A 101,916-nucleotide genomic window follows, 5' to 3' on the forward strand; every position below is an offset into this window, starting at 1 on the left:
AGGAGTGCGTGCGACAATGCAGGAGCGTGTGTGGCTGCCCTGCTTGCGTTTGGGCAATATGCTTGCATGATGAGCGCGCTTTATACGGTGTGTGTGCGTGCGTGTGCGTGCGTGCTCCTCCCCTAGGTCTACTCGGCTTTAAATAATTATCTGGCAGTGGTACGTTAATAAAAGAAAATCAGAACCGTAGATATCAAAGTCTCCGAAGGTGGTTTCTGACCGCTACACCATCTTTCAGTTTTTCATTTTTTTCAGTTTAATTTTTTTTGTATAGCCGTGTGAATCGGGTGCAACCGCAACAAACAAAAACATGAACGAGAAAACATCTTAAAGTGACTATGCAAACAGAAAATCTAGGGAAAAAAACAGCAAAATGTTCCTGAAAAAGCACCGTACACCAAAGCTGTGTGCAAAAAATCCCAGTGGGATGCAAGTCAAACAACAACCACAAGACAACACTTCTCGCACGCCTCCACCGACTTTTAATAGATGCTCACTAACAGCACTTGTCCCAACGGCATACGAAGGCCATACAAGGAGGGGGGGGGGTGTTTTATTCTATACGTGAGTGGTATTCATTGCGGGTGCTTATATGGTTTAGTTGTTGCCTGCTTGCGGCGAGCAATTAACACGAGAGGTCCACGGTGTGTCCTACTAAAGTGTCGGTGGAGAGGGCACGTGGCTCTTTCGCAGCGCTAAGAAGTCAACTGGAATTGTTAACACTGCTATCCGCGTTTCTCTGTTAATGGGTACGACAGGAATGACTGAGAATGCAAGGGATACAGCTTTTACACCACAAGTATCATACACATGCAGTACTCCAATGAGGTGGTTTGAAGTTAAATATTATGCTGGGTAATATTGTGTGGAAAGGCGCTTCGGTTAGGATTCCTGTTACTGCAGTGAGTTTGCTGAACATAATTTTAAGATCCCTGCATGAGTACAGTCATGAATCTTGACTTAAAGCTTTCGTGAATGCAGGAATTTATATTCTTTGGGTCTTTCGGTAAAGTCACGTAGATAACACAATACAAAATCACGACGTTTCGATCGCAACACAAGCAATCGTCCTCAGGTGAAAACATACACAGGTAATTGCTTGTGTTGCGATCGAAACGTCGTGATTTTTATTTTTCTATCTACGTGACTTTACCAAAAGACCCAAAGAGTACAGTCATATCATTGGTAAGAGCTAGGATTGCTGTTAACTCGAACATTCCAGTAAGGTTAACTTTAGATGTATACACAGCATGGGTACAATAATGTAGGAGAGCTAAAGTTAAGATTGCTGTAACTAAAACTTTTATTCCAATGAGCTGGCTGGAAGGTCATCGTATGATTCATATAGGGGTATAATCAAGTTATGCTTTATAACAGTGACTCTTAACCTGGGGTGCGAGATGCCCTTTCTGGGGGTGAGACATGGGCGTATGTTTTTTTTTATAAGGTAAAGCATTGAAACACAAATTAAGCATGGGTACGTAAGTACAACTACTTTTTTTTCATCAAACCTATGTATTAGATTATACATGTGGATTTCATTACACGTGTTTCAAAGATTGAGAACCAAATGGTTGCAAGGCTGTAGTAAAGGTTAAGAACCACTTTTAGAACTACATAATGCTGGAAGTAAAATTACTCGCTATTGTGAAGGGTATTTTATTTTTTTGATTGTCGATAATAAAGACTTTCTGCCTTGAATTATCACCGAGGCACATTTTTTTCATTGTTTAACTTGTATATAGTGGAAAATATTGAACGGATTGTCTTCAATGTGCACTAAGGTTATGAATCATGGTGTATGTGCGAATGCATAGTGCTGGCCTGTAGCAGACATTTAAATTGTACTTGACTGATAGCATCACGAAACTCATGTATTGTTTTAAACTGTATTGCATTTGAAGTGTCTGTACCCCTTTTAACCAGGTAAATGGTTACATATGGAATAATTTATATTTTGTGCATTCTAGTTAGGGCTGTCCACTTCCAGTAATTCGCCAGTAATTACAACTAGCTTCATCGGGCGATGAAGCTAGTTGATGTAGCTAGTTGTACTTACTAGTGAAACGTCCTACTCAGATTATAAATGTTGTGGCTATGCTCTCCAACGAACCGGTGTGTTGTACTCGTGACGAATTGGCATGTTCTGTTTACGTGACAACCCTTACTAATTGGCTGTGTCGGGTGGTGGCGGGTTTTAACGACACATTTATATATTTACGCAATCTAACCCAAAAAAAACTATATTATGGATGATATTGGTCGCGAAAGCCTACGTGTTAAAAAGTACAAGTACGTTATGAAATACTTAACGTAAGTACAATATCACAACTTAACAGCAACGGAGAAAACAATACTGAGTTAAAATGAAGTTTGAATTAAAAATTACTTTGAAAGTGAAATTTAAGTTTAAAAATTTTAATGAAAGAAAATATAAAACAATACTTTCTGGTCATTGGCATGTAAGAGATAAATCCCGAGGTGTAAACATACAAGTGAATTTACAAATTCCGACTTGCATAATGTTCAATCAAACAATGTACGGTGTCGCAATAATTTATTTGCGGGAGTTTTTATGACCGTGCTGTATAAGCGCTCCGATGTGCTTAAGGTTGTGCCGCTTGCTGTTCGGTGCAACGTCCGACGTTTCGATCCACATGCTGGGAGCTTCGGGAACTATATAATTTAACTGAATTTTTCAGTTATTAGTATTTATAAAGTTGATTAGTTCCAGGGAAAAAAAAAATTGGCACGTGAAGTGAAATGTTGAATGTACATCATGTTAAAACACATCGGAGAGCTAATCTAATAATATGTTGAATGTTTATTAAAGTGCAATTCTGATGAAATATGCAATGTATGCCAATTATATGCAAAAGAGATTTTACTGACTGCCCATTAGTAAAACTATACCTTTAGAGTAGAGTGTATGAAAGCAATGCAGAGTATACTTTTTTTTAAAGATGATTTGTACTGTTTAACTCTAGCATAACAACTTCGATGTTTGTAACTCTAGTAAGCTCATTACCACTGCCCAGTACCATTGAAAACAATGAACAGTTACCAGATGCAGCCTTGCACACTGGGGCTTTAATGCACCCTCAAGGGCCACGTGGGTGTATATACGAACGTTCATCCATCACTGTGATTGCTCTGTTCATAAATTGTTCCAGTATCATGACAAACGGATTGCGTGTGTGGGCATATACAGTAACGTTTTCCCGCTGACCCCTTTTGCTCTCCGAAACCCACAACAAACACTAACCCAATGAACCCCCCCCCTCCCATGTCCCAATGGCTCTGTGCTTTAACACAGATCCGTCAAGGTCAAGCTGCTTTAAAGACGTCAAAACGCTATAAACCAGTCCCGTTTAACAGTGTGGGTGGTCTTCGGGGTATACGTCCCGTGTAATGTTACAACTTACACCGATCCCTTTGATCGTTTAATTTGACAGCTTTATGTTGACCTTAACGGTACAATAAACAAATACACGTAAATTGACACGGTATTTCGTATGAAATACTAATAATATCCATTATGTAACTAGAAAAGCATCATGAAGTCTTAGCAGTAATTTTCAGGAGGATCCTGCATTGGTGATGTTTGACCAATTCCATGGATTCGTGTTTGGCATGTGAGGGGAAATGAAGCACCCGTAGGAAACCAATATATATGCAGAGGATAACACTTAAAGCTCCACACAGATGGATTGAAGAATAAGCATATGTACCACCATCTCCTGGCTCTATACATGTGTAGTGAGATGGAATGAGTCACTATGGCGTGTAGCGCTGGTTGCTGGCAAGAAGGGGATCTGCTGCTATCGCAGCCCTGTCGGCCAGCAGGTCATGGAATAGGCAGGAGGAAAGGATGTGGGGATAATGTGACAGAGGGGGCACGTGAGATAAAGCCCGGGGACCTTCTAGTAGGTTCTAGAAGGGGGGCGTGGCCGAGGGCGGAGCGAGGCTGCGCTAGGGGGATAAAAGGGGGACCCCGGACAGGACTCAGGGTTTTTGTTGGAGTGGAACCTGTGAAGCTACGCAAGTCTTCGTCATCGTCTTCGTCATCGTCTTCAGCGTTGTTGGTCAGGTAGCCTGTTGCTGTCCTGACCAATGTATAGTTATTCCCTGTGCCTGTGAAGGCTATAATAAACAGAGTGCCTCCTATTCTAGTGTCTCTGAAGTGCATCACTACACGTGTGAATCCTTTGGCTCGATACATAATGCTATTTAAGTAATACGTCTTGATTTGAAGCTGCTCGCAGCAGGCGTCACAGCTATTGCGATTTTCACCTGAAGATGGGCGCTTGTGTTGCGCTCGAAACGTCGTGATTCATTTTATTTTATTTCTACCTACGTGACTTTACCGAAAGAACCAAATAGTATTACGTGATAAACATTGATGAAATTGTTTACAATTGGCAACATAAATAGAAACTAAAGTTGTAATGTTAAAATAAGAGTTTAATTGTAGAACAAGCCTTGGCGACTGACTGTGTTTCGCTGAGTATCAACGTCAATGAAAATACTTGATTTCATGTGGACATTTTGTAAAAGGTCTTCTGGGTTTGCAATGATCTCACTACTTGTGATCTAACAACTCGAGTAATTTGCATTAAAAAATACTTGTTCTATGTTGTAGCAAGAGGAGGCTACATTTATCTTACAAGCACAAAATGTTCTCTCATTTGCCTTTTGAATTGATATTCTGTCGCTAAATAGCATGATTGAATGGAAGATAAGCTTGTCATGAAAACAAATAGCAGTGCAGCGTACCTTATTGACATTTTTAGGTCTAAAACAACGTAAACTAATTGGGTATTTGTCTAATGTTTAAAGCAAAAATAACAATTCACCATGTTATTCATCTTAAATTGGGTCATATTGGCCTCACCAAATGAGTTAAACAATGCACCCCAAACTGTTTATATCATTTATTACATATACAGAATTTAATTTCAGGTAAATGTATTAACGTGCCGTAGTCTTGCTAGTGTTGAAAATGACAGTTTTACTTAATAAGCATGGGCAGAGTTAATGTATAAATTAAGCATATCCCTTGTCTAATTTACCATAAAGCAAAACACAATAGGCAATTGCATTGCAACTCAGTCTTCTTAAAGCAGAGGAACAACACAAGTGATTTGATACATTACACTGCACAAGCATTAGGGGTAAAGGGTAAAAATATCTAGCCTCTTAATGCAATACTGTAATGAATCCAAGGGTCTCAGCCACTCCTGATCAAACTAGGTTCGTTGATGGTCTCAGTCTAATCACCATTGAGGGCACACAAAAAAGCCCTATTTTTTTCAAATTTGCAGTGGCCAGGACACAGAAGTATAGCAAGTGATTCTTGGATCTATCCGAGTTGAGGTGTGATTATTATCGCCTCATATGTGTGGTCTTTGTACTCGGTAGTGTGGTTTTATAAAAAAAAAAAACTAGTCATTAATGTAATGGCTCAAATATCCCAATGAAAAAGGGCATTGAAACCCAGTGGTGGTTTACTGGGTAAATAAACGGTATTACAGTTTTATAATTATCTCAAATGAGGACCATGATGAAAGTATGGTGACTCGTTAAGGCTTTCCTGAGTAAGTAGAATAATTGCAGTAGTTTAATTTCATTTGGGTTATTCGAGCTCTGATCATTAAAACAAATTCAGCTTTGGTATATAATGAACAATATTTTCTGGGCATTGTAAAGGTCATTCAGCTAGTGAGCATAAAGAAGCGAAGTGAAGTGACATTCGTGTGACATCATCTATGTGCGATGAAGTAAGGCCATTGCCCAAAACGTATTTGTTTACAGTGTATATATCGATGTTATCGTTCTAGGGCAGTGTTATTGACAATGTGTTATTTATTTGTGCTTTATGCTCCACAGCCAAAGTACTATTACAAAATGTTACTTTAGAATCAATGGTCATTTTCCGGGGCTAATTTCTGACAGGGTGGTGCACTGCTGCCTCCAAGTTTTTTTTTTCCATTTTAAAGCATTGATGCTGAAAGTATGACTCTTTAACACCGTTGCTGAGCATAGGCCCAATCTGTCAAGTCGTCAACCACAAACAGTACCTTCAAAAGTTGTAATAGATAAGAGTGAACGCATCTGTGTTTCTGTTATGGTGAGTATTCTCATTATTTCCAGATTTGGACGTTTTTTTAAAGTGATCATATGGGAAAATAGACTATGGGAGACAATTCCAAAGTCGAGCAGTGTGAGGGCAGACGTAAAAAGAGAAGTGTTGTGACCTGCAGTGTGGTGGTTGAACGCAGTGTGGATTTGCCAACACAGGGAGTAGTTGACCAAGTCCTCAACATGGGTGGACGAATCAACGGGTGAATTTCATGGGAACAGTAGCCATAGTTGTGATAGAAAAGGAACCCCCGGTGAGCGAATGACTTGAGCGAATTAGTGAGTGCTGGATCATCAATTAATTATATCAAGTGCAGAGAGGTAGCATGTTCGGTGCCCTTGACTAAATATACTGCAGCAATAATTTGTGCTAGGTTGTAAATTAGTAATAACACTGTGTAACATTTTTTTTTGTTCCTGGGTAGTAAGTGTTATTTACTAATTGCTTGTGCCTCAAAAGTACAGAAAATGGCTATTATTCCCCACAAACTTTGCTTTTGTGACCAGGACAGTGATTTTTTATTTTATTTAAAGCTTTCGTGACTGCAGGGATTCATATTCTTGGTTCTTTCGGTAAAGTCACGCAGAAGGGAAACAATAAAATAATGAAAATATAAAACAATACAATTCTCACGACGTTTCGACTGCAACACAAGCAATCATCATCAGGTGTCTAAACCACAGCAAGAAAATTTGAAAAAAGTGATATTTTGAAATTTACCAATTTTCCAGAACATTCCAGATAGATTCAGTGCTTCGTAAACTTGGAGTAACTTCTAGAACATTCTAGAACTTTCCAGTAATATAAATAGTATAAATACAGGGGCCTTAAGCCCACCAGTTCAGTTTAGTTCCAGCTGCCTAAGTGGAAACATCTGCATTTTCTGAGATGGCATCAAGAGGCTGCAAGCATCCGGCAGACACATTTTTCTATGTGTGCGGCCAATTTATCAAGACAAGAGTGAAAAAGTACTCTGCAGAAGCATCTGCTAAGATGTGTGAGGCCTACAAGGCATATTTCGGCATGCCTGTCGGGGATCAAGACAAACCCTGGGCACCTTATTTCACCTGCGAGCAATGCAAGAAAAAACCTCTGGAAGATAAGATGCACAATTGTTGCTCGGAATTCTATGTTTTAAAATTTGTTTAAAAATGTTCAATTGTAAAAGTTTTTTTTTATTTAAAAATGTTTTACAATTTTCAATGTTATCGAAAAAATATATTTTAAAAAAGTGTTGCGAGAATCTCTTACACATTAGTCATGGATGAAATAAATGTATTTTTGTAGGATGGTACAGAGGGGAAAAGAGAGCCGTGAAGTTCGCTATCCCAAGAATTTGGCGGGAACCCACTGACCACTCAAACAACTGCTACTTCTGCATGGTGGAACCTTCCAAACGGCAGATTGGCAAGAATGCATCTGCTATCATGTATCCGGACCTTCCTTCATCCATTGCCCCGATGCCACACTGCCATGAGCTCCCCGTACCCACTCTTCCAGAGAGAGCAGCCATCTTAAGAAGAGAGCAGCAAGTCAGAGAGCGAGGAAGATGTTGTAGATCCAGATGACAATTTCAGAGGTGGAGCTGAGGAGAGAAACCCATACTACCCCAACCAAAAAGACCTAAACGACTTGATCAGAGATTTTGGTCTCACCAAGTCCAATGCTTTTGACGTCTAGGCTCAAACAGTGGAGCTTGTTGGATGAAAGTGTGCAAGTCGCAGGTCAGAGGAAGCGTCACAAACCTTTTTTCAGCTTCTTCACCCGTCAAGATGGGCTCTGCTTCTTCCACAATGTGACCAGTCTGTTCGAGGCAATCGGAATCGCCTGTAACCACAATGAGTGACGCCTCTTCATTGACAGCTCATCCAGGAGCCTCAAAGCCGTGCTGCTCCATAATGGTAACAAGTACCCGTCTCTTCCTCTGGCTCACTCTATGCACCTCAAAGAGGATTACAACAGCATCAATACCGTGCTGGGCGCCTTGAAGTATGATGAGTACAGCTGGGAGGTCATCGGAGACTTCAAAATGGTGGCATTCCTGTTGGGTCTCCAAGGCGGTTTTACCAAGTTTCCCTGCTATCTTTGTCTTTGAGACAGCAGGGATACCAAGGCGCACTACCACAGGCGGGACTGGCCACAGCAGACCGAGTTCTCTGTGGGGAAGAACAACGTCAAGTGGGAGCCACTGGTGGACCCCCGGAAAGTGCTGATGCCACCACTGCAAAACAAAAAATTGGGCCTTATGAAACAATTTGTCAGAGCTGTAGATAAGGAGTCGGCAGCCTTCAAGTACCTTCAAGACTTCTTCCCGAAGCTGTCTGAGGCAAAGGTCAAAGCCGGTGTCTTCGTCGGACCACAGATAAAGAGGAATCCTGGAGTGCAATGAATTCCCCAAGAAGCTCACTAGTAAGGAGAAAGCGGCTTGGAACAGCTTTGTCGCAGTGGTTCGTGGCTTCCTGGGCAATCACAAGGTCGAAAACTATGTGGAGCTGGTTGAGACTGGTGAAGAACTACGGCACAATGGGCTGTAGGATGTCTTTCAAAGTCCATATCCTTGATGCTCATCTTGATACATTCAAGGAGAACTGGGAGCGTACTCGGAGGAGCAAGGCGAGCGTTTCCACAAGGATATACTGGACTTTGAACGCCGCTACCAAGGACAGGATAACTAGAACATGATGGGAGACTACATTTGGGGGCTGATTCGTGAAAGTGATTTACAGTATAATCGTACATTTCGAAAAACTACTCACTTCTAAATCTTTTGTAGTAATTTTTGTATTACTTTAGTATAAATACATGTTACTTTTGATTCATATGTTGTTTTTTTCTAACTTTATGTGAACGAAAAGACACAAATTCGCCCGTTTTCTCATTGAAAATAGGTACATTTCAACATATTGCTGTCCTGGTCACAAAAGCAAAGTTTGTGGGGAATAATAGCTATTTTCTATATTTTTTAGGCATAATCAATTACAAAATAGCACTTACTACCCAGGAACAAAAATTGTGTTACATAGTGGAATTGTTCAGAGTGAAAAGGGCGTTGTGGCACGGAAAAGACAATCAAGCGTAATTTTTAATGTCTCCTTAGCCAAATGAGTTATACAGTGACAGCCATTCCATGACAGTTCAGATGCGAATGATGTGCCATGCAGATGAATGTGTTTTTTTATTGAAATAGTCCAAAAATAGTTCGTAAAAGGCAACGCAAAACAAAAAACATCGCGAGCTTTGCTCATTAGTTTCTTTGCATTCCCATTAGATAATATTGCTGCTCAAAATGTGTACATGATGAGCCACTTTGTTGAGCTATCATCTGTAGCCCGGTCGCTTCTAAAAAAATAAGTTAATAGCTCAGTGGGCTTTACCTGGTAAGATAACAAAAACATAGCTTCGTTCTACTTGTATATATTTAAGTGATTTGTTTAACTTTCCTATACTTTGCACTCCTATCGTGTTTTTGCATTGTTGTAAAACGTTCTGGCCAGCCCCCTACTGGACATCTGTGAAAAAGAGCTTCATGGCTCATCGGATTCCTCCAGTATGAATAAATATTCCGATTCTGAACGGCCAATTCGTATTGCAGCGCCATGTTCATAGTTCATTTATTTGGTATAGCCCTGTCAGCCATTCGGCTCTTGAATCGGGTGCAACCGCAACAAACAAAAAACATGAACAAGAAAACGTCTTAAAGTGATTATGTGACTGTGCAAACAGAAAATACAGGAAAAAAATATCAAAATATTCCTGAAATAGCACCGTACACCAACGCTGTGCGCAAAAATCCCAGTGGGATGCAAGTCAAAATAACAACAACCACAAGACAACTAAGATTAAGGCCATCAGTCAACTCCGTACTACAATAAACAAAAACATGGCCAAAACAAAAAAAAACTTTTCGAAATCACCAAAATAAAAGCCATAAATCCAATGTAACAGTGATCATAGGGACTGTGACCGAATTTTTTACAATAAACTACATAAATTAATTATAACACCAAAATCTAGAGCCATATTTTAGGCCACTGAATAGCAGTGGCAGCTAGGGTTGTACAACTCCTCTAGAGCAGTTTTGAGTGAAGATCTCATTGGTAGTGATTCAAGTTGCATGTTGGTGAGATGTTAACTACCTCGCCTGGTGTGCAGGTCGTGGGTTTTTATCCCGACCCTCAAGCCTGCTGCTGTTGCTGCTGTATATTTGGAGTTTGCGTGTCTCTCTGTCATCATCATCATCATCACGGCGGCTTGGAGATGTTAACTTCCTCGCCTGGTACACAGGAGGTCGTGGGTTTGTATCCCCACCCTGACGCCTGCTGCTGCTGTATATTTGGAGTTTGCGTGTCTCTCTCTCCCATCATCATCATCACGGTGGCTAGGAGATGTTAACTTCCTCGCCTGGTGTGCAGGAGGTCGTGGGTGTGTATCCCCACCCTGACGCCTGCTGCTGCTGTATATTTGGAGTTTGCGTGTCTCTCTCTCCCATCATCATCACGGTGGCTAGGAGATGTTAACTTCCTCGCCTGGTGTGCAGGAGGTCGTGGGTTTGTATCCCCACCCTGACGCCTGCTGCTGCTGCTGTATATTTGGAGTTTGCGTGTCTCTCTCTCTGTCATCATCATCACGGTGGCTAGGAGATGTTAACTACCTCGCCTGGTGTGCAGGAGGTCGTGGGTTTTTATCCCCACCCTGACGCCTGCTGCTGTTGCTGCTGTATATTTGGAGTTTGCGTGTCTCTCTCCCCCGTGGTCGTGTGGATTTTTCTCGGGGCCCCTCCGGTTTTTTTTTCACCTCCACATTGAGAATCACGCTGCATTCGCGTGTCCACGCGATAAGCCACTTCGTTTGAGCTATCATTTGTGTGGCCAAGTCGCTTTTTTATTTAAATAGAGCTATATAGCTCAGTGGGGCCTTACCCTGGTAAAATAAAAGATGTACAGTTTAAGATTTTATCGTACAGTCGCAGGGATTTTATTGAACGCTGGCGTCTCGGTTGCCACGGCAACGGCACCCGGACGTTCGCGCATCGCTTTTTGGAATCCGTAGCGCGGATTGGCGCAGCGCGCGTGGTCACGTGACTCGCGAGCGAGGGAACCCCTCCCCTACCCCCATGCGAACTACGATTTCCAAACGCTCGCTCTGCAACGCTCAATGGGAAGTGGTGGCGCAGCTTAAGCCGCCGCCCAGGCTCGTGGTGGGCCTACTTCGACTTAGTTCATTTCCCCCTCACACGCTCGGTGGTTTTTCTTTGTTAGTTTGTAAAGCGAGTTGTTGCATTACCCCACCCCCCCCACCCCGTTGTTGTCTTGACGTGAGGCAAACATGACGGGGCGCGCATGGCCGATGATCGTCGACGAGGCGCGATCCCCGCAGACCCTGCTTACTGCGTGAGTTGTTTTCTGCGTATTCCGTTTTTTTCCCCCCCTTTCAATATACACTTGCCTCTCGTCGTGCATTGTGGTTTTTATCGCCGCATCGTCGAACGATGTTAGCGTCAAGCGAATAATAAATAAACGACCGTGGGTGTTTTACCTGCCCCAAGGGGGTCATTTTCTCGGGCTGTGTGTGTGCGTGCGTGCGCGCGTGTGTGCCTCCCGTTGTTTGGGTTCGAGATTATTGCCACTGTCGACGATGTTTGTAATGTTGGAGGTAGAGAAAGAGCTCGGTGAAGGCGCAGCTCCTAAGCAATCGCACGCTCACGAGACGATGGATGTGTACGCACGCACGCACGCCTACGCAACACGGGGCAGTCTTTGAAAACCCCCAAAAATGGTCATCCTTCAAGACTCATTGAATCCCTTCAATGCCACAATGTCATAGCTCGGTGAGCATCTACACAAACCCACACGTACGTGGGGAGAACATGGCACGGAGATTAACACCACCGACTTGCTTTACTGCCTCTAACATTCATCTTTAGGGGTTTCAAATGGATACAGGTGCAGCCCTGCAATTGCTTGATCATACCATTCCAGCTGGAAAGGCATCTATCAGAATCCTTCTGGAGGGTATTTTTTTGCTTAGTCTTCCACGCTGGTCAGACGTTTTTGAAGAGGTGGGAGCACCCACACTTTACTCCACCACGTTCGACCTGCGAATCCACTAAATATGGGGTATCCATTTATGCTGCTGAGAAGGACAGGGAGGGATTTAGGACAATTTCCCATTTGTGATGTGGCTGTGATACAGTGTTTATGTTCGATAACAAAAAAAACAGTTCGTATTATTGTAATGGAAAAGAAAACAGCCCTTGAATGCAGTTGTGCGCGGAATAGGCTACATTTTTTTTTATTTAGGATAGGGTAAGCAACTTGGAAGTTTGTAAAAGAAAGTGGCAGGAAAGTGCTGTCGGTATGATCAGAAGATAAGGCTGTGATGGGTGGGACAAGCGTACGGTATGTCGAAGGGCAGGTTACTGAGAACCCCAGAGGTTGGCATTCCTAAACGAAAGACCAAAAGCAAGATATGTGGGTAGGATATTGTCAGAGCGGATAATGGGAGGTCTGCAGTGCACTTTGCAACAGTTACAGTGAGGGAAAAAAGTATTTGATCCCCTGCTGATTTTGTATGTTTGCCCACTGACAAAGAAATGATCAGTCTATAATTTTAATGTTAGGTTTATTTGAACAGTGAGAGACAGAATAACAACAAAAAAATCCAGAAAAACGCATGTCAAAAATGTTATAAATTGATTTGCATTTTAATGAAGGAAATAAGTATTTGACCCCTCTGCAAAACATGACTTAGTACTTGGTGGCAAAACCCTTGTTGGCAATCAGAGGTCAGACGTTTCTTCTAGTTGGTCACCAGGTTTGCACACATCTCAGGAGGGATTTTGTCCCACTCTTTGCAGATCTTCTCCAAGTCATTAAGGTTTCGAGGCTGACGTTTGGCAATTCGAACCTTCAGCTCCCTCCACATATTTTCTATGGGATTAAGGTCTGGAGACTGGCTAGGCCACTCCAGGACCTTAATGTGCTTCTTCTTGAGCCACTCCTTTGTTGCCTTAGCCGTGTGTTTTGGGTCATTGTCATGCTGGAATACCCATCCACGACCCATTTTCAATGCCCTGGTTGAGGGAAGGAGGTTCTCACCCAAGATTTGACGGTACATGGCCCCGTCCATCGTCCCTTTGATGCGGTGAAGTTGTCCTGTCCCCTTAGCAGAAAAACACCCCCAAAGCATAATGTTTTCACCTCCATGTTTGACGGTGGGGATGGTGTTCTTGGGGTCATAGGCAGCATTCCTCCTCCTCCAAACACGGCGAGTTGAGTTGATGCCAAAGAGCTCCATTTTGGTTTCATCTGACCACAACACTTTCACCCAGTTGTCCTCTGAATCATTCAGATGTTCATTGGTAAACTTCAGACGGGCATGTATATGTGCTTTCTTGAGCAGGGGGACCTTGCGGGCGCTGCAGGATTTCAGTCCTTCACGCCATAGTGTGTTACTAATTGTTTTCTTGGTGACTATGGTCCCAGCTGCTTTGAGATCATTGACAAGATCCTCCCGTGTAGTTCTGGGCTGATTACTCACCGTTCTCATGATCATTGCAACTCCACGAGGTGAGATCTTGCATGGAGCCCCAGGCCGAGGGAGATTGATAGTTATTTTGTGTTTCTTCCATTTGCGAATAATCACACCAACTGTTGCCACCTTCTCACCAAGCTGCTTGGCAATGGTCTTGTAGTACTCAATGTTTTTTTCGGTAAAGTCACGTATGTAGAAATACAATAAAATTATATTAAAACAAAAAACAATCACGACGTTTCGATCACAATGCAAGCGATCTTCATCAGGTGTCAAGAACAAATCACGGAGTTAAATACAACAAAAAGATGAGAGACGAGAATTCAACAAACCTGAAAAAACATTATGTGAAGCACATCCAGTCAGGCCAACAACACAGACACTTCCTGGCGGACCACGAATTTCAGAAGAGTGTTAAATTCCGTGTTCAACCTTTGGATTGCACATACCAGCATAGAATTAAAAATACGAGGTACACGGTCGGTAGAAATACATATACAAGACCGTGTACCTCGTATTTTTCATTCTATCTATGCTGGTATGTGCAATCCAAAGGTTGAACACGAAATTTAAACACTCTTCTGAAATTCGTGGTCCGCCAGGAAGTGTATAACTGTGTTGTTGGCCTGACTGGATGTGCTTCACATAATGTTTTTTCAGGTTTGTTGACTTCTCGTCTCTCATCTTTTTGTTGTATTTACCTCCGTGATTTGTTCTTGACACCTGATGAAGATCGCTTGCGTTGTGATCAAAACGTCGTGATTGTTTTTTGTTTTAATATAATTTTATTGTATTTCTACATACGTGACTTTACCGGAAAAACCAATGAGTAATTTTATGCAGTCACGAAAGCTTTAATACTTTAATGGTCTTGTAGCCCATTCCAGCCTTGTGTAGGTCTACAATCTTGTCCCTGACATCCTTGGAGAGCTCTTTGGTCTTGGCCATGGTGGAGAGTTTGGAATCTGATTGATTGCTTCTGTGGACAGGTGTCTTTTATACAGGTAACAAGCTGAGATTAGGAGCACTCCCTTTAAGAGTGTGATCCTAATCTCAGCTCGTTACTTGTATAAAAGACACCTGGGAGCCAGAAATCTTTCTGATTTAGAGGGGGTCAAATACTTATTTCCCTCATTAAAATGCAAATCAATTTATAAAATTTTTGTTGTTATTCTGTCTCTCACTGTTCAAATAAACCTACCATTAAAATTATAGACTGATCATTTCTTTGTCAGTGGGCAAACGTACAAAATCAGCAGGGGATCAAATACTTTTTTCCCTCACTGTATAGGATTTAGCAGAAGGAAGGAAGCGATAGCGAAATGTGGTGGGAGGATCGGCATTGGCCATGATGACATTGCCATTAATGTTGTCATTTATAATAGACAAGGAGTCAAAGTTTGGCCCTCCTTAGATAACCATAATATGCTGCTAATCTATAGAGTGCTGAGCAAGTGGTGAATAATTGTGGTGAAATCATGTCTGACTCCACGTGTATTTTGATATTTCATGCAATCTCATTGTAGCTGTACCATTCATGTAAATTATTTTAATTATTTCTAAATATTTTTTTTAGGCTGTGTTTGTGAGAACTTGGATGACTGCATCACTTCCAGTAAGTTGCCTTTTCATAGTCTACAAAGGCTAGGCATAATGGTATTTGATATTTAAACATTTTCAGTATGTTATTCATAGTGTGTGTGCTCAATGAGAGAGAATCCTTTCTTAAAACCAGCTCGCTCAAACAGTTGGTTGGCATCTAAGTTTTGCATGATTGTGTTTGCAATGATCCCCTTGAACACTTTATATGTCTGTATGCACAAAGAGGAATAATGAGCCTGTAATTCTCCAAGTAATTTTGATCACAATTATGGTATTTTCTATGTAGAAAATTAGTAAATACTGAAGTCACAATTTTTCATACTCAAAATCTGTTCCCACTTTTTCGATGTGCCACATAGTCCATCCGGTCAAGGAGCTTTCCCAGTTTTCTTTCTACAAAGGGCACTATTTACTTACTTGCATGACCTCTGCAACTTACTCTTGTGAAAACAAATCCTGGGATATATTTTTACTATTATAATTTTCAATAACAAAAAATACTGAATTCGTTTTAATATTGTGTGGCATACACATAATGGTTCAATCATGATCTCTTAAGACTGCTATTTTTTAATTACCAATCACCAACTTCCTTTTTTTTCTGTCATGCTCACATTACCGGTACTTGTTTCCAAAAATATGGGTTTTCCTCCTGAATGATGGCAGCTGTATTTGACCGTTGTTACATAAAACACGCATATTTTGGCAAATAAAATATTGTAGAAATGGAGACAGAACTAAGAGAAGTAAATTGGGACATATTTGAACTCGGTGAGATGAGGACAGCAGAGAATACCATACATTTTAATAGTGAAACGGGTTTTCTTTTTTTATCAGAGGAATAACTGAGGAGTGGGAAATCAAGCATAGAGTTTTAGAATTCAATAATATTCACAGATAGATTTGCACAGCTAACAATAAGGATCTTGAATCACTGCAAGTTAAATATTATTTAAATATAAGCACCAACATGACTAAATCTATGATAAATCTATCATAGCCATGACTAAATATATGAAGAACTTAAGATACTTATAAATAATGACAAAGTAAACTATATCATCATAATGTGTGACTTCAGTGTAAGTAAAAGATCCACATTTGAGCTGAAGCTGAGTAAAGGTGGCATATGGGGATAAATGGGAGATAGGAGAACATCTTAATACTGTAGTTTCCAGCCAGCATGAAAATTAAGATAACTGTAATGAACGCCTTTTTTCAAAAATGAGTCGTGAATAAAATTGACATGGAGGAGCCCAAATAGAGAAATTGAAATGAAATTTACTTGATTCTCATGCACACAAAAAAACTCAACATGATTCTCTTGGACAACCTCCAGATTGTCAGGGTGGTCTTTGTACCCAGTAAATTCAACACATGAAGTGATCACAGCCTGTCACAATGAAAATTGTGCTTCAACATTGCCACACAGAAAAAAATATACTAATTACGGGCAAAAACAAACAGTTAACATTTAAATCTAATTCAATGTCATGCGGCTGGTTGTATTTATAATATATTGTGTAATATATAGTACAGTGTAGTAAGCGTTAGTGGCGCCTTCTATTGGCTTTGACATAATTCTTCACGGGACACTAATTACTTGGTTCACTGATGATGAGAATTGTATATTTGTAAGTGTTAAACGTGAGACTTAAAGCAATTAAGAACGTTAGGCAGACCCTTTGCCATGCGTAAAACTAGTCCACCTCTCTGCCATAATTTTGGGACCCAAATAAAAAAAGAGATATATTACAGATTGTCTTGTTATAAGGATAGACTTGACTGTTGGTTGCATATAAGCTTTCTAACTCTTCCAGAACATAATTTAAATCCGGTGCTATAATTTGCAATCGGAAATTGCTTGTCCACGATCATTTGTATTTATTTTAATAGACATGTTTTTTTTATATATACTAGTGTTTCTCAGATAGGATATTTAACATGGTGGCAATGGTTAGAGCACCCAATTCACATTGGCAAGATCGTGAGTTTAAATCCCATTAAGGAGTTTATCCAGTCCATCATCTGTCAAAAGTTGATCAATCAGTTACACTGAAGATAAAATAGCGATTACATCATGGGACCTCTTTTGCCAGTACCAAAATATGAGAATAGGTTTTTTCCCCTTTTTTCTGGAAACAAAAAAAAACACCTTTTACAAGGAATCATGTCTGCATTAACCGCAATACTTGTGGTCAGAATGCAAATAAAAACATCCTCTGATAATATATGCATTGTCTTTGAAACTGATTGGTCCACACCAGAGACAGCTTTCTTTTGAGCCTCTTCTCAAACATGTGTTAGGGCTTTTGGCGTCCTCTGGTCTAACACCGTTTGAGATGAGGATCAAAAGAAAGCTGTCTCTGGTGTGGACCAATCAGTTTCAAAGACAATTCATATATTATCAGAGTGTTTTTGTTTGCATACTGACCACAAGTATTGTGGTTAATGCAGATATGATTCCTTGTACAAGGTGTTTTTTTGTTGCCAGAAAAAAGGGGAAAAAACTATTTTCAAGAAAACGATTGTTCTATCGATAGATTGATAGAAATATTCGGTTCAGTTCAGTATTATTTGGTGATGCAGGTGAATAATATTCAGTCATAGCCTGCTTTGTAAGAGAGACCCACTAAGTGCCTTATACGAGATATCAGATCGTTATCATACATAACAAATAACATAAGATACAGAATAACAATCATTTTCAAATTATGCAACGCAATGTAAGCGCTTCAACATTCAAAGGTGTACAATCAAGGGCAAATGTGGAATGTATAACACTATCTCAGCACCACAAAGGAGACGAGTTCAGCTTGACTTGGACATATATATGTTCCAATATGTAAGATTTCATTAAGATTTTTGACGTTTTGGTAAGAAAGACCTGGCAATCCAGAGCTGTAAAGTTAATGCATGCATGTATTTGGGTACAGCAATGTTTATACATACACAATAGCATACTCATTCAGCACCTTGCACATGAAGTAATAAATTGTGTTTTTGTGAATATGGAAACATGAATTGTAGTGGTTATAGGACAAATATACAGGTATACCTCGTATAGCTCTCGGGATGCATTCTTAGTAAATGGAGGGCTATAAGAAACAGCGCTATTGGACAACATTATAACATGGTTACAATGGAGATGCATTACCGACCGCTATTTTTTTACCTGTATATGAGCTTCATTGAGGTATCAGTAATAGCCTTAATAATGATAGTGTAGACATGATAAATGTATTAAAGCATTTCATAAATTAAATAACGTTTAATGATTACATTAAAAAAATTACAATAGGTTCTGTACTCACCACAGTGCATTCGGTGAGAGCTTGCATCGGATAAACCACCGTCTTCTATAAACACATTCCCTGGGAAGCTATAAAGTCCTAACCAATGGGATTACTCGATCCATGGATCACCAATGATCGATGCAGCGATTAACCCCTCAATGAATCGATAATCACCGATTCAGGTTCCATAAGACCATATATGGGCAATGACACGCCCTTAGGGGCAACGCCATGCCTACTTCCACATATGGGCTGATCCTCGAAGGATTTTCCCTCGAGGACAAAGGGCGTTATAACGAAACATAGCTTTAAGAGGAATCGCTATAAGATGTATGCCTGTATACACCAGAACACATTGGACTTATGCCATTTGTACATAGAATAATTACCTTTAAAATAAGTTCACCTTTGCTGATGTGACTTTTTATTTTGTCATCAAAACTTTTTTGATTTCCCCTTAGTATCATCGTAAATATGCCAATTATTTCCTTTCGGCAGTTTGATATACACGAAGTGATAAAGTGTTAACTACAATGTCTTGCACTCCATCTAATGGCACTGTTGATTAATTAATGTTCTGGGACTAATTGGCCTTTGGAGGAATGTAGCTGGAAGCATAATGCAAGTGATGCTTCGTAATTTTGTACTCCGTGAAGCTCATGCAAATTCGGATGTGGTTAAACATCAAACCATGGCTTGAGCTTAAATCCTAGTTGCCATTCACCCTCATTACATTTTTATAGATGTACTATTTTAGATTTTACAGGCATGCACTAATATGTGCTGACATTTTTTTGTTTAATGCTCAACATAAGATTTGTGATTGAGTGTAATTACACATACAATCGAACTTTCTTTTTAACAAAGCTTTGAAAATTCCATATAAATATTAGCCAAGTGGTCTTGTGAATACATGTTTTTATTACAACTGTCAAATATTAAATAAGTATTAAAATTCAGTTTGCAATACCTTTTATACATTATCACTTTGTATTTTTTCACGCTAGTGCATACAAAATATATAATATGAAGCGTACATCTTTTATTTAGTTTTTTTTTAATGTCCTGTCCATAAATAATGTTAGAAAAACTAGAATTGCTCTTTATTTGAATGCAATTTTCGTTGTTGCCCTGGGTATCCATAACTCATTGTTATAGCTCCAGGCGACATTGCTAAAATAGTGTGACTAGAATAAACTGCATAAATCTACATGGTTTACTTTAAACGGTGCATTATGGGAGGTACCAGTGAAAGGCGTTCCATGATGTACAATATTCGGCATATATGTTGAACTTCTTTCACACCGTATGCAGTCAACTGTGCTAATCGGAGGTGCGGTGGAAGGACAACAAACTCAACAAAAAATATGGCGAGATGCAGCAAGCCGTGAAGACATTCGTACATACTGACCTCGACGTTGTTTCACAGGAGTTTGCAGATTGTGGCGCGTGCATTCCCACGCTATTCCGGGGAGGTGGAGCAGTTGCCGCACAACCTTAAAACCAAACTCCTCTACCTGCTGGTCAAGCAAGGAGAGATCACTGACCAGAACATCGGCAAGGTGTGTTTTCTGATCATTAACCACATTTTTTGTTACATTTTAGTAAGAGCAGTATTGCGACTTTGAGAATATACAACGTCTTAACATTTCCAATGCATCATTAAATAGGGTTAAAGTGAATTTGTCTTTTTCTTATTTGATTTAAGTTACATTACATTCTGGGTTCTTTCGGTAAAGTCACGTAGAAGGGAAACAAAATAATAAAAATTTAAAACAATAAAATTATCGCGACGTTTCGACTGCAACACAAGCAATCATCATCAGTTGTGAAAACCACAGCAAGAAAATTTGATAATTTACATAAAATCCGTGTTCTGGTTCCGTCTGTAAAAGATGCCTCTGTGGTAGTAGTTACACTGGAGAAACCAAAAGACATGTCTCGGACCGCATTCGTGAACACAAAGCAGACCTAAAACACGGTAGGACCAACACCTCGGCCGTGGCAGATCACTGTTATAATTCATTAGGCTCACATGACATTGACTTCTCCAAGACAGAGGTTCTTTGCAAGCCATCTGGCTACCATGAGAGATTCGTTCATGAGGCTATCCATATATACAAACACAGACAATTTCAAACGAGAAGATTGATTCTGGCTTAGCAATCATTGGAAGGATTTGATAAACCATTTCGGGTCTTAATTGATTGTTCCCGCTTACGGTGGCTTTCAGACCGCATCCATTATTTTTCGTCTCCCCCCTCCTCTTTTCCGAACATAGATGGACTCGTCCATCTGAACAAATTGTCAAATTGCTCTCCGTGGTGCTATCGTTAAAAAAAACCTACCACTTTTTTCAAAAAATTTTGCTGTGGTTTTCACACCTGATGATGATTGCTTGTGTTGCAGTCGAAACGTCGTGATAATTTTATTGTTTTATATTTTTATTATTTTATTGTTTCCCTTCTACATGATTTTACTGAAAGAACCAAGAATATGAATCCCTGCAGTCACAAAAGCTTTAAATAAAAATTTAAGTTACATTGTTTTTTCTCCCACATACCCATTAGCCCACAGTGCAGTAGTATGTCATCTATGAACTTGCGCAGTTGACACAATTTACACCTCAAATGAAGGGAGATAGAGAGAATGTCTTGTTTTATGCTAAGGTTTTTTCTCAAGTGAACAGCAGGCAGAATGGTTGGGCAGTTGAGTTACAGTCCTTAACTGCTCCACTATGCTAAGTTGAGAATTTTTAGTTGAGAATGAGAGAATTGGTTCAGCTGTTATTTGTTGAATGACACCAATTGCTTAAGGGAAACAAATGCTGTATTGCACAAGTAGGTTTGTGTAATTTCACATATAAGTCATGGAGGGGTTTTTCCAATAAATTACAAAGACCATGACTGTTTACACGGCTGTGGTTGTTATTCAATGTGACAAGCAGAAACGTAAATCTGAGCTGCACACGTTTGAATTTAGATCTGCATGTGCAACAAATAGAGCAACCATAACCGTATTATATAGCAGAACATCATTTGTGCGAAAAATATCCCTTTGACTGCTGCATATCTGTGATGTAATGCTATACTGGAGATTTTCATAAACATTCACCAAACAATGTTGAGGCTCTTACCAACGATGCAGAGATTTGAATACTGCACACTGGCAAAAGAATGTTTGTGAATATTAGCAAGCATGAACAACAAAAAACAAAATTGTGGGCAGCCGGGCAATGCTGGCATGTTGCCATTACACACTTAACATTTGAGCACACAGACACTGAAGTATCTTAGAGGATGTTAACATTTTAATTGAATTAAGTCCTTTCTGACAGTAGGCATAATGTAACATCATTGCTGACAGTACATATCAAATCATTTAAGAATGAACTACAGTGAGGGGAAAAAAGTATTTAATCCCCTGCTGATTTTGTACGTTTGCCCACTGACACCTAATGGTAGGTTTATTTGAACAGTGAGAGACAGAATAACAACAACAAAATCCAGAAAAACACATGTCAAAAATGTTATAAATTGATTTGCATTTTAATGAGGGAAATAAGTATTTGACCCCCTCTCAATCAGAAAGATTTCTGGCTCCCAGGTGTCTTTTATACCGGTAACGAGCTGAGATTAGGAGCACACTCTTAAAGGGAGTGCTCCTAATCTCAGCTTGTTACCTGTATTAAAGACACCTGTCCACAGAAGCAATCAATCAATCAGATTCCAAACTCTCCACCATGGCCAAGACCAAAGAGCTCTCCAAGGATGTCAGGGACAAGATTGTAGGCCTACACAAGGCTGGAATGGGCTACAAGACCATTGCCAAGCAGCTTGGTGAGAAGGTGACAACAGTTGGTGCGATTATTCGCAAATGGAAGAAACACAAAAGAACTATCAATCTCCCTCGGCCTGGGGCTCCATGCAAGATCTCACCTCGTGGAGTTGCAATGATCATGAGAACGGTGAGGAATCAGCCCAGAACTACACGGGAGAATCTTGTCAATGATCTCAAGGTAGCTGGGACCATAGTCACCAAGAAAACAATTGGTACCACACTACGCCGTGAAGGACTGAAATCCTGCAGCCCCCGCAAGGTCCCCCTGCTCAAGAAAGCACGTATACATGCCCGTCTGAATTTTTCCAATGAACATCTGAATGATTCAGAGGACAACTGGGTGAAGGTGTTCTGGTCAGATGAGACCAAAGTGGAGCTTTTTGGCATCAACTCAACTCGCCGTGTTTGGAGGAGGAGGAATGCTGCCTATGACCCCAAGAACACCATCCCCACCGTCAAATATGGAGGTGGAAACATTATGCTTTGGGGGTGTTTTTCTGCTAAGGGGACAGGACAACTTCACCGCATCAAAGGGACGATGGACCGTCAAATCTTGGGTGAGAACCTCCTTCCCTCAGCCAGGGCATTGAAAATGGGTCGTGGATGGGTATTCCAGCATGACAATGACCAAAAACACGGCCAAGGCAACAAAGGAGTGGCTCAAGAAGAAGCACATTCAGGTCCTGGAGTGGCCTAGCCAGTCTCCAGACCTTGATCCTCGAAACCTTAATGACTTGGAGAAGATCTGCAAAGAGGAGTGGGACAAAATCCCTCCTGAGATATGTGCAAACCTGGTGGCCAACTACAAGAAACGTCTGACCTCTGTGATTGCCAACAAGGGTTTTGCCACCAAGTACTAAGTCATGTTTTGCAGAGGGGTCAAATACTTATTTCCTTCATTAAAATGCAAATCAATTTATAACATTTTTGACATGCGTTTTTCTGGATTTTTTGTTGTTGTTATTCTGTCTCTCACTGCTCAAATAAACCTACCATTAAATTTATAGACTGATCATTTCTTTGTCAGTGGGCAAACGTACAAAATCAGCAGGGGATCAAATACTTTTTCCCTCACTGTACATCAATATACCATTGGAGGGAAATGGCTCTGACGAAGTGCAGATATGCAGATTATATTAATTATGCAGCATCCAAGAAGACACCAATTACTGGTGATGGTGATGTGGTACAGTATGAGTATGCGTAGACTCTAACGACTCACTGATATGCCGAAATTGTTGACTGCATGTAGAAACACTTGTTTTTGATACTAAGTCTATTGCTACTTTATATGATTCTAGATCAGGGGTGGGGAATGTCCGGTCTGCGGGCCGTATAAGGCCCGCAAAATCATTTGATCTGGCCCTGCCAAGGCAACCGCAGGCAGGACTCGAAATTCAATCAATCTAGGAGCAAACCTGCAAAAGCAGTTGCGAGTAGCAACATCATCAATACCAGCTAACATCACACGCCTCACCAAAGAGAAGCAGTTCCAGCCATCACATTAGGGGTGAGTTAATTAAATGTTTGACCAAATATAACAGGCTAATTTTTAAGTTGCTAATTTTGTATGGCCCGCGAATGATGTTACAAATATCCAAATGGCCCTTGGCAGAAAAAAGGTTCCCCACCCTTGTTTTAAATGCAGCTTGAAAGTTATAATAATACAGTGTGCCTAAATTTGGAAAACGATGCTAATAATTATGCTTTGACCAAATCACCTGGAATGTGCCTGATCCCATCAGACCTCGAAGCTAAGCAGCTTTCAGCCTGGATAGTGCTTGGATGTGCAAGGACCATGTACAAAAATAGATTTCTACTGGGCATTGTGGTGTACTGTAGCCATGTACCCTTCATGGTCTGCAAGACATAGTAGGGTGGCACTCATTCAGCAGTGGACTGACAAATCAACAGGTCGTTCATGTACACACTTCATTTCAGCAACATCTCAAGTATAAATGAACAACAATAACTTGATGATCTCGTCAAGGAACATAAACCATCGCACAAACTGGTCATCCTCGCAGTGGCTATTGGCTAGCAATTGAATAAATACGGTCACTGCATCGTGCACGTTTGTATGTACTTCTCTGGCCATCTGGAATGCTGTGCCTTCCGATATTAGGGAGACACTGGAGAATATGCACTTTTAAATATAGATTGAAAACTAATTTCTTTAAAAGTTATTTTTGTTTTTAGTTTGTTGTCCTTCCTCCACACCTGATGTGGACGCTTGGCTACATATGGTGCGAAAGAAGTTCAACATATATGAAAGTCTAATGACTTCTATCTAATGAATCTTCGTGATATTTTGCCTGCAGAATGCAAAACACTGAACATATGTTTGTCTATTTTATTTTACAAACAGTGTGATTGCAGGCAGTAGATTGTGCCTTTAAGTATGTTCCATGCAGACGGCATGTAAAGGGTGTGAATGAAACCTGTGCCTTGACCATATCTATCGGTGGGGTCTGTTGTGGCAGTTTGTGAACCCTCAGGTGAAAAAGTTGAACTTCTCTCGGTGCAGAATCACGGATGAGTGCCTGAGGCAGCTGACTTCATGCAAGCTCCTTCTCGTATTAATACTCAACAACACCAATGTCACATCCGAAGGTATGTAGATTGCACAACATTCACAAAATATTATTGAATTAAAATAGGCAGATGCTTGATATATATAGTATATTCGAGTTTAGTAGCTTAAAATATTTTTCACATTGTACATGTGCAAAAGTTTGTGAATGTTCCGTGTAGAATAAGGATACAATAATGTAATTCCATTGATAGCACAAAAAAAGACCAAACCCATGTTATTGTACACTAGCACTGCATTTACACTGGATACATTGCTGGGGTGGAGGGTGATGTCAGCACGCACGAACCCAGATCAACTCAACTGGATGTGGGTGATGTCGCCAGACAAATGTGCATGGCAATGTCGCCACTGCGCATGTGCACTTTCCGCCCGCACGCCAGCCAGCCATTCAGGAAAGCAGCCAGCAAAACTTTACACACATAGACAATATTGTGCATTCATATTTTAAAAATTTTGATTGATAAGAACAAGGAATAAACCACAATCCATTAGTGATTGATACTGGCCTTAAACCCTTAACTGCAAATGTGTCGGTGTCGGTAAGGTATTTTATTATCGAAGCATCCAGTAAAAAATTCCAGCAGCATTTATCAAATAGTTTATTCAATGAAAAGTATGCAGGAAATGTCACACTACATTTTGCTTATTACGTATCCGATAATGAACTTGATTTGCAGTAAAATACACGCATAATGAAGTAATTTGTACCGGGGGGGAAAAATTGCCTGGCTGTGATTGATATTGGTGAAAAAGTATAATAACAATTCAGTCACTCGCAAAGACTTCTCATTGGAAAATGCAATGAAATTCAGATAAAATGCCATGTTGTACAGAGCTTAAATCAATAGGGCAAGTCCCAGTGCTTGTCCATTGCATGACTACTTGCAGAATTCTCTGTGCGTAGCCCTGATGAATTGCTGATTATCATTAATTTCTGATGAAATGTCAATGCCTTATTCCATGCAACCGATGTTTTAAGAATAAGCATGGGTATACCGCAGAATCAAAGGGCAGTGCAACAATGGGCCAATAAATAAATGAAAAGCGCGTTCATTGTGTATGCGCATAACAGAGGAGCACTCATGCTGCCTAGTCTACCATCACAGAGGTGAGCTGGTTAATCAAAGCCCACTCGACACGACTTAACATTTGTTTAAACCAAAAAGATGCCTTAGCAGAACATGAATAAAATTTGCATTTTGAGTAGCCAGAAACAATACGCTTGCATAAAGCCACTTGCTTTTAGCCTATTGTCATGTGTTCCGTCATGTGGCATTGTAATCTGTTTGTGGTCCTTAGTTCTAAAAGTATCTGAATTGTAAAATGTTTGAAGGCAGATTGTCAATAATGCAGGTTAGGATGAGGGATGTTCTGTTTTGTTCTTGTCTGTTGGTGATAGGTGACCCTATGCTGGAAATGGTTTAATTTACAAATAACCTTTTGTGTTTCTCTGCTGATTGCAATAAATATGCAAATTGCCACTTAGAACAAATCACTAGTTTTTTAAAGGTCACTGTGACATACAATTGAGGTAGTTCTTTTACTTGTAAAATTTATTCAGTGCAGTTGTCTTGCTACATTCGTGGGAGTCTTTTTTTTTAATCGGTGCGCGCATGCTTTTTTCATGACAATTTACATATGCTATGGATAATGGTTTTATTTTAAAATGTGGCCTACTATTTAAACTATATTAAATACAATTTTTTTTAATATGTTTTGTATTTTAACATCCAGCACTGTTGGAAATTATTCAATATTAACATCCCTATTATTGTATATTCATTAACACCATTTAAAGCAGAACATTTTCTTTTGTAATTGTGTTCTTAAAGAGGAAAAAAAAAAATACAATGCTCCCTTTAGGATAAAGCTGGATTCGAAAGGCATTTCAATTCCATTATTGTAATGTTTTCAATTACTGCTATAATGATTATTTCTTTTTTTCTCTGCTCCATTTGCCATTGCCCTCATTTACGGGGACACATTGCGTTTTTGCTTATCGCCCCCGCCATTCATGGTGGGGACCGATGTGAGGGATGCAGAATTAGACGAGGTAATGAGAGACCCCTTTCGGTGCCGGGAAGGCATAAGTGGGTGAGGCGAGACCGTAGGGTTACCAAAATCATGACCGACATATTCCATCGTGGCCCCCCTCTTCTCCCTGCGGGGTTGTTCTACAAAGGCTGCCCTTTATCGTTGGGCCACGGCCTGTCAGCACCCGACAAAGGCACGTAATTAGAGCTTCGTTAAGCAAAGGCGGCAAGTGAGAATTGCGCCTGGATGAATGGCAGCCTTGCAATGGCTGTTTTTTTCTGATAAGATCACCGCAGCCCCAGTGATAAGGTCATGGTTGTTCAAACAGTGGCTCAGAATATATAAACAGCTGAGAAATGTTTCAAATAATCATACCATTATATTGAATTGTGCAAGATTAAAAAGAAAGCTTATTTTTGATATTCTACTTAATGCTAATTATTATTCATTAAACACAACTCTAAATAAGAATATACATTTTTTTAAAAAAAATAATGCTATGCAACGTGCATTGGACCGCATTTATTCTCGCACGCTGTAGGCATGTGCATCATGTATACTTGCTTACAATTTACAGTGACCAAAAAAAATGTATTGCCATGCCAGCACAGAGCTGCATTAAGTAGCAGACATTACCAGTGCACAACACGTACTGGTTAAGCGCCGCGCTTGCATTCTTCACATTAAATGTGCCTCGAAGTGACTTTCCCCTCATTTGCCACCTGTGCTAATGAAGGAACAAAAAAAAAGCAGCTAATTACCGCTCCACGGAGCGCACGGGTGCGGGGGAAGCATAGCCGGCTCCAAATGCAAATTTGAGCATGTCCGGCAGGGATTCTTTTGATGATGCAGTTGAGGAAGGTATTGGGATGTTGGGGGGGTGGGGGGGGCCGCAGGAGGCAGAGTGTTAATGGACAGTGCACAGCATGCGGTCAACTGTCACAGCGGTCAGTGGGGGGAGTTCGGAGCACTTGCTGTGTGCTGTCATCAGCTGGCATTTAACTTTTCTTCTGTGCACATTCGAACAACTAAGCAATTCTGTAATGTACTATAAATAGTGGGAACCTTAAGAGGTTTCATGAGTCGAGTTTAGAACATTAGAAACTTTGCACCAACTTTAAATGGGTGCTCATTTAAACTTTTTTAATAGTTCAATCGTATTGTAATACTTTTACTTCACACATGCCTATAACGTTGATCTCATCAGATCGCGGGAAGCTTAGCAGATTGGAGTGCTTGGGTCGGTGACCACCATGCATTCGGGTGTGAAAGGCTGTGGAGCAAAGTCCATTGTTTTGTACTGTATTGCTCTTCATCTGCTCCCAGTATTCACCAATTACCACGGTCAATCCTTATGACCCGCATGGTATGGGAAGACCCTTATCCAGCAGTGGATTGACTCAAGGGCTGTACGTGAACTTCACAACTTACGTGTATTTTTTACAATTAAATATTAATGTCTGGATTTAATGTGCGCTAGAAATGTACGTTTCAGGATTAAAATGTATTATTATGTACAAGACACGTCGAATCACCCGATTATTTATTATTTCTACTGCACGTTTTAAAAACTAAATTTAACAGATTCATAATATATACCGTACATTTTACATGCACCGCAAGTAAAAAAACAGAATCGATTTATGAACTGAATCGTGACCCTGAATAGTGACAATTCATCAATTCATGTAGGGGGGAGGGGGGCATGCATTTTCACATCCCAGATGCACACTGCTGAACGTGAGTGGCAGGGTGAGTAGAAAGACAGGGTTGCTCACGTGCAAGCCTGCTGAGGTCCCCATTTAAACCACCGTTATTCTGTTGTTGTTGATGCTCTACTTTAGTTGTCCGTACCGCTTTGCATATACCCATGCTATTGTTAACTGTATTTGGTAGCAAAATAAAGCAAACTGCAAATAAATTACATAAATCCTTAAATATCAGGATCTCTTTGTTAACAAGTTGTATGCTCATGGCGACAACAAAATATTATTTAGTAATAACTGAGTCGCGACTATCAGTGCACAGTCGTTTTACGCTACCGTTTGTGCACAATTAAATGTAGAAAATAATAAACATACTTTTCTGTGATATGTTTTGTTCTTTTATAAAAAAAAAACAGTGTGGATGTTTATATTAAATACAATAAATAAAATTCTGGAATATTTTTTAGCGTAATATTTTTACCTTTAAACAGTAAAACTAACCACCATCAATATAAACCCATTTGGACAGGCTCATGTTTGGGCGTGGATTAGCATTTGTTTGCACAATAGCTACCATTAATTGCACCAAATGTAACAATACTTGCTACAATTATAAATAGACAAGAAGGTTCTTTATACTTTCTTACAAGCAGGAAGAGTAAACGATCGGCAATTTAGGAGTGTACATAACCATGTGCAATTAGTGACATCGGTGACATTTTCCTTTCCGTTAAACTTGCTAAAGACCATGTGCGTAATGCAGTGTACTCTTGTATGCTATATGAAATATTTTAAATATTTTCTATGTATGGCCCTTCAGATTATTGGCTGGTGATGTCGTAATGATCCGTTTAGTATGAACGAATTGGTGTACCATGAACTTGACCATAAACACCTTTGACCTCTAGACCATCAAACATCCAATACTTATTACATTTTCATGACGCTGTAATTTTGCCTTTTATAAAATGTGTACTTGTAGTCTACTGTAGGTAGGTGTGTTGTACAATCATAATAGATTTTTTACATTCGACTTTTTCGTTATTGTGGTCTTGTGGCACATGCCTCTAATATATTCTTTTGAAGGCAAATATTGGTGGTTCACATTGATCATTGCAACTCCCAAACCATATTGGTTCTGTGGCAGCTAGGAGGCGTGGACCTTTGATAATCTGAGAGCGTTATCACCACAAGTGCATAGGTTTTGTCGAAGTACTCCGATTTTTTCCCATATGAAAAACATTCACAATCGGAGATGTTGAAAAATCCCAATGCAAGGCCTTTCCTGAAAAGTCTTGAAAATAAATAAGGCTTTCATGGATAAATAAAACACTGTACATGGTGATTTGTTGTACCGAAGAGATGTTATTGCGTGCCGTTTTATCATAGTTACGTAAGCTTAGAGAGATTTCGTAAGTAAAAACACTGAAAAATGTCAATCACAAATAACTGAAATTTTAAATACAGTAAACATATAAAGATCACGTACCCTTAAATATTAACACACTACACGTTTTAAACAGCTTTTAGGTATAAGCAAATAATGCACTGCTTTAAGCGGCGCATTAAGTTGTGTCTTCAAATAAAATTTAAAGTTAAATTTGAACGTGGGATAAATGAACACATACAGCAATGTGTTAGCTCGGGGCAATGATATAATTAATGTCAGCTGTGACAGGACTAATGGGGCCTCTTTACAGTGACCCCTGCAGTCACGTGATGGAGAAACATCGCACCCTACTGGCAGTGTTTACCATACATTAAAATCCGGATTTCCAAATTCTAGTCATCACCGCCCTGCCACGGTATTCCTCATCATGTTTACCAAATTTTGTTTCCATTCAAAAATAAATTAAGTTGTTACATGTCATGCTGCACATGCCTGATGATTGGCAAACAGGTTCCACATGACAGTGCATTGATTTAAGTTAAAATGATTATCTGCGTTACATGGGACACGTGAGCACATACACACTACTTAATTGATTCAGTGCTCCTCATATGCTGGACTTGTATACCAATCATCAGGCACGTGGGAATTGGTAAACGTGAAAAGTAATCAAATCGCGATGTATTGCTTCCTCAATTAAAATTGTTCCTTATGCCTAAGAAACATTAATCAAACCATGCGTGCAAGAAAAAATATGTAATTTATGCAAATGATAGGCAAATGTTACCTTTAGGCTAATGGAGCGAACAAAACTCTAAAAATGAGTAAGAAACATAAAACAAATACAAACAATATTTAAAATGTTCTATTTACACAGTATATACTTTGATGTTTTATCATGAAAATGTATCGAATCACTGTGGAATTGAATCTCAACATAATTGTGATCGGTCTTGATGACTTGCTTTGGGACAGCTTGCATTCACATTTATATTTACTTGGAAGGCATTGCATTTAAAAAAATATATATTGTTATTTTTTCATATGAATACTGAAAAGCAGTTCATTCAGTCACTCATATCCTTTATTTAAAAATAAAAAAAAACCCCATTAAGGCAACAAGTTCCTTTTTATAAGGATTGAAAAACAATACTGAAACGCTATTTGCTTGTATGCATCTAAAACAAAATCATTACTATATTCGATTAAATTGTACAAGTAGGCATATGCAACCAATGATATCTGCTTGAATTTTTTTTGTGCAAAATGCAGGTGTCATTGTGGGCCACAAGTTATTGAAAAGCTGGACCTGAATCATGACTGAACTGAGAGGGAACTCAGAGGGTGCACTGCAGAATTAGAGTATCGATCTGCCTCTTATCTGCTTTCTCTCCGCAAGCCCTTGTTGCCTGTGTGTTGTTGCCCTTCCTTGTGCCTCATATAGAAGTGTGCTGAGGATGGGCTTTCATTTGTGGCCAGGGCACCAGGAAATGTGCGTCATCAAACATTGTTAGACACGTAATTTACTGGCGGTGGAGAGTCTTTCTTCTCCAGAATCCATCTTTATTCCTTTCTCTGGAAACGGTTTTCTTTAGACTCATCAATCTCTCCTTAATCGATGGCGAACGGCGTCTACAAGACATTGTGGGTGACCGATTTGAAGGCCTTTTTGTCCTTGCTGGCATAAAAATTTAATGCCGCTAGAGATATTATCTTGCGGAGCCGTCATTCATTCTCTGTGCAGATGCTTTTCGGACACTTTATATTAGAGAATATAGCACAGGAAGCCCGTAGCACATCACGTAGAGTGCATGCAAACAAACACAAACTGGAAAGCGGGGAAGAAAAGATCGTACATTTTTGCACTTAAAAAACAAATCCTTTTCGGGGCTTCGCAAAACCGGGGGAAGAGCCATGTTAATTGATGGCTGTGTAATGTTTTAATTCACGGTAATTTGCATGCGTTGGCACAGTCGCTGTGGACCGCGCCAGCAGTAATTTGCATGAGGCTCTGTGGCAGGATGATTGCGCTGGAATAATTAGAGGTGTCGTTGGGAGCAGATGGCAAGGAAGATGAATGTCGTTCGGAAGCCATCTCGGCGCTGTAATCCATATGTCGCGGCCTGTCGGTGCGCGTAAAACACGCAGAAACGGGCGGCTCTAGACACAAAGGGCTCACAGAGGTTGTGCGCTGGATGCAGGCTAATTGTCACCTTCTAAACGGCGAGGTTTTTATTTATCCCACTCTAGCGCGACAATTGACCCCCATAGCAATGCATCGGCAGAAATTGCGGGCAGCGTTTGTTGGTAGCTAAATCACAGGGTTTTCCATTATGCATGAACCCATCGTGTTCTTGCAGCTCGCCGCGCAGGACATTTATTTCTTAATGTTCATGAATGTTTAAAAATAAATTAATTGTAGCTTGAAGGAAAGGAATATTTTATGCAGATGTTTCCTGAAACATTTATATTGCATGAAGCAGGTTTTGAGGCTTTTTTTTATTAGAATAAGATCTAATAAATCTGTGTTTTATATAGAAAACCGTACGAGGCATTTCATATATAATATTTCTTCGTCATATACATTTTTAGTTTTTAATAAGGCATAGCTGTTTGGCTCCTATAGTTAATATGTAATACTAATGAAATTACAGAAAAGTACACGTGTACAAGTAATATTATTCAATAAATCTATAACCATGCATGTTTTTTTCTTTTAATATTATTTCGATATTTGTACATTTATATTTTTACCGAACTTCGATTGCCTTGGTATATTTTAAGTCTTATTTTTAGTAAAAGGTTTTGCTAAAAGCAAGCACTGCTATAGAAGCGCTATAGTTGTATTGTAGTTAAATGCAGGAATACATGTGAATGAGACATGTAAATTAAAGGACATTCTTGAAAAGCCAATTATTTTCTTTTTAGTCAAATACAACGTGGAGCGTTATCGTAATAGCCACACATTAAGAAAACTAAACAGTTATGTTTAATTGAAATTTTCAAAGAATGTTTTTGTATTGCATATTTCTCATAAAACATATTAATGAGTTTCCTCTTCCAATTAATGGATCTAAAGCATAATTTCTGATTTGCTACATTTGGTAGAACTTTATGTATATTAGATAGATAAATACTGACTTAACTTTTCACTTTAAACTGGTCTTCCCAGCTTCCTTTTTGTAATTGTCATTTGATGTTTTTGAGTGAACCTGTAAAAAAACTGATTTCATTGCTCGTACAAATGGATTGTATTATCTTTTGTATATTTTGATATCTGCACACGGATAAAGCAACTTAGATTTTTTTTTACCAAAACGATCTTGTCCGGTCTCAGACAAGGAGCAGATGTTGAGCCTGGATAATGTCCGGATAGGTGATCATTATACACCTAAGACAGCTGCAGTAGGCATTTTGGGCAATAGGGGGCAGTGCAGAAAATCTATTTTTCTGCATTCACCCCACATTCACTGCTCACACTGACCAGCGTGGTTAAGTGTAGTTCGTCACATCTATCATGGCCGAATGGCCTACAAGGCTTTGGGGCCCCTCATCCAGCAGTGGATGAATAACAGACAGGCTGTAAATATTTATTTTCGTATTTTTTGTAAAAGGTAACATTCAAATATGATCCCAAAAAAACTATTTGTGGAGTCCACACACGAATGTGCATTTCCTTGATAAAGCATTTGTGAATAGAAATATCGGCCGTCCGAATAAACAGCAATTTTAACTATTCTACAAATAAATGTACATCAACACACACTACATACACGGGTCTGAGAAAAAGCTGATTAACCCACCAGGCTAAAGAGGAAAAAGCAAAGATTCAGGCTGCAGCTAAGGTTAATGTAATGCAATTTGAAGGAAATAGTGGTGGGAAGCCAGTGTTGAAATTGATTGGAGGCGCTTGAAGGGCCTCCATTTACAATATTTAAAATGTACTTCAAACAAGTAATTCTGTTTGGAAATGCTGTTTGTTATGCCTCAAGTGGTCCCAAAATAACAGTTTCATGTTGAGTGCTTGACCCATCCGCAAACCTCTCCAACAGCATGGCCAATTTCAGTAAAGCCCTGCATTATTTCTTTTTTCATGTTGTCACCACTGAATGTGGTATAACATTAGAGGAATGCCTTCCAACAGGTGCTTGTGCATATAAATGTGTGCTGCTTTGACTTTACCTCAAATTAAGCTTCATATATATATAGTTTTAATGTACGAATGGTTACATTGCTGTTCAAATTGCATTTACATATTATTCATGGTTGGGTCTGTACTGATCTGGTGGTCGACTTTGGACCATTTGGAATGTTTCAATCCCAGGAGTGGCTTGTGTTCTCACGATTCAGGTGCTGTAATTGGACATGGTGACAGTTCCTCCATCAGTTTATTCTGTTAAACGGATAAATGATATGTTTGCGCAGCAAACAGCTCAGCGTTGATATTATAGAGCGAAGATAGTGGCCCATATAGAAAGTATTAATATTATGATGCTAATTCTTATTATTAGGCATGTAATCATGCGTTGATGGTACATTTAAAATGTTTTCTTTAATTTAGGAGACATATCGAATCATGTGCAAGAATGCATGATTTTCAATTCGAATATGTTGTATGTAATGATTTTCATAATCCTTACAGCCTTAGGAAGTGCTACATCCACCACAATAGATGTGCATGTTTAAAATATATATTTTTGCCACATTTTTACCATTTCATTAATTAAGTTTATTGTTTGTACGGTATTATTTGTTTCAGTAGCCTAAATTTAACAGTAACATATTATTGGTATTCAATGTGCATACAATGCAAATGTTACATTCTAATGCGCACAATTGTATGTGTTTATTATGATCATATAATTCAATTTTAATTAACAAATTGGTGCTTTATTACATTCCAAATTATTATAGTACACCTTTCTAATTACCATTTAACCACTTGCATGTGTTACTGAAACTGAAAACCCTAGATTTGAGTTTGTTGCTCCAAATGGTAAATGACAATGAATAAAGTTGCGTGCATGGGATTGCGCCTGCTTTTCTCAGCAATTGTGTATGTACTTGTGCGTGCACGTGCAGGAGTGGAGATATTAGCAGCGTGCTGCCCATTGCTGCGGGACGTGGAATTGTCGCAGTGCACAGAGCTCACCGACCGGGCAATAATAAAGCTGGCTGCATCCTGCCCACAGCTATGGATCCTAAACTTGAGAGGATGCCATCGTCTGGGCGATGCCTCTCTTCACGCCTTGGGACGTGCCTCCTCATCCTTGCAGTTCATTAACTTTGCTAAAACGCAGGTATGACGTTTGCGTCACATGCACGGGCATGTTGACGCTTTCTGAGCGTGCTAAAACAATGCGATGTCTTTTTTTTATATATATGTGTTCGAAATCTGAACAAAAGTTTGTTCCATAAATATATAGGGTTTGTGGCAGTATTTCCGTCGGTTCAGATAATAAGAATGTGCAGATCTATGACATGATGCAATGCATGCGTAATAAGATGTATTGTGTTTACTATCTGATTTGCACAAACAAGGTAACTGTAAAGCAAATAAATGTTTGCCTTTATACCAAGGACGCGTTTTTTTCCACTAAACCTGTTTAAGCAGCGTGCTTATCTGCTCCGTCCCAGCTTTGATAAGACGCAAGTAAATTGACACACAAGGTATAGATCTGCCTTTACATATGCTAGATAATCCATTTCTTTGTTGTCTGTATACGGAATGCACTAACGTCATTTACAGGCAAAGTTTTGTACATGCACTTTATAAATAAGCTAAATTATTTTAAGTTGTACTGTTTGTTGAATTATTTTATTTAAACCTAAATCCAGTTTTTGAACAGAGCAACCAGTTTTACTTCAATCTTGATTTGAAGCTTTCGTGACTGCAGGAATCCATACTCTTTGGTTCTTTCGGTAAAGTCACGTAGGTCGAAAAAATAATAGATCGCGACGTTTCGATTGCAACACAAGCAACCGTCATCAGGTGTGAAACAAGCACAGCAGGAAGACTGCTACTTCATTAATGCATTTTCTATTTTCTACATATTTGGCTCATACTATTCACACTTTACCACATCTAATCCAATACTATACCTAGTGTAGGCCAGAAAAATGTGATATTAATCATTCTGACAGTTATCCTTGCCTTCATCGGGAATTGAATGGGGTACTTCTGCAGTGGTTGACTATTAAAAAAACTAATGTTTTTGGCATTGCATATGTGGTCTATGCATATTTTTAAGGCTGATTGCCAGGACACACAAGTACCTACACCGGAAGATGATTTATGGTGTTCCAAAATGACACTGACACTTTGTTGGCAGTAGAGTTATAAATGCCAGTTGGTTGTCCATTCATTTCCATCTCATTTTTTGCACCCTTGGATAGATTTCCCATCTCTGTGTAGGGATGAAGCGGCTAATTTAACCAGTTTAAATTGTTCATATATCTGCAGACTTCACCCATGAGCTCTTGTACGTGAATATTTGCTTAACAGTATAGCAAATGGCACAAAGGCAGACCCTCTGAAACCTCTAAAATAATATGTTCATGTTTTTCTTTAACTTAATTTCAACACTCAAATTGTCCTTGGGCTCTGCATTTGATATCTTACTTTACCAACGTTTATTGAATTCCCACATAATTGAACTTCTGAGTGGCCTTTGGTTTTGGCTAATGTTAGACTTTTTTCAGAATTGTTGACCCTGGCCATGACTTTGGCTGAACATTGACTCATCCATCAGTTAGACAGGAAAACTGAAAACTGAAAACTGGCCAAAACACATCAGGGTGACAACACCTTTCACATCTAAATTGTAGCACTTATCAAACAGGGCGGCTTAGCACATGCCACGTCCCTCCACTCTCCCAAAGTTATAATTTATCCCCTTTGAGACGTGTTCTGGAACATGCTGTTGCTAATTTTGTGACGTCATTCGCCTTGTTAGTTGACCCACAAAGATATGATAGCTCGTTATTAATAGTACATATATGTGGGATATATACATTAAATATTATTGTATTTGTGTAATTTTGCATTTGATCTGTCAATTTAATATCCTTAATCGACATGGTTGCTATAGTCTTTGAAATGTGAATACATAATTTTGTAGTCAATGAAAATACATTTTAATATTTAGGAGCTCAGGGCAGTGGATTTCATATAAATTAATTTATTTTAAAACATCATTGTCGTGTTCAACAACATTTGAATAAATTTTACATATTTTTGGTGCATGTCATCAAAAAATGTGTTTTGCGACCTTGTGGGGATGAACGTGTGTGATTAGATTTTTCACAGCTTGTGTGCTGTTTATTGCTGCTAAGTGAATACATGATGTTCATGTTTCGGGACAGGTGACAGATGAAGGTGTGATTGCGCTGGTGAATGGGGCATGTTCCAAATCCTTGGAGGTGAGCTACTTATGCATAATACGTGCCATGAAATTGGTCATGAATCTTTGCTGAAGATTATAAGCAAAAATATACCAAGGCTTAGAAAACTGTGGAACAATTGGTCTTCTGCTTTTTGCAATGTGCACATGCTCAAACTTTCCCACATTATACACTGCCAACCTAATGCCCAGGAACGTTGCAGTTACATGGAGCCAAGCCACGATTTGCTGTTAAATAATATTAGCCTTTTTCGTGCAAGGAGTGGAGTGGTAGCACAGTGGTTAGTGGGCAACGGTATAAACCTGGCGACTCGAGTTCTATTCTCGAAAATGGCTAACATGATTAGCACCGTTGGGCTACACGTGGTGTGAAAGAAGTTCAACATACGTACATAATTGGCAAACGATATCAGAATTAATGCTGCCCTTCCCTCCTTTTATGAAGCCACACTAACCAGCGTGGTCAAGTATGGTAAAATCGCCATGACCCTTTGGTGGATTGAGTACGGCTGGATTATGTATTTATTATTTGGATTAAAACTAGCGCAGGCACATTCGTTGGAGCTAAATTCTTTAGTGAATGTTTTCTTAAGCTCGCTCACTACTCTGTCTTGTAGGAATGTGTAACTTGCTGTCTGCATTGCATACTCTTCTTTTTACCGCACATACATCATCTGGGTGTCTCGGCAGCAAAAGTATCTGTTGAATTTAAATAAATATGGTCTCGCAGTGGGCTTCCAACTCTTAATGGCCATTCGTCCATTAGACTGACACAGCTAGAATGTGACGGATTGTCCATAGTGCACTCAATATGCACAGGGTGCTATGGTTTGAGCCAGTGGGCAGCATGTTCCCAAATTCTGCTGCAACAGCAGCAACCGAAACTGCAGAGGCACATTTCTGCAAGTACACCTATTTGTTAAAAAGACTGCTACATATCCCGAAATGTATAGCAAACATGGGTTTCATTTTCAAAAGTGGAATTCAATTAAGATGTTATTTCTAATCCCGTGTACCACTGTGTGATGCACTTTAATAAATAGCTCAGTTTAGTTTCACATCACCTGATGCTGTATCATCACACTTCAATTTAGTACATAATGTCTTTTTTTTCCATCAACCAAATTTGATCATTGTGTGATTCATTCTGCAATTGAAATTAGCTTTTTTTTAATCCTAAATAGCATGTTTTATTTTCCACCCAGCCCTGCATTAACAATGGCTTTTAGTCATTGTATAATTAGGTTATTCCACCTGGGAATAGTAGCTGTGATGTGATAATAGTAGTCACAGTTGTGATCATTATAACAATGTGTGTGGTACATGAACATACAATAGAGTATTTGTTTTTATAATCAAGCTGTAATCATCAGATGCATTAATATAGACACATTTCTTACACTTTAATGTGCAGTGTTTTCTTATGCATGCAAACAATGTTTTGACTTTTTATTGTCTTGTTTTTGGAATATTTTTTTTTAAATAAAATACGATGCTGATGTCTTATAGATTATGGTTGCCTTCAGATCAATGAGCAGAATCTGCTAAATTAAAATCTACTTTTACAAAATGTCAGTCATGTTCTGAGTAGAAATGAGCATCCCAATATTTTTTATTTAAAATGTGTTGTCGGGTTTTTTCTTCTTGTTTTTTTACAAAGCCTCTTTTTTACTCCCGAGGAGTGGACATGTTTTTTGTTAAATATTTTTTTAGCTGCTGGGGATTTGTTTGTGTTCGGTGTGGAGCAGAGTGCGCTATGCATCGCTGCATGTGCCTCTGCCTCTAGGAGGTGCACATGGACCACTGCCCTAGTCTGACAGACAAGGCAGTGGAGGCTGTACTCAAGTCCTGCCCACAAATTAAATACCTGCACTTCCACGAATGTCCTCTCATGACAGGTCAGAATGCATTTAACGGGGGTGGTTAGAGTGGTGGCACACTGGTAAGCGCATAGCACTGAACTCGGCCACCTGAGTTCAATTCCCAGACATCGCTAACATCAGTGGTGAGTGACACTTGAACCTGTTCTGGACACCCCTTTACCAACTCTCATTGACCAGCATGGTAAGGTATGGTCAATTAACCCACATGACAGACATGGCTTGGGGAGGCCTTCATCCAGCAGTGGATTGTTAAGGGCTGTAGATCGATGCTGTTAAGGTGGCATCCATGCAGGTTGTAGGGGGAAATGCAACAATGGCTAAGGTTATCAGTCAATCAAATCAATTTGTTTGAATCCAGGTTAAACCCTTTTGACTTATTCATACTCTACTGTGTTGTCATACGAGTGCTGAATTTAAACCATTTCGGGTCCTGATTTATGGACCTATTCTCGTTCAGAAGTTTTTCGAGTAAAACCCTCTGGCCTTGTAATAATGACAGATATTTTCTGTATCATTCTTCATGGTGAATTGTAACATTTCTACGTTAATTAATTTCAGCGAATAGTTGTCTATTCTGCTTCAAGGTTTGCATACTTCTACCACATAGTTTGATTATAATGGAATACTCGGCTCTGCATAATCCCCAAATTCAATTAAATGCATCACTACAACGTGGATCACATACCTGTACAGCTATACTAATCATGGTGGTGTGTATTGTAGCCTTTTTAAAAGCACACTGGCATTTAATTGATTCACCAAGCCTTTCAGCTATACTCAGATAAATATGCTTTGTGCAATGAATACAGTAATACGCAGACCCACACAGCATATGTCATGAATTGATGTTCAAATGTCGCTTCTCCCCTCTGTGCTCCGAACCTCTAGAGTGTTGTGGCTTCGTGATCTGTTTGGAGAATTGGAAATTATTCTCTCCAGGTGTGGCTTGTAGAGGTAGTTAAATAGTAAATCCCTGCTATTATAATCAGACTGGTAGGCACTTTCAAGACAGCCGGCACTTCATTTATCGCTCAAGGCCAGTGCTGATGCAGTAAATGTACATATTCCGCAGCCTATCATAATAAATATACCACTGCAGTATGTAGAACGACACAACTGTGTGATGCATGTTATTTAGTATTCCATTGATTGGTTCGGTTTTTGCCAATGCTGATTAGATGCAGCTGTACAGACATTTTTACAATAATTACATTTTCTTTGTTTTTTTTCGGTAAAGTCACGTAGAATGAGAATAAAATAATAAATTGATAAAATAAAATAACACAATAATATTCTCACGACGTTTCGGCCACAACACAAGTGGCCTTCATCAGGTGAAGGGACGAGACTGTCTGGTAGGACAGCGCTGTCCTACCAGACAATTTATTATTTTATTCTCATTCTACGTGACTTTACCGAAAGAACCAAAGAAGATGAATCCTTGCAGTTACGAAAGCTTTAAATCGAAAAATAATTACATTGGAAGCAGTTTTTTAGGTGGCGACAAATATCCATGCTCACTTTGTATTCGTGTGAAATGTGTGCCTCCTAATTTTTCGTCGCCAAAGTGGAGTTAATACGTCCCTTGTGATGTGAAAGAAACCCATGCCAGATTAATCTCAAAACATGCTGTACGTTTGCTATGTGCCAAGCCACCGCACAACAGGACCGATTGTGTGTGTGTGTGTGCGTGCGCGTATTTGTTGCAGAGCATTCAAGGGTCATCTTGGACGATTATATGCAAGCCCACAATCACTTGCAGTCTGTGACCTGGACAGTGTACTGGAATGATCTATAACTGCGGAAACAGTGGTGTGGACCTGGATTGTATGTGTAAACAAGCTATATGTGGGAACACATTCTAAATCCATTATGTAGATTTGTTTACTTAATTCACTATTAAAACATGAAAGGAAGGCATTTACAAGAATATACCATCACGTTGACAACTGGTGTGTCAAAGATACCGTGTAACACTGAAGGTTGGGGATATTTGTTACAAAGACATCGTATTTATAAAAGAGTGTTGTAGAATATTAGTTTTTTTAACTGTAATTAATGTTACAACCATATGTAAGCTTCATACTATAAGTAATTGGCATGGATTTTTTTTTATAGACAACGGGCATCTAAAGGGACTAAATTTAAGAAAGTGAGTGACTTGTGTGGTATTATTTGTAATGGTTATTTTGTAACAACAAACATTCTAGTTGCTGTTCTAAAACCTTAATTTGTGGCTTGAATAAATAGTTGCTCAGTATCAAGGCCCCAGTCTGCTTCACACTAAAACCGGCCACTCAGCTGAGGAATGTTGTAGCCTTAAAAAAAATGTTTTTAGCCAATGGACCACTTTGAACTGTGCCATTCTTGGCGTGATGTTTGCCATTTCATTCCACCAAAGTGGAGTTTGTGGATGTACCCACTTCAGCTGGGTCCACCACTTACATAAAAAAAATATTTAGCAATGTCAGGCTCTCAAATACCTAAGCAATGAATCGAGAGACATTTTTACAACACTAATACATATTATCTGATTTGCTGAATGATTAACGTTTAATAGTTGATGTATTTATGCATACAAATTATTTTATTTTAAATTGTTTCATGTTGCTGTGTGCTTATCTGTGATCTGTGTTAAAAGTTGACGTTCTTTGCTATGTACAAAATTAACATTTTTCACTGGAAGTTTTTTTTATCAACAAGGTTTGTAGTGTTTAGTGTTGATGTTTTTATTTAAGAAACAATGAATAAAATACATTATTAAACGTCCCGTTTTCATGAAATATGAAAAAATATATATGTAATCCCATTTGAGATGGAACATTGTAACCTGACCAAACAATTGAGGTAATCTGTCTTAAGCCAGTAGCTTTGACCACCGCGTTTGTGTATGTTGCGCAACAAACACTAAGCATGTTATCGTGCCTAAATTTAAATTCGGTGGAGACAAATAGGTTTATGCTCTGTGCTATGACTTTTATGTGTTCAATGCTGGGGTATTTTTTTACGTGAAGAAAATGACTCATTACAAATCATTCAGCCACTTCACGTGGATAAGTAAGCTAAGTGGCAGCTGTGAGGGGGTCTGGTAAAAGCACCCATCTTGATCAAGTTGTCGTGGCAACACAGGTTTACTTTTGTCCTTAAAATTAAACATTTCATCGGCAAGGTGTTCTCACCAGAACATTGTCTGCCTGGAGCTCATCAACAATAAGGTACAACCGTTTTACCTTGATTCTTCAGAACTTAAATACATATTTTAAGTGACTGCGAAATTATTTTCAATATCAAAGCGGTAATAATGTGCACTCGTGTTTAAATGGACTCCAGTATTATTTTGCATCTATCACAGAGACAGTTTAAAGTAATTTATGACATAAAAGCCTCTTGACAGTACGTTGCTTTAAAAAAAGTGCTGTATTTTTAGTGTTTTGGCATTGTAATGTGTTCAAACTAAATGTTTCTTGGGATGAAACCGAATTTTATCTGCGTGGCAGGAGAGCATGCATCCAAAACCTAGAATATTGTGTAAAATGAGCCAATGCAGCACTGGCCGATGACGATATTTACATTTGCACAAATGTGTCGTGCCCACGTGCGTGCACGCGAGTCAATTAGAAGCACCACTGTGTGTTTAGTCCGATGTCCTCGTGGAAGATCACTAAAAGATCAATGTAAGAGGACTAAAAATGCATTCAATATGTGTATGGGATAATACACAAGACTGCTAACTTAAATTAGGTACATATATTATACATATTAGGGTTTGCATAGATGCATTGATTTGGTATGTAATATTGCAAGCACGAACTAAAATACTGTTAACATGAAATTATAATTAAATTGAAAAGCAAGTGAATAATGACCCATGCATAATAATTTTTACCTGAACAGCAATATGAAGAAAGTAATTTCAAACGAAATATCAATGTGTCGTGTTAATCCAAGCAGGCATGTTCTTGGAGCTGCCAGTTGATAAGTGAAAGATGAGTTCCGCAGCAGGTGGCGCTAAAACAGCATGGGCCCTTAGTGGCCACCCACCCTTTAAAGCCAACTGCTGGCGGATAAACATACGATATTGGAAAAATATTAATTAAAGACTTTAGAACTTTACGTAATGTATTACTCAATCATTTTAAAATACCAAGATATTTGGATGTGATTAAATATAACGACAATAGGCATACAATCTTGAAGCTTTCGTGACTGCAGGAATTCATATTCTTTGGGTCTTTCGGTAAAGTCACGTCGAACAAAGAAAATAACAAAAAACTACGTTTCGATCGCAACACAAGCAATCCTGATGACGATTGCTTGTGTTGCGATCGAAACGTAGTTTTTTGTTAATTGTTTTGTTCTACGTGACTTTACCCAAAGACCTAAATATAATAGGCATGCAATAACACTACCCGTTAGATATGAATAGAAATCCAAAGTTAAATCTTGACTTAAATCTTTCGTGACTGCAGGAATTCATATTCTTTGGGTCTTTCGGCAAAGTCACGTAGATAGGTTCAAAGAAAATTGTTTTTATTTTCTTTGAACCTATCTACGTGACTTTACCGAAAGACCCAAAGAATATGAAATCCAAAGTTATTGCAAAGAGCTAACATGTCCATCATAGCTTTCTAAAGGCATATGAGAAGTACTTACTTTTTTTTTCATATGACAAGGTTGAGTTATTGAATTATGTCATCATTTTAGAGGACATATCTTAAAAAATACAAAAACTTCGCATTCCTCAATAAAATTATTAAAGGAAAAAAAGCATTTCATTATATAAGTATTGGGCTCTGAATAGCAGAGACAATGGCAATTACCATAAACGTCACGGTTTTTCCCCTTTAGAGCAATGTTATTGATGCGCTTATGCATCGCTGCCAACAAGTATTTCTTATTCCATAGAATGCCAGCCACTCATAATTTGTAGCACTGCATTTGCTATCGGACATCATCATTTCGATCTCCCAGCACAGCAGTTGAAATAATTGTGCAAGTTTTTTTTAAATCCCACCCCCCACATCTGTCCACCCAGTAGTATAGATACACCACAGTCAGTCGACAGGTTTCGTGATGGGGTGACGTGTCGGTACTCCCACCTCTTCCAAGACGTCTGGCACGTGTGGAAGCGTTGTGAAAATGCCCTCTCGAGGTGCTTTCTAAAGCTCCCTCTAGTGGAGGCCCTTCCACCAGCATTGGTGTGAGCAAGAAATTGCAGGGCTGCGCCTTTACCCATTTTTACCTTGTAGAGATATCCGTTTGAATATCAATGTTTAAGTTAATCTCTGAACTAAAAATATGCAACATTCACGTAAACAAATATTCGTTTCATTTTTTTTGTTGACCAGAAACATGGTAGAGACGCAACTATAAACACGGTTTTAATCGTACTGGAGGATTTTTAATCATAGTGGCATTTTTAATAATTCTGGGAATTTTCAATCAATGGAATTTTTTTTATGAGACTTTTTAGCACTGATTGCTCAAGGGTTTACATGTATTGGTAGTATATCTGCCAAGTCTTCTAATTAAAATATAGAGTAGGTAAACTTGTAAATTCCCATGCTACTTGTGCATAGTGTTTCGTACAAGGCATGTTTCACAAAAGTTGTACCAATACCTATTATTAACAGAAAATATAAAATGTTCCTTTTCATATTCATTGAAGATAATTGTACGTCACTTGTTTTTTATTTGTTCGGCAGCATTACGATTATTGTTGAGATGTCAGATTGATTTGTATATCATATCAACGTTTCACTGCAGAGTTGTAGGTTGTAATGCCATTTGGCAATGTTGCGCATTTTGCATCTACTGAAACGCATATAATGTTCAACTAATATTTCATGGTAAAATTACATAGACTTTTACGTCCAATAACGTTATCCACTATATAACATAACAAAAGTCAGTTAAATCACTGGCTACTGGTAACGTATCCATTTACAGCAAAACTGATAAGAGCTTCAAGACATACGGATGCAAAGGTGAAAAGTATGTCCAATGAGGTGATGACGCCTATTATGCGACGAAGTAATCCGTATTAGTATTTGCCAAACATGCACACATCTGTCTCCTCAATTCCTGTCTGCAAGATTTTTCCAACTGCTTTTAACAGAAATTCCACGTTGGTCATGTTAGCATATAATATAATGATTTAAATCCTGAAAGGTGTATGGGGTCGTTGACATTTAAAGACGTAATAAACTACTCATTACGTAAGGGGTCGATGTTTTTTGGAGAGTCTTTGGGTGATTGTGCTGCCTCTGTGACTTCGTGGTAGCAATGCCTCCAGTTTATAAACTTCATGGGGGAGTGGTACATGAAGTTGCGCGCTGTTTTATAACCCGGTGATGTGTCAACGTGCCATCATAATTTACTCAAATTTTTTACAGTGGGTCGTTAGAGCCGGCCTCGCCTCCAAATTAACACCGATTGCTTCAAAACTCCACATTAATTATCAACTGATGTTAAAAATAGGGTATATGTCTCCCATATGTTGACATGGAACTCTGGATTATACATTTCATGGGCACTTGATTCAATATTACAGGTGCATGGGCATTGTAATTATTCGATTTTACAAATTTTATTGGTTTTGTTAGGTAACATGGAGTGTATTGTAGTTAATGGAATAAAACATCTACAAAAATAATACTCTTGTTTCAAAGTTTATTGGATACAAAAATAATCTTTTAAAATGTTAAATATTCACATACTACTGTACTAAGGTTGTCACAGTTGTCCTGTACTGCGTAACGATTGGCATGATGTCTGACGTTTCACTCCACGTGCTGGAAGCGTGCTGGATGAAAACGTTGGACATAGTACCAAACATTCTTGATTTGAAGCTTTCGTGATTGCAGGAATCCATACTCTTTGGTTCTTTCGGTAAAGTCACGTGGGTATAAAATAAAATAAATCACGACGTTTAGATCACAACACAAGTCGTCGTCCTCAGGTGGAAAAATGAAAAAATATATATTTTATACCTACGTGAGTTTACCGAAAGAACCAAAGAGTATAGTACCAAACGCTTGCGGTAGAACAAAATACATTTCAAGAGAGACATTCACGTTTGAAAATAATTCTATTAATATGATCAACATGCAGAGATTGAAAAATGCATTCATTTACTTTAGCAGTTTTGTAAATTCATCTTCAGGTGCCGCGTCTCGTAGTGGGGTCAACGTCCTGTTACGGTTCTGCAAGGATGGAACATTGGACGCTCATTCAACTCAGGGCGGAGGTCTAGGCTTACTCATTAACCCCAAATCTTGGTATAAAGCCGGCGGTGAGTGCCCGTGCTGGTCCCATACCTTCAAGTGACACTTGGTGTCTTTGAGCAGGCGTATTGAGAGATCACAGTGACAAACCGGACGTCTTCTGCCATGGGTTGTCTTCGTGCCTTTTGGAGGTACCGCAAATTCCTCATCGTCGTCTTGACGCCTCTGCTCCTTCTGCCTCTTCCACTTGCCATCAAAACACCGGTAGGTGCAACTGGTTTAAGTCCCTTGGAAAAGTCTGTAATTTTCTATGTTTGAATTGTTTTGCATTCGAACTGTTTTTATGCCACCGTTTAAAATAGATTTTTTTTATGTTTACAATTTCGTTCTAAGTGTACGGTTATGCAACTTCATGCACACAGTCTTGACGTTTAAAAGTATAAACGGAAAAAATATAGCATTATTTACTATTATTTTTGCACAACTCTGAATAGGCGGTGAATACATTTTTAGAATGAAATGCTAAAATCGTATTTTGACTTGTATAGCGCTTTACGCATTTTTTTAACTGGATTTTATGCAAAAGGTACAAAACGAAGAAACAAATATGGGGTATTTATATGGGGTATTTCTATGTGGTCATTTGACCACCTTTTGTATTTTTCAAGAATTAACATTTCATAAGAGTTATGAATAAAAAAAAATGTCTAAGTTGCTCGTGTCCTAAGATGAGGTCATTGCATCATTCAGACTCTACCACGGTTCCATTCCTGTCTCCGAGCGTGGCCAAGATGTTATTAGGATGTACTTTGATCAAAATATAACGAACGACAAAATAAGTCGAATTATGCTCGGGATTACTTTAATAAAGCCACGCGTGCGATTGTTTCTACTTTTAATTACATTTCATTTGGCTAAAAGCACGCTCATCCTCCCCACGCATTGTAAAAGAGTCCACACACACACAGTGACCGTGGTTCGTTCAATGCTGAGATACATTATACAAACCAAACAAATGCATTGGTGATGCTGCTTTGGGAGTGGTACAAAGCACAAATAACAACGCTGATCGGGTTCGTCAATAACGCTGCCTTACCAGGGAAAACTTTTTGGCGATGTTTCAGGCAACGGTCCTTCACAGCACATACATTTTTTTTATATATATACAGTGCATCGGCAAGTACAACAATCTGATAATACCGTCCCTGATCATTCAAAACTCATGAATGCTGCGAAGCCATGTATAAGATTTCAGTCATCTTGAGAAGAGCCCCACAACTCAGATGCTATCGTTCATAAGGCAGGCACAGTGAGGCCTCTTGTGACCAAACACAAATCGGATTGGTCACTGCATTCAAGTAGAAGGGAAACAGTCTGCCTTCATTGTACCAGTACATTTGGGACATTCCTCTGGGCTATTAATGCAATCATTGTCCATGCAATACCTACTTGTGCTGAAAGTAAAATTACCTCTGACCATTAAATGCTCCTCTTAGGTTAAATAAGCGTAGAAACTTCAGCAATCCAGAGGCTCTCTCTGTTCTCACTTAGGCGCCACGGTGGCGATATGTGAACTACCTCGCCTCGGACACACGACCACGTGGGTTCGATCCCGATCCTGACCCCTGTATATTTGGACTTTGCGTGTTCTCCCTGTGGTCGCATGGATTTTTCTCCGGGTCCTCCGGTTTTTCCCTCCACATTTAGGAACATGCCTTTAGATTATTTGGCTGCATTACATTTCCACGTGACAAGCCACTTCATTGAATTATGATTCGTGGCCAGGTCGCTTCTGAAAAAAGAGCTATATAGCTCAGTGGGCTTTACCTGGTAAAATGAAACGTTTAAGAATAGTATGCAATATAATTTGCTATCAGCATATATAGCTACATTTAGCAAAGGGTGCTGATTCGGAGGGTTTGCGGACTATTATTGTTCCTTTATCAGTATTATTGCACAAGGATATGGTTGTTGGGATCATTTGTAGTCTGGAGAATAACCAAAAATAGTTTAGTTTTAGCCCATGATGCACTTTCGTCAAAAGCAGTTGTAGGTGCTCGTAAAGATAGTTTTATATTAGACTGCAAAGTACGTAATCGTAAAATATAGTCGATCACTCAGAATGGCAATGTGTTGTGTTTATCGTATAGTTATTAAACAATGCTGCACAATTCCAATGCATTATTGTAATAATGATCTTTATCATGCAAGTAGTATAATGAGGAGTAGTATTATCTATCTGGTTCAGTAAAACGTCGCAAAAGCGATCGTCACAAAGCTGCCCTGACCAATAAAAGCACGGACGCCCAGTGCAGTATAGGCGCCAGGTGTAACGGTCATTCTAGATTTGAAGCTTTCGTGACTGCAAGGATCCATACTCTTTGGTTCTATTCGGTAAAGTCACGTAGGTAAAAAAATTAAATAACAAAAATCACGACGTTTCGGCCACAACACAAGTGGCCTTCATCAGGTGAAGGGACCGTGCTGTCCTCATGACAGCACGGTCCCTTCACCTGATGAAGGCCATTTGTGTTGTGGCCGAAACGTGATTTTAGTTATTTTATTTTTTACCTATGTGACTTTACCGAATAGAACCAAAGAGTATGTGACGGCCATCTCTGTAGACGCTCACAAATCTGACCCTTTCGCACTGAACCATGAATTATTAATCTGGCGTGCATTCGCTCATTCCTAAAACCCCGGAGGACCCGGAGAAAAATTCCACACAAACAGGGGGAGAACATATTCTTGTTTTTTTCGGTAAAGTCACGTAGAAGGGAAATAATAAAATAAGAAAATATATATAAAACAATAAAAATTCCCACGACGTTTCGACCATAACACAAACGGTCATCATCAGGTGTGAAAAACCAACGGCAAGAAACATTTGAAAGAAGTGTCAGTTCGCATTTATTTATTTTTAAACGGTGTTTGTATTTATTTAAAAAAAAACGTTTGCACCACGGGCAGCAATTTGGCAGTTTATTTAGAAGGACGAGTCCATCTATGTTCTGAAAAGAGGAGGGGGGAGACGAAAAATGTATGTATGCTGTCTGAAAGCCACCGTAAAAGCGTGAACAATCAATTAAGACCTGAAATGGTTTATCAAATCCTTCCAATGATTGCTAAGCCAGAATCCATCTTATCGGTTGAAATTGTCTCTGTGATTGTATATGTGGATAGCCTCATGAACGAATCTCTCATGGTAGCCAGATGGCTTACAAAGAACCTCTGTCTTGGAGAAGTCAATGTCATGTGAGCCTACTGAATTATAACAATGATCTGCCACGGCCGAGGTGTTGGGCCTACCGTGTTTAAGGTCTGCTTTGTGTTCACGAATGCGGTCCGAGACATGGCGTTTGGTTTCTCCAATGTAACTACTACCATAGAGGCAACTTAGTTTGTAGACACCAGGGTACTGTATATCCGGAATCACATCTTTTACAGACGGAACCAGATCACGGATTTTATGTAATGTGTTGAAACGGACCTGGATCTTGTGTTTATTCAAGATTTTGGAGATCTTTTTTGTGATCCCCGCAATGTAGGGTAAAGTGATGGTTTTGAAAGGCTCCTAAAGAGGGTCCTTCATGGTTTGAGTGATAGCGTTGCGGATTGTATAGTCGGAGTAACCATTAGCCTTAAGAGCTTGGTGTACGTGCTTGAGTTCACTGCCAATGTGTTCCTGGTCGGATATGCATTGGGCTCTATGGTACAGAGTCTTGATGAGAGAATTCTTTTGTGATGGATGGTGGTGGCAAACCGGTTTCAGATTGAACCATCAGGTCTCTTTTTTATTAGGACATCCAAAAAAGGTAGCTTCCCATCTTTTTCGACTTCCATGGTAAATCTGATGGCTGGGTGTATGGAATTGATGTGGTCGAAGAATTGGTCTAGAGCAGGCCGGCCATGTGGCCAGATGACAAAAGTGTCATCCACGTACCTCTTCCATAAGGTTGGGCGCAGAGTGGCAGTCTGGATGGCGTCAGTCTCAAATTTCTCCATGAAAATGTTAGAACTGCCAAATCGCTGCCTGTGGTGCTAACGTTTTAAAAAAAAATGAAATGAATTCAAATATTTCTTGCCGTTGGTTTTTCACACCTGATGATGACCGTTTGTGTTATGGTCGAAACGTCGTGAGAATTTTTATTGTTTTATATATGTTTTATTATTTTATTGTTTCCCTTCAACGTGACTTTACCGAAAGAGCTAAGGATATAACCCTTGCCAAGTTGAAGGGTGTGGCTGGTGCCCCCGTGCTTACTATCGCCCGAGCTTCAAAGTGCACGTGGCCTGGCACAGGCGCCGTGGTGATGCTCACCGCCAAGAGTTGGTGGCAAATGAGAGCCGTGGTCCTTCTTTTGCTGCGTCTGCCTTCAGGTGGCCCAGTGTGGCTACACCCTCATCGTGACGGCCGTCTACTGGATCTCGGAGGCCGTTCCCCTTGGGGCTGCGGCCATGGTGCCAGGATTCCTCTTCCCTCTCTTCGGCATCCTCAAGTCGAGCGAGGTTAACCCTTCAAACGATTTTTTTATTTAATCGGATATATTTATCTTGATTTGCCCTGGAGAAATCCGATGAGCTGTGAAGCTCTTTTTTTTCACAGCTGTCCGGTATCCACCGTCATCGTTATCGTCGTCATTAATTTACTATTTACTCGATGTCACGTCTCACGTGAGTATTAAACAAATGCCCAAGTACCGATGGAGTTTCGGGAGCACACGTGAACTTAAGAATATGACCGATTAGCGCATTCCCACTAAAGTTGAAAACGTTCATGCGTTCAGCTCCGTACGTTTGGAGGAAACGACTTAGAGCGGTCAAATTGATAAAGGGGGCCGCCGACGATGCAGCGGCACAAAAAAAATCGACGACAAAATCGTTCGCCGTGGAATTTGACAATGGTCCCGTTGGGCAGCTTCAGACGTGTGACAGTTTCGCAAAATACGTTGCAGCACAAGCGCGCAGTCGAATCCCTGTTCAGGGCGGTGATTGGTTGCACGGAACCGGTCGTTAAGTGAGTTGGTCGTTAAGCGAGTATTGGTTGTACACGTTATAGAGGCTTAATTCGTTCCGAGAGCATCGAAAGTTACTCTTTTTCACCCAAAAAAGAACGTACTTTATAATATTTTAGCAATTGATATTAATACATAACGATATTAACAACATTATAAACACATAACATAAAAAACACATTGTTTTACAATGCATTCATTAATATTTATTTTACCTACGACCCGTCGTTAACAGGGGAATGGTCGGTAAGCAAACACATTTGGCTCTATGGAGACGCTACACTACTGTACACTCCACTACTATAGAATACACTATACACTACACTACTATACACTACACTATACACTACTACAGACTACATTATACACTACACTACTATACACTACACTATACACTACACTACTATAGACTACTATAGACTACACTATACACTACACTACTATACACTACACTACAATAGACTACACTATACACTCCACTACTATACACTCCACTATACACTCCACTACTATGCACTACATTATACACTACTATAGACTACACTTTACACTACACTACTATACACTACACTATACACTGCACTACTATACACTACACTACTAAAGACTACACTACACATTGGGCTCTATGGAGACGCTACACTACTATACGCTACACTACTATACACTACACTATACACTACTCTACACTACACTATACACTACTATAGACTACACTATAGACTACACTATACACTACACTACTATACACTACACTACTATACACTACACTACTATACACTACACTACTATAGACTACACTATACACTACACATTGGGCTCTATGGAGACGTTACACTACTATACGCTACACTACTATACACTACACTATACACTACTCTACACTACACTATACACTACTATAGACTACACTATAGACTACACTATACACTACACTACTATACACCACACTATACACTACACTACTATACACTACACTACTATACACTACACTATACACTACACTACTATAGACTACTATAGAGTACACTATACGCTACACTACTATACACTACACTATACACTACACTACAATAGACTACACTATACACTACACTACTATACACTATACACTGCACTACTATACACTACACTATACACTACTATAGACTACACTTTACACTACACTACTGTACACTACACTACTATATACTACACTATACACTACTATACACTACACTATACACTACAAATTGGTCTTTACGGAGACGCTACACTACTGTACACTCCACTACTATAGACTACACTGTACACTACATTACTATACACTACACTATACACTACTATACACTACACTACTATAGACTACACTATACACTACACATTGGGCTCTATGGAGACGCTACACTACTATACAGTACACTATACACTACACTACTATACACTACACTACTATAGACTACACTATACACTACACTACTATACACTACACTACTATAGACTACACTATACACTACACTACTATAGACTACACTACTATACACTACACTACTATACACTACACTACTATACACTACACTATACACTACTATACACTACAGTCTACACTATACACTACTATACACTACACTATACACTACACATTGGGCTCTATGGAGGACCGTCGTTAGCAGGGGTGGTCGTTAAGAGGGGTTCTACTCTATATCATCTTGGAAAGAATTACAGAATCCATGCCTTTGCGTGGTTTTTCCTTCCTTGTTTTGTGATAATTCAATTATATCACAATAATCACGTATTACATTCCTGAACTCGTAACAATAGAAGACTCAAATAAAGTGAGTTTCTGCTTAAATGAACATTGAGGCAGTGATAATCCGCTTACAGCCCTGCAGAGTCAGTGGTGGAAATTCCACATTCCTATGGAGGGGGTCAGTCTATCCATATAACTCATTTTCCAGATGCCTGACTGAGTCTCAGGCTAAATGACTAAAGTAGCATTTCATTGGGATAAAGTAGCTGCTCAGGCAAACTCTAGTTAATGTTCACACTTGTACACCCCATGCACATAACCTGACTTTTGGCTTAGAAGCAGATGAGGCTTATACACAGTCGAATTCTTGAAAGCCATGAACACATTGTAAAGTGTTTCATTGTATCATATTTGTTTTAATGCTTTTACTGGCGCATGCATGGGGTTGTACAATTTCTCAGACACATTTCCACATTACAGTTACTGTGTTTATATGCCTCTAACCGAATGCACCCGATTTCATGAGATCTCAAAAGCTAAGCGGGTTTCAACCTGGATCGTGCTTTGATAGGCGACCACCATGCATAACAAGTGATTTGGCTGCAAGGCTGGCTACATTATGGGCAGGGGGTAAAGTATGGAAAAAAATCCATTGTACTGTCCGTACTGCTATGCTCCCATATTTTTCTAATTCGTGTTTTCACCAACCTGCGCTGCCCAGCAGAGTGAAGTATGTCAATAAACCGCATGGCCATGGGGAGGCCTTCATGCAGTATTGGAGTGATAAATGTCTGTGTGTGTGCGGTAGTGTCACGCACGGTTAGTTCGCCGCACGACAAACCTGGCCGCCCGAGCTCCATTCCCGCTCACGGTCAACACCGGTGACGATTATCTGAACCGATCCTGGGCCTCCCTCTAGGGCGACTCAGCCTCAATTGAGTACCCGGTGCGGCCGGGCGTGGTGCTGACCACCCACCCTCTCGTGCGCCGTGTCAGCCTTCATACATGCTCACTAACAGCACTTGCCCCAGCAGTCTGTTAAGGCTATATGGGGGGGGATATTTGTCTTTGTATATGTATATATACAGGGTGCTTAATTTTTTTTAAAGACCTATATGACACTATGGTTTTTAATGGAAAAAGAACGGATCATACACTGTAACGTGATAACAAATGTACACGTTAATAGCGTCAAAGAGTTCTCCACGTGTTCACCATCGTCGTCAACACGTGGCCTCGAGTCTTCTCCAGGTGGTCTCCAGATCCCGGGAGGCAGCAGTGCATGTCACGTGGTATCGTTGCAAATTCTCAGAAGCGTCAAAACGTTCGTTTTGAAGCACCCTGTATAATGTGCTCCGTCCCAGAACTAATATGCAACCTCTGCATCGCAAATGTATCCGTTCAAACACAGCCCAGACAATGATGCACAGCAGTCACGCGAGCGATCAAGACGTGCCCAGTCGTTCTGTCTGCACGGATGCGGCCTCGTCGATGTTTCATCGTCATCAAACGAGCACGGCTGTCTGTCTGTGTTACCTCGTTGCGTGCCCTCGCCTATGCGTGAAAGTTACCTTATTCATTTTCTTTTATTCACGGTCACCGGTGCTGCTGCTGCTACTGCTGCTGCTATGCTCGTGCAGGTGGCTGCTGAGTACTTCAAGGATTTCCACCTGTTGCTGACGGGCGTCATCTGCCTGGCAGCTGCCATCGAAAAGGCCAACTTGCACAAGCGCATCGCGCTACGTATGGTGATGGTCGTGGGCTCCAACCCGGCCTGGTGAGTGGATGCCGGCGAGTGGGTGGGGTGGGGGGTGGGCGTTTTGGTGTAAAGCAAAAAAATATATAAAATCGCGTCTTCCGCAAAGTCCACCCACATTCATTCCTGCTTCCGATGTGAATCCATCTGATGAGGACCAGAGGGTTTTGCTGTCATGAGGTGTGTCTATACCGTCTATCTGTCTGTCTGATACTCTGTCCACCCACGCCTCTACCTGTTCCTACAATGCGTCTGAGATGACGTGTCAGAATTTAATTAGATTTGATGGGTGGTCTCTCCAGAGTGAGATATTTGTAGGCTACGTTGTTTCTGTTCGAAATGTATTTTTTTACCTGAATGTAAATGGTCATTGCTTTCTCATGGATGTTCGAGATAGATATTTTTTGCAATAAGTATTTTATAATGTGTGCCAGTAATTCATGCTGTAAATTTTGAAATTACATTTATCCATGAACTTAATGTGTAAATGCCCTCTTCCAATACCTTAATTACAATATTTTTGGAATTGATTGATCGATATATAACGTTAATACCTAGTTTTCTTCATAGTCTTGAAAAATGATTTTGCTCCGTCTGCTTTTCCCGTGATCCGAATGGGAGAAACCGAAAGTGCATCGTCCATCCAATGGCTAAGATGACTGTATCCATAGATACAGCACAACAAACGATTTTAAGTACCACTGTACCTTTGCCTAACCCCTAACTCCAAACCCTAACAGTTAAACTGTAACCTCAACTGCTAAACTCTAACCCTTCACGAAGACGAAAGAAGTGACACACTTTATGTTGATATTTAATCTGCTGAAACCTTAAGAGATGGGAATTGAAATGCACCGCTAAATAGGTAAGCAAAATTATGGTCAGGGTTAGCAAGGTCTGTCATTTGGATACAAAAAATCTCTGCGGACAGCAATTCCAGAGGCTCAGTTTCTGTCACTGGGTTTTCGGAGATGTGGTCACATCATGGCCCAATAGCTCACGAGTTCCAAGGTGAACGGGAGCCCAGAGTTACTGAGGGCACTTGGCGCTCGAGTGGTGTCGCCCCCCACCTCCGCCCCCACCTCCGCTAATATCTACTCTGCTGCTGCAACTGCGAAACTGCGTGCAGCCTATGTCGGCCAAACACGTCGCCTTCTCGACATAGGCTGCACCGTGACAGAGAAAGAAGAGCGGCGCGAAACGCCCAGCGCTCTCGCTCACACCCCCTTTGATTTGGACTGCGCGGCTTTTGACGCACAGGCTCATGCTGGGCTTCATGGTGACGGCCGCGTTCCTGTCCATGTGGCTGAGCAACACCTCCACGGCGGCCATGCTCATGCCCATCGTGGAGGCCATGCTGGTGCAGATCATGAACGCGGAGGCGTCAATCGACAACCTGGAGCACGGGGAGGCGGAGGGCAGCTGCCACGTCAACGCCGCCGTCGTGGACGAAGGCGAGTGGCGTCGCGAAGTCGTTCCACGTGGCGTCGCGAAGTCGTTTCGCACTCGCGATTTATTTGTTATGGGGTGCCAGGCCATTAGAGGCCCTAAGCAGACTCTTTTTTTGTTGGGGGGGGGGGGGAGGCGGCACTCAGTTGAACTTATAAAATGATAGTGAGGCGACGAAAGAGACGCAGATGACAATAAATATAGATGAGATGAGTTCAGGGAAATGTGAACAAAAATAGAGGTGACGTGAGATGCGAGAAGAGAAATGCAGACGAGGTAGAGCTGAGAGAGATTCATTGTCATTTTAACAAGTGAATTACTTTTGAGGTTTTATCAGAATTTACATTTGAGTTGATATTCGATGCACCTTTTTTTCATAAATTTGGTGTCCCTTGAGCTACTTTGGGCCCTACTCTTTTTCTTAGACTTCAACGAGGTCCCTGATAGCTTCGGATCGCCGCTTTCTCAGCACTCCGAGGTCACTGAATTTGTGGACACAGGGTCTGGAATGCTATCGCCAATAAACTGCAACTTGAATCACTACCTATGAGATCTTCACTCAAAACTGCTCTAGAGGAGTTGTACACCCCTAGCTGCCACTGCTATTCAGTGGCCTAAAATAAAATGTTTCGCTCCGGATGACCGCTGCAAAGTACTACCTGTATTTTGATTTGGCGTGCTGATCTTAAAGGTGCATTGAAAAATGTGATACTCCGACTGATGCTCCTGTTGTTGTGGAGTGACTCATGCAGCCAGCTATGTCTCTCAGGTTTGGTGTAACATGTTATTTATGTAGTTTATTGTTAAAAACTCGGTCAGAGTCCCTATGATCACTGTTACATTGCATTTATGGCTTTATTTTTGTGATTTCGAAAAGTTTTTTTGTTTAGCCATGTTTTTGTTTATTGCAGTACGGAGTTAGACTGATGGCCTTAATCTTAGTTGCCTTGTGGTTGTTATTGTTGTTGTTTGACTTGCATCCCACTGGGATTTTTGCACACAGCGTTGGTGTACGGTGCTATTTCAGGAATATGTTGATGGGTTTTTTTCCTGGATTTTATGTTTGCACAGTCACATAGTCACTTTAAGATGTTTTCTTGTTCATGTTTTTTGTTTGTTGCGGTTGCACCCGATTCAAGAGCCGAATGGCTCACAGGGCTATACCAAATGAATGGAACTATGAACTAAGGCTCTGTTCCTGGGGTCGTGGTGCTTTTGCCCGTGCAATTCCCAAGCTTTGGAACGCTTTGCAAATGACAAACAGAATCGTTAGAGATATTTAAGTGTAGATTCGAAGCTTTCGTGACTGCAGGAATTACTCTATTATTTGATTTTATTTTCTACGTGACTTTACCGAAAGAACCAAAGAGTATATTTAAGTGTGTACTGAAAACTCACCTCTTTAAACTGGCCTTAACCTCCCACTAGTTCTGGCTATTAACCCTGCAGGTTCTATTTATTTCCTGCATTCCATACATGGCACATTAGCATCTACGGATGAAATGCGCCTTACAAATGTAAATTATTACGATTAAATATTTGTAATTTTGCTTATTCCTCAAAAACCATAGGCAATTTTCCCCATTTTTTTAAAGTCCCTATTCAAAATGCATGTTTGTTTTTATGAAAGCACATGACCTGACCTGGAGACCGGGCAAACCTATCAAATGTAATGATTGTTTGGTTGTAATTACTTGCTCAGGATACCTATAGATGGATAGCTGAATAAGAACACGTTATTGAGTATATAATGTTTGCTCTGTGCTTGATTTATGAAATGAAACTATAAACGCATTATACACAGTCACTGTATTTGTGGACACATGTGTTCATATTATGTACATACTTCATATGAAAATAAGAATAATAAGAGGAATAAAATTGCCCTTTGTTTATCCAGGAAGCCTTACTTAGTCGTAGGATGTGTGTTCAAGGGGATCTTGCATTGGGATGTTTGGCCGATTATTTTGATACGTGGGAGGAAATCGGAGAACCCGGCGAAACCCAGGCACAGAAAGAATACAACTCTCAAACTCTGGTCCTTTATTTTAGGCCATGTCTTAAGCATTTATTCTCTCAAGCTTTTCCCACGCACTACTGTGGACATCTTAAAACGGGCTATGCTGACCAACCCTCCTATACAAAATACCACACTTGATTTACGAGTGTCTGCGAAAACCCTACGTGCTAAAATAACCGTCAGAGCTCCGCACAGATGGATCCAATCAACTTTCTGTATTTCCATCTCCTGGCCACAAAACAAATTGTGAGATCACCAACACTCACTTGCCAGCTGCTTGCAGGATTAGAGGCATGTGCTTCTGTGTTGTATTGCAATAAGCTGTGCGAATAACACGTGCAAATCGTTGTTTTTTTGTTACAGAGTTAGAATTTCAAGAAACCGAAATGCAAGATTCGTTGGAAAGGTAAATGTACTATATTTTGGGCACAATTCAACATTTACGAAGAATGCAGTTGTTTTTTTCCCAGCATCTTTCTCCGGTAGTATTTTAAACTCGCGTTTCTTTCTCACGTAAACAAAATCGACAAGATGGAAACAAATCCAACCAGTAAATATGTGTAAACTGAAATCACTTCCTTTGTTTAAAAAAAAAATGACTTGGGCTTCCTGGACAATGTTCAACGTATGTCAGCGTCACGCAGAGTCAGACTGACAGATGAGGTCAAAGACAAATGACCAAATAGTCTGCGGGCATATTGAGTACAGGGTCTGTGATGGAATGAAGCAAAGGTGGCTCATGTTACAGCAACGCGAGCTGAAGACGTGTGGGCAAGAAAGATAAAAATCGCGCATATGCATGGATTCTGTAAACGTTTTACAACGTATTTTCGTCCTTAGAATTGCTTAATTGGCGATAATGACTATTTATTCGAGCCGAACTATATGAAATTATGTCACATGCCATGCACAGCGTGACGTCGTCGGAAGGCAATGGGAGGGCAGATGGGCGCGCCTCAGCCAGCAAGGCGGGAAATGCCAAGGGGAATACTCTTTAGCACTGTTTTCTTTCTTTTTATTTGCCAAGTTTTTTTCTGAGTAGAAACACGAAGTTTTGGTCGTATTGGATGATCGTTATTCAACTTTACATGCCCCCGTGTTAAAAAAAAGCCTCACTGAATGCTTGCATCACAGGTCAATAGTGGTCTCTGCAACCCTATGAGACCGTAATGCGACTGCAAATTCAAGTATTTATTATTGGGAACATTAGAATACGTTATTGTTGGTCTTGGTTTTCATTGCGAGTTGTTGTTGTGCGTGGGTTAAACACTCCGTGCCATCTTAGCCTTGTTAATAATACCCTGCGCTGGCTTTTGTGAACTGTATTTCATACTCCACCCAATGTAGATAGATGCAGTATCAGGGTCATGTGTGTGTGATGTTGTGCATATCCGTCGCTTGATAAAATAAACACATTTTATAGCAGTGCCCGTGGCCTTTGGCCACTACCTATTGTCATGCACTTCCTTTCCAGTTGTTGCTATGATTATATTCTGTGTTGCTTCCGAAGTGGCCGTATTTCCACCCAATTAATTTGCGCAGTGTCCAGAGACGCACTTTGTATCTCGACTGCAGAAAAAAAATCGCATCTCACCGCGGTGTGACCGATCTTGACAGAGCGTTATTTCGTTATCATGTTGTCTTCCAGAATTGATGTCGAGTATTGTACCCTTGACAGCAACACGGACAGCAAGAAGGTGCGTATCGTGGTTCCGCCCAAAAATGACCGAAAAGTAAATAAAACGTGTCGCCAAAAAATGGTCAACTCAAGTGCAGCGGGTTAACGAAAGTCAATCTGAGCAAAAACAAACGATTGCATTTTATGTGCAGAACACAGATGATAATCCACATGCCAGTGTCACAACACAATGTTAATGAGTTATGTAAGCAGCCTTATTTTTTTACACAACTCCGGACCTGTGATTGCATATAACTGCAAGAAAAGCGTATAGATTCAGCAGTTTTGTTTATTTCCGTCATTATTGTCACGCTATCATAGCATCAATTCTGATTGTGGGCAATAGCAGTGGCTGTGGTTATTGTGAACGTTGTATGTAACTGTACAAGTACTGTAGTTATAGTATCAAAATGTTTTACTTGACTGCGAATAAAAGTGGGCCCCCGACATTAGACGGGGGATGATGGACCAACCGTCAGGTGTCGCGAGGTCGTGTGACGGCCGTGTGTGACTTGGTGATATCTTTGTGCAGCAGTAGATAGAGCACGACTGATGATGACGATGAATGTCATTTCTTTCAGGCTGTCAACGGAGAGGTGTGCAGCACTGCAAGATCAATTGTAGAATCAATTGTAAGCATACGTAACTTAGTAAATGAGTGTGTCGTAATTTTCTACGAAAGAAAATGCGTATTTTCTTTTTTCACAATGCAAGAACGTCCGTGGTTATATTTCCCGAAGGAAGCCTTTTGATTTAAAGCTTTCGTAACTGCAGGGATTCATATTCTTGGTTCTTTCGGTAAAGTCACGTAGAAGGGAAACAAGAAAATAATAAAAATATAAAACAATAAAATTCTCACGACGTTTCGACTGCAACACAAGCAATCATCATCAGGTGTGAAAACCACAACAAGAAAATTTGAAAAAAGTGGCGGTTATTTTTAACGTTAGCACCACGGAGAGCGATTTGAGAGAGAGATTCGTTCATGAGGCTATCCACATATAACAAACACAGAGACAATTTCAAACGAGAAGATGGATTCTGGCTTAGCAATCATTGGAAGGATTTGATTAACCATTTCGGGTCTTAATTGATTGATCACGCTTAAGGTGGCTTTCAGACCGCAGCCATTATTTTTCGTCTCCCCCCTCCTCTTTTCCGAACATAGATGGACTCGTCCATCTGAACAAACTGTCAAATCGCTCTCCGTGGTGCTAACGTTAAAAATAACCGCCACTTTTTTCAAAGTTTCTTGTTGTGGTTTTCACACCTGATGATGATTGCTTGTGTTGCAGTCGAAACGTCGTGAGAATTGTATTGTTTTATATTCCTATTATTTTATTGTTTCCCTACTACGTGACTTTACCGAAAGAACCAAGAATATGAAGGAAGCCTTGTTAACCGGCGTTTGTGTAGGTGGACTTTTGTCCGTCCCCCCCCCCCCCCCCCCCCGTAATTTTACATCTGGCCTATAATGTTGGCACATAATGGCTAAAGAGGTGTGATGACGACAGTGTTCGAGTGAGCCATGCAATTGCAGCACATGATTATGAGAAGCTGACAGCGCATGGTAGACCCAATAATTGCACTGATGCGCTTCCAACGCGAAGCAGACGCGTCGCTGTTAACGCACCGCAGCGTTATGTACACACCTGTCAGTCGCGTCTCGTTTGAAGCCCCGCGGGTCTGATGTCTTCATCGTAATATCACAACAACAACAATTACTTACTCAGGAAAGCCACACTGAGTTCAGAGGCATGTTTTTTTTTAAGGAGGGCCTTGCATTGGGGATGTTTGTCCAACATCAACTACGGTGTTGTGTGTTAGCTTTGGGAGGAGACCGGAGCACGTTGAGGAAACGTGTGCAGAACTGGAAGGAAAACATACAAACTCCACTTATAAAGGCACAGCAGGCGGGAATTGAACCTGTGTACTTCTTGCTGTGAGGCACAAGCGTCATCATGCTGCCACACGTATTTAGGGTGATTGAGTGACAAGAATGACACTGATACCAAATTTAAAAAGGTATGTTTTACTGCAACTTATCAGCTGCATGGCATCCTGAGAAGTGCATCTCATGAGCAACATTGGTTCAAGACGAGGAAACTCGACAGCAGTTTCCACATTAATTATCTCACCAGCAGACCCAGGCTTGCTTGAACCAATGTTTACAGGCATGGATCCTGTCTCAGAAACGCGTCCTAGTTCAACACAAAACTACACGGCGCATAAACGCGAACGCATGCGCACATATTTTATAGTTCTTTCGGTAAAGTCACGTAGATATGCAAAATAATAAAAATTTAAATAAAGTGAATAAAAAAATAATAAAAACATCATGACGTTTCGATCGCAACACGAAAGTTCCTGATGACGACCGCTTGCGTTGCGATCGAAACGTCGTGAATTTTTTTTTTTTTATTCACTTAATTTTTATTATTTTATTGTTAAAAACAAAAATTTTAAGCTACGTGACTTTACCGAAAGAACCATAGAATATGAATTCCTACAGTCACCAAAGTTTTAAGTAGATAACATACACACATACGCGACATCTCGTGAAGATTCTCCGCGACGAGCGGCTTATTTCGTGTTATAAATCACGATTATTCTTACGACGTCGTCGCCCGCAGAAGGTGGAAGGAGACGCGGAGGCTCCTGCGGTGCCGAGCCGCTACCACTCGCAGAGCCAGCAGATGCTGTGCAAGTCGCTGTCGCTGTGCGTGGCGTACGCCTCCACCATCGGCGGGATCACCACCATCACGGGCACCTCCACCAACCTCATCTTCGCCGAGCAGTTTAACACGTACGGGCGGCACTCGGCTCCGCGCGGACACCAACACAGACACGGGAGAACTCCTCTTGTCTGCGCGCCAGCCCTAGATTTCCCGTTGTCCATACGCGGTTGTCCGCGGTTTTGTGCTGTCCTGCATTCGGAATGGCTTCCGCTTGTCGACGAGTTTGTCGTGGTGGTTTTTTACGCAAAAAAATGTTTAGCACGGCATCAAAGAAAACACTTTTAGATACGTGGAGATCATTGGCAAGGCCGTCCTATATTAGCCATGATTTGTTCTGTCCATGAGTGGAGTCAATTTGCACATCACATCGCGTAGAATAGGATACACAATGTTTGTCACTCACATCACGGCGCATAAGAGGAGTTCTACTGTGCATATACATTTACTTTTAGGGTGAGAATATTGACCCTATACATCTTTCTTGAGCCAAACCTGCCCAATTAACTGGTTGAAATATCCAAGATTATGATTTACCTGTAAATACGTTAAACAAATTACATTGTTATTCTTAGTTTTTTCGGTAAAGTCACGTTGAAGAGAAACAACAAAATAACAAAATATATATAAAACAATAAAAAATTCTCACGACGTTTCGACCATAACTCAAACGGTCATCATCAGGTGTGTCGGTTTGCATAAATTTATTTTGAAAACGGCATATTTATTTATATATATAAAAATAACGTTTGCGTCACGCGCAACGATGGCAGTTTGCCAGGACTAGTCCATCTATTTTTTGAAAAGAGGAGGGGGGAGACGAAATTTGTTTTTATGTATGCTGTCTGAAAGGCACTGTAAGCGTGAACAATCAATCAAGAACTGAAATGATTTATCAAATCTTTCCAATGATTGCTAAGATAGAATCCATCTTCTCGGTTGAAATTGTCTCTGTGTTTGTATATGTGGATAGCCTCATGAACGAATCTCTCATGGAAGCCAGATGGCTTACAAAGAACCTCCGTCTTGGAAAAGTCAATGGCATGTGAGCCTACTGAATTAGAACAATGATCTGCTACGGCCGAGGTGTTGGTCCTACCGTGTTTAAGGTCTGCTTTATGTTCACGAATGCGGTCCGAGATATGGCGTTTGGTTTCTCCAATGTAACTACTACCACAGAGGCAACTTAGTTTGTAGACACCAGGGTATTGTATGTCCGGAATCACATCTTTTACAGACGGAACCAGATCACGGATTTTATGTAATGTGTTGAAACGGACCTGGATCTTGTGTTTATTCAAAAAAAAAAAAAAGATCTCCAAAATCTTGAATAAACACAAGATCCAGGTCCGTTTCAACACATTACATAAAATCCGTGATCTGGTTCCGTCTGTAAAAGATGTGATTCCGGACATACAATACCCTGGTGTCTACAAACTAAGTTGCCTCTGTGGTAGTAGTTACATTGGAGAAACCAAACGCCATATCTCGGACCGCATTCGTGAACATAAAGCAGACCTTAAACACGGTAGGACCAACACCTCGGCCGTAGCAGATCATTGTTCTAATTCAGTAGGCTCACATGCCATTGACTTTTCCAAGACGGAGGTTCTTTGTAAGCCATCTGGCTTCCATGAGAGATTCGTTCATGAGGCTATCCACATATACAAACACAGAGACAATTTCAACCGAGAAGATGGATTCTATCTTAGCAATCATTGGAAAGATTTGATAAATCATTTCAGTTCTTGATTGATTGTTCACGCTTACAGTGCCTTTCAGACAGCATACATAAAAACAAATTTCGTCTCCCCCCTCCTCTTTTCAAAAAATAGATGGACTAGTCCTGGCAAACTGCCATCGTTGCGCGTGACGCAAACGTTATTTTTATATATATAAATAAATATGCCGTTTTCAAAATAAATTTATGCAAACCGACACACCTGATGATGACCGTTTGAGTTATGGTCGAAACGTCGTGAGAATTTTTTATTGTTTTATATATATTTTGTTATTTTGTTGTTTCTCTTCAACGTGACTTTACCGAAAAAACTAAGAATATGAATTACTGCAGTCACGAAAGCTTTAAATCAAAATTCAAATTACATTGCTTAATATTTGGCAGGAGACCATGCACTTTCAAGTCATTTCCTTTTGATTATTTCCACGTCAAGGCACTGGAATCACGAAATAAGAAATATATGTATGCAAACAAATGTTTATTAGTTATCATTATGGAAGACAGTCATTATGTGAATACTATATTAGGCATGTAACAATTAATCAATTACATTAAAATAGATGTTTATCCTCACAATACATGCATCGGTTATTGTGTGTCATCATTGATTGGTTAAAAATGTTGCAAATTATATCAAATGTTACGTTTGGCTTATGGAACCAACGAGATGCAGCAAGTGAGATCACATGAAAGAGAATACAAATGAGGCAATACCACGTGACAACGAATCAGCTTTTAAAACGCGACCCCATATCACTGCAATTTATTGAATGCCTCATAAGCACATAGTTCTGGATATTAAAAAAATGACCGTGTTTTTGTGTAGACCTTCCCTTCCCACGTAACGTGCTTGCTGCTTTGCCTGGGTCGCCATTGAAAAAAACAGCTTCTTAGCACAATGGGCCTTACCCGATATATTAAAAAAAGTTTAGAAGACATAATCACGTGGAAATTCTTCGCCTGTCAAACTCATTAGTTTAATAGAAATTTGTTAAAATGGCGAATAGCAAAACAAATATATATTATATATATTGCAAAAACGTAATTTATTATCTAGATTCTGAAAGTTTATTTTTTCTGACTTGACTGTGCTTTAAATAAAAGAACCCCCCCCCCCCACACACACACATTAATTCACGCCTTTATATTTTTTTTACTTTTCACTTGCAGACGATACCCGGAATGCGACTGCATTAACTTTACCTCCTGGATTAGCTTCTCCTTGCCAATTTCGTTCATCATCCTCATTCTCAGCTGGGTCTGGATGCACATCATCTTCCTCGGCTTCAAGTAAGTTGAGACGCGGCGCAAAGCCGTGCTGCAAACTATCCGCAGTCAATGTGCCGGTGATTATTTCCGCGGTCACCTGAGGAGGGGGTGAGCGGGGGGGGGGCGGCGGGAATCGTCTGATAATCTCCTCATTTTTTTTTTCCCCATGTTTTCAAAGCTTTGCGCACATGTTCAAATGCGCAAAAACCGAAAAGGAATTGGCCGCGGAAGCTGTCATTAAGAAGGAATATCAGCAGCTCGGTCCCTTCAGGTGAGGCTGCGGCACACATTATACACAATTGTTGCCATTGAAGAGCTGGAACATTTAGTCGCGTGGATGTGAAGATGCGTTCACGTAATTGTGTGGCTTGTAGAAAAAATTAATAACTTCCCTGAATGTTCACTCTCTGGACGAAATGTGCGGTGGACACCTGATCATCATGAGCTGGCTACATGCATTAAAAGCAGCATGTGAAATCAGTTGTTACCTGACTTGATATCCTTAACTTATCAAAGTGGTCATCGTTCACAGAGAGGCACAACTTCCAACCTATTGAACTATAAATCCCTCATAATCCATCGTTAAACCCGTACACTTTATCTGCCAGCGCACACTTGCGCGTACAGCGTATTGTATATGCCGGGCGGTCAAAGGCAATCGGTCGAAAGCTTTACTTCATTTTGCTTCGCTCCAATCTTATTACCCTTATCGCTATGAGCACAGCCGTCGCTCCTGTGAACTTCACACTTTGATGCCTCCATCCTCGTGAGGGACGGTGTGGCGTCGATTTGACGGTCTCGTCTCACCCATGCAGTGTGCGGCAAAATGTACTGCTGGACGAATACATTTCTCTTCCTCCTCCTCTGTTCCTCTCACCGCACGATTTTTGAACTCGTGCCATCGTCCCCTTGCTCAAATCAAAGACGGGTGTGTTAGCTCCCGTATGCTATACGAGCAATGCAAGTTTGCCATGGTATAATGGTTCGCACAATGTGCTTCCAATGCAGAGGTCGCCAGTTTGATTTGAAACAATGGGGAAAGTTTCAAAAAAATGTCCTGCCTCCGTCCACCCAGCAGTCGATCGGTGGGTCATGTGTTGTTGAGTAGAGTTTGGGTACTTCCACATCATCTCGGACGTTTGGCCAGTGTGGAGGAGTAGGCCAGACACCTTCTCGAGGAGCTCTCTGGAGCTTCCTGTCGTGGAGGTCCTTCACCCAGCGGTGGCGTGAGCAAGCAATTGCAAGGGTTGAACTCCTCTTATCTTTACTCCCGTATTGGCCTTTGTGCCTGTGGTGAGAAATCTCAATTGTAAAAAAAAAAACTACAACACCCTTCGGAAAATGTCGCAGTGTTCCGGGGAGAAAAATATGTAAATAAGTAACTTGCTTCGTGGTGCGGCAACACATGTTCGAGCTCCGAGGAGTGCGATGAGTGTAGTTATGGGCGAGTTTGTCCCTATTTGAGGCTGACTGTGAGCTGCTGGTGTCTTGATTGAATGCAGCTATCAAGAGCTGGTGGCTGCGATCATCTTCCTGTTGATGGCCATCCTGTGGTTCACGCGTGAACCGGGCTTCATGCCCGGCTGGGCCTCCGTCATCGGACCGTACGTCTCCTCTAATTTTGAGCATTCTTTGCGCCTTGAGCCCTGTGTCAATTTGGGCCACCGCGAGAATCTACAGCTGCGTGTCAAATAATCACAGTGGGTGGGATTTCATTGTCTTCGTGTAAATATTAATGCATATTCCATCAATGAATTAATTGCTGGATGAAGACCTCCCGGGTGCCATGTCGGGAGTGGTTGTTGCTTGACCACTCTGGTCAGCGGGGGGTTGACGAAGGGAGTGCCTGGCACTGATTCACATGCCGCACGCCCACCGAAGTTCGTCGTGGTGATCGGGATTCCAAGCCAGGTCAACCACCGGTTGAACCACGGTGCGCCATAGTATAACAACGTAAAAATAACTCAGGGCACCCCTGAGTCACTTGAGGTTACGACAGCTTCACTTTGGAGGTGGTAAAATCTGCGAGCAAAACAGTCTGACCTTTGCTTTGTTAAGCAAGGTACAATGTTTTTGGGGGGTTTTGTGCTGAGCTGGACATCCGTGAAAAAGAGCTTCATAGCTCATCGTATTCCTCCAGTATAAATATGTTGATTGTGATCCTCTACAGTTGTTAAAAAGCATCCCGATGGGTAATTTTCTTAGTTCTATTTATAAAATGATGACAATGAATATTCCTACTCTATTTACACATTGCAAATAAAACAATAATGATTTTCGGGTTTGTATTGGCTGACACGCCAGTAATCTTTATTAAAAATGTAAAATTATCGGCATAAAGCGAGTGATGAACATTACTGTCAAATTGCGGAGCAGGTGGGAAACTGCTGCCTCTTGCTGAGTGGAACAGACATCAATCGCAGGGATCTCAGAGGTAGCTCTGAGATATCCGCTTCCGTGGACCGCTCGTCAACACGAAGAGTTGCACTCCTCTGCGTGGGATCGGAATGAAGGCGTCATCTCATGACGTGACGCCGATGGCACAATCGGGATTAAAGTTGGGAAAATGTGAAGGAGAAAAAAAAAACTTTATTATATCCAACTTAAACAACACGAGAGCCTTTGCGTTCACGTGGAACTTCTACGAATTTGTATGATCTATTAATGCGATGGTTTCTGTATTTTCAGGAAAGGATATCAGGGAGATGCCACTCCGGCCCTCATGCTTGGCTTCCTGCTTTTCATCATCCCCCAGACGCGGCCACGATGCCTCTTTTTCTGCGGATCCGCAGGAAATGGCAAGCCTCACATTGCCATTGCTCCCTCACGCTGATGCTCTTTCAGTAGTTTACTTTTGTTTAACCGGGGGGGCGGGGGGGGGATGAGAACTCAAGAAACGGGCACCGTCTCGTAATAGAAGGGGGGGGGGGGGGTCAGATCACGTAAAAAAAAATGCTGCGTGTCGTAAAACCCTCCTCTACCCTACACGGCCAACCAATAAACTTGTCACAGCTGCAGCCCAGCACCGGTGTGTGTTGGAGAGCGATCTGACGGCATGTTAAACAATAGGTGCCGGCAGTCACACCGAGCCATAGATCAGCTGTGGAGCGTGATGCCAGGTGGCGTAAGGCCCTGGGTGTTTTAACGGGACCGTCCGCCTCGCAGGGGTCACCTGGGTCACCAGAATGACCGAAGGGGAAAAAAAAACCCCAATGTGGTTCCCCTCCCTCTGTGCGGCCGGCCGATGAGTTCCAAAAAAAGGGCTTACAAAGCGGAACCGCAGGACACAGCTGCCTGGCCACTAGCGCACACAGTACACACACAGTACACAAATAGTACACAAATAGTACACACATTACACACATAGTACACACACAGTACACAAATAGTAGACACACAGTACACACATAGTACACAAATAGTACACAAATAGTACATACACAGTACACACACAGTACACACACAGAACACAAATAGTACACAAATAGTACATACACAGTACACACACAGTACACACACAGTACGCAAATAGTACACAAATAGTACACCCACAGTACACACACAGTACACAAGTACACAAACAGTACACACACAGTACACACATAGTACACACAGTACACAAATAGTACACACACAGTACACACATAGTACACACATAGTACACACACAGTACACAAATAGTACACAAATAGTACATACACAGTACACACACAGTACACAAATAGTACACAAATAGTATATACACAGTACACACACAGTACACACACAGTACACAAATAGTACACAAATAGTACATACACAGTACACACATAGTACACAAATAGTACACAAACAGTACACACACAGTACACACACAGTACACACACACAGTACACAAACAGTACACAGACAGTACACAAACAGTACACAAATAGTACACACATTACACACATAGTATGCACACAGTACACACACATGACACAAATAGTACACAAATAGTACACACATTTCACACATAGTACACACACAGTACACAAATAGGACACAAACAGTACACACAGTACACACACAGTACACAAACAGTACACACACAGTACACAAACAGTACACACAGTACACAAATAGTACACAAACAGTACACACACAGTACACAAATAGTACACAAACAGTACACACACAGTACACAAATAGTACACAAACAGTACACACACAGTACACACACAGTACACAAATAGTACACAAACAGTACACACACAGTACACACACACAGTACACAAACAGTACACACAGTACACACACACAGTACATAAACAGTACACACACAGTACACAAACAGTACACACAATACACAAACAGTACACACACAGTACACACACACAGTACACAAACAGTACACACACAGTACACAAAGAGTACACAAAGAGTGCACACACAGTACACAAACAGAACACACACAGTACACACACACAGTACACAAACAGTACACACACCGTACACAAACAGTACACAAATAGTACACACACAGTACACAAACAGTACACACACAGTACACACACAGTACACAAATAGTACACAAACAGTACACAGTACACACACAGTACACAAACAGTACACACACAGTACACAAAGAGTACACACACAGTACACAAAGAGTACACAAACAGTACACACAGTACATACACAGTATACAAACAGTACACACACAGTACACGCAGTACACACACACAGTACACACACAGTACACAAACAGTACACACAGTACACAAACAGTACACACACAGTACACACAGTACACACAAACAGTATGCACACTGTACACACATTACACAAACAGTACACACAGTACACAAACAGTACACACACAGTACGCACACAGTACAAATAGTACACACATAGTACACACAGTACACACACACAGTATACACATAGTACACACACGGTACACACTACACACATTACATACACACAGTACACACATTGCACACAGTACACACACAGTATACACACGGTACACACATTACACACACACAGTACACACATTACACACACACAGTATACACACGGTACACACAGTACAGTAGAATCCCTATTAACGACAGTAATTGGTTCCACGAAATTGGTCGTTCAGCGTGTATAGGAAATACATGTTAAAGACAATTTGGTCCGATAGCATCGAAAGTTACCCTTTTTCATACAAAAAACGTACTTTATAATATTTAATCAATGGATATGAATACATAAAGATACTAACGACATTATAAACACGTAACATAAAAAGAAACATGGTTAATGCATTAATTAATATTTACTGTACCTACAACAGCCCGTCATTAACAAGGGAATGGTCAGTAAGCGAACACATTGGGCTCTATGCAGACACTACACTACTATAGACTACACTACTATACACTACACTACTATGGACTGCACTATACACATCACTATACACTACACTACTATACACCACACATTGGGCTCTATGGAGACACTACACTACTATACACGGCACTATACACTACACTATACACTACACATTGGGCTCTATGGAGACACTACACTACTGTCCACTACACTATACACTACTATACACTACACTATACACTACACTACTGTCCACTACACTGTACACTACACTACTGTCCACTACACTATACACTACACTACTATACACTACACTCTACACTACACTACTATACACTACACAACTATACACTACACATTGGGCTCTATGGAGATACTACACTACTATACACTACACTATACACGACACTACTATACACTACACTATACACTACACATTGGGCTACTATACACTACACTACTATACACTACACATTGGGCTCTATGGAGGCAATATACTACTATACACTACACTATTATACACTACAAATTTTAGTATATAATAGTCTACAATACTATATACTACACTACTATACACTACACATTGGGCTCTATGGAGGCCCGTCGTTAAGCCATTTATCGTTTACAGGCGTCGTCGTTAAGAGGGGTTCTACTGTACACACACACTTTACACACTTTACACACAGCACAAACAGTACATACACAGTACACACACATAGTACACACACAATGTTGTCCCACGTCAGACCACATAGTCGCACATGAGTGAATTGCATATAGCGCATTTTAGGTAGAAATAGGTTAGCCGCATGTACGCAAATCGCGCAAACCGAACCTGCAGAGAGCGAGGGAAACTTGTATAGCACTGAAATCGAGCAATGCGTTTACATTGGCATATTCTGAGTGTCTTTGCTCATTATATTATACTTTGAAAGTCATTCACAGCTGGGTTTAGCATGCTAATGAGACCTGATGGACATGATTGCTGCTTAAAATAAATCTTCATAACCATATTTTATTGTATAAGCAATAAAGTTGTCATCACAATAATTCCATACGCACCCCAAAAGCTTAATTCAAACGAACGATTTTGAAATTGTAATGGCTTCTAGTTTTGCAAGCAGGATTATAAAACTTTCACAAAAATATTTACGATGATTTTCTTGAGCGATCGTGTGTTTGTCGTTTGTTGGAAAAGTTTTACTGTTCGAGCCCACCATGGTTATTACTGTCGGTGTGTTAACCATAAGCACGCACTCCCATTAAATAATAAACATTCCGTGATGTTCAAAAAAGGGTTCGTCACATGTGCTGGCTTCACAGTCCAAACTTTTGCGAAATATGAAAGATTACCGGCAAATTATATAATTGGGAAAAGTTTCCGAAGCACCATCGCCCCTAACCGAAAGATATCATCGCCTATTTTTATATTCTTAGCTCTTTCGGTTAAGATTTTATTGTTTTATATATATTTTATTATTTTATTGTTTCCCTTCAACGTGACTTTACCGAAAGAGCTAAGAATATGAATTACTGCAGCCATGAAAGCTTTAAATCAAAATGTTATATCATCGCCTGTGAAACATGGTGCTTTCCTGATAGCCTCGCGCCTATACGAACGGAGTGACTACCAAATGTGATAAACTATTGCTATCGTTGTGACGCGTGGCTTGACGGGTGTGTCTTTCTTTGCCGACGCGTTTCAGTCGAGACGGGTGGAGAGGGCCTCTCCGATTCCTCCTTCAAGCCCATGATCTCATGGAAGGACTTCCAGCGCTGCATGCCGTGGGAGGTGTCCTTCCTCGTCGGAGGAGGATTCGCCCTGGCAAGGGGGAGTCAGGTGAGCGACACCCATCCTATGTCATAATGCATTCAGATATTTCGCTTGGACAATAGCTTGAGATGAAACATCTCATTTGCAAGTGTTGTCCGGGATTAGTCCATTTGAAACATCGACAGCAAAAAACGTAATGATTGGATGCAAACATTTATCCGCTAATGTGGGTATTTGTAAGTGTCGTCTTAAAAAACATTGTCTTAAATAATTTTATTATATTTAGCTTTTCTTTCTCTCTTGGCCTATCCTTATTCTTACAAGGCGCTTTGAGACATTAGTGGAAAGCACCTTACAAATAAATGTCAATTCTTATTTTTTTAATATCTATAACCAATACTGCGTACAATGAACTTTGCACTGCAGTCAAGCACAACAACGATGCCACAGATAATGTAATGATGCACACCACCAGTTCATATAGAATGTACCCTAGCCGTAACAGTTGCAAATGTTGTCGAGATTTGTTCTGATTTAAGATTTAAATAAGTTGAGACTGGCGGAATATGTTTGTGTTTCTTGGAGATCGTTCCATGTTTGAAGCAGCCCAGTGTATGGATGAGAGTGTGCCTGATTGAGTTTTTACTCTCAGGACACTCCAGCTGCTATGATTTGGGATTGAAGAACATAGTTATTTACGCAGAATAAGTTGAGTGACGTGCCGCAATTGGTTCCCTTAGTAGTGCCATGTGCTGTGATTTATGTGTTGTTTTTACAATAGCCTTCCAATTATTAGTGTCCATAATTTAAAGCAATCAATTGTCTCGTTTAATTATACTTGAAACGCATTCACTGTCTTCTAAACGCATTAATTTAACAGAATATAATGTACTTGTTTATCTTGTTCACGAGTGGAGGGCGCTTGTTCGGAGGATGTCTTCAATGTTTCATAATGAACCCAGCAACCTAAGTTCAATTGTCAGCCACAGCTAAAATCAGTGCCGAGTGATATCTGAACCGATCCTTGGCCATCCACCCTCTTACCCAGAATGCCCATGAGCGAGCGTGGTGAAGTACTGTGTTTGCTAAACGACTCCCACAACTGGCACGGTGGAACGAGGTCTTCATCCATCGGTTGGATTGCCAAAGGCTGAAGATACATTTTTATTTCATACCCATCCGATGGATATTTTTTTCTCGAGATGGCTTCCATTCGAATGAATGGCATATATTTGACTGTAAAAGTGAATCGGAAACTTGGTGGAGGAGACTAATGGATTGTGCTGCCTCTGTTTTTTTTCCGTACAGGTGTCAGGGCTGTCAGAGTGGATTGGGAGCAAGCTCGTGTCTCTAAACACCATGCCCGTGTGGCTGATCATCCTCCTGTCTTGTCTCTTGGTCACCACTGTCACTGAGGTGGCCAGCAACCCTGCCACCATCACCCTGTTTCTGCCCATCCTCTCCAGTTTGGTGCGTTAAACACAAGTTCAACTCTATGCCAGTATATAACGACAATTCATGTGCAGCCAGTGTGTAGAGTAGAGCAGGCCAAAGGTTGTATATTGAAGTATTATGAAGCCAAAATACGGGTGACTTGGGAGTCAGAGCGTTGAGCTTGCACCACTGAGATCGTGGGTTCGAATGGTCTCAGCCGAGTGAAAAATGACTGGACAAAAAACATAACGTTAAATTTTATCCTCGCTTGATGTCGCTAAATTCCTCCCCTGAAAATTACATTGGTTTGATCGTCATGTAATTAACATTATTCTCAGTGGCAGAGCGAGGGGGAAAATTCTCCCCCCTACTGTGTGGAACAGAGGTTGTTTCAAAGGGTCTCAGAGGTGGGATCGACTTTCGTGGGGTGTACTCTAAAATAAAGGATTGCACTGCTCTGCAAGCAATCAGAATGGATGCTTTATCTTATGAGATGATGCAGGTAACACGATCTGAATAAAATTGGGGAAAAAAGTACAAAGAATAATTTAAAATACATAAAAGTCTTGGCTTTCACATTGGGGTTTATTACCAAAATACTTTCATGTAAAACCAATTACTCTTCCATATCACGTGTGTTTGATTTAGCTACTCTTTGTATCGTGTTACATTTAATGGGTTTTGGCAGGTCGCATGTGATGGGGTAAAGCGTGGGCGCTTCTGCCTATTTCAACATAGCTGGCCAACGTGGAAGAGCAGGCCAAGATACGCGCCAGCGCTTCCTCTAGTGCAGTGGTTCTTAACCTCTACTGCAGCCTGCACCCCTTTGGTTCACAGCAAGGGCATCTCGCACCCCCAGAGGGTGCATGCACCCCAGGTTAAGAACCACTGGTCGAGTGGAAGCCCTTCCGCCGGCAGTGGCTTGAGCACCTTTATTTGCACCCCTGTGTGATCACGTGGCCTGTTGCACGATGAGCTGCTGCAGCTCCTGTTTCAGCACCGTCTAATGATGCACGTTCCTCCCTGCAGGCAGAGGCCATTCACGTGAACCCACTGTTCATCTTGATTCCTGCCACCATCTCCACCTCCTTCGCCTTTCTCCTCCCCGTCTCCAACCCGCCGAATGCCATCGTATTTACATACGGTCACCTCAAAGTCACCGATATGGTAAGAGACGTGTCAACGTTTTGTCAAGTTGGTCAGTCCTGCATGTGAATTTTTATTTTAAATTAGTCTTCATGTATGTTGAATGTCTCTCACACAACGTACATAGCCAGCCGTGCTAATCGATTTATTAACTTATTGTGCTGACCAGGATGGCAAAGTTTTGGTTAGATAGTACGCGATCACGTTATCTCCGATCCACTTAATTTTAGATCTGATTGTTCAGTCGCAAAACTCTCTTTTCCACTTGGACCAAAAAGGTCGGATTTTGATTCAGATGTAATAACATCTTGCACAAAACAGTGCTACATTGCTTTAATAAAGACATTTGGTCACGAATTAGCATGAATGTTTACGCTAAGAATGGTAAATGCATAAAATCATGGATTGTAATAAAACATGATTTCCAATCCACATGCGTTATACGTGCGGCCACTGTAGATTCTACAGGCCTCACAATGGCAAAACATTGATTTGCAAATTGAATCGGTACCCCACAATCCTGGCATACATTCTTGACACTACAATATATATATATTTTGGTTCAACATGTAGGCTTTTGCGACCAATATTTTCCATAATAGAGGTTTTTGGGTTATATTGCATAAATATGAATGTGTCGTTAAACCCGCCACCACCCGACACAGCCAATTAGTAAGATTTGTCACGTAAACAGAACATGACAATTCGTTACTAGTCCAGCACACCGGTGTGTTGGAGAGTAAATCCACAACATTTACCTATTTTATTTGTGCTAAAAAGAAATAATGACACCAATCAGCACATGACTGGACACTTTGCTCTAAGTATTCTAATGATAAGGATTAATACTAATCAGTTAAGTGTTACATTTATTTTATTGAACCACAAGAATATTTAGGTTATTACTAACATCACCACCATTTCTATGATTCTATGCGGCCCAACAGTTAAAGGCACCAGGCAAACAATGTCAACTCCAGGACTTCAAACACTTAACAAATACACTCAGTATCCCTAAATACATAATCATCAATCATTTCCCATTAGGTTCCTCATTGATTAACATCATTGGTTAACTTATTTGACAGAGGAATTAACTTGTTCGAGAGAGTGACCGATGGCAGCCTAAATTTCCTTGCTGACACGTTGACTTGTGTCACACAAACACCGTCGGCAGTCACACACGCGAATCGCCAGAGGGTCACGCTCTTATTCCCGAGAATACGGCAAAAGTGTATTAACTAACACACGCGAGTTGCCATTTAAAATACATACCTTTCTCAGCGTCGGCAATTTTTGGTGCGAGACTTGCGCGAACAGAAGACGATGACTGTACCTTGTTAACGTTTACATTATTCCAGGCAAAGGTGAAAAAGTTGTTTAAACAAAACGTCGACCAATCCCATTTTAATCAATTTACACCCCCCACCCCCACTCTCTCCCTCCCACCCCCAGATTAAGGTCGGCTTGGGGATTAACATCATCGGAGTCTTGGTGGTCATGTTGGGCATCTTCACCTGGGGCATCCCCTTGTTTGACCTGGATACGTACCCCGACTGGGCACCAAGTACAAACATCACAGTGCCTTGAAAGTTTTTGGAAGGTCGAGGTAGCGCAGTGCACGTCACTTGACTCTTCTAAGCCTGCGGTGGTTTGCGAACGCAAGGCATTGGGTTGGCCTCTCGAAGTTGCGAATGGGAGAACCAAGCTTTGTTGATATCGAACCAGTCTTCCCAGGGCAGTTTGAATGTATTTTTTTTTTGGAGGAAAGATTGCTGGAACTAATAAACTATGCCTGTGTGTTCTGAACAATATAATGAGGTATATTATTTTCAATTGTTTTCAACTGAATGCAGCTTGGTTCATTTTCTTCCATCTACTATGTATATTTTGAATGCACTTGACATGACACATGTGATCATCTATTTTGGTTGTTAAAGTCCATGTTCTGGACCTTTTTTCAAGTCTTGATAGATAACATGATAATGTCGAAAAATGTAGGTTTGCACATGCTTTTAGATATTACTTGCGGCGACAAAGCGTATAGAACGATTTTAGAAATACAGAGAAACAATGTTCGCACTTAAATGATGTAAATCAGTAAAATCTAGCATATATGATGTGATTAAGACTGTTTCAATTAAGTTACTGAATAAATACATGCGTATATTAGCATTTTTTTTCGACAGCATAAACTTGTATTTTAAAATAAAACATCAGAAATCAATTATTTTATTGCGATGGGTTGACTACGGCGCAGGTTTCCACTGTTGTTGCTGTACAGCTCTCCAGCGTGTTTTTGGGTTTCACTCTGCGTGCTGCTTTGCATGCCGTCCGACGTTTCCCTCCACGTGCTGGGAGCTCCTTCAGGAATTGACATTCTTCGAAGCTTTTGCCTAGCACACGGAGCGGAGTCGTCATCAGACACGATGCCGTACAAACACGCGGCGACAACCCGAACACACATCGTAGGGCTAAGAGTTTTGATTTCAAGTAAGACGGCTGCTTCCAGCAATGAAAGGCGTTACCAAATGATCTTTTGATTAACCTGTGAGTTGTATTGACAGGGTTTAAAAGGTGCTGTGTTGTGCATCATTAGGACTAAATGATGCAAGTTAGTCGTTTAAACTGATATCGATGTATACTTTTTGTAATACAGATCTTCACGACCTCATTTGTAAATATAAATAGAGCGTATTACTCCTTTATTCTATGTACATAATATAGCAGAAAAAAATAAATGCTTCTTGTTTTATAGACAGTTGTGTTCTGTGTCTTCAGGTCATACAAAAAAACCCCACAACTCTACTTGCATAGACTTGACACTAAGACGAGACAACTAAAGATTGGCAATACTTCCAATTATTTATCCCGGAATGCCTCACTGCGTCTCCTGGTTCGGCATTGGGATATAACGTTAATGAGCACTTGCCATATTGAAGGAATCTGGAAAATACTCCAGTGTCTGTGACATCTGGGAAAGTTGGCGGTCACCCCATTCATCCACTAACCAGGCTCGAGTTTGCTTAAGCTCCTGCCATCCGATGTGCACGCTTGGCTACGCACAGTGCGAAAGAAGTTGAACAAACATGCATGTGTATATACATACATGTTGAAGTTGATTCGGATCAGAGGACAAAGAATAATAAGAAACGTCATCGTCGCTTAAGGAAAGTAACAACGACAAAAAACAACCCAACGCATTCTTCAAAAGCCTTTCGGGAACGCACCCCCGACATAAACCGGAGTGTTGTTGGACTTGCCATTAGCGGCACAGTACGTCACAGCCGAATACAAGGCACACTGTAATATGGCAGTGATGTTTGATTAATTAAAAAAAGGTTTTTGGGTTAGATCGCGTAAGTATAAATGTGTCGAAACCCTCCACCACCCGACACGGCCAATCAGTAAGGGATTTGTCACGTAAACAAAACGCAACTTAGTTGCTACTTCAGCCCACCGGGTGTGTTGGAGAGTAAATCCACAACATTTACAATCTGAGTAGTACGACGTTTCGCCGGTAATTACATCCAGCGTCATCGGGAGATTTGCCAGAATCGTGAAGCAACCCACCTGCTTCCGTTCTTAAATCTAGCAGCAGGGCGACGTCATCACTGAACTCATCAGGTGCAGAGATCAGAGCCGGAGGAGGTGTTGGGGGGGGGGAGTATTGTAATTATATAATAGATTAGTAATTTAATTAGTATGCGTTTCCTCTCTAAGGAATTGTAAGATGTATTACTTAATAATACGCTTCCAGGCCGCACTAAGTCTGCAGCTGTCAGAGTGCGTAGTTCTCTCAATTTCAATGGATTCTCGAGTTAGTCTTGGCCAGTAATAATTCGTTTTACACAACACTTCAACGTTATCAAAATCAATTGAGTGTCCTTGTTGGCAAGCATGTTCTGCAAATGGCGACAGTTGTGTTTGAGAGTTTTAAATATTTGGTGTTCTTGCTCTAATTAAGATCGGAAACAGGTGGATGGCTTCACTATTCTGACAAATCGCCCGATGACGCTGGATGTAATTACCAGCGAAACGTCGTACTACTCAGATTGTAAATGTTGTGGATTTACTCTCCAACACACCGGTGGGCTGAAGTAGTAACTAATTGGCGCGTTTTGTTTACGTGGCAAACCCCTTACTAATTGTCTTTGTCGGGTGGTGGAGGGTTACGACACATTTATAATTTCGCGATCTAACCCATAAACCTTTATTATGATATAATATTGGTCGCGAAAGCCCGCTCCGTGTTAAAGTGATGTATGATGTTGGTATGCTGGCGTCCTGAACGCGCAAATTTCTGCTTCGTTGCAATGGATACTTCACAGACTGCTTGATGTGTCTGTGGCTACTGGTCACCGCAGCACACATCAAGAAATAATAAGTTATGCTGTGTCGGTTTCACTCATGGAAATGGACTGTTAGAACTCCAGTGTAGCAACGCATAGTTCCACTGGGTTAGATAGTGCAGTAGGTAGGATTTAAATGATAAATGTATGCTGCTTACTTGGTCTCTTCTAATTAAATTTCCAACATCCTTGACATTGCACGTACTGCGTTCACTTTTTTGAGGTTCCGGATACGGTGTGCTGTTTTGTAACGTATAAAACACACCCGGTTTTAAACACATGCATGCATTCCTTCAAATGTTGCTGCTAACATACAAAAATAACGCTTTGTTTGGAAAAAACATGTTTTGCGTTGATTGGTAGAATCATGCGATGAGGAGATGATGGCGATCATAACTTTTAAAAGTTCATATCGCAGTTGATCAGCACGGGCCCAAAGGCCAAACAAATGCCAAATGCCCAGTAACAAACAGCACAATTGAAGTTGTCATACATAATAAAAATGCAAACACATTCATTTGATGCGTTTTTTAATTCATATAAATAATTGCAATGACTATATTCCGGAAGGTATAATAAGTCTGTTGCCTATGATTTATAATATTTGGATCTTTAAAAATAAAAAAAATACTTTATACGCAAGTTAAATATGTATTGCTCCGGGTTAGTACCTGTGTGTGCACACGAGTGCGTCCGAGGAGAAATTCTGACGTTTGCAGACAAAAACGTTCCAATTCAAATCGCGTGAGGCAGTGCGGTCATAGCCGGGCAAACAGCGGCAACGACAATGTGTAGTTACGTCCCATCAAGCTGACGGAAACAAACAATGTAACTGGTTCAGTTTAACACGTAGGCTTTCGCGTAACTGGTGTTGGGCCAAAGATTCCCAATGCCAAAATATTGCGCTGCAAATTACTCAATAACTCATTGAGGAACATCGTCCCTCGCATAAAGAGTCCCGAGACTCAGCGAGGGTTTGCTCGGCAAAACAAGCATCACGATAATAAAACATCTCCATGGTATATATTGTCATGAATAAATCAGTAACAACCGTTTGGCGCCTTGAGGCAAACCACTGACCATCTCCGTGGAGGTGGGGGGGGGCATGCATTCATTTCAAATGAACATTTGCCCCATAACTTTACACGTACAACACATGGTGCATTCCTGCATTAATTGGAATAATTTATACACTAAGGATGCATTTATAGTTTTCAAATAAAGGTGACCAGCACGTGAAATATGCAACTTTCACTGATCATGAACATTTAAAAGGGGGCGCTCAACACCGTCGCTCTAAATTAGGACGGTCTCAAGGGATGCAATGAATCGGAGCGAGGCGATCATCCACCAGTGCAACCCCTTGGCATGCCATACAATTCATAGACTCTATGGGTGCAACAAGTTATTGCGGCTTTAATATGTTGTAAATAGTTTGGAAGTTTTACGGCGTTTGAAGGGCGTGTGGCGTGCGCTAGTTGCGTGTAAGAGCGCGAGACAATGGTGAGCACCCGAAGGCCGAAGACGCAAGTTAGACTCCAGCATTTGAAGCTTTCGTGACTGCAAGGATCCATACTCTTTGGTTCTATTCGGTAAAGTCACGTAGGTAAAAAATAAAACAACAAAAATCACGACGTTTCGGCCACAACACAAGCGGCCTTCATCAGGTGAAGGGACCAGACTGCCTCGAGGACAGCGCTGGAGTGAACACATCCAAGCTCAGACCACGACCTTTAAGCTGTGTGAGAGGAATTAAGGTGCCTTGACAAAGGAATTAGCATGCAAATTTGCATTTAATAGGCGGACTTAGCATGATGAACGGTGGGGAGGGGGTGAACATGTGCAGGCTGGCGAGGGCAAGGCAAGGTAGAGTCCACATGCTGGTGGTGTGAAAAGGGAATTTAAGAAGCTGCGAAAGTTTGGGGTACCACTACTTGAAAAATATACTGTACCATTGAAAATTAGTTTAATGTTTGGTTAGATTTAGAACATCTTTCCAATGGTTACTTAATTTGAAATTTTTATGCTAATTCCTTTGTCAAGGCACCTTAATTACTCTCACACAGCTTAAAGGTCGCGGTCTGAGCTTGGCTGTGTTTCACTCCAGCGCTGTCCTCAAGACAGTCTGGTCCCTTCACCTGATGAAGGCCGCTTGTGTTGTGGCTGAAACGTCGTGATTTTTGTTGTTTAATTTTTATTTTTTTTACCTACCTGACTTTACCGAATAGAACCAAAGAGTATAGACTCCAGCACTTGGCTTATCATCATCGTGACTACGGCTGCCTCCCGTCTTGGTTTTCCCAGGGTGGTTGTTTTTTTTAGGTGGCTGTCATGGGCAATTTGTAAGTCTACCCAGGACATTTAGAGTCCCGGCTTTTTGTCAGACTGTTTAATAATGCACCACAAAAGATAACTCATTTTCATGTACTAGTTCCCTCTTATGGCATTGTGAGATATTCTTCTTCGCATTTTATGTTTAGGGTTTTTTTTGTACCTCCGAAGTGGCAACTTTAATTGTGACTTTACAGGACCTAAGAATGGTCTCAAATAGCATTAAACAGTTCCAGATATTGCATGCGCTCTGTTCTCCAGCCTTTTCCTGATGACGACCGCTTGTGTTGCGATCGAAACGTCGTAGTTTTTTGTTCTTTTCTTTGAACCCATCTACGTGACTTTACCGAAAGACCCAAAGAAATTAGAGAATATTTATGAATTAACAAAATACAAAAATCAACCTTCATTTTGCTCAGCTATTTCTCATAAGTCCACAAGATATTGTTGGATTCAACACCTATATGTTGAATTTCTTTCGCACCGAACGTAGCCAACCGTGCGAATCGGAGGTAGCGGGGTTTGGTTTGCAACGTGAAAAATGTACACATATGCATCTGTATGTCCCTTTATTCATACTGTATGTATTTATGCATTTATTCATTGGCAACTGCTGCCGGTAGTTTTGGCAATGTACCTTTTTGTGTGGATTTCTTTTGAGGTGAATTTGTGAGGGATTGCATGGTCAATGTAAAAAAAAAAATGACCACAGAAAATAATAATTTTGAACACACACCTGCAAAGTGAACTGGAGTGGATGACGTCACAACGTATGAAGTCCCTACAAATGTATTAAGTCCATACACATCCTTTACATATATACGTGTGTGTTTTTAATTGCAGCGTGTTTTTTGTTAGATCGTGTAAATATAAATGTGTCGTTAAACCCGCCACCACCGGCCACAGTGAATTAGTAAGGTATGTGATGTAAACAAACGTGGCAATTAGTTACTATTCTTGGTTCTTTCGGTAAAGTCACGTAGAAGGGACATACAGTACATACAGTACCCTGGCGTCTACAAACTAAGTTGCCTCTGTGGTAGTAGTTACATTGGAGAAACCAAACGACATGTCTCGGACCGGATTCGTGAACACAAAGCAGACCTAAAGCACGGTAGGGACCAACACCTCGGCCGTGACAGATCACTGTTATAATTCAGTAGGCTCACATGACATTGACTTCTCCAAGACAGAGGTTCTCTGCAAGCCATCTGGCCATCATGAGAGATTCGTTCATGAGGCTATCCACATATACAAACGCAGAGACAATTTCAACCGAGAAGATGGATTCTTTTCTAGATTTACAGCTTTCGTGACTGCTAGGATCTATACTCTTTGGTTCTATTGGGTAAAGTCACGTAGGTGAAAATAAAATAACAAAAAATCGCGACGTTTCGGCCACAACACAAGCGGCCTTCATCAGGTGAAGGGACAAGACTGTCTGGAGGACAGCGCTGGAGTGAGAGAAGCCACGCTTAGATCACGACCTTTAACCTGTGTGAGAAGAAAACAAAGCGCCTTGACAATAGAACCAAAGAGTAAGATGGATTCTGGCTGAGCAATCATTGGAAGGATTTGATAAACCATTTCGGGTCTTAATTGATTGTTCACGCTTACGGTGGCTTTCAGACCGCATCCATTATTTGCGTCTCCCCCCTCCTCTTTTCCGAACATACAGTAAGGGAAAAAAGTATTTGATCCCCTGCTGAATTTGTACGTTTGCCTACTGACAAAGAAATTATCAGTCTATAATTTTAATGGTAGGTTTATTTGAACAGTGAGAGACAGAATAACAACAACAAAATCCAGAAAAACGCATGTCAAAAATGATATAAATTGATTTGCATTTTAATGAGAGAAATAAGTATTTGACCTCCTCTCAATCAGAAAGATTTCTGGCTGAGATTAGGAGCACACTCTTAAAGAGAGTGCTCCTAATCTCAGCTTGTTACCGGTATAAAAGACACCTGTCCACAGAAGCAATCAATCAATCAGATTCCAAACTCTCCACCATGGCCAAGACCAAAGAGCTCTCCAAGGATGGCAGGGACAAGATTGTAGACCTACACAAGGCTGGAATGGGCTACAAGACCATTGCCAAGCAGCTTGGTGAGAAGGTGACAACAGTTGGTGCGATTATTCGCAAATGGAAAAAACACAAAATAACTGTCAATCTCCCTCGGCCTGGGGCTTCATGCAATATCTCACCTCATGGAGTTGCAATGATCATGAGAACGGTGAGGAATCAGCCCAGAACTACACGGGAGGATCTTGTCAATGATCTCAAGGCAGCTGGGACCATAGTCACCAAGAAAACAATTGGTAACACACTACGCCGTGAATGACTGAAATCCTGCAGCCCCCGTAAGGTCCCCCTGCTCAAGAAAGCACATATACATTCCCGTCTGAAGTTTGCCAATGAACATCTGAATGATTCAGAGGACAACTGGGTGAAAGTGTTGTGGTCAGATGAGACCAAAATGGAGCTCTTTGGCATCAACTCAACTCGCCGTGTTTAGAGGAGGAGGAATGCTACCTATGACCCCAAGAACACCATCCCCACCGTCAAACATGGAGGTGGAAACATTATGCTTTGGGGGTGTTTTTTCTGCTCAGGGGACAGGACAACTTCACCGCATCAAAGGGACGATGGACGGGGCCATGTATCGTCAAATCTTGGGTGAGAACCTCCTTCCCTCAGCCAGGGCATTGAAAATGGGTCGTGGATGGGTATTCCAGCATGACAATGACCCAAAACACACGGCCACGGCAACAAAGGAGTGGCTCAAGAAGAAGCACATTAAGGTCCTGGAGTGGCCTAGCCAGTCTCCAGACCTTAATCCCATAGAAAATCTGTGGAGTGAGCTGAAGGTTCGAGTTGCCAAACGACAGCCTCGAAACCTTAATGACTTGGAAAATATCTGCAAAGAGGAGTGGGACAAAATCCCTCCTGAGTTGTGTGCAAACCTGGTGGCCAACTACAAGAAACGTCTGACCTCTGTGATTGCCAACAAGGGTTTTGCCACCAAGTACTAAGTCATGTTTTGCAGAGGGGTCAAATACTTATTTCCCTCATTAAAATGCAAATCAATTTATAACAATTTTGACATGCGTTTTTCTGGATTTTGTTGTTATTCTGTCTCTCAATGTTCAAATAAACCTACCATTACAATTATAGACTGATCATTTCTTTGTCAATGGGCAAACGTCCAAAATCAGCAGGGGATCAAATACTTCTTTCCCTCACTATAGATGGACTCGTCCATTTGAATAACTGCAAAATTGCTCTCCGTGGTGCTAATGTTAAAAAAAACCCACCACTTTTTTCAAATTTTCTTGCTGTGGTTTTCACACCTGATGATGATTGCTTGTGTTGCAGTCGAAACGTCGTGAGAATTTTATTGTTTTATAATTTTATTATTTTATTGTTTCCCTTCTACGTGACTTTACCGAAAGAACCAAGAATATGAATCCCTGCAGTCACTTAAGCTTTAAATCCAAATTTTATTAGTTACTAGTTCAGCATACCGGCGTGTTGGAGAGTAAACCCACAACATTTATAACTTGAGTACGACGTTTCACTGCTAACTACAACCAGCCTAATCAGGCGACAGCCAGAATTGTGGAGAAATCCTGTCTTAAATAGGAAGGTAAGTGTGTAAGTGTGATAGGAAGACCAGAGATCCGCTTCTGCGGCCGTCTGGAACGCTCTTCCTTCCGATATCAGGAAGCCACTGGAGCTATGCACTTTTAAATCGAGATTGAAAACTCATTTCTTTAGAACTGCTTTTCGTTTGCTGTGTTTCGTTTGCTGTCCTTCCCCCCCCCCACACCTCCGATTAGCACCGTTGGCTGCGTAGAGTGCGAAAGAAATGCAACATACCTAAATGGTGAAACGCTTTGGGCACAGTTATAATGCTGGTAAAGTTTGTTTTGTGCGTGCGGAAAAACACGAGTTACGTCTCCATTACTGACGAATCATCTGAGTGATGAGTTTCGGCCATTATGCCTCACCCTTGTATGTATGTACGTTTAACTTCTTTTGCACCGTACGTAGGCAACCCTGCTAATCGGTGGTACTGGGGACGGAAGTGCGGGAGAAGGAACCCTTGTAGCGTAACCTTCTCGAAAATGGGAGCAGGACAGTCCAGGTTAGACAAATTTTCCGCAAGCGTTCGACGCTGGACAGGATGAGTAATCATACGACCTGCGTTAGTCTATCGTAAATTCTGCTTTAGATGTCGCCCCCTATTGCATTGCTCGAAATTGTACATATTTGCATAACAAAATTTGTAACTGGATTGTAATAATAGAGAAAAGGGGCTTGAGCCTTCAGCAAAGAGGACTCGATCCTCTCTCGCCTCGCCATCGCTGCGACGCTGTGTGAATCTGATTCCACGTTTGGTGGCTCCATTGAATACTGCGCTATGTCATGAATTTGGTGGTACACACGAAGCGATTCCACAATGATCATTATCGTCGTAAAAGTCACTATTAATTTGGTTTAGAATTTATATTTGCATAAATTCCAGCTTTGCGGCTCACGAATGCATCGGTTTGTCACGTGATAATGTCACTGCAAAGTCCACGGAAAAGTGTGACCTCTACCGTGTAAATGATAAAAAAAAATATCCACAGAAAAGTTTTTTTGGGAAAATCCTTGTGAAAAATATTTTCCACAGTCTAAAACACCGGATTGTGAGATTTCCAACAGGAGTCCTTGTCTCGTGGCATAATGTAGATAGCACAATTGTTATAACATTAAGAAAGGGGGCTTTTAAACATAAAATGCAGTTTCTGCAGACACACACATACACAGATACAATTGAGTGTTAAGGGATTATGGGATGCGGTAGCTTTGATTGGTAAATTTATCAGCAAGGGACGATGGACATCTAATGATGTGATGCTGTATACGTACTAAATATATACAGTACCTTGGCGGTGGTTCTTAAGAGTTCTGGCACTTTGTGTAATGGGAATGGGTAAAGATTCGCTGTGCGGGAATGTTGCTCGTTCCAATTTCAATTATACAGCCGTAATCACCTTTTGGATAACGACATCAGCTTCGTAACATTTCTCAAACGCTTGGCTAATGAGAGCCCGAAAAGCTCAATAATCTGATAAGAATACTTTATACTGTTTTACGTAACACGTGTCTATCATTGGTTTTGTTTCACAGAACAACTTTAAAATGACTCACTAACTGCGAGCCTTATCTATATGACTAGAAGCCTGACCTTCAAGCCGAATTTAAAACAGACGTTGTTAAGTGACTAAAATCAAGCATCGGCCACTGCCGACACTCGCTGGAAGTGACCTGGGGGCGCCCCAGCTGATGGGCTGCGAACTGTCACCACCACCACCACCACACCTCCTCCTCCTCATCGGTGATCTGCTCGGGGTCACTGCGCTCTGGCCTGGTCCGGCTGCTCGTACACAACACCGCTAGGTAACTAAATAATACTACAACCGCAGCAAGTGAACCCAACAACGATTCCCGCCCCCCAACACCACAGGCTCCCAGTTCTGCCACCTGATATCCGCGGTGACATGCGAACAGCCCGGGGGAGGTGACACGTTTCCTTGTCAACAACAATAATAACATTGAACAAGACGTCAACGATATCACCTCGCCGCCGACCAAAGCCTCGATCACCCTTCTGGGATCCACTGCGGCTGTCGCAAATTCCTTGAATCTCACCCAGATCCGGAAGAACGCTGTGGCGAGCGGAGACCTCCAAAAGAAACACCAGTGCCGGATGAAGCAAGTGCAGGACCTGTAGCATACGATGTTATAAAGGGGCCCTAAATATAAAAAAACACAACTATTACAACACAAATGTTTAACTCGCACAGTAAAGTAATTGTATTTTTTCATTTGCTATAGAGCCAGATAATACGACAAATCGCTAACCTTAAACACCCAGTCGTTCATAAAAGTTGAAGGCGGTATAGTACTATAGTAATAGAGCAAGCGCAGAATCACTGAACCGGAATTGATAGCTTGAACGCATTTAGCGCGGGGCCCTTGAAAGTGCGGGGCCCGTAGCTACATGTGTAGCTACTTTTGCCACTAGGATAATCCGGCACTGGGTGGAACCATCGGCCGCGTCGGAAACATCAACGAGGCCGACGCACACGTCTCCTTTCATGAAGGGGAACTTAAATACAACACATTCCTGCGGAGGGAGCTGGTAGGAACGTTGGGTTGCTCGGTCAATGGCCAAGGTCAACGGCGGCACCACGTGGTGTATTCCGCAAATATGGCCGACTGTGAGGGCGGGCACAAGCCGGCGTGAGTAGGTTAAACGTTGAGTTTTATAAGGGCACCACGGGGTGACCAGCCCCTCCCCATCCAGCCCCACCCCTCCCCACCCAGCCCCTCCCCACCCTCCTCTCTCCACCCAGCCCCTCCCCACCCTCCCCTCTCCACCCAGCCCCACCCCTCCCATTTTTGGATGCACGACGGACAGACGGACACAATAATCCCCTGTGGGCTGGTGTAGTAACCAGGAGGTTCCTACCAGTACAAGCCACGGTCGTGCGACTGTGACCATGCAACCCAAACGATGGACCATACAGAGTTCAACCACTGCAGTCTGCGCTCCTTCAATGGGGGAGGAGGAACAGCGAAACGACGCAAACTCTCTCCTGAAGCCCTCTCGTGGCTCGCAGACCTCGAACATTGCTATTTAGCTCCTGAACGTATTGCCGATACGCAATATTATAATCTGTATATTGCATTATTGCATGCAGCTGTATACGTGCGCGTGCGTTTTGTGTTTAAATCGCATTGCGCACATGTTTATCAACTATATCAGGATTCTGTGTTCATTACCATATAGGTGTAACTAATTTGCCGATTCATATATTCAATGCAGTCTTCAACTCCCCTATTAATGCCTCCAATCACTTTTTATGAAGAAAAAAACCCCAACAGTCTACGAAGTTTTCCCATCGACGTTTGTTCCGTGTATTGGGTTCACGTGAATCCTGCAGCCACGAGTGACCGCTACGCTCACGGTGTTTAACGAGGCAGACATATCACGCATGCGCATGTGCAATGGATCGCACCTACGATTAGCACGGTTGGCTACGTACGGTGCAAAAGAGGTTCAACATACGCAAATGCATTCTGTGATGCTTCACAAAATGTGTTTGTCCTCGGCAGGATTGAACTTTGATCAATTTGGGCAATTGAAGCATTTTTATACCCGGCGATATAAATGGGTACACCGCAGTCAGTTGATCTGCAGGTCACGTTCGGTGGGGTACAGTGTGCGTACTCCCAAATCCTTTCAGAAAGTCAGGCCTGGCATGGAAGAGGACGGGAAAAAAACTTCAGGGGTTCTCTCTGGAGCTCCTTCAAGTGGAGGCGCAGCAGTGATGTGGTCCAGCAATTGCTGTGCTGCCACCTTACCCGTACCACTGCAGACGACAATGTGTGGCTGTGTGGCTGTGCGTGTCAGAATGCGACTGGCTAATGCGTGTGCGCTCGCGTGCATCACGCGGTGGTACAAGCAGGGGGGAAGAGTAGGCCCAAAAAAAAAACCCTCAAGGGAGGGCTTTCTGAAGTTCCCTCTCGTGGAGGCGTTATCAGCCAGCAGTGGCGTTAGCAAGCACTTGCAAGGCCGCGCCCGTGACCTTGACATACACTCTCATTGGCAAACAAAACAAAATCGCGTTCCAACGGTTTGTTTAATCCACCGTATATCCATTGCAGGTGTTTGCTTTTAAAATTCTCTCCGCAGGGCACGACGACTCATTTGAGCAGTGGTCCAGGTGGCTTTAGTTTTACACCTCTCTGGGTTCCATAACCAAGCCCAGCACAACCGCCATTGAGATGCTTAGCGTGAAAATGACGCAGTAAATCACGTACATTAGGGATACATCGCTTTGCCGCAGATGGTGCTCCATTGCAGGTTGTTAACAGCCCCATCATTATAAAGTGATGGTGGGGGGGGGGGTGGGGGGGGGGCAGGGTGTGTGTGCTGGGCGTGTGTTCTAATTAAGACATCTTAAAGATCGCTCGTCAAGCTAAAATTAGTGGCACGTTAATTTACTGCACTGTACGAGAGGGCCGCGTGAACGCTAGCTGCACGCTATGGGCCACGCTGGTACCATAACCCAGATATTTCGTTACCTCCCGCCCCCCACCGCAATGTTCGTGTGCCCTGCCCTTCACCTTGAATGGCCGTTTTTCTATTCACAGCAAGTATTTTAGCCAGATAATTACATCTTTATTTGTCAGCCACGGTGGGGGGGGGGGGGGGCATATGTCTAACGTGAGGGCAGGGTCACTCGCCTGACGTTGCAGAAGGGGGTCAGCGTCTCCAAATAGCCACGGGGCAAGGACCTGGACCCTCTCCGGTTGCCACCTCTGGGGGTACAAAAACCACCGGCCTTCCTTCTCGTGGGAAGAAGAACATCTGCCAAATTAATGGAAAAAGGGAGAACAACGCGTAAATTGTCGTTTGGTTGAAACGACTGCATTAGCGCCGCGTGGTTTCAGCTGAACAAGGAACAGGAACGCGCAACTGACGAAAGCCGGGATCTTTAATGTCTCCCTGGAAAGACGTGAAGATATCTCGGGACAGTGGCTTCCTCAACAACAACAAAACAACAAAAACAGGTTGCAAACGTAGCTCCTTCTCGCTCCGCACCCTCTAGGCAATGCCCACTCGTGCGCTCGGTGCGTGGCCCTGTCTTTGTTTTTGGGCTTGAACGATCGGAGATGACCGGGGCAGTTGCCCCGCTGCCACAGAGCGCCCGTAAATGTGTTGGAGGCCAAGTGCGAATATAACAAATGGGGTTGAAGGTCTGATTTACACGGCTGTTAAAGTTAAGGGCATGTGTAGCCTGCAATTGAGATGGCTGAGTGAATGAGCTGCAGACTGTTGGCTGCCTTCCAAGTTGACCTTTGGCACAATATTTATAGAGGCTCGTGGATTGTGGATTTTTACCCTTAGACATTTCGCATAATCTAGCGTGTTTGTTCACAGCTGTCGTTTAGTCACAGGATTGTTGTTGCTTTTTTTTAATACGAGGGAAAATAAAAAATAATCCCACGTGCGCTTACATACTCATGAATACTGCGCATATCTCTGGCTGCATATGGTGTGGCACGGAGGCTATAAAAAATAATATGGGAAAGTGGCAGGGCACACGAATCGAATACTGAATTATGAGAAAATCAATCACGCCGCTACACTCATTATCTCACTCTACGAAGGCATGATCGGCTTTCCATCAGGAAACCCTTGGGGAAGGCAGGAGCTTTAAGGCTCTATCGCCACTCAGTCACACTTCACTCTATCGGCTGCATGGAGTGCATGAGAATCTCTAATTTCTACTGTACTCTGAAGGATGCTGCCTTGGTGCGAATGGTGAGCACGGCGGACTTGCAGTCCAAAGGCTGTCGGTTTGATCTCCCGGAGCGGCAGGTGAAACGTTGGCAAAGTTAAATTTTTAAAACCATCGCCTCTGTCTGCCCATCAGTATATAACATGGGTAGAGCACAGTTACTCTTTGGTTCTTTCGGTAAAGTAACGTGGAAAGAGAAAATAATAAATTTAATAATAGCATACGACGTTTCCGATTGCAACACGGGCAATCATCATCAGGTACAAATGAAAGATAAAACAAACCCAGTAAACTTAGAAATATAATGCAATACAGCACAGATAGTCGGCTAACATAACAGTCAACACCCTACCTGGTTGATTACGTTCTTCCAAAGATTGCTAAATTTAAGAGAGAGATAAAACACAGAACCGGAGACACATAGACAGACGCATAAGCAGAGAGAGATAACACAGAGACACAGAGAGAGAGAGACATACACATAGGCACACAGGCACAGTGAGTTTATTGGCAAGTGGTGCTAATCGGAGGTGCGGGGTAAACATGTATGTCCAGTGTGGAAAAGGAGGCCAAAATATCATCGTGAGAGGGCTCTCCAGAGCTCCCTCAACTGAAGGCCCTTCTGCCAGCCATTGTTGAGCGAGCACTTTTCAGGGCTGCACTTGTACCTTAATGTGCAATTAACTTTTTATCATTTTACATTCGAGTATTGCAGGATCGGTTTGATATCAACGTGGAACACAGGTAGAGTAACGCAGAAGGGAAAATTCCAACCGCAAAAATGAAGAAAAAAACATTTGTTTGGGCGAGAAAATAAATTGTTATTATTCACGTATTCAAATTTTTAATTGTGCCACTGAAGGCACGCGTATAGAATTGCTTGTGAGGAAATTGCAACGGAATTCACGTTTTTTTATGCGAGTACAATGTATATTATTTAACAGAACATTGCTGAGTCTGTACGTGTGAGTTAATCTCGATTAATGCAGTTACACTGCTACGTCAAATGTTGCTGATTACATTCTGCTGCTGTCTGGCTCAGCGAATGTCAACCCTGCTTGTGATATCTGGAATTCAGAACAACAAACCCTCAGCGATGCCTTTTTTGTCTAAAAAAATAGGTCACCGCCATCGCAAATTCAGGCCACGTTAATATTTCAGCTCTCTGACCCTCGAAGAAGACATTAACAGCATGTATTATATATGCAGTTTGAAAGCTAAACTATGGCTTGGCCTCATAATCACATAATTATTTCCCTCGTAGCTAGAATATATATTCACCGAAGTTCACAACAGGCTATTTGTTAAGTTTGCAGTTCTATAATGTCAAATGTGAATTTAAAAAAAAATGTGTATATATTTTTAAATTTAAATACTGTAAGTGACCGTGATTATTAATTCACTTTTATAACTTATTAACTTTAAACACTTCGGTGGAAAATCGCTCGGACGCGAGGCAGCATGAATAATGGGACACTTTTTTTAAGGTAATATGGCTTTGTTTGCTCAGCTAATAAAATTGGCATGGGGTGTCCTATTCCTGGAGGATCTTTAACAATGTGCACGTGCAGCCCTTTTTGTCAGTGAGTCCTTCCCACACGCCACGCAGGTTAGTGGGGGCCATTTGACTATACCTCGCCACGATGGTCAGTGTGTCTTAGTGAAAAAGGTGCTGGGAGGGGGAGTACAGAACGACAACGAACTCCGCTCTCCACAATGCCCTCTGGTGTCCACAATGCCTACTACACCTGTTGGCTATACATGGTGGTTGCTCATCCAAGTCCTGTCCAGGCTCAACCCTGCATTGTAGGTCAAATGCTAATCGGGGTGAGTTATTGATAATTGATAATTGCAGAAAGGCCTTACAACCATTCACTGGTAAGACCACCTCAGCTGTACTCAACTCAGCTCACTTGGTATTGTTAATTAAGGACATCTCACTATCTCCAGGTGATTTGCTCATTAGTTTCGATGTGATCTCTTTGTTTTCCAACGTTCCTGTGCTTGACATCATTGCAATAACTTTAGATGACACGTTCGTCATCTGGCCACATGGCCTACCAGCTCTGAGCCAATTCCTCAACCACATCAATTCCATACACCTAGCCATCAATTTCACCATGGAGGTGGAAAAGGATGGCAAGTTACCATTCTTGGATGTTTTAATTGAAAAGAGACCAGATGGCTCAATGGGACACTGTCTACAGGAAAGTCTGCAGCTCATTCTCTCAGCCTTCTCAATTGCAGGTTACACATGCCCTTAACTTGAATAGCCGTGTAAATCAGACCTTCAACCCCATTGGTTAAGTTCGCACTTGGCCTCCATACGGATGCCTACCTAAAACCTGACTCCCACCACCATCCATCCCAGAAGAATTCCCTCATCAAAACTCTACATCATAGAGCTCGATATATTTCCAACCGTCATCACCTAGCCAGTGAACTGGAACACGTACACCAAGCTCTCAAGATGAATGGATATTCAGACTACACAATCCGTAAAGCTATCACCCCAACTGTTGGAAAATAACCATCTGAGGACCCAATCAAAACCATCACCTTGCCATACATAGCAGAGGTCACTAAAAAGATTTCCAAAATCATGAGCAAACACAAGATCCAGGTTCGATTTAACACAGTACATAAAATTCATGATCTGATCCCATATGTGAAGGATGTGAACCCTGACATGCAATATCCCGGTGTCTACAAACTAAGCTGTGTCTGCAGCAGTAGTTACATTGGGGAAACTAAGTGACATGTCTTGGACCGTGTTCGTGAACATAAGGCAGATCTAAAACACGGTAGGACCAATGTCTCGGCCATGGCTGATCATTGTTTTAATGCGGTTGGCTCACACGAAATTGATTTCTCTAATACGAAGGTACTTTGCAAGCCTACTGGCTATCAACAAAGATTCGTTCATGAAGCCATCCATATATATAGACACAGACACAATTTCAACCGAGAAGATGGGTACAAACTGAACCATCATTGGAAGGACGTTATCAACCAGTTTAAGTCATAACTGGCTGTGATGGTCCCATCCTACCACCTTCCGATGTTAGTTGTGCTTTACGCCTATTTTAAACTTGCGCTTTCACAGTCACTTCGTGCGCCGACCCCTTGGTTTGCTGCTCTGCGATCTGCCATTAACATGCTAATTTTCACCTGGCTGCCCTGTGATTGATGGAAAACCAACCACCGTCGGGTAGGCTACCCACCACTAACATTATCATTGGCTGCTGACATTTGGGCTCCGCCCATTTCAAACCCTTATAAACAGTTTGCCTTGGAAGCTAACCCCCCATGTCCTGAAGCTTGTGTTGCGATCGAAACGTCGTAGTTTTTTGTTATTTTGTGTTATTTTGTTTGAACCTATCTACGTGACTTTACCGAAAGACCCAAGAATATGCAGAAAGGCACTAAAATCCAGTCCATTACATGAGCCTCCTCTATAAATGATTAAGCATCAACTTGGTTATCCAACTATCTTAGGATTTTGCGATCTGTAGACATAGGAACATAGAAGAATGGTATAATAATGAATGTTGCTGCATTACTATCTGCTGCCAGCAATGTAACCCCCACAAGCATATAAACACCTGTCACGCACAGTGTTTATCCATCGAAGCAGTATCCAGTCTCAACCCTGTTGAGATCTGGCAACATACGTGATGTTCTGGTCATAGGCCAGAATATTTAACGTCTCAGAGTAGATGGTGCATCTGGCTCGTCAGTTCAGGTTCTTGAGCTGCCGCATGTCACGGAAGATTGTGGTTCATGTGAGCCCTCGCCCTTGAACAAGCAAGCCAGACCTCTGGCTGTCAGAAACTTTATAACCTCCATGATGCCTAATTCAATTCGCGGCCATATGGACGGTTTTGTAGTTGTGTAAAAAGGTAGGATCACCGCGGCGAAGGTACAAAAAAACCTCAACACATTCCATGGGAAGAATAATACAAATAATATCTCACAACACCAGAAGAGGGGACAGCTACATGTAAATGCAGTCCATTGTTATGCTCCTGAGAAAAAAAAACGTGGACGTTTAATGTCCCGGGAAGACTTACAGATTTCCCAAGAGGGCTACCTCAAAAAGAGAACATTTCTGAGAAAACCGGGACAGGTGGCAACCCTAGTAAAACGTGTGCACATAAACATGTACTGTCGTGGTGGATTGTAGATAACATTTTGTTTACTGGGCCTGACTGCTAATGAGATGCCAACAAAGTTTGGCAGCCTCAACAAATGCTGCTGAATAATAATTATAATTTGTCCAGAAGGCTGATGGACTAAAAGGCGAATTTATATGGCGAGACAAAATATTGTTATTTATTGTGGGAAAAGGTGCTTTGATACAAACTAGCCAAAACTTCAAGGAGGTAAATACTTCTTATGGTATGCAGTCCTGCAATTCCTGACTCATGCCCCCGCCGGCAGAAGGGCCTCTACCACAGAGTGGTTGGCCTACTCTTCCACGCCCGCCAGATATCTGGAATTCGGTGGGAGTACTCACACTTTATCCCACCACATGTGATCGATCTGCCGATCGTCCCAGGCGGGGGAATGGTGGGGGGGAGGTGAATCTATTTTCAGCAGCAACCTTTCGATGACAAGCCCGGTGCTTGCTGACATCAAACATTCCATAAAGTGACAACGTCAAATATTCACACACGCGTGAATGTGTATACGCATTTAATGAGCCGAAAAGATAACGCAAATATAAAGACTAACCGTACACATGCCGTAAACATGCGGCCGGTTTTCCAATTATTAACACGTCCTTCCTGCCGCATTGGAACATCCAGTAAATATTTCCAACCACGGGTTAAATTATAATGATGAAAGTGAGAACGGTGAACGCTCTGGGACAAAGTTGAAAAGGCCTCTCGCCATTGACTGGCTAAAGGAAGAAGCTGGTGTGGAGCACGTGATCCAGCCGTATTAGTAACCCCAAGGGACTCTTCTGAGGTTTCATCATATGAGAGAGAGAGAAAACCCGCACGCGCTATCTGTGCGAGCGGAGTAATAAAAAGGTCGTTGCACTTGCCTAATGGAGGTGTCCTATTAAATGACTGTGCGGGCTGGCTCGCTGATTTCGAGTGAGTGCAGTGGAGTATACTGGGCTAGACAATGAACAAAGAGCCGCTGTGAGAGGAATAGCGTGAGCGGAAAAGATAAATGTCGCAAAGACAACAACAACAACACTTTAGTCCCGCCAGTTTCTTGATATTTCCTCATTTTTCCATTTAAATAAAATCTCGTATTTGAGAAATTCTGAATATGGAACCGCGTGGTGAAGTGCAGTGTGGGATAGATCCTCATCCCGCAGTGGAATAACAGCAAGGGCTGTACATCATGTCTGTTCCATTGGTATGTTCTGAATGAAAGCCGTCACTGCCTACTGTGCGTTTATATTAAGTGATCAAATGTAACGGGACATTCTGTAATGTCTCCATACATCAATTACAGTTATAAATTATACACATTTATTTTCTTGTTGATAATTACTATGTTTCTGAACCATGTGTCATGGGCAGTAGTACGCGCCAATTAAACGCTGTCTTTGTTTGTGCAAACAAGCATGGGGAGATGCATGATTGGAAGTACATTGGGAGGCAGACAGAGGAGCACGTGGATTAAAACTAAAATATTTAAAACGTTGTATTTTATTTTACCAGGTAAGGGCCACTGAGCTGCATATCTCTTTTTCAGAAGGCACCTGACCACATATGATAGCTCAACGAAGTGGCTTATCATGCGAACATTTATAGCAGCCAAATACACTAAAAGGACGTGCAGCGAAAAGCCGGATAACATGCAAACTCAAAATATGCGGCGTCATGGTTAGGATTGAAGTTCATGACCTCCTGAATACCAGGCGAGGAAGATAACATCTCGCCACCGAGGGGTTGGAGAACATGCACAGGCTAACGGCATCATTGAAACTGTTAATAAACGTAGATGTAGAATTAGGCAATACACGTCGCTTGAAAGGGATGAAGGATTAAAGTCCGAGTCCATCGGAGAGATGGAGCGATAAAATCAGCTTCTGTGCATGTGCTTGGTGAACTGTTACATCGCAGACCAGTGACAGGGTGGCAGCTCGGGAAGGCCTTCATCCAGCAGTAGAATGACAATGGCTGCTGATGATGGTGATTGTGATGACTACAATACAACAAAAACATAACGGGATGCATCGGCAGTGGTGTGCAATCACATACATATTGTGTGTGTGTGGGGGGGGGGGTGGAATCCCACCATGTTCGTCATTGCCTACGAATGTACAATGAGGGAAAAACGTATTTGATCCCCTGCTGATTTTGTACGTTTGCCCACTGACAAAGAAATGATCAGTCTATAATTTTAATGGTAGGTTTATTTGAACAGTGAGAGACAGAATAACAATAAAAAAATCCAGAAAAACGCATGTCAAAAATGTTATAAATTGATTTGCATTTTAATTCGGGAAATAAGTATTTGACCCCTCTGCAAAACATGACTTAGTACTTGGTGGCAAAACCCTTGTTGGCAATCACAGAGGTTAGACGTTTCTTGTAGTTGGCCACCAGGTTTGCACACATCTCAGGAGGGATTTGTCCCACTCCTCCTTGCAGATCTTCTCCAAGTCATTAAGATTTCGAGGCTGACGTTTGGCAACTCGAACCTTCAGCTCCCTCCACAGATCTTCTATGGGATTAAGGTCTGGAGACTGGCTAGGCCACTCCAGGACCTTAATGTGTTTCTTCTTGGGCCACTCCTTTGTTGCTTTGGCCGTGTGTTTTGGGTCATTGTCATGCTGGAATACCCATCCACGACCCATTTTCAATGCCCTGGCTGAGGGAAGGAGGTTCTCACCAAAGATTTGACGGTACATTGCCCCGTCCATCGTCCCTTTGATGCGGTGAAGTTGTCCTGTCCCCTTAGCAGCATAATGTTTCCACCTCCATGTTTGACGGTGGGGATGGTGTTCTTGGGGTCATAGGCAGCATTCCTCCTCCTCCAAACACGGCGAGTTGAGTTGATGCCAAAGAGCTCCATTTTGGTCTCATCTGACCACAACACTTTCACCCAGTTGTCCTCTGAATCATTCAGATGTTCATTGGCAAACTTCAGACGGGCATGTATATGTGCTTTCTTGAGCAGGGGGACCTTGCGGGCGCTGCAGGATTTCAGTCCTTCACGGCGTAGTGTGTTACCAATTGTTTTCTTGGTGACTATGGTCCCAGCTGCCTTGAGATTATTGACAAGATCCTCCCGTGTAGTTCTGGGCTGATTCCTCACCGTTCTCATGAGCATTGCAACTCCACGAGGTGAGATCTTGCATGGAGCCCCAGGCCGAGGGAGATTGACAGTTATTTTGTGTTTCTTCCATTTGCGAATAATCGCACCAACTGTTGTCACCTTCTCACCAAGCTGCTTGGCAATGGTCTTGTAGCCCATACCAGCCTTGTGTAGGTCTACAATCTTGTCCCTGACATCCTTGGAGAGCTCTTTCGTCTTGGCCATGGTGGAGAGTTTGGAATCTGATTGATTGATTGCTTCTGTGGACAGGTGTCTTTTATACAGGTAACAAACTGAGATTAGGAGCACTCCCTTTAAGAGTGTGCTCCTAATCTCAGCTCGTTACCTGTATAAAAGACACCTGGGAGCCAGAAATATTTCTGATTGAGAGGGGATCAAATACTTATTTCCCTCATTAAAATGCAAATCAATTTATACAATTTTTGATATGCGTTTTTCCGGATTTTGTTGTTGTTATTCTGTCTCTCACTGTTCAAATAAACCTACCATTAAAATTATAGACTGATCATTTCTTCGTCAGTGGGCAAACGTACAAAATCAGCAGGGGATCAAATACTTTTTTCCCTCACTGTAATAGGCTGACGATTCTGGCGATGGCGCTTGATCAGTTGTAAGGTCGTGTCCATGGAGAATGTGATTATATTTGTTTGAGAAGCGGAAGCGTATTGGTTAGCGCGCTGCTTGCGAACCCAGCCTGCCTGAGTTGGACTCCCGCTCACGGCCAACACCAGTGGCGATTATCTGTGACCGGTCCTGGGCCTTCCCTAGGTCAACTCAACCTCAAATTAGTACCTGGTGTGGTGTGTAAACATTGCTACTGGATAGACAAAGGCGGTCGGGCGTGGTGCTGGCCACCCATCCCCTCGGGTGCCCTGCCGGCCTTCATAGGTGCTCGCTAACATCACTTGCCCAAACAGTCTGTTAAGGCTATACGGGGGATCTTTACATTTATATATTGGTTTAATCTGTGCTTAGAGCAAAGTAAACAAGTGCTGTATCGTACATAAATAACATTAATTATAATGTACGGACACTTCTTTATTGTCCCTCTGCTTTGATGTTATCAAGTTTGAAATGTCAAACTTATGTTTGTTGAACCACGTGAGAAGTCAGAGAGAGAGAGAGACCAGGACAATCTTCTCATTTCACAATCCAGGTGCAGGACGTCCGACTCAGTCATCAGCTGTCACTTTGTCATTTCCGCAGTCATGATTTTTACAAGCGGTTGACCACATACGACAAACCCCATGGGCAGTAATTGTGGCATGTCGAATTTAAAAACGGCGCAAATTGGGGTTGGTCCGCTGCGGATTAGGATTAGAGTAACGTTGTACTGTTGCGGCAAGTAACAGATTCCTCCCAACAAATGTGGAATATTGATCAGCTTAACACCGTATTCTCAAAAGTCGCTGCCAGGCACTGGCTCAGCCATTCATGACCGGGGCCTGAGGATCAGCTCACAAGGAACTATGCACATCATCGCCAGCTCAACATGAAGCAACGGCGTTGGGTCCTTGAGTGAGGGTCAAATCTCAGCCGAGCTTTCACTGCAAATGCGAGCCTTGGAATTGCAATGCAGTGGCGGGTAGTGGCTTAGGGACCGTCCATAAATGACGTCACGCGATTTTGGACGATTTTTTTATGCCCACCCCACCTCGTCACACGGCGTCACAAAAAGTTAGACCCCCCCTCAAAGATGACGTCACAAAGCTCTGCCCCCCCCCCCCAAAAGTAAAACATGCTTCAAATGGCTTTAAACTATTGTCATTGTAGTGCGTATTTAATGTGGCGCTGCACTCTGATGTTGTAGGAGTGTTGTTATAACAATTCTATATTTGATTTAAAGCTTTCGTGACTGCAGGGATTCATATTCTTAGTTCTTTCGGTAAAGTCACGTAGAAGGGAAACAATAACATAATAAAAATATAAAACAATAAAACTCTCACGACGTTTCGACTGCAACACAAGCAATCATCATCAGGTGTGAAAGCCACAGCAAGAAAATTTTATTATTTTATTGTTTCCATTCTAACGTGACTTTACCAAAAGAACCAAGAATATAATTCTATATTTATTTAAAGTTGCGCATGTTCATGTGACGTAACATTTCTCAACCCGCCCCCCCTCGTTACACATCGTCACAAATGTCTGACCCCCCCCCCCCCCCCAGGTGCGTGACGTCATTTATGGACGGCCCCTTAAACAAAAAAGTGAACAACAATGTTGGTGTATCATGGGACAATTTTTGGTTGCTGCCAGTATAAAAGTATATGAAAACTGTTTTATTTTCACGTTCACTATAAATACGTGATTCCTCGCAAAATGTATCTTATTTGGTCTGTTTAACACGTAGCGGACTTTCGCGACCAATATTATTCATGATAAAGGTTTTTGGGTTCGATCGCGTAAGTATTAATGTGTCGTAACCCTCCACCACCCGACGAAGCCAATCAGTAAAGGATTTGTCACGTAAACAAAACGCGCCAATTAGTGACTACTTCAGCCCACCGGTGTGTTGGAGAGTAAATCCACAACATTTACAATCTGAGTAGTACGACGTTTCGCTGGTAATTACATCCAGCGTCATCTGGAGATTTGCCAGAATATTGAAGCAACCCACCTGTTTCCGGTCTTAAACAGAGCAGCAGGGCGACGTCATCACTGAACTTACGCGATCTAACCCAAACACCTTTATCACGAATCTTATTTGGTGTTTGAACATCTTAGCACCTGTTTTATTTCCAGAATAGGGTATTAAACTGATTCTTATTTTTTATATACATTGTTGGCGGTGCTGGTGGTGGTCCATTGTGGATTTGCCC

The 101,916-nt window shown here is 41.3% G+C and overlaps 2 protein-coding genes across 3 annotated transcripts; both read left to right on the forward strand.

Moving 5' to 3' along the window:
- Positions 1–11,251: 11,251 nt before the first annotated feature.
- On the forward strand, positions 11,252–46,080 carry LOC116945573 (protein AMN1 homolog). Of its 2 annotated transcripts, none has more exons than XR_004403349.2 (7): positions 11,252–11,532; positions 20,003–20,135; positions 24,897–25,026; positions 35,222–35,439; positions 37,505–37,561; positions 39,291–39,440; positions 41,135–46,080. XR_004403349.2 is itself a non-coding variant. In XM_032959998.2 (7 exons), the coding sequence occupies exons 1-7, from the start codon at positions 11,468–11,470 to the stop codon at positions 41,221–41,223; spliced, it is 804 nt and encodes a 267-aa protein (XP_032815889.2). In that variant the 5' UTR covers positions 11,254–11,467; the 3' UTR covers positions 41,224–46,080. The 2 variants fall into 2 exon arrangements, 1 of the variants encoding a protein (XP_032815889.2); XM_032959998.2 differs by having other exon boundaries at positions 11,254–11,532; positions 39,329–39,440.
- A 144-nt stretch (positions 46,081–46,224) lies between these two features.
- SLC13A1 (solute carrier family 13 member 1) lies at positions 46,225–80,282 on the forward strand. The gene is made up of 16 exons (XM_032959997.2): positions 46,225–46,915; positions 51,032–51,160; positions 55,036–55,172; positions 56,412–56,605; positions 58,984–59,026; positions 60,269–60,317; positions 60,880–60,930; positions 62,932–63,104; positions 65,945–66,064; positions 66,222–66,314; positions 67,546–67,647; positions 68,732–68,841; positions 73,090–73,223; positions 74,466–74,627; positions 75,621–75,758; positions 77,193–80,282. The coding sequence occupies exons 1-16, from the start codon at positions 46,817–46,819 to the stop codon at positions 77,325–77,327; spliced, it is 1,869 nt and encodes a 622-aa protein (XP_032815888.1). The 5' UTR covers positions 46,225–46,816; the 3' UTR covers positions 77,328–80,282.
- Positions 80,283–101,916: the final 21,634 nt, after the last annotated feature.

Source organism: Petromyzon marinus, chromosome 24, assembly GCF_048934315.1.
Source record: "Petromyzon marinus isolate PM22_M1 ecotype Great Lakes invasive population chromosome 24, UKy_Petmar_22M1.pri1.0, whole genome shotgun sequence".
NCBI classification, from domain to species: domain Eukaryota; kingdom Metazoa; phylum Chordata; class Hyperoartia; order Petromyzontiformes; family Petromyzontidae; genus Petromyzon; species Petromyzon marinus.

Coding starts and splice junctions, on each gene's coding strand:
- LOC116945573 (XM_032959998.2), top strand. CDS start 11,468: ATGACGGGGCGCGCATGGCCGATGATCGTCGACGAGGCGCGATCCCCG. Junction 20,136..24,896: donor CTGACCAGAACATCGGCAAG/GTGTGTTTTCTG, acceptor CTGTTGTGGCAG/TTTGTGAACCCTCAGGTGAA. Junction 37,562..39,328: donor CATGTTCCAAATCCTTGGAG/GTGAGCTACTTA, acceptor CTCTGCCTCTAG/GAGGTGCACATGGACCACTG.
- SLC13A1 (XM_032959997.2), top strand. CDS start 46,817: ATGGGTTGTCTTCGTGCCTTTTGGAGGTACCGCAAATTCCTCATCGTC. Junction 46,916..51,031: donor CACTTGCCATCAAAACACCG/GTAGGTGCAACT, acceptor GTCTGCCTTCAG/GTGGCCCAGTGTGGCTACAC. Junction 66,065..66,221: donor ATCATCTTCCTCGGCTTCAA/GTAAGTTGAGAC, acceptor ATGTTTTCAAAG/CTTTGCGCACATGTTCAAAT.